This window comes from Rana temporaria, chromosome 13 (genome assembly GCF_905171775.1).
Source record: "Rana temporaria chromosome 13, aRanTem1.1, whole genome shotgun sequence".
In the NCBI taxonomy this organism is placed as follows: Eukaryota; Metazoa; Chordata; class Amphibia; order Anura; family Ranidae; genus Rana; species Rana temporaria.
Genome location: NC_053501.1, coordinates 89886950 through 90031128, shown reverse-complemented (window position 1 = coordinate 90031128; position 144179 = coordinate 89886950). Strand labels below are relative to the sequence as shown.

General features: G+C 46.0%; 2 protein-coding genes and 2 long non-coding RNA genes across 4 annotated transcripts; 3 read left to right on the top strand and 1 right to left on the bottom strand.

Moving 5' to 3' along the window:
• The first annotated feature begins 862 nt into the window (after positions 1–862).
• On the top strand, positions 863–1790 carry LOC120920825. The gene is made up of 4 exons (XR_005744780.1): positions 863–991; positions 1073–1215; positions 1332–1394; positions 1551–1790. It is a non-coding gene; the product is annotated as an uncharacterized LOC120920825 (long non-coding RNA).
• Positions 1791–6893: 5103 nt separating this feature from the next.
• LOC120920893 lies at positions 6894–7798 on the top strand. The gene is made up of 4 exons (XR_005744803.1): positions 6894–6997; positions 7079–7221; positions 7338–7400; positions 7559–7798. It is a non-coding gene; the product is annotated as an uncharacterized LOC120920893 (long non-coding RNA).
• Positions 7799–23229: 15431 nt separating this feature from the next.
• LOC120920073 (C-reactive protein-like) lies at positions 23230–84239 on the bottom strand. Its single transcript, XM_040331987.1, has 3 exons — positions 84150–84239; positions 55702–55765; positions 23230–25630 (listed from the first exon to the last, which is right to left on the bottom strand). Exons 1-3 carry the CDS (start codon positions 84237–84239, stop codon positions 25008–25010), a joined length of 777 nt encoding a protein of 258 aa, XP_040187921.1. The 3' UTR covers positions 23230–25007.
• LOC120920495 (C-reactive protein-like) lies at positions 72822–122173 on the top strand. Its single transcript, XM_040332613.1, has 3 exons — positions 72822–73089; positions 110175–110235; positions 121241–122173. Exons 2-3 carry the CDS (start codon positions 110178–110180, stop codon positions 121861–121863), a joined length of 681 nt encoding a protein of 226 aa, XP_040188547.1. The 5' UTR covers positions 72822–73089; positions 110175–110177; the 3' UTR covers positions 121864–122173.
• Positions 122174–144179: the final 22006 nt, after the last annotated feature.

Below are 144179 nucleotides of genomic sequence, written 5' to 3'. Positions count from 1 at the left end.
TCCATTCCATTCTAGAAATGTACCTATGTATTTAGGAGAATAAGGAATAGGGTCCTGTATCCACACTTGACCCCTCAGAATATATGGATACCTTTATATGGATATATGAATAGATGGATACCTATACACCAGGGAATTAAAATAATATAGGAGAAATTATTTAATATTTTTGTTTTTTATTTTATATTTTTCAAATCTGTTTTTTCTTTTGTATAAACTTTCTTCTGAAAACCAATATGTATGTATATATATGTATAAATATGGATGTGAGACAACATAATTTAATTCCAAGTATCTTCGATCAGGGAATTGGATACAATGTGAAAATATCTATTTGTTGTAATATTTGAATAATTTCTGTTTTTAGTCCTATTGACTGTCAGCATGCAACTGATTCCTTAATTGTTACCAGTGTTGGTTGTTACAGGCCCTTTTGTCCTGTTCTCTATCTGCCACCTTGTGGTCAATTAACTACACTGCATTTATATTGTTTGCTTGAGCTATTACAAATGGGGTACTCCTGCCGAGGTTCCTTTGCTTTGATGTGATTGACTTTCACTATTGGGCCATTGAACTAACATTAGTCTCTTATATCTTTGCCCCGATCTATTCTTCTGCTCACGCTGGCTTGTTGATGCGGCTTCTTTTACTTTTATCTCAGCTTGGGGGTCGGCATGATCTATGACTATGATCGATGCCGCCCCGCCTACAGTCACGCCCAACTGATGGGTATCGTTGGGATAGGCAGGCATGGCCGCATACGTCAGCACTGATACAGAGACGCTCATTGGTTAGAGCTCACTCAGCCTCAGCTGATCTTCTTATGTTTATGCGCCGCAGCTCCTGGCGCGATGACGATGACGTCATCGCGTCTTTTTGACGCGATACGCCCACGTCTGTAGGCCTATTTAAAGCCAGCTCCAGCCGTTTTCTCGGCGTGGAGCACAGGCTGCTACCTCCCCGGGACACACACTACTCCTTAGGCGGCAAGGTAAAACTCTATCCTGATCTCCGTTTATTTGCTATTTCTATCTGCTGTGCATATGGGTTACTCTGGTTATTCTATACACAGGTTTCTAAAGCCTTTGATCTGCCCTTTATTGTGGACAGTGCAGTGTGGTCACCTAGCGACGGAATCTATTTTCCCTCCAGGTCTTTCCCACCTGTCTTCTGCCTTGCTGGTCCCGGTTGTTGCCTTTTTATACTATTTTCGAGGTAACTTAGCCATTTTTGATATTTGATTTTTTACAACCTTTTGGCTGCTATCTATATATTTTCATTGTGTCCCAGCATATGCACAGATATATTTACTTGCCCCTTTTTTCTCTCAGAACCTACTATTATTGTGGCTTCCCATACCATCAGGAGATCGTTTCTTCCTCCTTGTTACCCGGGTAGGTCTTTCATCGCCCCCCCCCCCTTTTTTGTTTGCTCAAGCGTAATAATATGCACGCATATGTGCGCATAGTGTCCACACATATATATAGCTATATATACACTGAGGTATACATTGCTTTTCTGTTTCTGGTTATTTTTCTTTGTTTTAACAGCTCACGTACTTATTTTTGGTACTACCCCAATGATTTGTGATGGATGCGGATGACCACCAACTCAATTGGTACTATATTTGGCTTTATTGCATGCTGGCCCTCAATATTTTATTGGATTATGTCTTTATGTTATCTGTATGTTATAAGTGTACAATTTTCTTTCAGACACATACAAGTAGCAATACTTCCGTGTTATAAAACCATACAACTCGTCCAGAAGAAGCCGTAAGGCGAAACGCGTCGGCGAGACGTTCTATTGCTCAAATATGTATCTATGTTCTCTCTTTTGATAACATTTTTTAATATGAAATTTATTTGTATATGTACTATTTTGTAATTAAACTTTATTTTTATAACGATAAATGTCCCTGTGATTGCCCTCTAAAGTCCGCCATGTCGCTACCCAGTGTAGTACAACTTTTCTCTTTTTGAACCAATATTTCGGATGTGGGCCAATGTGAGTGCCTTATTGTTATTTCCCTTCCCTACCCTTTTTTGAACTTATCCTGGGTGGCAAACACCAATCTGTCTTGTTGCACTCGTGGGTATGCTAATCCTCTATTAGGACTTGGCTCCCCTCCCCCCCCTTCTACATTCCTTTGTCTTGCTATATATTGGTTTTTCTCTTTTTCTTTTTATAGTTATAAATATAATATTATTATATCCCTTTATACATTACTATTAAGAAACCTTAGGTTTATTTACTCTTTATTCCTAATAGCTCGTTCACACTTCCGTGTGACTTAGCTATATTGGCTACATATCAGCGACAATGGCTACTTTCTCGGGCAATGACTGGGAGGACTTTATGATAGGGATCCAAAAAACATGTTCCACTTCCAAATCCAACGAGGTAGAATACGAAATAGTTTACCAAAAACTTTTGCAAACATTTGAACGCAAATCGAGTCTTTTCTGGCATATAAAATATTTTGAACAATATATTACCAGTGGACTGAACCCTAAAGGATTAAGGGTACAGGTGTTCCCAAATATCTGGGCCATTGATAATGATCTCAAGGCCCGATGGGAAGAAAACCTCTATATGTGCTCCAAAAAAATGATGGAGCTAATGGTAGAATATTATATGCAAGAGTTAAAAATAGTCGATTGCGAAATAAAAAGAATCTATGATGAAAATAGTCAAATACTCAATAAACCCGAATTTGGTAACTACGACACACGACTCAAGGAACACATACAGACCTTTACTAGTGATTTGCTGAACAAAAAGGAGGAAAAACTATCGCGTGATAAATTAGCCTTCGCAGGGAGATATGCTTATAATTGGCCAAATACCAATGGACAACGTGGGGGGCATAGGACCTTTGGACCTAATAGAAACAGGAAGGGCCCTAACCAGAAAGACAGGAACAGGGAGAAAGACAAATACGCTGACTCTGATTCTTCTGCCAATTCTCTCATTTCACAGAATTCCAAATTCAGCGACCAAGGACGAACAAGAGGCCGGCAGACCAGGAAACGGCAACAACAAGGTGGTGGGCATCAATCGGGCACCGTGAGTAAAAAACATATCACTGACGTATCAGACGGAGCTAATACTGACATCCAAATGGATACATCTAACCGCGACTTAGTAACGGTAGGAACACACACTGTTTCCATGTTTCCTCACGCTGCACCGGGTGTCTCCTCTGAGAATCTTTCTACCTTTCCTAAACCATCGACACCCGATGACCACTTGCGACAGAATATCATAGAGACAGCCCAAAACATGGCTAAATCCCATGTCAGTGTTAACAAGGAGGGTAAGGTGAGGGATGGTCCAAAGTGACGTATAGATCACTTTTTTCCACGCATCTCTTATACCGATCCGACTACTGCCCAACTTGACACCCCTAGTGTTGCATTACCTCTACCTTCGAATATACCAGATGCCAATAATAGTCCTCGCTTGGAGGTAATCAATCTATCATCTTATATTTTAAGTACAATAGAAACTGATCTCCTTAGTTTAGGTCTCAGTTTTTGTCCTAACCCCAGATTTAATAAATTCGAACTTATAAAAGATCTCTACCTGTTCGCGCGCAAGCTGACATTCAACTTTATGTACGACAGTGAGAGATGTAAAAGACAAACGGACATCATACAACAGGACATATGGAAAGAATTTACGGTAGCGGATTTCCGTGCCCTAAAAACTTTGGTTCTTCTATTAGAAGAAAATGAGGGTAATTCAATACTTGAGGATTCATTTGAATCTGAGGAAACAATAGGACAGCGAGTACAACTCAACCGCTACCAAAACGATTTAGATGCCCTAGAGAAGGCAGTAAAGAAAAAATCGTTAAAGTTCCCTCCACTACAGACAAATCCCAATGTTTGGGCCTTCCTAATGCAGGCAATTAAGGACATTGAATCTCTGCCTCCCTGCCTACACCCAGATAAAAATCTTACCCCGGCCCAGACCCAGGCCCTGGCTAATCTTAGCCATAGCCCCCACTTGGTGATCAAGCCCTCGGACAAGGGCGGCAATGTCGTGGTGATGAACGAGTTGAACTACCGCAACATGTGCTGGGATATACTCAAGAATAGGGATTGGTATAGACCGGTTCCGGTCGATCTTATCGATAGATTCAACCAGCAATATAATGATACTATTCAAGCGGCCCTCTCCGAGGGCTTGATCACCAAGCCTATGTTCGATGGTATTCAGGTCCCTTACCCTAAAATCCCGACCTTTTACTCACTCCCAAAGACCCACAAAAACCTGCATAATCCACCGGGTCGTCCTATTGTCTCTGGCATAGGCTCTAAAACCGAACGTGCAAGCAAATTTGTAGACGAATATCTTAGACCACACGTCAACACTATGCCCTCTTTCATCCAGGACACTCCCGACCTTTTACGGGCACTAGATGATCTAACTGTACCCTCTGGTTGCCTCCTCGTCTCAATTGACGTGGAAGCTTTGTATTCCTCTATTCCACACTCTAAGGGTTTGGAAACTATTAGGAAATTCCTGACTGAAAGAGGCCCTAAGTCTTGTAAACTCAATGATTTCATTATTAAACTCTTGGCACATATTCTAACTAAAAATATTTTTTCGTTCGATGGGTCCCACTTCCTCCAGGTACAGGGTGTCGCTATGGGCACATGCTGCGCGCCGTCCTATGCGAACCTGTACCTGGGGGGGTGGGAACGAGAACTTTTTTCCAGTGACAGTTTTTCTGATTTACTACCGTTTATTTTGAGTTGGTACCGTTATATTGATGACATCCTGCTTTTTTGGACGGGATCATCAGAAGGCCTCAATATCTTCATGACCAAACTCGGCCAAAATGATTACAACTTGAAGTTCACGATGAACTCAAGCATAACCGAACTGGCCTTCTTAGATATAACCATCTACATCTCAGAAGATGGCAATGTAAGCACATCTCTATACCGGAAGCCTACGGCTGGTAACACCATCCTCCACGCCAGCAGTGCTCACCCCAAGTCTCTGGTCCAGAGCATTCCGTTTGGACAATATTTACGACTCAGACGGAATTGCTCAGATAATCAAAAATTTAAATCTGAGGCAGATCTCCTATATACAAGACTGAGAGCAAGGGGATACAGCAAAAAATGCTTGAAAAGAGCGTTTGCTAAAGCTAATGGTAAATCAAGAGGTGATCTTCTATTACGCAGACAAAAACCAACCGACCATAATACTACTAGAGTAATTACAACATACTCTAACCAACATGTAGAAATACGTGAAATAATACAGAAACACTGGCATCTACTAACATCTGACCAAGTACTAACAAAATACATTGGGCCAAAGCCTGAAATCACTTTCAGACGGGCTAGATCGATTCGTGACCATCTGGTCACGAGTAATTACATCAGATCCAGCGATAAAAAGCGTGAGATGCCCGGTCTTTATAGGTGTGGGGAATGCAACTTTTGTATGTATCTTATAGTGGGCACTGATGCCCAACTCCCAAATGGACAAAAACACACAATCAGGCAACACATTACGTGCCAAACAAAAGGAGTGGTCTATTTAATCCTATGTAAATGTGGCTGTTTTTACGTTGGTAAAACGATAAGACCCTTTTGGAAACGGATTAAAGACCACACCTATTATGCGACTAATGGCCTATTGAACACCACTATGGGCCATCACATAGCATTTGGGCATAAGTATGAACCAAATGTGTTCAAATTTACAGCTTTGGAGAGTATATACGAGGATCCACGAGGGGGTAATTTTGATCAACGTGTTTTACAATGTGAAACTCGTTGGATTCATAAGTTACACGCCAACCAATTTCCAGGCCTCAACGACGCCCTAAGTTTCAAATCCTTTCTGAATATCTAACCACACTCTGTACCACTAATAACCACCTTGCCAACCTTTGGTAGGTGGCTAATCTTTTGAGCCCCCTAACATGTCCTCCCCAAAAATGCCCTGTTGATATATCCACTGCTGAAATATGTCATCTCCATTCCATTCTAGAAATGTACCTATGTATTTAGGAGAATAAGGAATAGGGTCCTGTATCCACACTTGACCCCTCAGAATATATGGATACCTTTATATGGATATATGAATAGATGGATACCTATACACCAGGGAATTAAAATAATATAGGAGAAATTATTTAATATTTTTGTTTTTTATTTTATATTTTTCAAATCTGTTTTTTCTTTTGTATAAACTTTCTTCTGAAAACCAATATGTATGTATATATATGTATAAATATGGATGTGAGACAACATAATTTAATTCCAAGTATCTTCGATCAGGGAATTGGATACAATGTGAAAATATCTATTTGTTGTAATATTTGAATAATTTCTGTTTTTAGTCCTATTGACTGTCAGCATGCAACTGATTCCTTAATTGTTACCAGTGTTGGTTGTTACAGGCCCTTTTGTCCTGTTCTCTATCTGCCACCTTGTGGTCAATTAACTACACTGCATTTATATTGTTTGCTTGAGCTATTACAAATGGGGTACTCCTGCCGAGGTTCCTTTGCTTTGATGTGATTGACTTTCACTATTGGGCCATTGAACTAACATTAGTCTCTTATATCTTTGCCCCGATCTATTCTTCTGCTCACGCTGGCTTGTTGATGCGGCTTCTTTTACTTTTATCTCAGCTTGGGGGTCGGCATGATCTATGACTATGATCGATGCCGCCCCGCCTACAGTCACGCCCAACTGATGGGTATCGTTGGGATAGGCAGGCATGGCCGCATACGTCAGCACTGATACAGAGACGCTCATTGGTTAGAGCTCACTCAGCCTCAGCTGATCTTCTTATGTTTATGCGCCGCAGCTCCTGGCGCGATGACGATGACGTCATCGCGTCTTTTTGACGCGATACGCCCACGTCTGTAGGCCTATTTAAAGCCAGCTCCAGCCGTTTTCTCGGCGTGGAGCACAGGCTGCTACCTCCCCGGGACACACACTACTCCTTAGGCGGCAAGGTAAAACTCTATCCTGATCTCCGTTTATTTGCTATTTCTATCTGCTGTGCATATGGTTTACTCTGGTTATTCTATACACAGGTTTCTAAAGCCTTTGATCTGCCCTTTATTGTGGACAGTGCAGTGTGGTCACCTAGCGACGGAATCTATTTTCCCTCCAGGTCTTTCCCACCTGTCTTCTGCCTTGCTGGTCCCGGTTGTTGCCTTTTTATACTATTTTCGAGGTAACTTAGCCATTTTTGATATTTGATTTTTTACAACCTTTTGGCTGCTATCTATATATTTTCATTGTGTCCCAGCATATGCACAGATATATTTACTTGCCCCTTTTTTCTCTCAGAACCTACTATTATTGTGGCTTCCCATACCATCAGGAGATCGTTTCTTCCTCCTTGTTACCCGGGTAGGTCTTTCATCGGGCCCCCCCCCCCTTTTTTGTTTGCTCAAGCGTAATAATATGCACGCATATGTGCGCATAGTGTCCACACATATATATAGCTATATATACACTGAGGTATACATTGCTTTTCTGTTTCTGGTTATTTTTCTTTGTTTTAACAGCTCACGTACTTATTTTTGGTACTACCCCAATGATTTGTGATGGATGCGGATGACCACCAACTCAATTGGTACTATATTTGGCTTTATTGCATGCTGGCCCTCAATATTTTATTGGATTATGTCTTTATGTTATCTGTATGTTATAAGTGTACAATTTTCTTTCAGACACATACAAGTAGCAATACTTCCGTGTTATAAAACCATACAACTCGTCCAGAAGAAGCCGTAAGGCGAAACGCGTCGGCGAGACGTTCTATTGCTCAAATATGTATCTATGTTCTCTCTTTTGATAACATTTTTTAATATGAAATTTATTTGTATATGTACTATTTTGTAATTAAACTTTATTTTTATAACGATAAATGTCCCTGTGATTGCCCTCTAAAGTCCGCCATGTCGCTACCCAGTGTAGTACAACTTTTCTCTTTTTGAACCAATATTTCGGATGTGGGCCAATGTGAGTGCCTTATTGTTATTTCCCTTCCCTACCCTTTTTTGCTCTATATTCATCTCCTTTTAATGTCAGTTCATGGAGAATTTCTAACGTTTGACCCTGGGTTTTATGGACTTGTTCCAACTTATAGATTTCTTCCATTATTGATTTTCTGGTTCTTTCTTTCTTTTTCCTGGCCCCCTCCGCGATTAAGATCCCTCTAATATAAGCTTTGTGAGCATCCCAGAGGGAGGCCCTTGAGATCCCCTCCGTGTCATTCTCCCGGAAGTAGAGCTCCAGTTCCTTTTGGACTCTTCCTACTACCTCTTCATCTCCCAATAGGCTTTCATCCAGTCTCCACTCCGGTGGGTTTGTTTTCTGTATGGATGTATTAACTTTTATGGTTATGGGGGCATGGTCTGAGATCGTCGTGATCTCTATTCCAGTTTCAATTACCCTCTCTAGAAGTCTATGGTCTATGAGAATGTAGTCTATCCTTCGAGTATGTCCCGTGCACAGGGGAGTAAAATGTGTAGTCTCGGGTTTTGGGGTGTAGAATTCGCCATATATCCACCATTTGGTTATGGAAAAATCTTTGTTTCAATTCTTTTAGCTGACCACTATTAGTCCCCTGTGCACAGGACGTGCTATCGAGTACCGGGTTCATACAGAAGTTGAAGTCCCCATTAGCACCACATGCCCCGCCTCAAAATCTTTTAATTTTCTAAGGATTTTGCTTGCGTATTTGACCGGATTCACATTGGGGGCATAGACATTTGCCAGGGTGTAATCCACACCTCCTAGTTTTCCTTTCAGAAATAGGAATCTTCCTTCGGAGTCTGTCTGTCTGTCCTCCAGTGTGAATCGCATACCTCTCACAAATCCTATTGCAACCCCTCTGGACCGCTTTGATATTGTGTCTCCCTAAAACCATGTGGGGTAACTAGGGAAATACAGCTTTATGTTGGACTCTAATGTTAAATGGGTCTCCTGCAAGAAGACATCTGCCTTATAATGCTTCAATTCACTGAGGACTTTATGTCTCTTAGCAGGAGAGTTCAGACCTCTGACGTTGTACGAGAGAAACTTGATTTCTGTCATCTATGGGTGTTTAAAAAAAAAGAAAATTCCCCTTTCCTCTCCCTGCCTACCTCTCGAGTGATGTAACTGAGAGAGGATTGGAATATTTCTTGTGGAATCAACGAGATGGTCCCTCCCACCCCTCCCCCGATGCCCTCCTTGACCCCCCTATCCCCCCATCCCCCCATCTTCTCCCTCCCCTTGGCCCACTCTTGGCCTAGGAGCCGCTATTGGTTGCCTCCACTCCTTCACCATTGGCTCCTCTCCTAGTGGTGATGCTCAAGAATACCCCTCAGCTGCCCACCTCCAGTACCCCCCCCCCCCCCTGTTCACTATCTGACCTGATTTTATTATTTAAACTACCCAGTCCGGCAAATCAGGTGCTATTAAATCCATTTTCTGACAGAATCCCATCAACTCATCTGGGTGTCTTAATCGTGCCGTTTCCCCCCCCCCCCTTTAGACCGATAAGGCATGCAGGGAAGCCCCATTGATATTTTACGTTCTGCGTGCGCATCAGTTCTAATAAGGGTTTCAAATGTCTTCTCCTTGTTAATGTTTCTTTCGATAAGTCGGAGAAGATTTGTAGCTCAGTCTCTTTATATCTAATGGGGGGTTTCCCCCTCAACCTTCCCCAAATTTCAGCTTTATCCTCATAGTTCCGGAACCGAACTATGACATCTCTAGGTCCATTTCTTTCTGTCTGTTTGGGGTTTCCCACTCGGTGTACCCGTTCAATTTTGAGGGGCTTCGCTTCTACTGGTTTGTCTAACAGGGGATTAAATAGTGTATTCATAATCATTCTTAGATCGTCTCCTTTTTCTTCAACTATCGCACGGATTCTGAGGTTCTGTCGCCTGTTGCGATTTTCCTGGTCTTCTAACCGGTATGCTAACATTCTTTGATTATCGGTCATAACTTTGACTTGTGTTTTTAATTTGTTTAATTTGTGATCTTGTTCTTCTATTCTTTTTTCTGTCTCTTCCACTCTTTCTAAGAGTCCTCCTAGGTCCGTTCTTATCCTATTAATTTCTGTTTTTATGACATTTTCCATCCTCAACAACATCGCATTTATCTCTGCCTTCGTTGGCAGTTGTGTATCCTGGCCTAGCTCTTCTAATCTGCTATGCTCGTGTTTACTTTCTAGTGTCATCTCTCCTTTAGAGCGATCCGAGCTGCCTTCCCCCGTTTTAGTCTCGTTCTTCTTTTTTTCAGTTTTTTTTACAAGTCCAGGACTTTTGGGGTTCCCCTCTTGGGTCATATACTGCTGTATTGAAAAAAAACCCGGAAAAAACACTGCGCTAAACAAAAAATTGAAAATGCTGCTAGTACCAAAAATATAGATACAAATATTTAAACAAAATAAAGAAAGGAAGAGGTACAGCGCAAATTATAGTGTGTGGAAATTCTGATGTGATACCAGAAAATTCCTGACGTGACACAAATAAGTGAAAGTGACACAAAATCGTAAGGTCAATTGCTATGCATCACTGAAACTAATCAATTGACTATAAATAAAAATGCACGTGAAAAGCAAAAATAACTTGTAAATGAAAACAATATATGAATGTGTATAAAATCTGTGAATGAATGAATTCATTCACTGCTGTATTGAGCTGGTCCCAGCGTTACTTTTAGGTGCTTTTGAGGCAACGCCTCTCGTAGATCTGTTCATTTTGTTTTTATTTGTAGGTCTGATTCTCTTCCCCAGTTTGAGGGTATTGAGGTGTTTTATCACGTCCCAACTCTGCCAATTGCTCAGGAACCTGGGGAACCTTATATGTATTTTTCCCCTCTGGCACTCAGGCCGTGGTGGCTGTCATTGACTCGGTACAGAGAAGGGGACCAAGTATGCAGAGTATACTGATCCTACTGAGGTAATAACAGGATACACATCCACCTCTTGGCTATTTGGACCTGATATGGAGGAGTTGGTTAACTTATTTCACTCTGGTCATTACACGGCTTCCAAGTTTAATCAGTAATGCTATGGGTTACAGGGTTAACAGTGCAACGAAAGATACCCCCTATATATATATATATATATATATATATATGTATATATATATATAGATGTCCGTCTATTTTAATCAGATGATGTGATAACACTGTCTGCCCCTTACTATTTAGGATCCTCCGAATCTCAGAATATTTAAATGTATATAAATATTATTGTATTGTGTTGTTGTTTTATTATATACTATGGGGCGACACTAACCCAGCGTATAGGGCGTTTATATCCCCTAGGCTTCCACAGCACTTCTACTCTATTTACGCTATTTGCTCCGCAAGCTGGCCCTGTACAGTTTGATACAGTTCTATTCCATGAGGGCAAAGGGCCTGACTCTTACAATATGCCATTCAGCAAAAAATGAGAGTGTGAGAGCAAATGGTCCGCTTTGCTGACCCGTATATCTCGGTCCCCAGTTATTTCACAAATTACTTCACAAGTCACAAGTCAAATAAAATGTTCACTATCTGTTCTTCCACAAAACATGCCCGAGTAGAATTGACAGATAGACATTGTAATGCGTTACACAAGGAGTCACCTTGAAACTGATAAAGAGCGTACTCACAAGGGGGCGATGGGAATCGGGGGGGGCGGGGGGGGAAGACCCGACCTAACTCGGCTCAACTGAATGCCTCACCGATTCTTTAGTCTCTCTCCCGACCCACCGCAGGGCAACGCAGCTCAGAGGGGATTCCAGGATATCTCAATAGAAGCCCCGCTGACTCTCACACTGCGTGTCGTCTGCTCAGTCAGCAGAGTATTCGCTTAGGGGATCGTGAGGCGGTGAAGACTCCTTCGGCGTGGTGCATAGGGACTCGCTCCCATGCAGAGTCCCCCATATATGTCGGGTCTTGGGCGGGGATGAGGCTCCCGCACGGTCCTCGCAACACCCCAGCCTCTCACGCTGCTGTCTGCTGGTCCGCTGATGGAAGCGTCGGAGCCTCGGCGCGGCGAAAGCCGCTTGCAGCCATGGAGCTATCCGGCACCTCCCACCCTCACACACGTTACGTCCTCATCGCGTGATATATATATATTTTTTTTTAGCAGAGAATCTAAAGAATAAAATGGCGATTGTTGCAATATTTTATGTCACACGGTATTTGTGCGGCAGTGTTTTAAACGCAACATAAAAAAAATGAAAAAGTAAATGTGTACTTTATGGTACTGGTGCTAGTTAAATTTAAGGGTAGATCAGAGTGTAGTTAAACTCTGATCCGGATTGTTAAGTACAAAATAGGGTCTCTGTCTCAGCTTGGCTGTGCTGTAGGCTTATTCTGTTGTACTGGGGTGTTCTTCCAGCCCCGGTGCTGCAGGTGGCAGCAGTGGAGTCAAGGTTTGGGTGCTCTTTCCCAGCAGCCAATCAGGAGGGTTTGTCCTCGCTGTGCATGCTGGGGAGGGGTATTTATGAGACAGACGCCATTGGTTCTGGGTCTTCTTCGTCCAGTGTGGCACCCACCTTTAGGGCGACCACATCACGGCGCCCCGGCGATATGGCCTACCTGGCCGGGGCGTGCATGCCACACGGTGTTACTGGTTCCGGGACCATGCTGGCCCGGAGCATCTGAACAGCGATGGGGACCCAGTGAGTGACTGGATTCCCACTTCTGAAGATCCCAAGCTGTACTGCTGTTTGGTGGGGAGTCAGTCTGAGGAGCGCCATTAAGAGGCTGGCGGTCCAAAAGGGCCTGAAAAAAACACTGGGGATCAAGGTAGCCGCACACTGAGGGATTGATCACCTGTCAGTCGGCACCTGGGCGACAAGTTGAAGGAGATCCAGGCATAACTTATCCAAGGAGGAATATCTACAAAATTCAATCCAGAGAGGGCCTGTGGCAGAGGCGTCTTTCTGAGGCTCACTGAGGGAGGTCTGTGGCAGAGACTGTTTCCTCAAGTTCAAGTTCACCAAGGAGGGTCTGTGGCAGAGACTTTATCCTACAATTGTCCGAGTGATACTCCGGTTGCCAGGTCAGTGAGAGTGGCCTTTTCGTGTACACTAAACCCACTCCGGCGGGAGTGGCGCAGAGAAGTGTTACGTTTGGGAGCAGGACTGTTTCCTATTATCACGCCTGAATCTGCTATTCTCCTTTCCTGGTGCCTCCATGGCAGAATACCTGTGATAGAGCTCCGCCTCGACTCCTCCTTCAGGACTAGTGAATAACATAAATTAAAGGCATAGTCCCTCCCCCAACATTCTCCTTTCATTCCTCATACCTTCTTGTGCTGGTGAAGAGTAGATGTATGTCCATACCTCTGCAGTCGGCAGCGTCCGCCGGGTTTAGCCTTTCCCAGGCGCAGTCCCTGTTCTTGGGCCGCTCTTAGCGCTAATAAGCCTGGGAACCCCTCTGTGGATCTGTTGGGGTCTTTTCGCAGAGTTTCCTTACAGGAACGCAGTCTGCTATCGCATCCATGATGAATGCAGTGGAGTCGCAAAAGGATCAGCTCACATCTTTCCAGGCTGGTGGTTTCCATTTTATTTTTAGGCATATATTGTTTTTTGTCTCTCCCCTCTCCCATCCCTTCCTTCCTTTAACTTGCCTGTAAGGTCTCCTTTTAAAAAAAAAAAAAAAAGTGTGCTTGTTGTTTTATTTTGTGATGCTCCCTTTAAGTCCGGTCAGTTTGATGGAGCAGGTGCCTTTTATCCTGACAGGCTTGCAGTTGTTGATTGTTTCCCCCGAAATCAGCGGTGGGCTACAGTTTTTTGTTTTGTTTTGTATATCACTCGACATCACTGTGGCCATCTTGGATTCTGGAAGAAGGGCCAGATTTGCCCTTTTCTTCCAGAGTCACTTTGCAATGGTGGTTTATGGGATTATTAGCCTATCCACCTGAACCTAGTTAAGTTCAGATTCAGGGTTAGCTGTCAGAGTCTCCTCAGCTGTGCCCTGCTAGGTTTCACTGATGCTGCTCTGTGGTAGGTACCTTTTTGTTTTTATTCTCAAAAAAATGGTGATAAAAAATAAAATAAAATAAAAAATAAATGTATGTTATTAAAAAAAAAAAAAAAAAAAAAGTGTCAAAAAACTCCATAGTTCCTTTTTTTTCCCTTTCTTACTAAATTTCAGCAGCTGATCCTTCTGCCTAACTCCGCAATTAGTCATTTATCTTGCAACAAAGATACTCGCACTCCTATTAGGTATGTGACCAACTATATGTGAGTATAATAAAAAAAAAAAAAAAAAAAAAGTGCGCTCACTGGTCTAATGTGAGTTCCTTACACCGTGGCCCTGCCCACTTCAAGAGGTCCAGAAAATCTTCTTCAAGACACCGTGATGACGACAGCTCAGACCGCAGGTCTCATTCTTCACGCCACCGCTCCCAGGTCCCATTCTTCACGTCATAGATCAGAGAGATCAAGATCCAGAGGACAAGATCCTTCCCCCTCTCCTAGGACCTATACAAAGAAGAAATGCTGGACAGGTGGGGCCACACCACTACCAGACAGAGTAGTCTGTAAGGACTGTTTTATGGGCTATGAGTCCAGCTGCGAGCTAGAAAATCAGCACGCTGTAGACCTGCTCAAGTGAACAATGAAGGACTCCTTCTCCGAGCTTGTGACTTTGGTCCCCGCTCAACCACTTCAGCAGATGTCCCAGGTTCAGGATACAGAACCTAATCTCCCTGGTCCTTCAGCAGTCAGTACACCTCTGCCACTGTCAGGCTGACCAGCTAGAGATTCACCACCTGTAGACTCTTCAGAGGAGTCAACCTTCTGGCTTCAGTCTCTCCTTGGTAAAGCTGTTCTTCCAGGCAGTCAAAACTGCAATCACCTGAAAAGACGCAGAAGAGCCTCCCCAAGAGTCTACGAGTTACTTCCCATCCTCAAAGGGAGGCAGGTTCTCTTCTCGTTGAGGGGCGACATTAGTCAGGTCATTCAGAATGAATGGTCAAAAACTGATAGAAAACTTTCATGGGGCTGGTTCAATAAACTATACCCCTTAACAGAGTCGGGAAGGCAGTCACTAAAATCCATTCCAGTGGTAGACGCATCGGTGGTGCGACTCGTAAAATAAAAAAAAATTAAAAAAGCGCGCTTTACCAATGGAGGATTCCGCTTCCTTCAAAGACCCTCTATTGTTAAAACATTTTTTATTAAGAATTCAGCAAGACATACAACCATTTCCAACCAGTAGAACAGTACGTGAGGAACAGGGATAGGTACAAATAAGCAAGATCAGACTGTGTCAATCGTAAAAACAGTACAGAAATGGTACCAAAATAGCATGGAAGCAATTGTTCGGGCATCATCGATAAACTTCAAAGACCCTCTAGACAGGCGAACCAACCTGGAGCTGAAGAGGAGCTATTAGCCGCGGGAGCAGCGTGTAAGCCAGCTATCGCCCTCACATCGGTATCAAATACCATAAGATCTTGGACATATAATATTGAGACGGCTTTGCGTCAGGATGTCCCCAAGGAGGATATAATTAAAGCCTTGGAAGAGCTTAGATTGTCAGCAGACTTTGTCAGGGTGGCGGCCATTGACACGATCAGATGCTCTGCAAGATCCATGTTGCATTCAGTAATGGTGAAGAGGGTCTTCTGGCTGAAAGATTGGCTGGCTGACTTATCCTCCAAACAAAATTGGTGCAAAATCCCAATCGATGGGAAAACACTATTCAGAGACAAAACGGATAAAGCTATCTCCAGGCTGTCAGGAGGGAAGTCCGATATGCTTCCCCAGGACAGAAGGATGTGAAGATTCAGAGGCGGGTCCTCTAGGTTCCGCCAGACAAATCCAATAGATTTTAGGCAGTCAAGACAGCCCAGAGACAACAAAAGACCTTGGAAAGGTACTCAGACATTCTTTTTGAACAGGAAGATGAAGGACCTTTCCGGCTCCACAGGAGCAGAAGCAGTCTTTTTGACGCCAGAGTAGCCCAGGCACTCCCGGTGGGAGCCAGGCTAAAGTTCTTCGTCCCAGTCTGGGCCACATGCTGTCAGGACCCCTGGGTTCTGTCAACAATTCAATGGGGGCACCTTTGGAATTTCTCTCATCCCCCACCTCAGGATTCTTTCAAAGGAACAGAGATTCCATCCTCTCCGCCAAAGGCTCAAGCTCTGTAAAACTTCCTAACGTCACTCCAGCTTCAGGGGCGGCTGTTCTGGTTCCCTTGGCAGAGCGCTTCGCAGGCGTCTACTCCACCCTATTTCTGGTCCCAAAGAGGACAGGTGGGTGGAGGCCTGTGACAGACCTTCAGAGGCTCAGCTGGTATATCTGCCCCAAAAGCTTCAAAATGGAGTCCCTGCAGAGGATTATTCAGGCAGTCCAGCCATCAGATTGGATGATTTCTGCAGGATGCGTACCTACACGTTCTAATTCTACCTACATTTCAAAAATGTCTGAGATTTGCAGTGGGATGGACCCACCTACAGTTTCAAGCCCTGCCTTTCGGTCTGTGCACCTCTCCCAGGGTGGTTACCAAGATACTAATATCCGCTTTGGTTCCCCTGCGGGAGAGGGGCTTGAGGATATTCCACTACTTGGACGACATCCTCCTCCTAGCAAGCAATCCGGATCAGTTGGTATGTCACCGGGAAATTCTTCTACAGTCCTTAAAAGAGCTAGGGTGGCTAATAAATTCCGAAAGGAGTCAACTAGCACCCACACAGCAGATAATCTACCTGGGTGCAATGTTCAACACTCAGGAGGGGACAGTGTCATTACCACCGCCAAAGGCAAGGATTGTCACCCAGAGAATGATCAAGGTCATCCGGAGCCCGTATCTGACAGCTTCACAATGGCTGAGCCTCATTTGCACAGTGTCTTCTTGTATACCCATGGTCCCTTGGGCCCATTGGCACTTGAGGTAGTTCCAGACAGGTTTCTTGGCGCAGTGGAAGAAACAATGACTATCCCAGACGATACTGCTGACGGGAGTAATGCACAGGAGTCTTCACTGGTGGACCGTTCCAGAAAACCTCTCCAAACCTCGTCACCTGGTCCCCCATCCTTGGATCACAATTATGTCCGATGCAAGCGGACAGGGCTGGGGAGCCCATTCCGGGGAAACCAGAATACAGGGTAGATGGTCATGTTCTACCCAGGGAGTGGTATCCAACATCTTGGAGATGAGGGCAGCCTTCTTAGCACTAACTTTGGCGTCCCAAATCAGAGGCCAGAGAATACTTCTACATCTAGACAACATGGCAGCTGTCGCTTATCTGCAGAAGCAAGGAGGCACTCGCAGCAGGTCGTTCCTCAAGGAGGTGATGCTGATCACACTCTGGGCAGAGAAGAACCTCCTGAACCCCAGAGCAATGTATCTGCCGGGCGGGTTTAACATGGAAGCAGACACGTTGCCCAGAAACTTCCTGGACAACAACGAATGGGCTCTCCACCCCCTCGTCTTCCATCAGATTGCCAGCATATGGGATCCCCCTCAGGTAGACCTGTTCGTCTCCCCAAAGGATACCAAGCTGGACAGATTCTTCTCTCGAATGCAGCATCCACAAGCCGAGGCAGTGGATGCCCTGTCATGCCCTGAAGGTTCACCACAGCATATGCCTTTCCTCCCAGGCCATTAATATTCAAATTCCTCCTGAGGCTCCTCAGGGAGTCAGTCCAGGTGGTGGCAGTACTTCCGTATTGGCCGAAAAGACCCTGGTTCCCTCTAGCCATGCGCCTCATTGTGAGCTCTCCAATCAGGATCCCTCCTTTCCATCAACTTCTGTCGCAGGGCAGTCTAGTTCATCCAAACCCTCAGAAGTTGAATCTTCGAATCTGGAGGTTGAGAGGCGAAGGTTCGAGTCCCTAGGGTGTTCCCCAGGAGTCATAACAACACTTCTAAAATCCAGAAAGCCGGCAACTAATGCCATATAATCAAAAATCTGGGACAAGTTCTTGTCATTTGCTACCGAAAATGGATTTGATCCAATCCTCCCCTCTACGTCCAATATTTTAGGTTTCATTCAGACAGGACTTGATCTGGGGCTTGGTCTGAGCTCCCTCAAAGTGCAGGTAGCAGCAATCTCTGCCGCAACAAGTAAGAGATGGGCGGAGGATCTCTTGGTAGTCACTTTCCTCAGAGGAGTATTGAGGATTCGTCGACACCTGTCAGACGATCATTTCCTAAGTGGGATTGTCCCTGGTCCTTGAAATTCTATCTGACCATCCCTTTGCTCCAGTGGAACAAGTAGCAAGATGAAACCTGACACTAAAGACGGCTTTCCTGCTAGCCATTACATCTGGCAGAAGGCTCTCGGAACTTCACACCTTAGGGATAGGTGACGGCCACATCTCCTTCTTCCCGGACAGGGTGGAACTTCGCCCCTTCAAGGGTTCACACCTAAGGTCGCTACTCCAAGCCACCTGTTGGAACCTGGGCACTACCAGTGTTTACAGACACAGGTTCAGAGTCTTGTCGTGAGCTGGATGTATCCAGAGTGCTCAGGGCCTACCTAGCAGCCACGACCCCTTCAGAAACTCTGAGAGACTTTTCATTGTACCGTTCAGTAAATACAGGGGCAAAGAAGCTTCCATCAGAACTCTGGCATCTTGGGTTGTAAAGTTAATCCAGAAGGCTTACAGGGTAAAGAATATCCTCCTTCCTGAGTAAATGCTCATTCTACAAGGGCAGTCTCAGCTTCCTGGGCAGCAAAGGCTAATGTTTTGTTGAAGACGGTATGCAGGGCCGCCACCTGGTCTTCTCACCATACGTTCCTCAGACACTACCATATTGGTCCAGGAGCTCTCACGACTGTTGAGTTTGGAAGAGGGGCAGTTCAGGCTGCTATGTCCTCTTCTAATTAAACATTTATTGTTAATCATTATCCCACCCGTGTCAGCTAGTTATTTATCACAGGTATGCTGTCATGGAGGCACCAGGAAAACGGAAAATTGTATCATACTTACCAGTAATTTTCCTTTCCTGGTGCCTATCCATGGCAGCATACGCTCCCACCCTCGGTATTCTATATTACGAAGAATGTTGGGGGAGGGACTATGCCTTTAATTTATGCTATTCACTAGTCCTGAAGGAGGAGTCGAGGCGGAGCTCTATCACAGGTATGCTGCCATGGATAGGCACCAGGAAAGGAAAATTACTGGTAAGTATGATACAATTTTCCGTTTTCTTTTTCAACTTTACTTTCCTCACCACAAGCAACGCTGTATCCTGGCCTAGGCCAACAAGGCCCAGGCCTAGGGCAGCACCATGCAGAGGGGCAGAAGGAAAGAGTCCCGCCAGCTTGCACTACACTGTTAGTGTAGCGCCAGTCTTATGGGTGCTTCTAATTTTGACTGTTCTATCATCCTGGACCACAAACCTTCCTCACTGTGCCATATGTTTTCTGCCCTTAAAACTAGTGTCTCCACTCAAAATTTTCAGGGTGTGGCCTTGACAAGAAGGGGTGGGTCATATTTAAATTAGGGGGCACACAAGTTTAGTCAAGCCTAGGGCAGCACAAAACCTAAATACACTACTGACCACAAGTATACTCTTTTTATCTGGCTGGGTAATTAAGAGCACAGCAAAGAGCACCTGTCGTGGACATTCCTTTACTTCTACTATATGCAATACACATCATTCACCCCTGGGAATTCGGAGGAGCCAGGAGGTAATGTGCTGCCCCAAAAATCCAGCAGCTCCTCCGGGGGTAGTGCTACATAAAGTTAGCCCAATTTTTTTGTATAATGTGAAAGATGATGTTACGTCGAGTAAATAGATACCTAACATGTCATGCTTTATAATTGCAAACACTCGTGGAATGGCGACAAACTACGGTACCTAAAAATCTCCATAGGCGACGCTTTAATTTTTTTTTACGGTTACCAGGTTAGAGTTACAGAGGAGGTCTATGGCTAGAATTATTGCTCTTGCTCTGACGATTGCGGCGATACCTTACATGTGTGATTTGAACACCGTTTACATACGAGGGCGTGACTTCTGTATGCGTCGGGGACGGGGGCGCTTTAAAAATTTTTTTTTTTTCTTATTTATTTTTATAAATTCTTTATTTTTCCATAGATTTCACATTACAAGTTTTCACATTTTATACCATCTGCTTATATCAATCAAACAAAAAAAAAAGAAGAAGAAAGAAACTACAATCTTGTATTTTCCTATCTCCTTTATGCTTCATTAATTCAATGTGACTTCTCTTTTCCTCTTTAACCTCTACCTTTTTTCTCTGTGATACCCCCCCTCCCTCCCCCAACCAAACAAAAAAAAAAGGAAAAAAGAGGGCGGGAGATATTACACTCTCTCTCCTGCTCCTCCTCTCCCCGATCCCCATCCCCCCCACCTATCCCCCCTCCGCTTCTCCCTATAATTTAAGTAGGGTGCCCATATCGTCCGGTATCTCCCATCTTGATCTTTCATTGACATTGTGAGATTCTCCATTTGTTGAATCTCTGTGATTTTAGCGAACCATTGTGCTCTAGTTGGTGGACTATCCTTTTTCCACAGGATAGGGACACACGCCCTCATGACTATTTTATTTATTTTTATAATATAAAATTGTGTTTAAAAAAAAAAAATTTGATCACTTTTATTGCTGTCGCAAGGAATATTTTAATCCCTTGTGACAGTAATATGTGGTGACAGGTACTCTTTATGGAGAGTTAAGGGGTCTAAAAGCTGAGGACGCATATGTGCGTACGCTCATCGGCAAGGGGTTAATAATAAAAAAATTATTGTCACAAATGTTGTCGGAAATTCCGAACGTCAAGAACGTGGTCACATACAACACTATGACGAGCCGAGAAAAAATAAATTCAATGATTTCGAGCATGCGTCGAATTGATTCCGAGCATGCGTAGGATTTTTGTGCGTCGGAATTGGCTACAGACGATCAAAATTTCCGACAAGAACTTTTCGCTATACCCCACGGTTTCCATTTGTAATAATATTCTGTATCTTAAGTGAGGTTGTTGGTACTAGCCCTGTTTTATATATAAAAAAACTGTATGTTTTTATGTATAATAAATTAATTTTTTACTACATTGATTCATGTTATCAGTACCGAGAAAGTCCATTGATACACTTTTTCTGGGTAATAGTTTGTGTGAGTTTGCGGTACTACCAGCCGCTACCCCTCTATTCCCGGTCCCCCTCTTTTTCCTAACTAATTCCGGATGATGGTACATTTTATTTTAGATCTAATTAATTCAATCTGAGGCTATACTCAAATTTGGCACAGGTCCTGAAAACATTTCCCTATATTTTAATTGTATTGCCCATCCCCGAAAGGGCCTACTAAATTGCCCCAGGTTCCCTTTCCAGTTTAGTGAGGCAGCAGTTAGACACACAGCAACAGTTGCTCCTCAGGCTCAATAAACAGGTTACGGGCTGCTTTTCTTTCAAATGTATTGCTGAATAACTGGGATAGGGCATAGGGGTTGTGGGATGCTCCAGAAACCCTAAACAGTAACAAAAGGACACTTTTCACGCTGTAGCTACTCCTAGGAACAGTCCCTTCAGTGCTAGCCCAAAAATGGACAGCATTGAATCACTATATGTGATGTCCCAGGCCAGGCAAACTTTAGCTGCAATGTACAAGTCACCAGAATCCTGCACACAGGATACCTGAATGCCACCTTCCAATATCCAACAAACTTTCTTTAGTGAACCTTCCAGACTGGATTCTCAGCAAGATCCCCTTGTATAACTGCAGCCAATCTCAGCAAGTAGGCCCCCCAGCTCAGAAGAAGCTAGGACATTGGTGAACACAGGCATGGTATGGAGGTTCCCCCTATTATCCAGGTTGTTTTGCAGGTTGTCACTGTTGTGGAGTCTTTAGACCACAGTCTTCTGCTCACTATAAAAGATCCTTTACCAGTTACTTCATTAATGTACGTAGACCTTTTTGTTGTGTTATATCATTTGCCTATTAATACTTGATGTTGGTTGACATTTGTGATGCCATAATATTTTGTACAATCTGCTTACCTTAAATAAAGATTAAAAAATTAAAATAAATGTCACTGGCAGGAAAGGCGTTAACACTAAGGGGCAATCAAGGGGTTAAGTGTTCCCTAGGGAGTGTTTCTAACTGTGGGGGGAGTGGACTGACAGAGAGTAGAGAAATATCACTGTTCCTTATTACTAGGCACAACAGATCTCTTTCTACTTGCCTGACAGAATGGGGATCTGTCTTTTTACATTGACAGATCCCCATTCTGGCTCTCTGAGGAGCGATCGTGGACATCACAGCCGCCGGCCTCATACACGCGCCCCCTATACCTCTTAAATCGTCAGACATACACCTACGCCGTTTGCACAGCCATACCAACTTGGCACCGTATAACGACAGCAGCCGGTCGGCAATAGGTTAAACTTATCAATATTATAAAATATAATAACCAACACTTCAAAAATGTCTTAATAATTTTAATTTGGACAAAAAAAAAAAAACATATATACACATTCTACTCATACGTTGGGCTTGATGCATGGGAAGTCAAGTTTGTACATTGTATTGGCTGAATATGTGAATTTCAGCATTTCCATATGAGGAGCCAGGTGGGTCCCACACAGGTAGTAGCAAGGGGCCAGCACAGTGGCTTAGTGGTTAGTACTTTGCCTTGCATTACTGGGATCCTGAGCTTGAGTCTTGTTTAGGACACTATTTTCATGTAGTTTGCACATTCTCCCTGTGTTTGCGTGGGAATACTCCGATTTTTTCCCCAACTCCAAAGACATGCTTGGCTCCTGTTTAAATTGGCTTTAGTATACGATTCTTCTGAGTGCACCGAAGATATCTGCCTCAATAGCAGATACAGTACTTTGAGTCCCCATAGAGAAAATATTATAATATTAATAATAATCTTTACAGAGTAATAGGTAGAAGCTCTATCTTTAAAGAGCTGGTACTATAAAAGGCATAGTCCAACCTTTGGAAGAAAAAGTATAAATGCACCCACATTGATAAAAAAAAAAAAAAGTATAACTCTTTTGATTTGGAGTCTGCTGAGCAGTGGTAGTCAATCAGAAAAATATAGAGGGCCTCAAGTGCGGCCCCTGATACCTGCAGTGGACTGCACAATAGCAGAGCATTTTTATACCTCAGCACCCAAAACTTTGCATACATTGAAGGTGGAGTACAATAGCCCCAGTGAGTGCAATAATAAACCCCAAGCATTGATGTCAGTGGATGCAATAATAGCCCCCAGCATTGGTGTCAGTGGATGCAATAAAAGCCCCCAGAATTGGTGTCAGTGGATGCAAGAACAGCCCCCATCATTTGTGTCAGTGAGTGCAATAATAGCCCCCAACACTGGTGTCACCAGGTGCAATAATAATGCCCCTGGTGTAAGTACAATCAACCCCCCCATTGTTGGTTAGTGACAGTGCAATTTAACCCTCCCTACACGGTGTTCAGTGGCAGTGATATTTAACTCCCCTATCACTTCCTGCACTGCTCTCTCTCCCCAGGCTGGAATTTCCCTTGTACTCTGGGCAGAGATAGCAGTACAGTCTCTCTCATTCAGTGACGGGTGCTGGAATACAGAGCACATTCTAGTACCCAGCTCCCTGCTGCCACTCAGAATTTTTCATGGTGCCCATTAGCTGTTGGCCACACGCAAAAGGCAAGTGGGCTGCATGTGGAGCACTAGGGCTGTAGAGCATTGCAACCATGGTCAATGAATGATGGAGGTATTGCACAAGTTCATGCAGACTCTTCCCTCAGCCCCAGGTCTGTACGAAGGTACAGAACTATCATTATGACTGAGGTTAGACAATGTTAACAATGGGCTACATTTGCAGTCACACACTTGTGTGCTATTGAGATCTACAAGTCCCTCGGTCACAGTAGCATGTAGGACTTTTACTCATAGATCCCTAGAAAAGGAATGTGTGGGAGGAGCCACACACAGCTGACACCTGCACTGATTTCCAAAGAATGCAAAATTCTACATGGATGGGAACCGGTGAATCAGGTATGTGGGGGGTGGGTGCTTTTCGAGGGTGGTGGACTGGGGAATGTTACCATGTTTTATGTTACACTTCAAATATGGGTGTATCATGAAAAAATGGTCACACAGATAGAAATGGCCTTTAGAATTATTATCAGGAGCAGTCCAATATGGAGTCAATCCCATCAGCCATGCAGCTGGGCAAAGTTCCTATTGCCCTGAGAGAAATTAGATCTATCTTCAGAGCAGGATGTGTCTGACTGGAAAAGACCATATTGCCCTGAGAGAAGCTAGACCTATGTTTAGAGCAGGTTGGGTCTTCTGGGGCAAGTCCCTATTGCCCTAGAAGAAGCTAGCTCTATATGCAGAGCAGATTGACTGTGTTGGGTAAAGACCTTATTGCCGTGAGAGAAACTAGATTTTTGTTCAGAGCAGGTTGGATCTGCTTGGTAAAGACCCTTGAAAGGTATTTTGTGTGTTGTGCATTTTATGAAAACATAAGTCTCTCCAGTTTCCCCTGTGCAAGGAAGGATTAAAAAAATCAATCTTTTGTGGACAAAAGTGGAGCTGTTTGAGGAAGTGGTGAAAGAACACCATCAGAAGATGAACCAGGAAGGAGCAGCTCACCTGAATGTAAAAGGAACATAGAATTGCAGATGGTAGGTATCTTCAATATGGACATCTATGAGCTTACAATACTGCTTATCTATACTGCTTTTTCAGTTGAAGCTTCATTTTCAAACTTCTGTTGGTGCCCTGGTGTCCTTTTTTTGTGATGGTGCAGAACACTACACAGTACACTGCTTATGTCATTCAGTTTTTAACGGACACTCATGCAAAGATGGTTTAAAATGGTTTGTAACATGAGTCCTGGGTGATGCCCTTCCTAACAAAATTCCCTGCAGTGCTTCCCACCGATGTTTTTTTGCATGCAGTTGAATGGAAACACTTCAAAAATACATGTGCATGAGATTCGCAGAAATGTTACAAACCCTGAGAAATATAAGAAGTGACCTCCTGAGACCACTTTTTTTCTCATAAAACACCATTTAACAAACATACGGTCCTTCTAAAGGTTCCATGAATGTTCAGAACAGTGGTTTGGCTCAATAGTTACTACACCCCTTGTTTTATAATTTAGCAATCTCCAGTTAATCACATCACCTGTCACTTTATTTGTAATAAACCTCTCTATGTCATGTGACATTAACACTGTGCTCCACATGTTGACATCAGTTATTTGAGCTACCGCTGAATGTTCTTCGCCAGCAAAACTCCTCCCAATAATTATACTCATCGGTACAAAATCTGTCAACCCTTTCTGTACATCTTCACTTTGATACAGTTTTCCATTGAGCCAGAACAGTAGTCTTCCAGAATTTGAATCAAATGCCACACATATACTCCTCCACTTGTTAGCATCTGTGTTCGGGAAGTGGAAGCTCATTTGCAGATCTTCATAAAAGATCAGTAAGTCGGCTCCAGTGAAGGTGCTTGGGTTGGCATCAAGCAGCATGGCAAATTTATTCATGTTGACCATATCAAAGAGTTTGAACATTAGCATGTTCTCTGTGAGATTTGTACATGTTTTCAGGCACAGAGTGAATGCAGTGAAGGTCTCAAATGTTTTGGGTGATATTTCTACTGGTCCACTATCTTTCCGGTAGAAGGAGAAGGCTTTTCCTTTCATATCTGTGTAAGAAAAAGATGACAATTAGTAAACAGGTGTCTGTGAAAGGGAACGATTTAGAAAGCCGAATCAAAAGATTTGGTGTCCATTTACAAATTACCATCCAAGATTTTCATAGCGTGACTTAAATATTTGAATAACTACTTGTGCTTGAAGTAAACCTATTCTTTGCCCATGCATGGGAAGCCACAGGTGCAAAAAAAGCATAATTAAACCCTTTTGCCCTGTACACACGGTTATGATTCCAGACGGGTCAAGATCCGTCGGAAATCCCGATGGGAAAATCAAGAACCTGCTCTCCCGTACACACAAGCGGGTTTTACGACAGGAAAACTCTGATGAGAGCTTATGGCCGGGAATCCCGGCCGTGTGTATGCTCCATCTGAGTTTTTCCGATGGGTTTTCTCGTAAGCTGGGTTTTCCGGCGGGAAAAAGTCAGACGGGAATCCCGGCGGGAAAAAAGAGAGCATGTTCTCTATTTTATGTCCAGCGGTTTTTGGTCAGTTTTCCCGTCGGAAAAACTGCGAGGAGCATACACAAAGCCGGGATTCCCAGCCAAAGCTCTCCTCGCAGTTTTCCCATTGGGAAACCTGGACGTGTGTACTAGTGTTGCTCACGAATATTCGTATTGCGAATATTCGTTACGAATATTGCATATTCGATTATTCGCGAATAACTCGAATATCGCGGCCAAAATTCGCTATTACGAATATTCAAATTTTTTCAAATTTATTTTTAAAACAGATCACATCCTAGTGATCTCCATCGACGTCTAAAAGCATTGCTGGTATGATTAGAGACCCTGGGCCGAGTAGCTAAGCTGAGGCGATCCTTTTATGTTGACGAATATTCGCTATCGCGAATATTCGTATTACGATTATTCGCGAATACTTTCTCCGCCCTTCTTTTGTAATTAGAGCCAATCAGAGTTCTCCTACCACAGTTGTCAGAGGTTAGCAACCTCCATAGCAACCAATAGGAACCTGCCTGCACGACCAGTATATAAGATCACTCCCAGCAGTATTTCAGTGCAGATTCACAAGGTGGCTAGAGAGAGTGGAGTGTTTCTGTGCGTTTTTGGCTTTTTTTTAACTCAACAGAATCAGGGGCCCCAGTGTGCGGTTGATCTTTACCTAACTCAATACAGGTCAGTCTAGAGGAGAGATCTGTATTTTCCAAATCTATGGTTATTCAATATTTATTAAACTAATCAATATACAAATTGGTCAAGTAAACCCTCAAATCTATATAATAATGTATTTATCTTATTAATACCTTGTTGTTAGTTGCAAGGTCCATTACGTAAAACCACACTTTTTCCAAAGGGCAGGTGAAATTGAATGTTTCAGAATTTCGCAATCAATTTCGCATTCGCATTAGCGAAATTTTGCAAAAATAGTTTTTGATAAAATATCACGAATATTCGATTTTAGCGAATATTTCACGAATATTCGTCTATATATTCGTGATATATCGCGAAATCGAATATGGCGTATTCCGCTCAACACTAGTGTGTACAGGGCTTTTTAAAAATAAAAATGAAATGTAGTTTGACAAAATAATTCTTGCTGCAATGGGGGATGAGCTGTAAAAAGTTTTATTTTGCGTTCTGTTTTCACTGCCCTTAAATCTCCAAGGTTGCATCCTTGAACTTCCAGGCTGGGGCAATGTTCTTACCTGCTTTCCATTGCTCTCTCAGACCACATTTATCATGAGGCCTTGCGCTCACATAATGCAATTTGCATATGTGCTTTATGGATGTCAGTCTATATCCCTGCTACCCAACTTGCAGCCCTCCGGGCCCCTGCACACACTAATCTGTGTTTCCTTATTGCCCTGTTATAGCAGTGAGTTGTAGCATTTTATTGGCGCATGTCCTCAGTCTCCAGCAACTCCTATAGCATTTTCACAGTCTGACTGTCTCCTGCAGCATGTCTACAGTCCCTGACCATCTTTAATGTTATGTCTGCTGTCCCGACCAACTCTTGTATCCTTGATAAAACACTTGCAATTTCTGACCATCTCTTGTAACATGTCTGCAGTCTGTTACCATCACTAGTATCATGTCTGTAGTCTCCGACCATCTCCTCTACCGTGTCTGCAATTCCTGACCAGCTTTCTCTAGTATAATGTTTGCAGTCTCTGACCATCTTTTGAACCATATCAACAGTCTTTGGCCATCTCTTTTATTGTATCCACAGTCTCTGACCATCTCTTGTATCATGTCCATAGTCTTTGACTATATCATGTTGCGTGCCTGCTGGCTTTGACACTGAATATTAATTGAATTTAATGTGCAGCCCTTTTGGTGATGTCGAGTCAGCTGTAGACTTTCTGACCCTAATGGAGGTGGGGCCTAGGGTGGATTCTAAAAGGCTTTTTAGGCCAGGCCAAGAGTTCCATGAGTGAGACTATTCCCCTGGAGGGTCCTGGAAGAGGTTTACTTATGGAACAGGTGACTGCAGAGATCTCATTCGACTGAGCACTAATGACCCTGGGTAGAAGCAGAGACCGTTAGAGGGAGATGGCTGCCTAAAGTGCTGCATGTGCTTTCACATGTGACTACTAAAGATCGTCCACTAAATGTGATCGACTATGTATTGTCAAGTGACAATACCGCAGAATGTACAGTATATCGATGTGATGTGACTGTTATGCCATTTCCTGAGTACCATCAGTAAAGTGCAGCAACTGAATTAATGTGTGGATATTCCTTGCTTGGAATATAAAGATCAAAGTCTGGAAATGTTTTGTGGAGGCCTCTGGCATGGCATGGGCACAATATGGCAGAGGTTTCGGCTTCAGCAGGAGGAACAGTGTTCTAGCAGAACAGTTAGGATAAGGACTTGTGCTCTTGGCGCCAACTCTAGCCAGTAACAAAGGTTGAAACAGAACAACTAGAAAATTAGATATGCTAAATTGTGATGGAAGCTGTACCACTTTTGTTTTGGACACATGTTATGTATACCAGGTATGACAATAATATCAATGGGAAAAAAAAACTATAAATTTGAGATTTTTTTTATACTTTAACTAAACCTCCCCATCTGAACATACTCACATTCCTTTTTCTCCACTGCTGCTCCATTATGTGTTGGGAGGCAGGACTAGGTTCTAGTGGGTAAGGGGCATGAGACCCCCCCCCCCCCCTTCATCAAATACAACAGTGCTAATGTTTGCTGACTGCTGCTCAGGCACCCAGTGCAGACACATTGGGCCAGATTCAGAAAGACTTACGCTGGCGTATCTAATGATACGCTGCGTAAGTCCACGGATGCGCCGTCGTATCTATGCGCTGTATTCACAGTACAAGATACGCCTGAATTTTGGCTTTCTACGACCGACGTAAGTCTCCTACGCCGTCGTATCTTGGGTGCATATTTACGCTGGCCGCTAGGGGCGCTTCCGTTGATTTACGCGTTGAATTTGTAAATGACCTAGATACGCCGATTCACGAACGTACTTGCGCCCGTCGCAGTAAGCTACGCCATTTACGTAAGGCGTACGTCCGGCGTAAAGATAAACAACCAAATAGCTGGTCTAAGTCGTGTAGGGTATGGACGTCAGAACTGCCGTCGGATTTAACGTCGTTTGCGTAAGTCGTACGTGAATGGGGCTGGGCGTAGGTTACGTTCACGTCGTTGCCATTGAGCCGTCGTATCTTAGGGCGTAAATTCAAAGTTATTCTGAGCATGCGCGCGCATGCACCGTTCGTTCGGGAAGTCATTTACATGGGGTCACGGCTAATTTTAATACAACAGGCCTACTCCCTTCATAATTTGAATTAGGCGGGCTTACGCCGGCCCATTTACGATACGCCGTCATAACTTAGGGAGCAAGTGCTTTGTGAATACTGTACTTGCCTCTCTATGTTATGTCGGCGTAGCGCATATGAGCTGCGCTACGCCCGCTTAAACATACACCACTCTACCTGAATCTGGCCCATTGGGTGGGAAGAGAGTCCTCAGCCTTGTGTAAGCTCCTTATGCAGCCGAGAACAAAGATTATGTGATCACTAATAGAAATGGGGATAAGGGTATATGTAATATATTTTTTACATGTATACACAAATGTTTTGCCCTTTATTTCTATTCTAAACTGAATGAGTTGTTTTATAAGGTAAGGGTTTGTAAATACCTTAAGTGAACCTGTTTCATTACTGTATAAGAAAACCACAGGTTCATTTTGAGGATCGTCCCTTTCTTTATTGCAAGGTACACTGGGGTAGATTCAGGAACAATTTCCGCCGGTGTAGACTGAGATGCGCGGCGTAAATGCCAATTTGCGCCGGCGTATCTCCGCGCCGTATTCAGCAAACAATATTACGCCGTAACGTAGATTTTTTTTTTTCGTTTGGACCTTTCCACGCCGGTGCGGCGTGGGCGCCCATTTACGCTGGTCTGAACTAGCGCGGCCCTGGTTTTTCTATTTTAAATATGCAAATGAGGGAGTTGGTCCGATTCAGCAAATTACGAATTGCCGGCGCAGGCTACTCCCGGTGCGTGTAACTCTGGTTTGCAGCGGAAAGTTACCCTTTATAAAGCAGGGGTAACTTTGCACCAGACTTGCTCAAGTCAGCTGGAGAGTGCCCGGATGGCCCGGATGGGAACCCCCTTAAAGGTCCGGAGGCCACCAGGGCCCCAGATGGCAACCCCCCTTTTTTTTATAAAAATAAATTACCAAATAAAGGGGGCTTTCCATCCGGGACCTCTGGGCCCTTTAATAATAATAATAATGATAATAATAATGATATATATATATTTTTGTCCGAAAGGCACTTGCCGTGAACTTGTTCTGCATACAGACGGCAGAACTTTTTCAGCCAACATTCACAAAACTACGTAGTTTTTCTGCTCTTTTGTCCGATGGAGCGTACAGACGGTTTGATTATACGACAAAACACGTCCATCGGAATATTCGATCCCAAAGGTGTTGAGGTCAGGACTCTGTGCAGGCTAGTCCAGTTCCTCCACCCCAAACTCACTCATTTATGTTTTTATGGTCCTTGCTTTGTGGACTGGTCCAAATCATTTGATGAAAGGGGGGATTATGGTGGGGGGTTGTTTTTCAGGGGTTGGGTTGGGCCCCTTAGTTCCATTGAAGGGAACTCTTAAGGCGTCAGCATACCAAGACATTTTGGACAATTTCATGCTCCCAACTTTGTGGGAACAGTTTGGGGAGGGCCCCTTCCTGTTCCAACATGACTGCTCACCAGTGCACAAAGCAAGGTCCATAAAGACATGGATGAGCAAGTTTGGGGTGGAGGAACTTGACTGGCCTGCACAGAGTCCTGACCTCAACTCGATAGAACACCTTTGAAATGAATTAGAGCAGAGACTGCAAGCCAGGCCTTCTTGTCCATCAAAAAATATAATTACAAATATATTAAAAAAAATATATAAACAAAAAAAAAGGGGGGTTCCCATATGGGCCCCTGGGGACCCCCGGGCCCCTTACAGGTGTACTGCCTGTACCCCCCTGATGGCGGCCCTGGTCATAAGTCTCCATTGCTGTTATGAGGGCTGACATCTCCTGGGTGTTAAAGTTTTTTTTCCTCCTCTGCCTGTGGGGAACGGGAGTAGCCATCTCACAGCAAATGTACCTTCCCTGGGGGGGGGGAATAAAACTGGATGTACATTTGCATCGGCTGGGCGTAAGTTGGGCCGGCGTATCTCTGTAAGTTAGGCCGGCATAGTTGTGAGCATGCTCAGAAGGGAACGAACATACTGAGCATGCTCCGTTCAAGATACGCCGGGCGTAAATCACTGCTCCACGTTCAGAACATCATTTGCATAAGGTCACACCCACTTCCACTTACGCCGAGGAAATTAAGTTAGGCCGGTGCAAAGTTAGGCACAAGTGCTTTGTGAATACCCTACCTGCCTCTCCACGCTGGTCCGGCGTAGTGTAAAAAAGATGCACTGCGCCGGACCAAAGATCCGCTGATGTTCCTGAATCTGGCCCACTGTGTAGTGGCAGAACCCCTATACAAAAATATCAGTTTTGTTAGGTTTAACCTGTAAAATAAATACAACATATAAATGGTATTTTGTTGCTTAAAAAAAAGGGATGGTTGTATGTATTCTTCTAATGAAGTCAGGTCTTTCAGCTTTGCTTGTTTGTATTTTTGGCCAAATCTAACAAAGATCATGCCAACAGTCAAGAAATAAGACTGTTTTGTCACGGAATGGATACGAAAAGTAATCAGAAAAGAGCAGAAGAAAAGATGCATCAGCCAGAAGACTGAAGTCCAAAAGTATTTATTGCATTCAAATTGAAATCCAAGAGTTGCCTGCTCATGGCAAAATGCTGCACATCACCAACTTTACACCATCTTCTGGAAGTCAAATGATCATCTATAAACTTCATGTACAATAGATGTCTCCCGAAGAAGAATAAGCAGGAAGACATCTGCCTATTACCATATTACTGGCACCCGATGCTGTTTCTTGTGTGACTTGGCCAACAAACAGAAGTAGCATTTATTGAAGAAAGGCCAGGTCATAAAGAAATCTTCCAACAAGCACTTGCCTTTAGAATGGCTATAAATCTGGAGAGACACATTTATAGCTACTTTAATTCATGCAGCAAAAACGCTTTTGTTTAAATCTAATAATTTGAATATTTCTGCACAAAATAAAATATATACTTCTATACAGTGGCGTAACGTGGGGGGGCAGGGGGGCGTGGTCCCGGGCGCGATATTTAAGGGGGGCGCAATTTCAAGCCAGTGTGTGTCACACTGGCTGCGTCCTCCTAAATTTTATTTTCTGTGTCCCCGGCCGCCAGAAGCTCCGGCCGCCATCTTTCAATGTCTGGCGCCCTGTGATTGGGCCATGGGGGTCATGTACGGCGTGGGGCTAGCCTGTCCGTGATCCTGAACTCCCACCTCTGCACATAACCTCCATATGCCTAATCACAGTGCGCCGGACACTGAACAAACATGGCGGCCGCCTCCTCCTATCCTCTGGACCCCGATGTCATGATGCAGGACAAGCAGCAGGTGAGGAGGAACACAGACTGGGGAGAGAGGCAGAGAGACACACTGAGAGGCAGAGAGAGACAAAGAGAGACAGAGCGGCACACAGAGAGAGACAGAGCGGCACAGAGAGAGAGAGAGACAGAGCGGCACAGAGAGAGAGAGAGACAGAGCGGCACAGAGAGAGAGAGAAACAGAGCGGCACAGAGAGAGAGAGACAGAGCGGCAGAGAGAGAGAGAGACAGAGCGGCAGAGAGAGAGAGAGACAGAGCGGCACATAGAGAGAGACAGAGCGGCAGAGAGAGAGAGAGACAGAGCGGCAGAGAGAGAGAGAGAGAGACAGAGCGGCACAGAGAGAGAGAGAGACAGAGAGAGAGAGAAACAGAGCGGCACAGAGAGAGAGAGAAACAGAGCGGCACAGAGAGAGAGAGACAGAGCGGCACAGAGAGAGAGAGACAGAGCGGCAGAGAGAGAGAGAGACAGAGCGGCACATAGAGAGAGAGAAACAGAGCGGCACAGAGAGAGAGAGACAGAGCGGCACAGAGAGAGAGACAGAGCGGCACACAGAGAGAGAGACAGAGCGGCACACAGAGAGACACAGAGCGGCACACAGAGACGGAGTGGCACACAGAGAGAGACAGAGCGGCAGAGAGAGAGACACAGAGACAGAGCGGCAGAGAGAGAGAGAGAGAGACACAGAGACAGAGCGGCAGAGAGAGAGAGCCACAGAAACAGAGCGGCAGAGAGAGAGACACAGAGACAGAGCGGCAGAGAGAGAGAGAGACACAGAGACAGAGCGGCAGAGAGACACAGAGACAGAGCGGCAGAGAAAGAGACACAGAGAGAGAGACACAGAGAGAGAGACGGAGAGAGAGAGGCACAGAGAGAGAGACACGGAGAGAGAGACGGAGAGAGAGAGAGAGAGACAGAGAGAGGCAGAGGCAAAGAGAGAGAGGCAGAGGCAAAGAGAGAGAGAGGCAGAGGCAAAGAGAGAGAGAGGCAAAGGCAAAGAGAGAGAGAGGCAGAGGCAAAGAGAGAGAGAGAGGCAGAGGCAAAGAGAGAGAGAGGCAGAGGCAAAGGGAGAGAGAGAGGCAGAGGCAAAGGGAGAGAGAGAGGCAAAGGGAGAGAGAGAGGCAGAGGCAAAGGGAGAGAGAGAGGCAAAGGGAGAGAGAGGCAGTCCACGGCCGCCCAAAGCTCCGACCGCCATATTTCAATGTCTGGCGCCCTGTGATTGGGCCATGGGGGTCATGTGCAGCGTGGGGCTGGCCTGTCAGTGATCCTGAACTCCCGCCTCTGCACATGACCTCCATACGCCCAATCACAGTGCGCCGCACACTGAACAAACATGGCGGCCACCTCCTCCTATCCTCCGGACCCTGATGTCATGATGCAGGACAAGCAGCAGGTGAGGAGGAACACAGACTGGGGAGAGAGGCAGAGGGACCCACAGAGAGGCAGAGAGAGACAAAGCGGCACACAGAGGAGTAGCACACAGAGAGAGACAGAGCGGCACAGAGAGAGAGAGAGAGACAGAGCGGGACAGAGAGAGAGAGACAGAGTGGCACGCAGAGAGAGACAGAGCGGCACACAGAGAGAGACACAGCCGCACACAGAGAGAGACTGAGCGGCACACAGAGAGAGACTGAGCGGCACACAGAGAGAGACTGAGCGGCACACAGAGAGAGAGACACAGAGACAGAGCGGCAGAGAGAGAGAGACACAGAGACAGAGCGGCAAAGAGAGGGACACAGAGAAAGAGCGGCAGAGAGAGAGACACAAGGACAGAGTGGCAGAGAGAGAGAGACACAGAGACAGAGCGTCAGAGAGAGAGACACAGGGAGAGAGCCACAGGGAGAGAGACACAGAGACAGAGAGAGATGGACGGAGAGAGACAGAGAGAGGGAGAGGCAAAGAGAGAGAGGCAAAGGCAAAGAGAGAGAGAGGCAGAGGCAAAGAGAGAGAGAGAGGCAGAGGCAAAGAGAGAGAGGCATAGGCAAAGAGAGAGAGAGAGGCAGAGGCAAAGAGAGAGAGAGGCAGAGGCAAAGAGAGAGAGAGGCAGAGGCAAAGAGAGAGAGGCAGAGGCAAAGGAAGAGAGAGGCAGAGAGAGAGGCAGAGAGAGACAGAGGCAAAGAGAGAGACAGAGGCAAAGAGAGAGAAAGAGAGAGACAGAGGCAAACAGAGAGAGAGGCAAAGAGAGAGAGGCAGAGAGAGAGAGAGGCAGAGGCAAAGGAAAAGAGAGAGAGACACAGAGGCAAACAGAGAGAGAGGCAAAGAGAGAGAGGCAGAGAGAGAGAGAAGCAGAGGCAAAGGAAAAGAGAGAGAGACACAGAGGCAAAGGCAAAGAGAGAGAGAGACAGAGGCAAAGAGAGAGAGACAGAGGCAAAGAGAGAGAGGCAGAGGCAAAGAGAGAGAGAGATGGGCAGAGAGAGAGAGATAGATGGACAGAGAGAGAGACATTTGGGCAGAGAGAGAGTTACTGTAGGCAGGACAGTATAGTGGTCAGTGTAGTGTAGTTCTCAGTGTACTGTAGTTCTCAGTGTAGTGTAGTTCTCAGTATAGTATAGTGGCCAGTGTAGTGTAGTTCTCAGTGTAGTGGAAAAATAGTATAGTGGTCAGTGTAGTGTAGTGGACAGTATAGTATAGTGGTCAGTGTTGTGTAGTGGACAGTGTAGTGTAGTGGACAGTGTAGTGTAGTGGTCAGTGTAGTGTAGTGGATAGTATAGTATAGTGGTCAGTGTAGTGTAGTGGATAGTATAGTATAGTGTTCAGTGTAGTGTAGTGGATAGTATGTATAGTGGTCAGTGTAGTGTAGTGGATAGTATAGTATAGTGGTCAGTGTAGTGTAGTGGATAGTATAGTATAGTGGTCAGTGTAGTGGTTAGTGTAGTGTAGTGGACAGTATAGTGTAGTGGACAGTATAGTGTAGTGGACAGTGTAGTGTAGTGGACAGTATAGTATAGTGGTCATGGTAGTGTAGTGGATAGTATAGTATAGTGGTCAGTGTAGTGGTTAGTGTAGTGTAGCGGTCAGTATAGTATAGTGGTCAGTATAGTATAGTGGTCAGTGTAGTGTAGTGGTCAGTATAGTATAGTGATCAGTGTAGTGGACAGTGTAGTGTAGTGGACAGTATAATATAGTGGTCAGTGTAGTGTAGTGTAGTGGACCATATAGTATAGTGGTCAGTATAGGTATCAGGTTGGTCATTACTATTGTATTTGAAGGGACTCGGGGAGTGCTAAAAGTCCGCAGGTTGGGGGGGGGGGGGCGCAAATTACTTGCCTTGCCCTGGGTGCTGACAACCCACGCTACGCCACTGCTTCTATAAACTTCAATTCCCAGTATAAAAAAAAGAAAAAAAAATATAAAGTATATAAAAAAAAAGCACACTTTTATAAAGGGGAGCTGGCAATAGCGCCAGACAGTACACCACCTCTGAGTAGGATAGCAGGGGGGCCAGGAATGGCCATAGATACCTGCTTACAGACCATGGGTCTAAAACATCTAAGGAAGAAGAGGGAGGGGGGGATGGATGGGAGGGAGGAGATTCGGGGAGGGATTGAATGGTTTGTCCAGGAAAGAAGAAAGGGAAAAGAATTCCTATTTAAGTGGCTGTCTCCAGAGATGAGGGGAGAGAGAGACCCCTGGTGCATAACGGGGCCCGGGACCTTTCCATCCCTGTATAAAGAGAGAAATCGAAGAAGGAAAGAAAAGAAAAAAGCAGAATGGATCTGACAAAATTTATAACGTACAATGTTAGAGGGTTAAACTCGCCACAGAAGCGGCATATGGTGCTACGGGAAATAGAAAGAATGGGCGCAGAAATAATATTTCTACAAGAAACCCATCTGGCATTGGACGTTAATATTAAATTATACTCCAGGAAGATTCCCACATGGTATTATGGAGATTCCCCTACAAAAAGGGCGAAAGGGGTGGCGATTGGTTTCGGAAATAATGTTGGCTTCGTGATAGAAGATAGAAAGGTGGACCCTGAAGGCAGATTCCTGTTCCTGAGAGGAATGATATCAGGCACAAGATATACCTTGGCAAATATTTATTGTCCCAATAAGCATCCAAAAAAATATTTCCTAGAAATCTTAAAGGAACTGAGCGAATTTAAGAAAGGTTACTTAATTCTGGCTGGAGATCTAAACTTTACCATGGACAGCAATTTCGATTCCACCTCCGGGACTGCTGACAAGGAAAAAAAAAACACTAAGAAGGATAAAAAGAAAATTATTTGAACACCAATTAGTAGATGTCTGGAGGATTCAACATCCTAGTGTAAAGGATTTTACATATCATTCAACGGTACATGAAATGTACTCCAGACTTGACTATATATTGATTGAACATAGAGCCTTGGATGTAGTTATGGAAACAACAATAGAAACAGCTACAATATCAGACCACGCTCCAGTGACAATGAGAATAAAACTAAAAAGGGAAGCGCTGGGGAGAGGAGCATGGAGAATAAATGAAGACATAATCGAAGACCATGAAGTAGAGAATATTATAAAAATGGAAATCGATCAATATTTCCAGGCCAATGATACATCAGAAGTAAGCTCAGCAACAATCTGGGAAGCACATAAGGCTGTCATCAGGGGCCAACTGATTGCCATTGGTACCAGAAAAAAGAAAGAAAGAGAAATTAACATGCAAAAAATCCTAAAAGAAATCCACGATCTGGAATATAGACATAAAAGAAATGCGGAAAAAGAAATTCAGCAAGCTCTGATATTAAAAAGAGAAATATTGAAAGACCTCATGGAACAGGAAACAAGAAAGGAGTTTAATAGATTCAAAAAAGACAGATACAAAGGAGGAAACAAGCCTGGAAAATATCTTGCAAAAATGTTAGGACGTAAAAAGTCAATAAATTATATAGAGAAGATAAAAAATGGAAAAGGAGAAATGGTAAATAAAACAGCAGACATCGCCACGGCATTCCAAACATACTATAGTGCACTATATGCAATTAAAAATGAAGATATGCATAAGGAGAAGAGAAAAGAAAAAATACAAGAATATCTAAAGAAGGCGAATTTGCCAAAAATACATGAAGAATACCTGACAGCTTTGGATGCAGTAATTACGCAGGAGGAAATTATAAGAGCAGTGAAAGAAACACCTACAGGGAAAAGCCCTGGACCAGACGGGTTCACCATTAAATATTATAAAAAATTCCAGAGACTATGTGATTACTTTAACAAAATAGGGGAAGATGAAGAAATAAGGCGTGAATCTCTAATGGCCCATATTACTATAATACCAAAACCCGGAAAAGACAAGACTTTGTGTTCCAGTTATAGGCCTATAGCACTCCTCAATGCTGATACAAAACTATATGCTAAAGTCTTGGCCACACGGTTAAAGAACCTAATGCCAGATTTAGTCAACCCGGATCAGACGGGATTTATACCTGGAAGAGAAGGGAGAGACAATAGCTTAAAAACCATGGCCCATATTCTTAAAGAAGTTCCGCCGGCGTATATGGAGATGCGCGGCGTAAGTGTAAAGATGCGCCGTCCTATCTATGCGCTGCAGTCACAGAACCAGATCCGCCAGAAACAAGGCTGCTCCCGTCCGTCCTAGCTCGTTTAGGTTTACGCGGCGTAGGCGCATATTTCCGCTGAAGGCATCCTACGCGGCCATAGAATTAGTATTCAAATATGCAAATGATGTACATAAGCAGATTCCCAAACCTACGCGCGATTGGCGTAGGCTACGCGCTGTGCGCGTAAGACGAATGTCCGGCTGAAAGTTACTCCTCATAAAGCTCGGTTAACTTTGCTCCAGACCTGTGTAAGTCAGCTTGAAAGCAAATACAGCAGCACCATCCCGGACGAGCTGAGCAACCACACTTATAGGACAACACATTCGTATGCCAACATGCCAGGGGCAGGCGAGGTCTTAGCACTACTAGTGTATGCAGAGGCAGAGGAAGAGGAAGAGGCAGAGGCGCGTAGAAGGAGGAGGGCACGTAGGAGGACACGTGAGAGGGTATACCCACAGCGCATTAGCCTCTTTGGCATGGCTGATGTGGAGGTGTATCGTCGTTTCAGATTCAGCCCTGATGCCATTCTGGAAATTACCAGAGCCCTGCAGGATGACATCACCAGCCCAACACAACGCTCACATGCAGTGCAGCCACTGGTGAAGGTCCTGGCAACATTGCATTTCCTGGCCACTGGTTCTTTTCAAAGAACAAGTGGAGACGTGATTGGGATATCACAAACCAGCATGAGCAGATGTGTGCACCAGGTTGTCCCTGCAATCCTAAGACGCATGTCCCACCACATCATCAGACCCACCCAGGAGGTCCAGCGGCTGAAGGTAATGCGTGAGTTCTGCGAAATTGCTGGATTCCCACGCACCATCGGGGCCATTGATTGCACCCATGTGGCAATACAGCCCCCCCATGAGACACAGCACATTTATATGAATAGGAAGCACTGGCATTCCATCAATGTGCAGGTGATCGTGGATGCCCATGGCCTCATATGGCACGTCCGTGCCAAACACCCAGGATCCAGCCATGACAGCTTCATCTACCGTCAAAGCGACATCCCAAGCCAATTTGAAGAGAACATGTATGGGGACAGCTGGCTGGTTGGCGAGTGACATGGGTGTCAGGTATGACTGTCCCCCCCCATGATGCAGACATCACGAGGGGCACATGCATGACTAACATCCTCCTGTCTTTTCCCTTCCAGGTGACTCGGCATATGCACTGGGACCTCATCTAATGACCCCATTCCGGAACCCACAAACCCCAGGAGAGGAAAGATACAATGCTGTACACATACGCACCCGTGCAGTGGTGGAGCGCACCTTTGGCCTCCTGAAGTCCCGTTTCCGATGCCTGGATAAGACTGGGGGTACCCTGCTGTATTCCCCAAACTTTGTGTGCCAGATCATCGCTGCATGTTGCGTGCTGCACAACTTTGCAGTGAGAAAGGGCCTGGAGATTGATCTACGTGATGACCTGACCCCACAACCAGACATTACCCCCTTAACCGAGGGTACCCCGTCTTCTGAGGGATCAGCAATCAGGAGATGTCTAGTGGAACGAATCTTTAAACGTTAAAAATAAACATTAATCATTGCACAATGAGAATGCACGCATGCACACCACTGTGATCCCTAGTACACACACCCCACATGCACATCCCATTGGATTAGACCGAAGTACACCGCACGGTACTAAGGAGCAGCAACGCCGCGTCAAGGCCCCAATGATGTTGCTGTCCATTCATACACCTTTCACACGGACCTGGGGAGAACTTATCCCCAGCGACCGAGGGTGACACCCCTTACTGGCAGGAGTGTCACCCCCCCACATTCACACACCATTCACACTGTACTATGCACTACTTTGTGCAGCACCCAAAAAAAAAAAACTCTTAATCAGAGCATAAATAATAAGAAAGCTCTTAATAAGAGCATAAATAATAAAATAAACTCTTAATCAGAGCACAAATCTTAAAAAAAAATATCACTGGCCCCGGCGCGGACTGCGCCTGGTGCCCAGGTTCCTGGCCCTCACTTGCCTGGGGGGAGCCTCATTTGGGGGTAGAGGAGCATCCCCAGGTGGAGGAGCATCCCCAGGTGCCTCCCTGGCTGGCTGGCTGCCCTCTAGAGCCACTGCTATGCGGGTGAGCAGGGCCTCCTGGCAAGCAGTCTGGGCCTGAACAGCCTTCCGCAGGCACCTGACCTCCCCCACAAGTTCGGCTGTGGTGTTATGCAGCTCACCCAGGCTGGTAATTGTGGCTGCAGAGTTTCCTGCCACATCCTGTAGAGCATCGGGCTCTGCTCCAGAGGAGGACAGGCTGTTATTCAGCCGCCTCAATTCCTCAACAATGTCCCCCATATGGCGGCTCTGCTGGTCCTGCTGCCTGGCCAGCTTTTCCTGCAGGACTCCTGCCACACCCCTTGTTTTGTGGGTCGCCTTCCTGGGGACAGGAGTGGCTGGGGCCCTTGAATAGGGGGAGGACCTTGAGGGGCTGGTGATGAGGGGGATGGGACGGGAGGGGCTGGAGAGGGTGTTGGAAGACCCTGAGGGGCTGGAGATGCGGTGTTGTTGTGATGGTCCGGGCACCTCATGCGACTCCTCTAAAAATAAAAACACCTCCTGCTCGCTCTGGACCACCTCCTCTTCATTGCCCACCACCTCCTCATGGGCAATCTCTTCCTCAACCACCTCCTGCGCGGAGGACTGCCCACTCCCCTCCAAAAAAGCCTGTTGGCTTCCCAGGGGGTCAGCCACTGAAGCAGGCTGCTGGGGGGATGGTGTTGGACAGACACTGCCAGCAGTAGACGGCCCAGCTCCCTCCTGCACACCTGTGGATGACACAAAAAATTCACATGTTGGTGGTCCCACACATTTGTCACATGCCCCCCCCCCAAACATGATACACACCAGATAGAAGATAAAACACACTTACCTGTCCTCATGGGCAGCTCAGTGGAGTCATGGCCCTCCAGGCCCTCCACCTGCTCCCTCCGCAGGCAGCAGGCTATCACTTCCTCCTCCTCTGTAAGCCGGATCAGGCAGGGTGGCCCACCTCCAGTGCCCCTGGCATGTTTGGCAATGGTGGCCATTTTATTTCGGACCACACCCCGCAGGTCATTCATTTTCTTTATTATGTCCTGGGGGGTCCTCACCTCATGGCCAAGGGCATTGACCTGTGCCGCCGCTCTTTTTAAAATCTCCTCCTTTTTAATTTTGCTTGTGCTGCCACTATCAGCACCATGGAGCCTGGCATCAAAACGCTCCATTGCTGAGACAACAACTGCCCTCTCAGCATGGCTGAAGTTTTTTTTTCTTCGGTCTTTCCTAGGGCCTGGCATAGCAGCAAAGTGTAAACTCCAAAAAACAGGAAATCCAAGGGAGTCACTTTGCACTAGCTGGGCGGATGTGCTGAGGCTTTTATACACTGGGCCGGCCCAACTCAGCAGGGATTTACGCCTATTGTCATTGTGCGCATGCGCAGAGGGCGGGGCACGTCCGGGAGCATGCGCCGTTCGGCCTGGACAGCATTTGCATGGGGTCACGGATCATTATAATGCTTCACGCCCACATGCCTCCTACCGTCACTTGCGCCTACTTACGCCGACACATTTAAGTTACGTGAGCGCAGCGTAACTTCCAAGTTAAGCCGGCGGTGCGCATCGGAGATCCGCTACGCCAGATTAAATATGCGCCAATCTACGAGAATATGGGCCCATATTACTACTGCAGAAAAATAAAAGTGGAAAACCCCCAGTCCTACTCTTGTCATTAGACGCTGAGAAAGCATTTGACAGAGTGGATTGGGGGTTTATGATGGATACACTACAACATCTGGGATTAGGACCCAAGATTAGACACTGGATTCAAAATCTGTACAATAGACCAACGGCAATGGTCAAGGTCAATGGTAATATGTCAGCCCCCTTTGAAATGTTTTTTTTTTTTTTTTTTTTTTTTTTTTTTTTCCAATAGGTTTTTATTGAGATTTTCACAATAAACAGGTGCTCTCAGAGCCAACATTTGCGGGCGCAGCCGCTATACATAACATAGGTAAATCAAAGCTGCCATGACAGCGAGGCAAACATGTGGCGCTCCGTTCGAGTGCATAGTCAGATATTCACTTACAGCCAACCATATTAATACTACTCCTGTACTTGTTTTGTAGTGTTATGTTTTTTATTATTATTTTTTTTTATTTATTTTGTGTGATATGCTGTGTCACTTATATCGTCTGGTCCCCGGGTCAGGCCGGTCTCATCGAAGCACATCGTTTGTGGCCTCCTCCGTGTGTTTGGTGTCAATGGGATCTATTATAGGGGGGGGGGGGGGGGGGGGGGGGAGCGTGTGTTGCTGGTTACCTCTTGACCCTCTGACCTACAAGTTTGGTAATTTCTACCCGGGGATTGTTGCTTCTCCTGTCGGGGGGGGGGGGGGGGGGGGGCAGGCATCTATCTTGAAAGGGTAGGGTTGTCACGAACACAACTGCCTAAATTCGTCCGTCGATGTGTAGTGTTTCCAGCAGGCCCACGTCTCATTGAACCTAGCTGGGTTGTCATTCGCCTGATGTATCAGATCCTCCATCTCCATCGTCCTCTGAAGACGGTGGAACCAGTCCGCAATGGAAGGGGGGTGTGGGGATAGCCATTTATTCGGGATGCACATTCGTGCTGCGTTTACCATGTGCATGGCCAACCCTTTGAAATGTTTAATGGGACTAGACAGGGGTGCCCGCTCTCGCCACTTCTATATGTACTAACGTTGGAACCTTTCCTGACTACTCTACGAAATAACCAAAATATAGAGGGGGCGAGAATAGGCGAAGAAGAACATAAGATATCGGCCTACTCCGACGATATCCTAATGTATATAACTAACCCAAGAGTGACCTTGCCAAATGTAGCTAAAGAAATAAAAAAATACGGAGAACTTTCGAACTTCAAAATAAATCCTATAAAAACAGAAATTTTAAATATAGGGGTGGAGAAAAAAGAAGAACTTTGGCTACAAAAACAGTACCCATTCACATGGGTTAGTGGAGAGTTGACCTACTTGGGGATCAAATTGACATCTACGGTAGCGGGGCTATATATGGCTAACTATGTTCCCCTTTTAAATGAAATAAAAACAGACCTAAAAAAGAATATAACAAGACCACTTTCATTGCTAGGAAGGATAAATGCTTTTAAGATGGTTACCCTCCCAAAAATAACATACAAATTCCAGATGCTACCCATAGAAATTCCGCTGAGTTTTTTTGAGATCTTTAAATCAATGTTGATAAAATTCATATGGAAAAACAAAAAGCCGAGAGTGAATTTTGCCACAATAACAAGGGAAAAAAAACACGGAGGATTAGCAGCACCGGACATAAATAGATATTATAAAGCCACGATTATTGCACGTATGGTAGAATGGGGGAATAAAGATAAAGAAAAAAAAATGGATCCGAATGGAAAATAATATAAGTAAAACAACACTGCACAAAAATATATGGGTACCACAAAAATATAGAGTGTTGGATGAAGATACACATGGAATAACAAAAAATGTTTTCAAAGTTTGGGACTTAATTTTTAGACAGAATAAATGGACTTATAATTCACCTTTAATTTCACTCACGGAAACTAATTTTTTTATCCCTGGGAAAGGGACTCGGCTGGGAACTAAAATGGGAGCAGCACAAATAAAGGACATCATGGAGCAAGGAAAAATAAAAACATTCCGAGAGATAAAGGAAAATAATTTATGGGACATTAGCGAATGGGAATATCTACAACTAAAACATCTGGTAAAGTCAATACCTTCGCCTATAAGAGAAGAAAAAAAATTAACAGCCTTGGAAAAACTATGCAGTATAAAAACCCCATTACGGCATGTCATATCAAAAGTATATCAAATCTTGACAGAACTAGATTCACAAGGAAATCCATACTTTATAGGAAAATGGGAAAAAGAAATAAACAGGAAGTTTGAAGACCAACAAGTAGAAAGAATAATAGCATCCGTACATAACACCGCAACTGACATAATTACAATCGAAATTAATTATAAATGTATCGCGAGATGGCACAGGACACCTGAAATTATGCATAAATTCAGCAAAGATAAAACGCCATTGTGTTGGAGAGAATGTGGACAGATAGGGACAACTACACACATATGGAGGGACTGTCCAAGGATAAAGGATAATTGGCAGGAAATGTTGGTGTATATTGAAGCCATAACTGGGAAAAAGGTATCTAATACCATACAAGCTTGCCTATTTCATGAATCAAAAGAGTCAAATAGTAGCTACAAGAAAACATTAATTCCATCATTGATAAATGCTGCAAAGGGACTGATACCAAAAAATTGGCTAAGTATAAGAAAACCTGACATAAAAGAATGGTTCCAAAGGGTGGAAAATTATAATAATCTGGAACATCTATGTAGCTGTGATGAGGGCCAATTTAATACATATAGAATGAGATGGAAGCCGTGGAGAGATTTTAAATCAACAGAGCTATACCTGGAGAAAATTATAGTAGACAGCAGCTGAAGAAGGTGAAGAAGTAGATTAAAAAAAAAAAAAAAGTAAGAGACAAACCATTAAGGGTGGGGGGTGGAAGAGGGCGGGTAAGGTTTATACTAATTGAATGAAAAGAGACCAGGAAAAATAACCAATAATAATGAAAAAAGTTAAAATATATAAAATAACGTTTGAAATACCACAATGATGCAAAACCAAAAGTGGAGACGGAATTATGAATAAAATCATGAGCAAAGTCTCTTGCTATGGTTGAGTCTGAGGGTAAAAAAAGAAAAAAAAAAAAAAAAAGCACACTTTTACAAACTAAAATGTACCCACTACCTTTAATAATTACCCCAAATGACAGGATAGCTATACATTGGTCTATCTACATCTCCATCATGGCAGGTTTGTGTACTGTCATTCAGGAGCCTGGAGCACTGTCATTAGAAGGAATTGCTATTCTTATCTAAGACACCAGCTACAATTCCTTAAAAAATCAATTACTAAAAGGAGTGAACAAGGTGCTCATCCAATCATCTACCACTGTTACAACGGGGGGGATCAGGGGGTCGAGAACTGGAGTCAACATACAGACAAGTCCAAAAGCCCATAGTGAATACCAGCTGGCTTTATGCTGTGTACACAAGACTGTTTTGCTCGTGTGTATGCTCCAGAGCATTTTTCTGGACGAGAAAAATGCCCGATTTTTTTTAGAACCGGCTCTATTTTTTCTCGTTGTTTTTCGCGTCGTGTGTACGCTTTAACGAGGGGGAAAAAAATGGGCATGCTCAGAAGCAAGTTATGAGACGGGAAAATTAGCAAAAGCAGCCCAAAGGGTGGCGCCATTCGAATGGAACTTTCCCTTTATAGTGCCTTCGTACGTCACCACGCTTTGCTCGAGCATTTTTTTCACAAACGTCTATATGCAAGGCAGGCTTGAGAGGAATCACGACAAATTACGTCGAGAAAAACTTTGTTTTTTTTCATGACATGAATAACGGTCCTGTGTACGCGGCATTAGACTCTGTGCCCTGGGGCATTCATGTGTGATCATCCTCTTACTTTGGTGAGTCCTGATCCAACTTCTTACTCCCATCTATTTCAATGTGATCCAGATCCAGTTCCCAGGTCTTGCAGCTTCCAGTGTGCTCCAGCGTAGTATAAACTACACAGATTCAGCTCCTAGGTCAACCTTGCTCCATGGTGCTTTGCTATACCAGAAACCAGCTCATGGTCTACACTTCTTGGATAAGCATACATATAGGCCCAGATTCACAAAAGAGATACGACGGAGTATCTCAGATACTCCGTCGTATCTCAGATACTCCGTCGTATCTCTCAGAGTATCCATGCGACTGATTCATAGAGGGCCATATTCTTGTACATTTTCGGCGGGCGGCGCGTAAGCCATTTACACTACGCCGCCCCAACCTACAGGAGCAAGTGCTGTAGTCCCCAAACACTTGCTCCGTAGTTTGGGGCGGCGTACTGTAATTGGCCCAGCGTATCCCTGCGTAAATCCAAGGGGGCGGCTTGTATTTAAATTAAGCGCGCCCCCGATTCGAACGAACTGCGCATGCGCCGGGCTTACAATAGCCCAGTGCGCATGCTCCAGTTCTTGGCGTAAAACGTCAATGACGCCGACGTTTGCGTCATTGACGTAAAGTCGTATTCAAGAACGACTTAGGGAAACGACGTACCCGACGGGAAAAGACGACGTGGACCCGACGCCATACTTAACATGGCGTACGTGGGACTGGCGTAAGGTTACCCCTCATATAGCAGGGGTAACCTTACGCTTACGCAAACGACGTTAGCGACGGTTACGCGACGCAAATTCGTTCGGGAATCGGCGTATCAGGCTCATTTGCTTAAACAAATGAGACCTGAACGTAAACGCCACCTAGCGGCTGGCTGGGTAATTACATTTAAGATCCGACAGTGTAAGTGACTTACACATGTCGGATCTTAAGTGTATCTATGCGAAAATGATTCTGAGAATCACTCGCATAGATACGCGGGCCAAAAAAGAGAGATACGACGGCGTATCCTGAGATACTCCGTCGTAACTATACTCAGAATATGGCCCAGAATCAGTTACGCATAGATAGCCCTAAGATCCGACAGGTGTAATTGTTTTACACTGTCGGATCTTAGGATGCAATACCGTGGCCGCCGCTAGGGGGAGTTTGCGTCGTAAACCAGCGTCGGGTATGCAAATTAGGAGTTACGGCGATCCACGACGGTTTTTCGCGTTCGCTACGTCGCTGCTAGTCTAGTTTCCCGTCGCAAAGTTAGTCGTCGTTTTTGGTGCCCTAACTTTACACAGCACACGTATGTGCTGTATAAAGTATGGCCGTCGTTCCCGCGTTGAAATTTCAAAATTTTTCCTTCTTGTGTAAGACGTCCGGGAATACGGAAGTATGCTACGCATGTCGCCGTTCGAAAAAATTACGTCACTTCGCGCAAAGCATGGCGGGAAATTCAAAAGGGAGCATGCGCAGTAGGTCCGGCGCAGGAGCGCGCCTAATTTAAATGGCACACGCCCCTTTGAATTACGCGGGCTTACGCCGGAGGCCGCTGGCGTAGGTTTTCATTGCAAGTGCTTTGTGAATCAGGCACTTGCGATGAAAACTTGCGGTGGTGTAACGTATCTACGATAGGTTACGCCGCCGCACTACTACGTGAATCTGGCCCATAGCTCTCAACTGTCCTTGATCTTGAGGGACCGTCCCTTATTTGGAACAAAGTCCTTCTGTCCTATCTCATTTGTTAGGCCTCGTACACACGATAGGATAGCCAGAGGACAACGGTCTGAAGGACCATTTTCATCAGTCAAAACCGATTGTGTGTGGGCCCCATAGGTTATTTAACCTTCGGTTAAAAAAATAGGAACTTGCTTTAAAATTTAACCGATGGACGCCTAACCGATAGGTCAAAACTGATCGTTAGTATGCAAACTAATTTCTAAAGTGCTGCATTTGTAAATATCAAAAGTCAATATAAAAAAATTGTAGTGGCGTAGAATATGCAAATGACTAGTTACGGCGATCCACGAAGATACGCGCGTTCGTCGCAATCTTGTACGTCGTCGCTAGTCGTTTTTTCCCGTCGCAAAGTTCCGCCTGCTTTAACATGGCTTATCTTTAGAACAGCCATGTTAAAGTATGGCCGTCGTTCCCGCGTCGAATTTCAATTTTTTTTTTTTTGCGTAAGACGTCCGGGAATACGAAACGCTGTAACGCACGTCGCCGTTCAAAGAAAACGTCGGGGCGCCGTAATTTCGGGCCAAGCAGCTGCAGCCATGGCATTCCTATTCCCTACAGCTGCATGTACATAAAGAGGCAGGAATGCTTGTGACATCATTGACCTAATATGGCATAATTTGTGGCCATATTCGGTCAATAATGTCACGAGCATCCCTACCCCTTTCTGTGTGTGTATAATTGTCTCCCTTGTATAAGCGGTTGTTGAAACACACATTATGCAGGCATCGTTCACTGCTAGAGGCTGACGCAAACCGTAAGTGACATAAGAAGGCACTGGAAATGCTGCGATTTCTGTATTTTGCTTGTTTTTAACACTTTTTGCATGCAATTCCGCGTACACACGTTTTTTATGACGAGAAAATGCAATTTTTTTAATTGGTCGTGAAAAACGGTTGTGTGTATGCTCCAGAGCATTTTTCTCGACGAGAAAATGGCCATTAAAGATTTAGGGCCAGATTCACAAAAGAGATACGACGGCGTATCTCCTGATACGCCGTCGTATCTCTGTGATCCGCCCGTCCTAACTATGCGGCTGATTCATAGAATCAGTTACGCATAGATAGCCCTAAGATCCGACAGGTGCAATTGACTTACACCGTCGGATCTTAGGATGAAATTCTAGGCCGGCCGCTAGGTGGCGATTCCATTGCGTTCGGCGTAGAATATGCAAATGACTAGTTACGGCGATCCACGAAGATACGCGCGTTCGTCGCAATCTCGTACGTCGTCGCTAGTCGGTTTTTCCCGTCGCAAAGTTCTGCCTGCTTTAACATGGCTTATCTTTTTGCGTAAGACGTCCGGGAATACGAAACGCCGTAACGCACGTCGGCGTTCAAAAAAAAGTCGGGGTGCCGTAATTTCGCGCAAAGCACGTTGGGAAATTTTAACACGGAGCATGCGCAGAACGTTCGGCGTGCCCGCCCCATTTGAATTAGGCGGGCTTGCGCCGAGCTGATTTACGTTACACCGCCGCAAGTTTACAGGTAAGAGCTTTGTGAATCAGGCACTTACGCTGTAAACCTGCGGCGGTGTAACGTAAATGGGATACGTTACGCCGCCGCAGCGTAACGTAATTCTCTCTGAATCTGGCCCTTAGAACCTGCTCTATTTTTTCTCGTCGTTCTATTTCACGTTGTGAACGCTTTAACGAGGGGGGGGGGGAAACGCGCATGCTCAGAAGCAAGTTATGAGACGGGAGCGCTCGTTCTGGTAAAACTAGCGTTCGTAATGGAGGTAGCACATTTGTCACGTTGTAACAGACTGAAAAACACGAAGACTGAAAACCGCGAATCGTCTCTCACCAAACTTTTACTAACACGCGGTAACACAAAATCAGCAAAAGCAGCCCAAAGGGTGGCACCATCAGAATGGAACTTCCCCTTTATAGTGCCATTGTACGTGTTGTCGTACGTGTTGTACGTCACAGTGCTTTGCTCAAGCATTTTTTTCACGATCGTGTGTATGCAAGGCAGGCTTGAGAGGAATCACATCGAGAAAAACGTTGTTTTTTCCATGACATGAATAACGGTCGTGTGTACGCGGCATCAGAGTCCACCCATATAGTACATAATAAATTTATCCTGATTATTTAAATGTACTACACTATTGGAAGCCTCCCTTTCTCTCCTTCCCCACCTTTCTATCCCGCATGTTTGAGTACATTTGGTTATACCCGTGAAAGGAACTGCGGTTTACAGGATTAGTGAAGGCTAGCAGCTGCAGCTACATTAGAGTTGGAGAGATCTAAAGAAGAGGCTGGGGGACCACTTTGCTTGAGGTCGGATCATCTAATTAATGCGAGTTATAACATCCAATGAGGTGAGAGTTCTGAGAGACTAGTGTTTGGATATCAAGCATTTTCTCATAGGATTTTGATTCATCCACTCACTTTGACATCTATCGGAAGAAGTTTTTCAATACCCATTGAAACTGGGGGACATGTTCATCTCTTTATTTATTTGGTCTAGTTGGTGCACTATTTTTGCACGTATTTGATCTTTGGACACTTGCACACCTCTTTGAGGATATTTCAATGTTTTGTTAGTTTAGTGTTTGCTGCTTTTTGACATTAAAGCGGAGCTCCACCCTAAAGTGGAACTCACGCTGATCAGAACCCTCCCCCCCTCCGGTGTCACATTTGACACCTTTCAGGGGGGAGGGGGATGCAGATACCTGTCTAAAGACAGGTATTTGCACCCACTTCCGGCCACACAGTTTCGGGTAAACTGCGGGCAGAACGTCACCTCCCGTCCTCCCCCCGTTGTGCTCTGGGAACACTCGGCTCCCAGAGCACAGCGCAGGCGCCGTAGGGAACCGGGTAGTGAAGCCGGAGCGCTTCACTTCCTGGTTCCCTCACTGAGGATGGCAGGGGGGAGCAGCAGAGTGACGAGCGATCGCTCGTCCTCTGCTGCGGATGGCGCTGGACTCCAGGACAGGTAAGTGTCCTAATATTAAAAGTCAGCAGCTGCAGTATTTGTAGCTGCTGGCTTTTAATATTTTTTTTTAATGGCACATCCGCTTTAGCCTAGGTTCACACTGCTGCGAATTCAAAATCGCGGTAAAATGCGAGATTTTACCGCGATTTCGCGGCCACGATTTTGCCGCGATTTCGGCCGCAATTTAATGTAAATCGCGGCCCGAAATCGCAAAAAGTAGTACAGGAACTACTTTTTGAAATCGCAGATGCGGGGTCGCACTGATTAGGACAGTGCCATTGCCGACAATTGCCGCCGATTTGAGATGCAATTTGACATGTCAAATCGCATCTCAAATCGTTCCAAATCGTACCCAGTGTGAACCAGGGCTTAATCACCATATCTGCATATATTTTAATATTTTATTTGCACTCATAGTAGCGTGAAGGACACACTCTAATTAATTGTTCACTGCCGTCACCACTGGAAAACCTGTCCTAGGAAAGGCAATGCAGTTATTTTTGGAGTGTATGTATGGAAAACAGGAAGGATGTAGAAGATCAGTACTGCAAAGATGCAACAAAGGATAAAAAAAAAAAGATGAAAACCAATACTTTATTAAAAATAAATGTTTATCATGCATTGCAAATCAGCACACTGGTTTCTTGCCCGGCAAGGGCTTTATATTCATCCCTTGTTAAAGTTAACTTACGGAGTGTTTCCTTCTTTTGGCCCTGTAATTTATGTTCCTGTTCCAGCCTATATATCTCCTCTTTTAGTGTTTTTAATTTACTCCTTCTCATTTTATTTTTCTTTGCCCCTTCTGCAATAAAAATCCCTCTTATATACGCTTTGTGGGCGTCCCACAGGGTTGCTCCTGTGATTCCCTCCTTGTCATTCTCCTGAAAATACCATTCCAATTCTTTCTGTACTCTCTCGACCACCACCTCGTCCCTCAACAGACTTTCATCCAATCTCCATTCAGGTAGCATGCATTTTTGTATGGATGTGCTTATTTTCATGGTTATGGGGGCGTGGTCTGATAGCGTTATGATCTCACAACTTGCTTCGACCACCCTCTCCAAAAGTCTATGGTCTACGAGGACGTAGTCGATCCTCGAGTACGTCCCATGCACAGGGGAAAAAAACGTATAGTCTCGTGTCTTGGGGTTAAGGATTCGCCAGACATCCACCATTTGATTTTGTGTCATTTGTTTTTTCAGTAACTTGAGATGCTCACCGTTATTCCCCTGAGCATGGGACGTACTATCGAGGCTCGGGCACATGCAGAAGTTAAAGTCCCCCATCAACACCACATGTCCCTCTTCAAAATTTTTTAATTTTCTGAGAATTTTACTAATATATTTAGCCGAATTCACATTGGGTGCATACACATTTGCCAGAGTGTAGTCCTCCTGTCCTAGTTTTATTTTCAAGAACAAGAATCTCCCCTCCGGATCATTCAGTCTGTCCACCAATGTGTATCGAACTCCTCTTGCAAATCCTATGGCAACCCCCCGAGATCTCGATGAGACTGTATCTCCATAATACCAGACGGGATATTCAGATGAAAACAGCTTTATATTAGACTCTAAGGTAATGTGGGTCTCTTGTAGATAGGCAATGTCTACTTTATACTGCGTAAGTTCGGCGAGAATTTTATGTCTCTTAATATGGGAGTTTAAACCTTTTACATTATATGATAAGAACTTAATATCTGTCATTTATCTCTCTTTTTTTTTTTTTTCCTTTTCCTTTTTTGAGTTTGAAAAGAATTCCTGTGGAGTCGTTCAGATGGTCCCCCTCCCATTTCCCCCCCCCTCCCTGGCCCACTACCCTCCCTCCCTCCCATTTTCCCCCCTCCCCCCCTCACTCCCCAACCCCCCCTCCCTCCCCCACCCCGGCCCAATCTTGGCCTGGGAGCCACTGGTAGAAGACTCCTCGCCTTCATCCTTGGCTCCTCTTTTGTGGTGGTGTTGAGGGCTCCCCCTTGACTCCCCCCACCCCCCCCCCCCCCCCCTCCCCGTCCAGCATCTCAAAATTCCATACTAAGCATCGCCCCGCTAATCCACCCAATCAGGGAGTTCAGGGATTACTAAGTCCATTTTAGTGCAAAAATCATTCAGTTCCTCCGGGTACCTAAGTCGTGCTGTTTTACCCCCCTTTATACCTATGAGGCAAGCCGGAAATCCCCATTGGTACCTAATATTTTGTGCCCGCATGAGTTCCAAGAGGGGTTTCAAGCATCTCCTCCTTGCCAGTGTTTCTTTAGCAAGATCGGAGAATATTTGTATCTCGGTGTCTCTATATCTCAGGGGGGGTTTCCCCCTAAGCCTGCTCCATATTTCTGCTTTGTCAACATAATTCCTGAACCTTACGACCACATCTCTTGGGCCGTATCTTTCTATTTGTTGGGGGTTCCCCACTCGGTGTACTCTCTCAATCTTAAGAGGCTTGGATTCTACTGATCTCTCTAGCAGGGGGTTAAAAATTGTGTTCATGATGTCTTTTAGGTCTTCCTCCTTATCTTCTAATAACCCTCTGATTCTAAGGTTCTGTCGCCTGTTGCGATTCTCCTGGTCCTCAATCCTATATGCCACCAGTCTCTGGTTTTCGGTCAGGGCCTTTACTTGCTTTTTCAAGGATTTTATTTCCTGGTCCTGCTCCTCTATTCTCTTTTCCGTCTCTACCACTCTTTCACAGAGCCCTCCTAGGTCTATTCTTATCTTGTTAATTTCTGTCCTTATGATATTTTCCATGACATTTTCCATCCTCACCAGCATTGCGTTCATCTCTGCCTTTGTAGGGGGCTGTGTATCTTGGGATAGCTCCTCTGCATTATTTTGCTCTTGCTCGCTTTCTAGTGTCGTTTCACCTCTAGAACTCTCCCCACTACTTATTCCTACTCCTTTTTTTTTATCGAACTTCTTCTTTTCAGTTTTTTTTGCGAGTCCTGGGCTTTTTAGGCTCCCTTCCTGCGTCATATATTGTTGTATGGAGCTGTTCCCCGAGTTATTCTTAGTTGGTTTTGTAGTGCCACCCCTCGTAGACCTATTCATTTTGTTGGAGGGTCTGATTCTCTTCCCCAGTTTGGAGATGGAAATTTTTTTTTTTTTTTTTTTTTAAAGGGAACGAGAGAAGCCCACGACTTTCCTCCTGATGTGAGCCCCTCTCTTCCCCTATATACTACTCATGTCCTGAAAAAATAATTATTTTAATAAAGAGAGGGCCACAGGAAAGCAAGAGCCCTGAACTAAAGCTCGGAGGTAAGGGGCTGATCAGCAGGGGAGAGGACGATTACTGCTATTAAGCAGAATTACCTGGGCTCCCGGACTCACTTCTTAGAAGGAACATTCCTTCGATGTTTTTTTTTTTGAGAGTCGACTCCTATGCTACATCAGTCCAGAGCGTCCTCACCGTTCCAGAGACAGGGAGAGATACCTTGAATCCGGGGGGGGGGGGGCCTAAATGATCTTTCCCTGTCCCCCAATCTTCACACACTGGAATTTTTACCAGCTTCTCACGGTCACGTGTACGTTACCGGTACAGTCCAGAGAAGAGTAATACATTTTTGGCCCTCCTTCACCGATCTAAGTTTCCCCTCAGAACACTGATACTTCAATGCCCAGGCCTTTCCCCTGTCCCCCAGTTTCAAAAACTAAAATTTTTCCAGCTTCTCACGGTCCCGTATGCATTACCGATACAGTCCAGAGAAAGAGTAATGTGTTTTTGGTCTTCCTTCACCAGCCTAAATTTCTCCTCAGAACCCTAATGCCTCAATGCCCATATCATCAAGGTTGTCGTTAATTCACCTAAATACAGGGGCAATTAGGTAGTTCATAAGAGGGAAGATCAGAATTTATATTGCCCTAGATTTCCCTCCTGTCTGACTCCGCAGACCATCCAGAGCCATTCAGTAAGGGCTGAAACCGTATATTTAAATATGCCCTACAGAGAACAGGCAGTGTAGAGATTTTTGCACCAGGTGGTGAGTTCAAATGAACCAGCTATCAAACTCTGTCCCAGTGTGGGTTATTCATTCAGTTGTATGTTCACTTATATTTCACTTTACATTTTGTGTTCCCATCATGTACAGTTCTCACAGGTATCTAACCCAATAGACGATCAACATCTAATTATTTTCCATTTTTACACAATAGGACTCCTTATGATGTGCTGGTGTACTGGTGTATGGTAATTCCGGGGGACAGTATTATAACCGACGGGAGGGGGGGTCACGGGGGGGGGACCCGCTCGGAATCGGCTCAACTGAGCGCCTCACCAGACCCTTTGCTTTTCCTCCTGCTCCACTGCCCGGCTACGTGCCTCCGATGGGTTTCTGACAGCCCCTGCAGCGCATATCCCCACACAGGCTGCTGACATCGGTGCTGAGAACGCAGCAGCTTCAATTTCTCCGGCGCTGCATGTCCAACGGGGGCTCGTTCACTGGCGTTTTCCAGGTTGGTATTCCCGGTCCCAGGCGGGGATGCGGCGGGGTTGCGGCACCCGCTTGCTTCTCACAGATCGCACGCTGTGGTCTGCGAGGTCACGAGCGGTGCCGACGGAGCCTCAGAGCGGCGTGTGTCTCCTGCCGCCATCGAGCCGTCCCACACCTCCCACCTCACTCGCGCTACGTCACGTCCTCATCGCCTCACCATCCTGGATATGTACAACCTCCCTCAAGCTGGGGCCTCTACAATAATACGAGGGCTGTGCAGTGCAGAGTGCCAAAAATCAGCACACTGAATGTCATTTAATTAGGGGGTTTACATCTACCCTTAGGACTGTAGACATCAACTTGATGTATCAAGATCTGATGTGGTCTTATGTGTGTACAGTGGAACCTTAGATTACAAGCATAATCCATTGCAGGAGAATGCTTGTAATCCAAAGCACTCGCATGTCAAAGCAAGTTTCCCCATAGAAGTCAATGGAAACAAAGAGTATTCATTTCTCATTGACTTCTATTGCATGCAATACCGCATGTGGCCAGGGGTGGGGGGCACTGGAGAGCCTCGGAAATTCTCAGTGGCAGCTTGGCTGAACTCGGAAACCCCGTAAAGGCTTGGAAACACTCGGAACTGAGTATTTCTGAACCGCTCTGAGTGTCACCGGTGCCCCCACACCTCCGGCCAAATGCGGTACTGCACACCCCATTGAGTTGAATCCTCGTAACACTGGCAAACCGAGTCAGGATTTAAAAAATAAATAAAAGTTGCTTCTCTTTCAAAACGCTTGTTAACCACGTTACTTGTAAACCAAGTTGTCACTGTAAAAAGATAAGCATTCAACGATTATAGTAAACTACTGTTGGAGGCAAATTATCTTTCATATATAGATTATTATTTTAATTTTTTTATGACAATATTCCTCACAACTCACCTATTTGACCCAGAATTCCTGGGACTGTAGCCAAAAGAACCAAACTGCTAATAGTCTTCATTCCCTAGAAACAGAAAAAATACTTTAACAAATACGTGTATGGCACATGACACATGTTCCTCAGACATATCCCACTGTCATGTGATCAGGACACTCTCTCCCATTCAGGCCTATGTTAGGGCTGAGTAAACCCAGTTTGTGCTCCCCCCATTTATATGTGTTGGGTGATAGAGCATTAAAGGACCAGCTTAAAAAGCCATGCATATTTATTCTTGACAGTATAGTGACAAACAATAGAAAAGCAGTAGCCCAGTCGTGTTTCGGGGGTCAAATAAGTCCAGTACCTCATTGTTGTCTGATTTTGCCATTTATATATATGACCAGTGTGATGCTTGGCTCCAGTGACGGCTGGTGGTATATTTTCCAACCGGGGGGGGGGGGTGTGGCAAACGATGCACCCCCCGGTTGGTCGGTCACCAGCCCCGCACTTACCCTATCTAGGTCATTGGCAGGGCTTCCTCAGGGAGGCGGCTTGTCTTGGGTCTACTCCTTGGCATCATGGCGGCTTCCACCTTGCATCTCCTTCCTCCTCCTCCTAGGTGGCCAATAGGATTGGTTCTCCTCTCAGCCATTTGGGTGACGGGTCTCAGGACCCGCTTCCTGAGGAGATTCAGGAAGACAATAGCGAATATTAATTCGCTAATGTCACACAAGTGGCCACCCTTTTTTTAAGCCAATTAGAGTCTCAGGCTCTAATCATGTGCTTGTAAAAAAAAAAAAAAACATTGGAATCCATGCGTCCAGGGCCCTACATGTAAATTAGGGGCCAGGCGCATGGATTAGAGGTGCAGTGCCCTGCGCCCCATATGGACACTGTTTGGCTCTCCCGCAGGACAGTCTTTCATGTAATACTGAATAGTTATTAACAGTTTCCAACAAATTGCAGGGAAGATTTTCTACAATATAAAGAAATCAGACAGAAGAGATTTAAGGGTCTGGCCAAAGATGGACATACTCGGCTGCATTTACACCTGAGAGTGTTCAGCTCGTAAAACGTCAGAAAAAATGCCCGAAAAATGCCCAACAAGCAAAATCCCATTCATTTAAATGGCCCCTGTTCACATCTGAGCGTTTTGTAGCCTGAAACAAAATGTCTGAAGCTCAAAAAAGTACACAAGCTTCGTTTTGGGCAGATTACAGGCATTTTTCTGCTTTTTACAAGTGACCTTTTCACCTGTACAAAATTGTGGCAAAAACGCGGTAAGAATTCTGTCAAAATCGCAGTAAAACACGCAAATTTGTGACTGAAAACAAAACGCTCAGGTGTGGATGCACCCTATTATGATACATCTCTCCCATGTTCATTCTATTTAAGTTAAACAGGAGGAATGGAACGGATGACGTATTTTATGAGCTGATCAAGATAAATGCTGTTCTGTGAAAATGACATGGACTCACCTAAATAAAATAATACACTATACCCTCATCACATATAATATTCATCATTCAGCTTCCTTTATATGTGTTAAGTAGTACAATTATACATACACAAGTGAATGAGTACAAAGTTTTATGTAGACATATGCAGTTTTTAGGCAAGTAGCATTTGCAGTGCTGTGTATTTAGCTAACCCTGGAACTCTGGGAATCCTTTGCAAAGTATTAACTGTTTATTTGAAAAAGAGAAATTATAAAGATTGTAAAAAAATGATGTAAAACAACTGATGTGAAAAAAAATAATATCAACTCAAAATTATTATTTCCTTTTAACAAATAACCCAGCTTAGGGATGCTTTACTATATAATTGTGTAATCTACTCTCTTGTAAGATGTTCTTTTATTGCATCATTAAGCCTTAATTTGGTTGATCAACAAGAATGTAAACTATGCGTGAGCAGTTTTACTATGTCAGCAAGCTCCACCTTATCGTATCTATGAACTTTAGTTTATAGAATATTTTAATTTTTCTATCATTTCTATCATTTGACCTAAATTAAAGGGGTTGTAAAGGTTGTTTTTTTTATTTTCTAAATAGGTTCCTTTAAGCTAGTGCATTGTTGTTTCACTTAAATTTCCCTTCTAAATGTTTTTTTTCTTTGTCTGAATTTCTCACTTCCTGTTCCTCCTCAGTAAGCTGTTCTGGCTGACTAACCCCCAGCCAGGACGGCTCGGATGATGGGGAAAAGCTTACTGAGGAGAAACAGGGAGTGATAAATTCAGACAAAGAAAAAAACATTTATGCCGCATACACACGACCGTTTTTCATGACGAGAAAAATGCAATTTTTTAAATTGATCATTAAAAACGACCGTGTGTAGGCTCCAGAGCATTTTTCTCAACGTGAAAAATGGGCATTAAAAATTTAAAACATGCTCTATTTTTTCTCGTTGTTTTTTACGTCCTCGTTTTTCACGTCGTGAAAAACGGTCGTGTGTAGGCTTTAACGACGGGGAAAAAAACGGGCATGCTCAGAAGCAGGTTATGAGAAGGGATATTTGCATAATCAGCCCAAAGGGTGTCGCCAATCGAATACAAATTCCCCTTTATAGTGCCGTTGTATGTGTTATACATCACCGCGATTTGCTCAAGCATTTTTTTTCACGATCGTGTGTATGCAAGGCAGGCTTGACAAGAATCACATTGAGAAAAACATTGTTTTTTTCCACGACATGAAAAATGGTCGTGTGTACGTGGCTTTAGAAGGGAAATCGAAGGAAAAGGTAAGTGAACCAACAATGCGCTAGCTTAAAGCGGGAGTTCACCCAAAAATCAACTTTCTGCAGTTAGATCCAGCATACTGCTGACATCTGCAGTATGCTGGTCTTTTTTATTTTATTTTGGTACTTATCGTTTTAGCAGTATTTGTTCTATGGCTCCGAGCGGGGATTACTTCCTGGTATAGGCGTTCTCGAAGACAAGCAAGTTGATTGACAGCCTTCGATAGCGCGTCACGGCTTCCGAAAATCCACACGAGTGACACTCGGCAATTTACGGCGCCTGCGCAGTCAGCTCTACACGGCAGGCGCAGGTGCCGTAAACAGCCAAGTGTCACCTTGGCTGTTTTCGGAAGCCGTGACGCGCTATCGAAGGGCGTCAATCAACTTGCTTGCCTTCGGGAACGCCCATTCCCTGCAGGATTCCCCGCTCGGAGCCATAAAACAAATACGCCTAAAACGATAAGTACCAAAAAAAAAAATAAATAAAAGACCAGCATACTGCAGATGTCAGCAGTATGCTGGATCTAACTGCAGAAAGTTGATTTTTGGGTGAACTCCCGCTTTAAAGAAACCTATTTATAAATTAAAATAAAAAACAAACCTTTACAACCCCTTTAAAGTAACCTATTTAGAAAATAAAAAAACAATCCTTTACAATCCCTTTAAAGGGGTTGTAAAGGTTTGTTTTTTATTTCCTAAATAGTTTCCTTTAAGCTAGTGCATTGTTGGTTCGCTAACCTTTTCCTTCGATGTACCTTTTAAATGTTTTTTTCTTTGTTTTCTTTGTCTGAATTTCTCACTTCGGGTTCCTCCTCAGTAAGCTGTTCTGGTTGACTAACCCCCAGCCAGAACGGCTTGGATGATGGGGGCAAGTTTACTGAGGAGGAACAGGAAGTGAGAAATTCAGACAAAGAAAAAAAACATTTAGAAGGGAAATCGAAGGAAAAGGTAAGTGAACCAACAATGCACTAGCTTAAAGAAACCTATTTAGAAAATAAACAAACATTTACAAGGTGGGTTAAATATACTGTAAGAAGAAAAAATTGTCAGGAACCATGTCTAAACTCTGTCTATTCTGATTGTCCAATATCTCCTTTCCACCAACTGCATGGAGCCAGAGGCTACTGCCCATGCCCTGCACTCCTCTTTCCCCTGTAATCGAAAGTAGATTTTAGGCTCGACACCCCCTTCCTCCCTCTTATTAGATACTCAACTATAGATTCTAACCTCCTCTCATGTCCTGCATCTCCATTTTATGTACCCCAATATAGATTGCAGAATCCTCCCACACCCTACCTCCTCCCCTATACTCCAATATAGAATGGAGGCGCTTCTTACCCCCAGCATCCCCTCTTCCCCTCCAAAAATGGTAGGCTTTTCTCAACCTCTGTTACTGCAAAAAAAAAAAAAAATTGGTAGGCTTCTCCCCTTCACCATTACTCCTGCATGCCCCTCCATAACCCAATGTAGATTGCAACCTCTTTCTTTATATTGTAAGCTCTTCCCACTCCCAACAACCCCTCACTGCTATATCACAAAGTAGATTGCAGGCTCCTCCATTTGTCTGCTATACTCCAACTTTAGGGTGTTCCCATCCATTGAACCCCCCTCCACCTTTACACCAATGTGGCCTGTAGTCTTCTGCCACCCCTTGAAGAAATTGTTCTTTTTTCATCCTATGCCGGTAAGCATAGCAAAATAGCACAATTGTATACGTTTGTCTTTGCTCTGCAGAATTTCCAAAATACTATTAATTTGATAGAGTAAAGCCATTTTCCATACCTACATAAAATTTATAATAGATTCCCTGTGCTAAGATGAAGATGTTTGTGAACCTCCTTGAGCTGCTGGACACAAGAAATATCCCCTTGGATATTAAGGACTAGAGAAACAATAAAAATTTGAACCCCCTAAACTAGGGTGACCAGACATCCCCAGTTTCAGGGGACAGTCCCCGGATTGAGGACCCTGTCCCCAGACCAAGTCTGTCCCTGGTTTTGTCCCCGGATTGGATTTGAACAGGGGCTGGGGCAATTTCAAAGACAGTCAGTGCAGAATAAAAAAAAAAATTCTGAATTAACACCATCCCCGCTCCGCCGCTTCTACTAGCTTGGGGGGGGGGGGGGGTATTTTTTTCATTATCTGTGCCCCTTTCTGATGATCGTGTGCTGGTCGGAGCGGAGGGAATATTTCCTCCGCTCCACACCCAGTAGTAGCCGGGGCCTGGAGAGTGAGACTTGACAGGCTGTGAGGCGGGCGACTGCGGCGATGGGCAGAGAGTCGCTGATTGCCGCCACTAGTAAAAAAAAAAATATGTCCCTGGATTTAATTTGAAAAATCTGGTCACCTTACCCTAAACCCTCTAACAACTCAACCTCCAACAGCTCCTTACCTCTGTATTCTGTCTCTGAAGTACAGAATGATTTTGATCGCATAACAACCTGTACTTATAGGTGTTGGGTACTCCTTATTGGTCAGTCAGTTTGGGTCATTTTCTTTTATTAAATAGGATGCGGTTACTATTTTATCTGATTTCATTCTTCTATAGAAGTTCGCTCACCTTTGTAAGATTGCCTTAGATAAACTACTAACTGTAATTAGTTTTATATGTAAACACCTGACAGTCTAATAGGCCAAATAGCTATTTAGTGCAACATTTTTAACACATAGACCAGAAGAGGCAACAGTACTGTACCATTATAATATAGTCACAGTTCCTGAGAAAATGCCTTTGTGCTGCTTTGCTCATTACAGTATTTCTGACAATGGACCATTTGTGCATTTTGAGGGCAATTACAAACCCTCAGAATGTACCCTTTTAACTGGTTTTATGAGTAGTACTGATCAAAAAGTAGAACTGGGCTGTTAGTTTTACATCTGGGCTTAGGGTTGCCACCATTTTCGGCTGGTGGTTTTTTGTTTGGGGGGGTGGCAAACAATCCCCCCCCACATGGCACCTCAAACCCTCCCCCCTCGCTGTCTGCCCGTCCACCGGTACTTACCCCATGTAGGTGGCAGGGACATTGGGCAGCAGCAGGCACATCGGGCATCGGTGGGCACATCGGGCAGTGGCTGCCTGGGACATCAGGCAGCAGTGGACTTCAGGCTGCGGCGGGCATTGGGAATCGGCTCCTGTGTCTTCTCTTCCTCGCTTCTACCATGTGTCTCATCACCTCCTCCTAGGTGTCCAATAGAATCGTCTGTCCTTTCAGCCAGTCGGGTGATGGGTATCAGACCCGCTTCCTGATTGGCTGGGAGGAGGATCAGTGTTGCAATAACGAATATTTATTTGCTGTTGCAACACACCTGGGTGGGCTCCAGACACAATGCTCTGCGTCCCCGAGCCCACCCTATTTTGAAGAATATTAGAGCCTTTGGCTCTAATCAGGTGCTTCAAAAAACACCCCCCTGCCCACCCAGCCATAGGAATTCATGTGCCCTGAAAGGGGCTGGGCAAATGGATAGGGAAGGCAGCGGTGGTGGATAGAGGAGGTGGCGCCCATGTGCCCACAATGGATGGACCGCCCCTGGTTGCCACCTGTCCAGGATTCACCCAGACAGTCCAGGTTTCGAATCATGTGTTTGGGTTTCAGGCAGACTGAAACTCGGACACATGATTCAAACTGGGCTGTGGCTCCCTAAGTAACCAAGATCTGTTGCCATTCAGGAGCTGCGGGCGGCTTTCTAGGGGAAGGTTTGACATCACTGACGGGGCAGGGCAATGATGTCAGCAAGAACAATTTGGCCACGCTCAGTGTTTGCTGCGGCATGCTATACGCACCGCAGTACTACTCTCCTTGGGACACCAAAAGGTGTCCCAGGTCGCCTAAGTGTTCGGGTTTGGCTTGAAGAAAAGGTGGCAACCCTATCTGGGCTCTAATTTGTATATGAGGCACCCAGACAGCAGAAGATAACGCAAAGGGTAGGACCCAGCTGTCAAACTCAGCCCCAGTATACAGAAGTGCTATCGGCTCTCTTTAAAAACAGAGCTGTATCAGTTGTCTACCCGCAACAACACATCAAAATAATATAAATTTTTTCTTGAAAGAAAATTACAAAGAAGTTTTCTTAAATTGTTTAGAAAAGACAAAAAAGGAATCAGTTCAAATAAATTAAAACTTTTTGAAGCGTCACCCCCGAAAGAGCCGCTTAACATTTTTAGGTTCTGTGTTCTGCCTCTCAACCCTAAGAACAGTCTCAGCCTGTCTGGTACACAAATATCACTACAGACACAATGGGAAGGGACAACACACTGCAGCAGGTAAAAAATACTTTACTAAAAGACTGCAATAAACAAGACCAGTGGCGGATGGTGCGCCAATATTTGGGGGGGGGCAAAAAAAACTGCCCCCCTCACTCACACAGCCACCACCTGTCGCCGCCAGTGCCCCCTCCCCTTCCTCTTCGCACCGCCGCCGATGGACCTGCTTGAACCCGCAGTCTGCTTCCTAATTGTCTGGGAGGAGAAGCAGGAAGAAATTAGCGAATATTAATATGCTAAAGTAGCACTACCCCCGAAGGAGCTGCTGGTTTAGATTTGGGCCTGCTGTTACCTTACTGTTCCATACGCTTGTTTCAGGGGTTCGCCTTGAAGAGTTGTCTATAAGAATGTCTGCACCAAACACAAAGGGCCAGATTCAAGAAGCACTTGCGCCCGCGCAACCATAGGTTGCGCGGCGCAAGTGCTTACTTGCTCCGGTGTAACGAGTGCTCCTGATTCAGGAACCTCGTTACACCGACTGCAGCCTAAGATATGACAGGCATAAGCCTCCTTATGCCTTCATATCTTTGGCTGCATTCTTGCGTTGGCCGCTAGGTGGCGCGGCCATTGTGATCTGTGTATAGTATGCAAATTGCATACTACCACCGATTCACAAAAGTTGCGCGGGCCCTGCGCACACAAGGTACGGAGTTTCCGTACAGCGACTTTAGCATAAGGCTGCTCCTGCTAATAGCAGGGGCAACCAATGCTAAAGTATAGCTGCGCTTCCCGCTCGTGAAATTTAAATTTCACGTCGTTTACGTAAGTGAACCGTGAATGGCGCTGGATGCCATTCACGTTCACTTAGAAGCAAATGACGTCCTTGCGACGTCATTTGCCGCAATGCAAGTCGGGAAAGTTTCCCGACGGAGCATGCGCTGTTCGCTCGGCGCGGGAGAGCGCCTAATTTAAATGATTCCCGCCCCCGGCGGGATCATTTACATTAGGCAGCCTTACGCCCGGCTGTTTAGCATATCGCCCGCGCAATTTACGGAGCAACTGCTCCGTGAATCGCGGGCAAAACACAATATTTGCGTGGGCGCAGAGAAAAATCTTTGCTCTTTGCCCACGCAAATATTGCTCGGATCTACCTGAATCTGGGCCAAAGTCTCTTTCAAGGGTTATTAAACAAAGTTCTTCAACAGAGGGGTAGAGGGACAGGGAAAGACTCAGGTACTTTTGAATTGCGGATCACAGGTACAGCTTAGATCCAGAGGATTACCTCAGCTCCACACTGGATTTCAGCAACCACCAGATAGGCCTACTCTCACTGGCCTAGCAGCTGGTGCGAAGCTCGTCAAAGTCTCTGCCACAGACTTGATAAGCGTTGTCAGGCCATCCCATGATCTTCTACCACAAGATCGTGTAATCAACTGCACACTTGGTATAGTTCCAACAAAAGTTACACAACTCACGGTGCCAAGTATCTTTCAGCCGAACCGGCAGCACAGTGAGGCAAATCCGCCAGAGTACGTCCATCAATTGAATCCCACTGGTTCAGCTTCCTCCAGTAGGCAAGGTAGCAAAGGACCATCCCTGGATCAGTAGGCCCCAGAAACTCCTGGGCCTACTCTCAGTTGCTAGGATTCGGGCCAGCCGGCCCAGAGGCTATGAATAAGCTCACACATCCCTGAGGCCAGGAGGGCCATCAGGTCGGGATCGGAAGACAAACCCCGCCAAACGACGTCTGTCCCTTAAGTACCCCTCCCCAGAATGCACAGCGGGTTGACCACGCACCCTGAGCCACTTCTGGGAGAGAGATACCCAATACATCCAGCTTGTTGCCTTTCCAACCTTGACCTGCGGTGACAGCGACGCCCACCGTTAGGGGGAAACTTGTGCAACCCAGCTGAACTGAAACAGAACCAACAATTTAGAATAATTATTCTGAGCCAAACTACTGCTCAGACAACTATAATTTAACACATAGCGCCTACTCAATGGGAGCATGGCGCTACACTAATGTCACACAACTGGGTGAGTTTGGGGCGCAGTGTTTTTTTTCTTTAAAATAACAAACATGTTATACTTACTTGCTCTGTGCAGTGGTTTTGCACAGGGCAGCCCAGATCCTTCTCTTCTCGGGTCCCTTGGTGGCACTCCTGGCTCTTCCCTCCTGTCGAGTGCCCCCATAGCAAGCAGCTCTTGTTGTTCAATCAGACAGAGCCACCGTTTGGCCCCCTCTCTCTACTCATTGGCTAACTGACTTTGATTGACAGCAGCCGCAGCCAATGGTGCTGGGTTGAGACGGACTCAGGTAAGTATCAGAGGGGCTGCTGCACACAGGTTTTTTTATCTTAATAAATAGAATGTATTAAGATAAAAAACCTTATGCCTTTACAATCATTTTCAGTTCAAACCAAACCCTGTTCACAGTTTGCTAAATAGGTGAACTAAATGGTCAGATATGGGCAGTTAACTTGCCTGTCCAAACTTGTAGCTGCAACTCCAAGTATTCATTAATTTATAGGCAGTGTTTATGCCACCTTATGATGATAAGGTGGCATAAACACTGCCTATAAATTAATGAATACTTGGAGTTGCAGCTACAAGTTTGGACAGGCAAACTTGCTGACTTGTTTTATATTTTAAGCAAGCCAGCGATCATCCCTGCTGATGTAATTGGAAAAATATGGTCATGACAAAAATTTGGCCATTGAAGCCAGAAGGTCAGTTTGTTATTTCAGCAGCTGGTCATGAAGCTGGCATTTATAGCAAGAGTCTGGCAGCAGAGGATCAGTGGTTCAGGTCATCACATTTTTATTGGCCATTGAGGGGAGTGGATATCTGGGGGCCTTCTTATTCTAATCCAAGCATGCAGTCTGGCTGGCCAGAAAGTGGACATGTACCCTTCCGCTACCATAGCAGTCCCTTTCTAAACCACCAGGGGTACTTGGACTGGAATTGTGCAAGAGGCCTCCCTTGTCATCTCAAACTGCACTTACAGGTATGTGACAGTCTCCTATAGGCAGTGTCATCTTAAGAGCATTATAGGCCCCCGGGCAATACAGTGCACTGGGGCCCTGTCTACACAATCACGCACGAGAATTTACTGACAAAAATCATAAAATTTACTGGCAGAACCACATCTTTTACTGCCAGTGCAAAAAAAAGTACCTAAAATTACAGTTTTCAGTGCCGAACAATGCAAATGTCAGTATTTAAACTATAAAATGTCTATATTGACATGAAGGTCAGGTTACTCTAACCCAGCCAGCACAGAGTTTCCTCTTACATCAGAGTCTGCAGGGATCCCCCCTTACAGTGAAAGGGAACTCTTATGTAAAGGGGAACGCTGAAGATCATGATCTAAGGAGGGAACTCTGATGTGGAGGGGGGCTCTGGTGACCAGAGACCACCTTATATCAGAGTCCACTGCTTTCTTTTTCCCACTTACATCAGGGTCCGCAGACTGAGTTCCCCCTTGCATTGTAAGGGGGAATCCTGCAGTCTCTGATGTAAAGGGGAACTCTGATGTGGGGGGCACTCTGGTGACCAGAGACCACCTTCCGTAGAGTAAATACACTAAGGTAAGGGGGGTCACTAATATAGGAGGGGGAACCTTTATATCAGTGCCCCCTTACATTTTTGCATTCACTCCCCCCTTACATCAGCAACCCCCCGCACTCATGGAGGATCGGATCTTCTCTGTGATTTCCGCAAACTGGGCATTAGCAGTTCTAACCTGTCACTCTCCACAATTTTTTTACTGGAGTTGCTGGGCAGCCGGTGGGGCCCCCCAGGCAAGCAGGGCCCCCGGGCAACTTCCCAGCGTGCCCAATGGAAAAGATGGCCCTGCCTATAGGAGTACACAGCTTAACATGACTTTTTTTGCCAAAGACCTGCAAACTGGCCTTGAAAAAAGACTAAAAATGTACAAGACTCAGCTTTTATAGACTTCAGTGGGCTTCAAAATGTGCTAATTTTTTGTGTTCAGCCAAGATCCAGCAACCCAAACTCTATATGGTTTGCTTATCACTACTAGAAGAGCGAATATGTTTGTCGGGACATGGATTTGAACCTGTCTTTTAGTATCTCTTCTTGCTGGGTCACCTGAGATGCTGGAGAGCTTTCTGTCTGATTCCTTAGACAACCTTGCCTTGTATCAAGTTTCTCTTGAACCTTGAACCCTTTGCTCCTCCCATGAACTTTCTATTTGAGCCATGCCTTTGCACTTCCTATTTGCCAGATATGCTGTCCATATTTTCGCTACAACTTGTTACCAACCTTTGGCTTGTTCCTTGACTACGCTTCCGCTCAATCCCAACCTGCAACCACTTTGTACCGACCTTTGGCTTGTTCCTTGACTATGCTTCCAACTCGATCCCAACCTGCAACCACTTTGTACTGACCTTTGGCTTGTTCCTTGACTATACTTCTACTTGATTCCAATCTGCAACCACTTGTTAATGACCCTTGGCTTGTTTACTGACTATGCTTCTGCTTGATCCCTACTTGCTATATCTGTTACTTGACCTCAGCTTGCTCACCTCCTGGTGGGGCAATCATGAGGACCTTAGCCGGTTACTAACACGCAGAAAAACCCATTCCCACCATTAGGTGCTCTGATGAATACTGGTAGGTACTTAGACCCTGCCCCTTGGGTGAGCCTGCATCATCCTCCAGGGTGACCTGCTTGTATACCTATTCAGCTGGTTGATGGCAGCCTCTCTACTGCTATAGATACTTGTCTCCGAACCTGACCCGTGACCGTGAGACTGTTTGAAATCAAGTCAACAAAAATAAATCTGCCTACAACCACTTTTGCAGTGAACCAAAAGGATCAACATATGTTAGAATTTCGATCAGTGTTAGTAATGCTTCTCAGTGCTTGCAACAAAATTAATGCAGATTGAAGCTTTCCCCTTGCAGTGGGTAAAACAAGCCTGTTGCACATATTTTAAAACACACACTTAGGGCCCTTTCACACTGGTGCGTTTTCCCGCGTTTTGCCGCGTTTTCACGGTAAAAATAGCGCTATTAAAACGCTCCCAATGCCCCTCTCCATTGAAATGAATTAAAAACGCGGTAAAACGCGGTAAAATCACGGTAAAAACGTGGTAAAATCGCGGTGTTTTACTGCGATTTTAACGCTCCGTTTTTACCGCGGTTTTTAATTCATTTCAATGGAGGGGGCATGGGTAGCGTTTTATGGGCATTTTAATAGCGCTATTTTTACCGCGAAAACGCAGCAAAAACACGGGAAAAACGCACCAGTGTGAAAGGGCCCTTAAAGTGGATATAAAAACCAGTATGATGACATTTAATTTGATAAAGCACTTTGTATCAAACACATTGTTTTAAATATAATACTTGTCTTTACCTATTTTTTATCCTTCCTTGCATCTCAGGGCTAATGATCTCCTGCTGCCTCTGTGCAACTATTAGGCCCCGTACACACGACAGAGGAACTCAACGTGCTTGGCACGTCGAGTTCCTCGTCGAGTTTTGGGATGAAGCCGCCGAGGAGCTCGGCGGGCCGCCTTCTCCTATAGAACAACGAGGACAACGAGAAAATAGAGAACATGTTCTCTATTTTCTCGTCGAGTTCCTCGGCGGCTCCATCGAGCCAAAACTGTACAGACAACAGAGTTTCTCGGCAGAATCCGGGTTTTGACCGAGTTTCTCGGTGAATTCTGCCGAGAAACTCTGTCGTGTGTACGAGGCCTTACATGTAATTCAGAGCTATCTTAGGGCAGGTTGCCTGATGGTGGTGACATTACTGGACCATGCAGTGTAATTTGTGTAAAAAACAAGCATTTGTAATGTCCCTTGCAAGCCCATGTGACAGGGTGACAACGCAGAACCACAATTGGAAGGCAAGCAGAGCATTGTTACCCTGAACCTTGGCAGGATCACCAAGGAAAGCTGTGGTTTTAAAAATACAGATTTTTTATTTTTTTTCCATTGGCATAATAAAGTTTATGCAACATTTTGGTAATTTGGTATACAGTATACTGTAGCTTCTTTCATGCCCATAGTCTGTGTATGAGGACTAAACTAATGTCATGTTCAGTAAAAAAGGGTTACAGTTCCAAATCAATCATACAATATTTGCTTTTCGAGTGAACTGTTCTTAATAAGAGTCAACAAACACTTTGTTACATATTCAGGTTGAAAGTGTTTATAGACGCCAATACAAATCTTTTGGATAGCTCAGCAGAAAGTAAATAACACAAAATCTGTGTGAGTATTAGAGCTTCATACACACTGGGGCCCGGATTCATAAAGACTTACGCCGACGTATACTTATATACGCCGCGCTAAGTCCACGGATGCGCCGTTGTATCTATGCGCCGTATTCACAGTACAAGATATGCATGAATTTTGGCTTCCTATGACCGGCGTAAGTCTCCTATGCCGTCGTATCTTGGGTGCATATTTACGCTGGCCGCTAGGGGCGCTTCCATTGATTTACGTGTCGAATATGCAAATTACCTAGATACGCCGATTCACGAACGTACTTGCGCCCGTTGCAGTAAGCTACACCGTTTACGTAAGGCGTACGTCCGGCGTAAAGATAAACCACCAAATAGCTGGTCTAAGTCGTGTAGGGTATGGACGTCGGAACTGCCGTCGGATTTTACGTAGTTTGCGTAAGTCGTACGTGAATGGGGCTGGCGTAGGTTACGTTCACGTCTTATGAATTGAGCCAGCGTATCTTAGGGAGTAAATTTGATGTGATTCTGAGAATGCGCGCGCATGCGCCGTTCGTTCGGCGCTTCATTTACATGGGGTCACAATTAATTTTAATACAACACGCCCACTACCTGCCTACTTTGAATTAGGGGGGCTTACGCTGGCCTATTTACGCTACGCCGAAGTAACTTACGGAGCAAGTGCTTTGAGAATACTGTACTTGCCTCTCTATGTTACGTCGGCGTAGCGCAAATGAGATGCGCTACGCCGATCTAAGATACGCCGCTCTACCTGAATCCGGCTATGGGTGTTTATCCCTGGTGCAAGAGATCCCAGCACTTTGGTGCACGAATAAGACACAGGTGCACTGTCCAGCCCTGCTGTCAGGGCTGAGACACTGAAAGTAGCTGTGCCTTGACGGCTTATCGAGTGGTACTTACGTTTGGGGCAGTATGCTCCCCAGGGACAAATGCCTGGAATGCAAGCAGTCTACATTCTGGGCAACTGTCTTTTGGAGCACGCAGTGCACCATCCAGCTGTAGAAGCTTTCAGCTTCCCATAGAGTTTTACAGGCCACTAACAGTGGATTTGGAGCACATGTGCCTTCTTCCCACACCAAAATGCCAGGATCTCCTGCACCAGGGCTAAATGCTCAATGTGCATAGGGCCTTAATGTATCTACAGACAGTGGCGGCTAGTGGTTTATGTTAGGGGGGTGTCTGTGTAACAAACTGTGGGGGGCTGTGTAATGTAAAGGGGTCCAGAGGTGCGGTGCTATGTAATGTAAAGGGGTCCAGAGGTGCTGTGTAATGTAAAGGGGTCCAAAGGTGTAGGGTGCTGTGTAATGTAAAGGGGTCCAGAGGTGCAGGGTGCTGTGTAATGTAAAGGGGTCCAGAAATACAGGGTGCTGTGTAATGTAAAGGGGCCCAGAGGTGCAAGGTGCTGTGTAATGTAAAAGGGTCCAGAGGTGCAGGGTGCTGTGATTCGTAAAGGGGTCCAGAGGTGCAGGGTGCTGTGGAATGTAAAGGGGTCCAGAGGTGCAGGGTGCTGTGTAATGTAAAGGGGCCCAGAGGTGCAGGGTGATGTGTAATGTAAAAGGGTCCAGAGGTGCAGGGTGCTGTGTAATGTAAAGGGGCCCAGAGGTGCAGGGTGCTGTGTAATGTAAAGGGGCCCAGAGGTGCAGGGTGCTGTGTAATGTAAAGGGGTCCAGAGGTGCAGGGTGCTGTGTAATGTAAAGGGGCCTAGAGGTACAAGGTGCTAGAACCGCACAACCCATCATTAACCGCCGCTGCAAAGTGCCGCCGCCACGCCCCCCCCCCCCCCCCCCCCGGGCTGCTCAGTCTAAAATGCCCGGGCCTATCAGAACCTGCTTTCTGATCTGGGAGGAGTATCAGTGTGACAATAGCGAATATTCATTCTCTACCATTTTTTGAAGCCTATTAGAGCCTCTGGGGGGACAGGGCCCTAATTGATGGGCCACCACTGTCTACAGATATCAACAAATCTTCTCCCAGGCTGACCAGTTAATCAGGCTAAGAACCAATTGCAAGTTTGCATGCATTCCCTGACCTCTTCAGACATCCACTGACTATCTGGTCCTATCACTCATTGTTTTGCCCTGTTAAGGTAAGCTAGCAGCAGAGATGTCCTCTTGCTTTTTCTTCTTCCACCCTACCTAGGAATGCATACTTAGCTTATCAAAACATCCATATGTACTGAAAGATCCATAGTATTAAAACATACTTTAGCAATCAGATTTCTCATGCAAATGTAACCACTATCTGCTGTCAATTTGCACAATGAGTGTGTAACAGAGATTTAATTCATGCTGAACATTACCCTTTGGGTACAGAGCACCAGTCCTTCAGTTCAGGGCAATATGACATTTACATACTAAACAATGGCTATTCAAATCTTCAGAGGTCACAGAAGGAGCTCCAACTGCAAGACCTCACATTGGCACAGCGTTACTCTTGATGGGTCTCCCTAGTTACCGGACAGCACACAGACTTAAAGTCCAAGTCATCCAAGGAGGAACCAATGGGTATGAAAAGCATCACCAACCAGCCTGGCTATACCAGATTAACCAGACCACTGGTCTGCCCTCTCTCCTTCTTCCACAAGTTCTTCCATCAAGAGAACTCCTCAAACAAATAAACAAATGTTCACATGGTACTGCCATTCCTCTGATCAGAAGGTAAACTCTTTACTTGAATTTAAAAAAATATTACAGGCTTCCAAACCTAGACAATGGAAGCTATTTCTTTACAGAAAATAAGACTGAAGATGGGCACAGCGCCAGGAGATAACGCCGATCAAGGTACCGTACTTGAGGCACAGTGATGCATGGAAACAGTGAGGCATGGGCACAGTGAGTCACAGTGAGGCATGGACACAGTGAGGCATAGGCACAGTGAGGCATGGACACAGTGAGGCATGGGCACAGTGAGGCAAAGTGAGGCATGCACATGGACACAGTGAGGCAAAGTGAGGCATGGTGAGCCATGCAGATTGACACCCTAGGCTTATACTCGAGTCAATACATTTTCCCATTTTTTGTGGTAAAATTAGGTGCCTTGGCTTATATTCGGGTCGGCTTATACTCGAGTATATACAGTAATTGTGCACAACTGGCTGCAGAGTCCTGGAAATAGGTGCTGGGCTCAGTGTGTCACCATCCCTGGAAGTAAGGGGATTAGGCCAGCTCAGTCAGGTGGCTTCAGTCTCAGGCAAGTACAAATGGGCCGGAGCATCAAATGGGCCCTGGAACCTGGGAAGTCTGGGGGTCGATAGACCCACTACTCACAGTGGCCACATATGAGGCAGCAGGGCTACCGCCAACAAAGCCTTCTTCTCCCAATGAAAGGGCTAATGGTATCCCTTTCTTCCATCTCCACCAGGGAGCAGCCCCAACACTCCCCAGAATTTAGAGTGCACACCCATGGTATTCACAAATTGGCTTTCTATATGCACTTTGTGTAAGTGCAGCTCCTCCTCATCTTCTTTCCTACACTGAACATCCTGAGTCCACCCACCTGGAAGGCTAACAAGAAACACTTTTCAGCAGCCATCTGGGCAGGAACCCAGTTACAGGGCCCTACACATGAAAATTTACTATTGTGGCAATGGGAATTATTTCCTTAAACCGGAGAGTGCAAAATCTGGTGCAGCGCTGCATAGAAACCAATTACCTTCTAGGTTTTATTGTCGAATCTTAACTGAACAAGCTGAAGTTAGAAGCTGATTAGCTACTATGCAAAGCTCCAGTTTTAGTAAATCTCTCTCAATGTGTAGTTCAATAAAAAAAAAAAACAACAACTAAACTCTCCTTTCTGAACAGCTTCAACAACCCTGGCAGTCACGTAATGTTAAATGAAGGGATCTCTCCTAAAGTAAAAAATTACAGTAAACTGACGAAATTTACTAAGTGACGCTATAGTTGGGCCACTTTTTCTAATGTCTATATGTTCCTTTATTATGACATGTTTTTTTTTTTTAAAAGCAAACATTTCTGTCTGTTTGCTGTAGACCAAAGGAGGACAGGAGGAGATCCCTTGTTTCTTTACAGAGGGAGTGAACTTCCATTCTACAATACACGGGGAAGCTAAGCTAAATAATCACCAAATGTTTATCCACACACTATTTAAATAAAAATAAAAAAGAATGTTCTGAGAGGTTTTACTGCACTTATTAACTTTCACACCTGCACTTTTCTGAGTGATCGAGACGAGTAAGCATCTGCATCTGCTTGAAAGCTCTCCTATAAGAAAAGGTAAGTTCTGGATCTCTATCCACTGGGATGTCTTGACATTTCAATAATAAGTGTGGATCTATAATCTAAAATGATTTGTAGCCTATTCCAGATATTTAATTATTACCTTTCCTGAAGGGTCCATTCTTTGGACTAAATGCAGTGCCTGTCCTGTGTCTTCCCTGATTGGCTTATAGTTGGGGGAGTACTAGTCATGTGATCTCAGCACAGTAGATAAGAACAATTCAGGTAGAGTCGCTAACTTGTTAGCTTTTCTAGACTATCAGAGATCAGTGGTGGTCAACTTATTTGATATACCGTATATACCGAGTATAAGCTGAGTTTTTCAGTTCTTTTTTTGTGCTAAAAATGCCCCCCTCGGCTTATACTCGAGTCACCTTTTTGCGCCTGATCTCCTGGACTTTGGGGACCTGGCACCGGCCGGCTGTAGGTCCCCTGGACCCCACACTTGGCACACATGTAGCCCCACTCTTTCCTCTACCAGTGTGCAAAGTTTGTTGTCCGGGGGACCTACGGCCGGGGAGCACCGATTTTTCAAAGCCGGGCACCCCTTCCATAGACTCCCATGTTAAACGTCAGTCTGGTCATGGGCACAGTGAGGCATGGGCACAGTAAGGCACAGTGAGGCATGGGCACAGTAAGGCATGGACACAGTGAGGCATGCACATGGACACAGTGAGGCAAAGTGAGGCACAGTGAGACATGAAGATGAACACCCTAGGCTTATACTCGAGTCAATGCGTTTTCCCATTTTTTGTGGTAAAATTAGGTGCCTCGGCTTATATTCGGGTTGGCTTATACTCGAGTATATACAGAACTTCAAGTGGGGCCATTGACATTACCAAAGAGCCATACATAATATGTAGTAAATGTATTGAGTGCAAACATGTAACAGGGAATAATCAAAGATTATGGACATGCTACAGAAGTGGGGTAGAGATTGCAAACATGCTACAGGATTAACATCGTTCCCACGTCGAATTTGAAAAAAAATATTTTGTTTGCGTAAGTCGTCTGTGAATGGGGCTGGACGCCATTTACGTTCACGTCAAAACCAATGACGTCCTTGCGACATCATTTGGAGCAATGCACCCTGGGAGTTTTGACGGACGGGGCATGCGCAGTTCGTTCGGTGCGGGGACGCGCTTCATTTAAATGAAACACGCCCCCTACTCGCCGCATTTGAATTACGCCGCGAGAGATACACTACGCCGCCGTAACTTACGGCGCAAATTCTTTCTGGATTCAAAGATTTGCCAAGTAAGTTACAGCGGCGTAGCGTATCTCAGATACGCTGCGCGGGTGCAGATCTTTGGGAATCTGCCCCCTAATCTATACAATGTACCCAATAACAACTTAAAGTACATAAATCATAGACATCGAGTTCACATTATAGTTTGTCCCTTAAAGAGAAAGTAAACCCTCTGAAGAAAAAAAAGAAAAAATACACCCTGCAAGACAAAAGCATAATGAGCTAGTATGCATAGCATACTAGCTTATTATGAATTACTTATCTGAGCGCTCCTCACTCCCCTCCTCCGTCGCCGACATCTCTCTTCCGTGTATCGCGGCTCCGGCACTGTGACTGGCCGGAGCCGCGATGTCGTCACTGCGTCATCGCGTCACTGTGGCCACCGGCGGTAACGGCATGAGTCCATTCATTAACAGCATGCTCAGTGCGCCTGTACGGTTGTCTACGGCGCATGCATCGGTGCCGTATTTTTTGCAAAAATCTCCTTAACTGTGTAGGTTAAGGAGATATTTCTTGCACCTACAGGTAAGCCTAATGGCACGTACACACGATCATTTTTCGGCTCGTAAAAAACTTTGGGCCTGATCCTCAAAAGGGATACGCCGGCGTATCTACTGATACGCCGTCGTATCCCTGTTTCTATCTATGGAACTGATCCACAGAATCAGTTTCACATAGATAGGGAGAAGATCCGACATGTGTAAGGGACTTACACTGTCGGATCTTAGGATGCAGTACCGCAGCCGCCGCTGGGGGCATTTCTCGTCTAAATGCAGCTTCAGGTATGTAAATTAGCACTTACGGAGATCCACGAAGCTTTTACGCTTCGTTTTTTCTCCGTAAGTATTAGTTTGCCGTCGCAATATTAGGGCTGCTTTTACAAGGCCTAAACTGTTTAACCCGGCGCAACGTAAAACTGCGCAAAGCACGTTTGGAAAATGACGTCGGGAGCATGCGCAGTACGTCCGGCGCGGGAGCGCGCCTAATTTAAATGGCACTCGCCCCATTAAATTAGGAACGCCTTGCGCCGGCCGGATTTAAGTTACACAGCCGAAAATTTCTAGGTAAGTGCTTTGTGGATCGAGCACTTAGGTAGTAATTTTCCGGCGGTGTAACTTAAATCCGAATATTTAAGTTACACCTGCTGGCTGTGGATCAGGCCCTTTGTTTTTCCAACTTCATCTATAAAACGACGTTGCCCACACACGATCTTTTTAAAAAAATGCTCTAGCAAAGCGCGGTGACGTACAACACGTACGACGGCACTATAAAGGGGAAGTTCCATTCGGATGATGCCACCCTTTGATCTGCTTTAGCTGATTTTGTGTTTGTAAAAGACGATTCGCGCTTTTCTGTCTGTTACAGCGTGATGAATATGCTTACTACATTACGAACAGTAGTTTTACCAGAACGAGCGCTCCTGTCTCATAACTTGCTTCTGAGCATGCACAGGTTTTTCACGTCGTTAAAGCCCACACACGATAATTTTTTACAACCCGAAAAACTACATAGTTTAAAACGTTGTGGAAAAAATAGACCATGTTCGAATTTTTTTTTGTCGTCTTTCAGAACCCGAAAAATGCTACGAAGCCCACACACGATCGGTTTAAATTACATTTTTAAAAAACGTTGTTTTTTACAAGCCGAAAAATGATTTTGTGTACGCGGCATTAATCTAGGCTTAGCTGTAGGTCAAAGTGGTCTGTAAGGGTTTACAACCACTTCAAAAGCTCATCTTCTTTCAGCTGTCAGTTAGTAAACAACTTGTAATGCACAGTAGTGATGGTCATCTCCAGCTGGTGGCCGACACGCAAACTACATAATTCAAGGGGCGCTGTTGGGCTCTCACGGCGTGACGGTGGAGTCACATTTCAAGCTAGATATCTAACTGCATGCATTAGTGCCAAAAACTCTTCTTGGCTTGTCTAGGAATATATAAAGGCATTCAGCCTCTCTCATTGTCTTGTTTGATTCTATCTGGATTTCTGCTTTTCAGCAGACTTTCTAATATTGTCTTGTTGGGACCCCTCTTGAAATCTCCCCTGGGAATTGCAGGGGTATGCACGTACCAGCCCACGCCTTGAAGGAGTGTTTAGTGTCCATTTTGGTGGTTATTTGTGGTCATTAAAGCAAATTGGAAAATCGTTTCTTTTCTTCTGAGGAAGCGGAATCTCCGCGAAACATGTAGGGATATGCGATTTCCTCTGTCAAATTCACCACTACTCCGATTGTTGATGACTACTGAAATTTATATAACCAATCAAACTTTAGATTTTAATATATGTATCTTTGCATAAATTTTTTTTGTACTAAATAAAATCCTCAACCCCAATATTCAATCTGAAGGAAAGTACTACTACTACTACTAATAAATGATTAATTTGCAAATGCTACAACATGTTACTAGTTGCGTTCTTAAAGGATCACCCCCTCCAGGTTGCAAGAAGGCGGGAATCTGTTCTAGGTCCTTTTTTAGGAAGACTAGTTGGAGGAAGCCCTCCAAGTGTTAGAACTATGCTCTCTTGTCGTAAACCAAAAGCCCATGCAAGTATTTATACTCCTATGGGTTCACTATACCCCCCTGACACTTTTTAGGATGGGCATTTTTGAGGACCCTACATGTAGTAAATGTAGCCGGGACCATGGGGACTTGATTCATTTATCATGGAGGTGTCCAAACTGCATACATACTAGGAAGGAGTTGTACATACATTAAATGCAATATTTCAGGCCCCAACTGGACCTTGAGCACTGTACACTGGGAATACTTGTCACTCATCAGGGAGTCAATAGCGAGGGTATTGTTCCAGGCATGCAGGGTTATCCTACAGCATTGGAACATTGGCAGATTCCTCTCTGCCCATATGAAACAGCTGCAATGCATGTGTCAGGTGAGTACTTACCGAGGCTGAGATGCCGAGCGCGGTTCACCCTTGTGACTAGGCTCACTCCGCCCCCTGGGGGTGATACAGGGGGTGGATGGCAAGAAGAGGCACTGGCTACTGGACACTGGCTCTGGGTATAGCTGGGCAGCTGTGCGATGACTGGTGGGTCGGAAGGCCACAGGAGGATACTCCAACAGGAACAGGCTGAGGGTCAAACACAGGTGGGTGCAGTTCTTTCCAGAACACTGGCTGGAGATACAAGAGTCTAGCGCACAAGTGGAGAAACAAGGCAAGGAGGCAGAGAGCCGATCCAGGTAACAGGCAGAGAGTCTAGCACTAGACAAGTAGCAGATCTGAGATGCAGGCAGAAGGTCAAGTATGTGCCCACCATACTTTATTAGAGTAGAACGGCTGGTATTATAGGCAGTACCAGTGGGGAAGCTAGACATTATTTCACCCGGGACAAAGAATCAGTTTGTTGCCCCCCTAATGGGAAAAGATTAGGCAGAAGTGAGAAACTCCCAGGCCATAGCTGGTGAGTAGGCCTGCTGTCACCTCCCCCATGCTCCTTCTGGTCTCCTGGTCTCCCCCATGCTCCTCTGTCCCACTCCCTGCTCCTCCCCCTGCTTCTCTGTTCCCCCACATGCTTCTCTATCCCCCCCATGCTCCTCTGTACCCTCATGCTTCTCTGGTCCACCCCTGTGCTCCACTGGTACCCCCCCCTGCTTCTCTGTTCCCCCACATGCTTCTCTGTTTCTCTCCTGCTCCTCTATTTGTCAGAAAGCGTACTTACCGAGGCCGAGATGCTGCGGACGGCTCACCTTTGCGAACCGGCGCTGACCTCCCTCTGGAGAGAACAGACAGAGGAAAGCACCAGAAGGCACTGGTACCGGAAGCGGGTAGCTGGGTTGCAGTCCTGGTAGGGATGAGCAGGTGAGGGGTCTGGAACCACAGGATGTTCAGGCAGCCGGAGACCAATCCAAGACAAGCTGGGAACAATGGTTGAAGAGACAGGCAGAGTCCGAGATGCAAGCCGGGTACAGGGGTCAGAGACAGCAACAAGTCTGAGATTCAAGCCGAGGTCAGGGGTCACAGAGAGTAGCAAATCCAAAGTCCAGGCCGGGGTCAGGGGTAAGAGAAGGCAGCAATCCAATAGTCAAGCAGAGGTCTGGTATCCAATCGGAAAGTCAGGCAATCCGGATCAAAGGCAAGATCAAACAGGTAAAGCACATACCCGAGCTGATGACAAACCAGCAACCTGTCATGTGTCAAAGGCAGGTTTAAATAGGGCGGTCAGAGTTCTGATTGGCTCCGTGGGAGCCGCGTGCGTGCACGCATGCATGGCCCAGCGGCGCGTCGGGTGCGAGAGCGTGCGCACGGTACGAGCACGCGCATGTGCGCGCGCTGCAAAGATGTGCCCGATAGCGCCGTTCTTCTGCGCATGTGCGCAAAACCGTGGGCAAACGAACCAGTGCTCTGACAGTGCCCCCCCCAAGGGGCGGACTCCGGACGCCCAAACTAGCCATCAACTCAGGATGTTCACGATGAAAGGACCTGTTAGGATTAAGTTCATCTCCTGGTGGCACTTTCCTGCTCTGGGCTGTCTGCCGCAGTTCCAGTGTCCACCAGCAGGTGTCTCCCAGAAGCCAGCAGGATCAGCCACACCTGGCTCCAGCTGCCAGGTGGATATTTAAGGCTGCTCCTCCCTTCCCCCAGTGCGTCACGATTCTGGTCCTTTCCTGTCTGTCTGCTACCAGCTTGTGTCTGATAACCTGCCTTTGTCCTGATCCATCCTGCACCCTTGTTCTATGCTCTTGTCCCCAGCCGTGTCCCTTTCCTTGCATCCCTGTTGCCTTTTCCCTTATGCTGTATATAGATAGCTGTTAGGTTTATTAGTTATTCTTGTTCTTGTTTGCTGGAGTGGTTTATGTTTTTATATGTTTATTGGTGTATGTTCACTGTAAATAAATATCACTTTAATGATAAATGCTTGTTTGGTCTCAGTTCCTGTGTAGCTACGTGTCTGGTGGTCTTAGACGCTGAACCTGACATAATCGTGACGCCCACTAACGACCAGATCTGCTACACTTGGGGACTGAGAGCCAGTTGATTTGGATTTTTGCTTTTCCTTTCACAATGTTGAGAGTGCAGGTTATTTGCCGTGTGCAACTTGCAGTAGAGGATAAGGATTTGTGTCATTCACTGTGGCAGGATCTAACTGAGGAGGAGCTGCTTGGAAGCATTCTGACTGCACATGCCTTAGCCGTGGAGGGTAGATTTTCATTTGGTCAAGTACAACCTTTCATTCAGGTCTGTTCTGAGCTACTGTTTCAGGTTACCTCTCAGGGCAGGCCCGGACTGGGACAAAAAATAGGCCCGGGCATTTAAGACTGAGCAGCCCATTTTTCCCAGGAACAGGGGGGGGGGGGGGGTTTGATTTCGGTAGGCATTCGCGGGGGGTTTCTGGTGTCCTCCACACTGTAATGTGCGGGGAAACTGTGATATAATGGGGACAGCACTGTAAAGTGGCACTGTAATGATTACAGGTAGGCCCCTTTATATTACAATGCCCCTGCAATTATTCCCCCTTTTCTCTGTAATCACAGTGCCCCCTTTTACTCTCTGCTCACTGTGCACTTCTCCAGCTCCTCCTGCCCCCGTACATCAGAGTCCGCACAGACCCACCCTTACATCAGAGCCTGCACAGAGCCCCCTTACATCAGAGTCCGTATTGACCCCCCCTTACATCAGAGTCCACACACCACCCCCCTTACATCAGAGTCCGCACAGACAACCCTTAGAGTCTGCAGAATTTCCACTTACTGTAAGCTGCTAATCCACTGCGGGTTTCCGCATCGCACCCGACTTGCACGGCAGTTCACACTGCCATATGTGAACTGCTGGGGAGTGTCATACTACATTAACGTCGCCTCCATTTCAGCTCGCATATCATACTGCGAACTGACAGTTCGGACATGAACCGGATCACATAGGTGTGAATACCCATGCGATCCGATTCTGGTGCGGACCAAAAAAGTGTCCTGTGCGTGTTTGGTCTGAATGCGGTGCGATTTCAGCCATACTATCTGTATGGCTGAAATCGCAATGCATGGACATTGCATGTGATTTGCATTGCGAATCACATGCGATATTGCACAGCACACTAGTATGAACCGTGCCTTAAGGGGGGATCTCATGTAAAGTGGTGTTCTGAGAACCCTGATTTGGGCCAGGTTCACACTAGTGCGCTATCGCATGTGATTCGCACTGCAGTGCAAATCACATGCAATGTCTTTGCAATGCAATTTCAGCCATACAGATACTATGGCTGATATTGGATCGAATTTGGACCAAACACGCACAGGACACTTTTTTTGGTCCGCACCGGAATCGGCTCGCATGGGTGTTCACACCTATGTGATCCGGTTCATGTCCGAACTGTCAGTTTGCAGTGCGATATGCGAGCTGAAATGCGGGCTTCGTTAATGTAGTATGACACTCCGCAATCAAGCAATAATATAAAACAGTCATTAAGTTCCTAGAGAAAGTAAATAGCTCTATGCCTCTCAATGTTTGCCCACAATAAGCCCCATGACTTCCTAGCAGCTACTAAAAAGCCTCCCTCCTATTTGTGAGCTCTGCTGTCTTTAATAGTCTGGTTTAGGGGGAAGTACCTACCCTCCCAAATTAACCCCTTATTAGCCATGTTCCAGGCTGACTCTACAACTGCTATAAGCATCTAATTATTTTTGTGACAGTGCCCCACAGAGACCATTTATGAATGTCATTAATATCAGAATATCAGAATGTGAAAGTAAACAGACCCCAATCTAACATGTTGGGAGACATGTCTCATTCTCTAACCACTGAACAATTTGTGTGAGCACTAGAGATAAGCAAACCTGTCAGGATTTTCTTTGAGCCAGGTGGGAACTCAGAACCCTGAGAGCTTAGTGCCAAACCCCAGTGAAGTCTAAAGGGAGAGAAAATACCTGTTCTTCTGGCCTGTTTCAGGATTTTGTTGGAAAAAAACATGGGTAGCTGGGCACTGAACTGAAGCAGATGTACCAATGGAAAGCTAACAAAAAAAATTCTCTCAGCAGAGAGCAGTTTTTTTTTCACGTGTCACAAATGGCAACATTACAAAATACACACATTTAAACATGCCTTGGAGGTGTATGAAATTACTGGGAGGCAGGATAGAGGGTGATCTTACTCACCCCAGGAAAGGAGGCACATGCTGTCTGCTTCTCTCACTTCTCCCCGAGTGGGTGGGCGTGGCATACACAGAAGCAGAGGGGCGGGAGGAGGAGGAGCAGGCCATCTGAGTGGAGACTGGAGAGCAGAGAACGGAACTGTTCCTGTCGGCTCTGAGGCTGATCTGTGTGTGAGCGAGACACACAGCTCAGCCCATTCGCCGGAGAAGATACAGGCATCGCCGCCGCACAGCAGGAGGTGAGCGGCGGCCGCAGGCCTGTGTTAGCCCTGTCCAGGCCGCGGTCGCCGCTTACCTCCTGCTGTGCGGCATGGACATCAACAAGCCACAGATTGGGAGGCCCCGGCCCAAGCCATAGCAGCCCACCGGGCATATGCCCGGTCTGCCCTATGGCCAGTCCGGGCCTGTCTCAGGGCCATGATGTTTTCACTCCTCCATTTACTTTGTACCAGGCTGGATTTTTGGGATGGTTGCTGAAAAGTTGTACAGGTTCGTTTCTCCAGCAGTATGCAGCCTTTTCACAACAGGTGGTGTTGGAATGTATTGCTTCTGTGCATTGTTTAATTGAGCAATGTGAGCAAGGGAGAGACAGACTGACTTTAGTAAAACCTCTGCTACAAGCTTGGTCAGAGATCATATCCCCAGTGCTAGATGAGTCACATAAGTACCCTGCCACCAGAGGGCACACTTCCCCTGTATGCAATCAATTGAAAGCTTCCCCTGCAGTACCGTTACCCATGGCAACATCTCAGGCCTCTTCCTGTATTTCTGATACTCTTCCCTCTATTTCCCCTAGTACTGTTTCTACCTTCCCACCATCAGCAGTACAGCCTGGTCAGCACAAGGAAACTACATGCAGTAATCCAATATCTAAGCCTAAGAAAAAGAAACAAAGTTCATTTCCTGCTCTTATATCTGTGCCACTATCCATGTTGCCTGTTGATCCTGTTCCCACCGATCCGATGCCTGATGCGATCCAGTCCCACCCCATGCAGCCGCCTGCTGATGCGATCCAGTCCTCCTCCATGCAGCTGCCTGCCGATGCGATCCAGTCCTCCATGCAGCCGCCTGCCGATGCAATCCAGTCCTCCATGTTGCCGCCTGCTGATGCGATCCAGTCCTCCTCCATGTTGCCGCTTGCTGATGCAATCCAGTCCTCCATGTTGCCGCTTGCTGATGCGATCCAGTCCTCCATGTTGCTGCCTGCTGATGCGATCCAGTCCTCCTCCATGCAGCTGCCTGCCGATGCGATCCAGTCCTCCATGTTGCCGCCTGCTGATGCAATCCAGTCCTCCTCCATGTTGCCGCCTGCTGATGCGATCCAGTCCTCCTCCATGTTGCCGCCTGCTGATGTGATCCATGCCTCCTCCATGTTGCCGCCTGATGATGCGATCCATGCCTCCTCCATGTTGCCACCTGATGATGCGATCCATTCCTCCTCCATGTTGCCACCTGATGATGCGATCCATGCCTTCTCCATGCTGCCGTCTGTTGCAAAGCCGGCTGCGGGTGATCTGCCATCTGTTGCCAAGCTTGCCACAGCGGGTTCCCGGGCTGCCACTGACCAGCTTGACTATGTTGGTTCCTGGGCTGCTACCCAGTCTGATGTGCCCGCTGCCCAGCCTGTTGATCTGGTATCTGCCGCCCCCCTGGACTATGCTGATTCTGGGGCTGCCGCCCCTCTGGACTATGCTGATTCTGGGGCTGCCGCCCCTCTGGACTATGCTGATTCCGGGGCTGCCGCCCCTCTGGACTATGCTGATTCCGGGGCTACCGCCCCTCTGGACTATGCCAAATCTCTGCTTGCTGTTAAGCTGGCCTCTGATTGGGTTAAACTCCCACCTACTGATGTGTCTGAGGCGACTAAAAATCCAGTGTTATGTGGCCTAAAGGGGTTGTCTGGGTGGGTCAAGATCCCTACATTTGCTCATCCCGAGTTCTTATTCCAGCCAGAGGATCCTGTTGTGCCAAGGCCAGATGGTCCAGATCTCCCCTTTAAACTTGAGAGTCAAATCTGCTGTTACAGCCCCGGTAGTAGAGATCCCATGGGAAAGGACAGTGTTCCATTTGAGCTTTGTCCTGACCCAGAGGTCATCTCTGCGATCCCTGGTGCATTTGGGGACCCGGGTGGGGTAACCTATGTGCTAGGTAGACCCAAGGGACAGGTACAGTACAGAGTGGCCTCTAGTAACAGAGGGAGAGAAGGTCCAGTTGTGAAGGAATGCCCTGGCATCAGGGTACCTGCAAGTACCAGGGACTTTGGAATTGGGCGGTCGGGTGTCCTTTGGTGTCCCAGCATTGGGACACAGGCTGCTTTTAAGAATATACCTTTGCTGTTGTGCCTCATTAGGGATCTGACCAGCAGAGAACCCAGACAGTTTTGGGACCCCGGCGGCGGGGTTCTCACCAGGCCTTCAGACATGGACAGTGGAGTGCTCAGTCAGCTTGCAGATCCTGGTGGTGGGGCCCTATGGAGCGTCCAGAGGCCGCTCCTTAAGGTGGGGAATCTGTTAGGATTAAGTTCATCTCCTGGTGGCACTTTCCTGCTCTGGGCTGTCTGCCGCAGTTCCAGTGTCCACCAGCAGGTGTCTCCCAGAAGCCAGCAGGATCAGCCACACCTGGCTCCAGCTGCCAGGTGGATATTTAAGGCTGCTCCTCCCTTCCCCCAGTGCGTCACGATTCTGGTCCTTTCCTGTCTGTCTGCTACCAGCTTGTGTCTGATAACCTGCCTTTGTCCTGATCCATCCTGCACCCTTGTTCTATGCTCTTGTCCCCAGCCGTGTCCCTTTCCTTGCATCCCTGTTGCCTTTTCCCTTATGCTGTATATAGATAGCTGTTAGGTTTATTAGTTATTCTTGTTCTTGTTTGCTGGAGTGGTTTATGTTTTTATATGTTTATTGGTGTATGTTCACTGTAAATAAATATCACTTTAATGATAAATGCTTGTTTGGTCTCAGTTCCTGTGTAGCTACGTGTCTGGTGGTCTTAGACGCTGAACCTGACAGGACCGGATCAAACGAGGGGCATGAATGTTCCTGGAAGGCTCCCATGAATTGTCCTCCGGGGGATAGCCCTTCCACTTAATTAAGTATTGGAGCTGTCTCCCTCTTTTCCTGCAGTTAAGGATAGTTTCCACTTCAAACTCTTTTTCTCCTTCCACCTCTACAGGTGGAGGTGGAGGCTCTGCTCTTCCTTGAAAAGGACCTGGAACCAGAGGTTTAAGCAGTGAAGCATGGAATACAGGATGAATCCGGTATAATTCAGGTAATGCCAATTCAAAGGCCACAGGATTAATCTTGCGCTTAATCCTGAATGGACCGATGAATCTCGGGCCCAATTTTTGTGAAGGAATGGGTAACTTAAGGTTAGCGGCGGATAGCCAAACTTTCTCTCCCACCTCAAAAGTGGGACAGTCCTTCCTACCTCTGTCATAAAATTTCTTATAGTCCTCCTGAGCCCGCTGCATCACCTTTTGTAGCATCAGGAAATTTTGTTGAATGGAAATTAACCGTTCTTGGACGGCCGGGACAGGTGCTTCAGGGATGGAAGAAGGGTGGAAGCCGCAATTGGCCCAAAACGGTGTTTGATTTGTGGAAGCATGAACAGAGTTGTTGTATGCGAATTCTGCAGATGCCAATAGGGAACGCCAGTCATCCTGAGAGACCGAGCAAAAGCAACGGAGGTACTGCTCCAGGGTTTGATTAGTTCTTTCCATTTGGCCGTTGCTCTGGGGATGATAGGCCGAGGACAAACAGATCTTCACTTCCAGGGACTTACAGAGTTCCTTCCAAAACTTGGACGTGAATTGTGTACCCCTATCGGATACAATACTCTTGGGTACTCCATGAAGCCTGACGACCTCTTTAAAAAAAAATTTGGCCGTATCAGAAGCTGAGGGCGTGCCAATCATGGGCAGAAAATGCGCCATTTTAGACAACCGGTCAACCACGACTAGGATCGTGGTGAACCCTTCAGAGGTTGGTAGGTCAACAATAAAGTCCATTGAGATGTCTGCCCATGGACGTTCCGGAATGGGTAGTGGCTTAAGTAGGCCCCAGGTCTTGGTGTTAGGACCTTTGTTGCGTTGGCAACGGACACAGGAGGCCACATAGGCTTTGCAGTCACGTCGCCACTTTGGCCACCAGAAGGACCGAGAGACTAGTTCAGAGGTTTTGCGAGTTCCAAAATGACCTGCCATCTTGAGGTCATGGAAGGTACCCAGAAGCAGCTGCCTTACTTCCCTTGGCACGAAGATCTTATCTCGGGACCACCACAAATCTTCCCTTCTTTCTAACAACGAGATTTCCGGATCCGAACATTGGCGAGATGCCAATTTGAGAGAGTTGAGGAAATCTGACTGAGAAATCAAAAAAAAGTTTTGAGGGTTTAGGATGGTGCTGGGTTCTGAAGTATTGGGGGTTTCCGGGAACATTCTTGAAAGAGCATCGGCTTTACCGTTCTTTGAACCGGGTCTATAGGTTATGTGGAAGTTAAACCGTGTGAAAAAGAGGGCCCAACAGGCCTGCCTGGGTCTTAGACGCTTAGCAGATCGCAAATATTCCAAGTTCTTGTGGTCGGTAAAAATCATGATAGGGTGAATAGCTCCTTCCAGCAGGTACCTCCATTCCTCCAATGCAAATTTAATGGCAAGCAACTCTCTATCCCCGACATCATAGTTCTTTTCCGACGGAGTAAGTTTCTGGGAGGCATAAGCAACTGAGTGCAAGAGAGATTTTGGCCCTTGTCTCTGAGATAGAACAGCACCAGTAGCGGATTCCGAAGCGTCGACTTCCAGGATGAACGGGAGTGTTGGATCTGGATGATGTAAAACAGGTGCTGAGGAAAACACTGACTTAAGCTTGGTGAAGGCCTCCCGAGCTTCCTGTGACCAGTAAAACCGAGTCCCTTGGCCTGTAAGCTTGGTGATGGGGGAGACAATGGAGGAGAACCCCACAATGAACCTTCTATAGAAATTGGCGAAGCCAATAAAACGTTGGACACCTTTCCTGTCTGTTGGAGCTGGCCATTCCTGAATTGCCTTGACCTTCTGGGGGTCCATGGCAACCCAATCAGTGGATATAATGAAGCCCAGGAATTGTACTGAGGTTTTCTCAAACTCGCATTTCTCCGCTTTGAGATACAATTTGTGTTGTCTGAGGATCATGAGGACTTTTTTAACATGGTTCCGGTGTAATTCTAGCGTAGCTGAGAAGATCAGAATGTCATCTAGGTAAACGACAAGGAAGTCATCCAGGTGCTGGCGAAAAATGTCATTGACTAAATGTTGGAATGTGGCAGGAACGTTGCAGAGCACAAATGGCATGACTAAGTACTCGAAATGTCCGAATCTAGATTTGAACGCCGTCTTCCACTCGTCCCCTGCCCTGATCCGGACGAGATTGTAAGCTCCCCTGAGGTCAAGATTTGAGAAGATACGGGCCGAGCGAAAACGCTGAAACAGCTCTGGGATGAGTGCCAGTGGATACCTGTTCTTAATAGTGACCTTATTAAGTTCCCTATAGTCTATGCAAGGTCGGAGTGAGCCATCCTTCTTGACGAAAAAAAATCCCAGCCCCAGCGGGAGAGGAGGAGGGGCAAATACATTTTTTCTTCAGATTCTCGTTGATGTAGGCCTTGAGGGCCTTCAACTCAGTTTCTGAAAGAGGAAAAATACAGCCGAAGGGTATCTCAGACCCCGGCAAAAGGTCGATGGGGCAGTCATATGGCCGATGGGGGGGTAGGCAATCAGCCTGCTGTTTGTCAAAGACGTCTCTAAACCCCAGATAGTCAGGAGGGACGTGCAGGAGATTTTCCGGTGGGCTTATGAGAGTGGAGCAGGAACCAGGAGGAGGTAGCAGGCAATGCTGGGAGCAGTAAGAAGACGTGAAGCTGATGTCTCTGGTGAGCCAGTCAATACATGGTTGATGGACCTGTAGCCACGGAAGACCCAAGATGATGGGGAACATGGGAGATGGGATGAGATCCAGCCGAAGGTGTTCTTGATGTCCGAGATCAGAGATGACATGCAGGGGAAGTGTTTCATGCGTGACCAGTCCGGAACGGGGAAGAGACCCATCGGCCAGATGGACTTGAAGGTGAAAGTCTTTAGTGCGGCAGGGGATGCGCAGCTTCTGGGCCAGGGCAGAGTCCAAGAAGCAGCTGCATGCTCCAGAGTCAATGATTGCCGGTAGGCGGGTTGCCCCTTCCGGAAGCTGCAGAGAAAGGAAAAGCACAATGTAAGTTTGTGGTAGATGCGAGACATGGTAATTGAGAGTTGGTGCTGGTTTCAACTTACTGGGTCTCACCGGACAGTTGTGCAAGAAGTGGCCGTCCCCACCGCAATAGAGGCAAAGGTTTGCTTGCCGCCTGCATAGTCTTTCCTCAGGAGTGAGGGGTGATCGTACTAGGCCAAGTTGCATAGGCTCAGGGTCAGGTAATGAGGTATTCGATGGAATGGAAGGAGGTGCAGGTACTGGAGGCAGTCGTGGCGGGGCCCAGCTGAGACGGGTAGACTGGAAACGCTCAGAACGCCGCAGACGTCGGTCCAACTGGGTGGCGGACTGGATTAAACCCTCCAGTGTAGCAGGGGTTTCGGAACGTGCCAATTCATCTTTAAGGGCCTCTGGGAGACCTTGGTGGTACTGGTATTTTAAGGCCATCTCGTTCCATCCGGTATCGGCTGACCACTTCCTGAACTCAGCGGTGTAATCCTCCACAGGCCGTCTGCCCTGGTTCAGATTGTGGAGGGTGGTTTCAGCAGTGGAGGAACGCAGAGGGTCATCATAGAGTTTGGCCATGTGAGTGAAGAACTCGTCAATGGTGTCCAGAACGGGGCTCCTCTGCTCCATTAAACCATGGGCCCAGGCCCGAGGTTCATCTGAGAGAAGGGAGATGACAAACCCCACTTTCACCGCTTCGGAGCAAAAAGTTCTGGGTTGTAGGCCGAAATAAAGGGTACAGGCGTTCTTGAAGGCTCGGTACTTCCTTCGATCGCCAGGGAAACGTTCAGGTGTGGGTACTCGGGGTTCCGGGTTCGTGATCAGCACTGCTGGTCCTGTAGGGGGCTGTGAAGCGGAATGCCCCGTGAGAGGGGCTGCAGATACAGCAGATGGTCCCGGTGGGGTGGCTAGTTGTTGTAGACGACCATCCATTTGGAGATAACCCTCTTGAAGTTTTTGAACTGCATCGGTCAGGGCAGAGACCTGTTGGCATAGGGTCTCAAAAGGTGAGCGTGCCCGGTCGGCCTCAGACATCTGGCTGGTTTGTACTTTCAGAAAGCGTACTTACCGAGGCCGAGATGCTGCGGACGGCTCACCTTTGCGAACCGGCGCTGACCTCCCTCTGGAGATGGGAACAGAGAGAGGAAAGCACCAGAAGGCACTGGTACCGGAAGCGGGTAGCTGGGTTGCAGTCCTGGTGGGGATGAGCAGGTGAGGGGTCTGGAACCACAGGATGTTCAGGCAGCCGGAGACCAATCCAAGACAAGCTGGGAACAATGGTTGAAGAGACAGGCAGAGTCCGAGATGCAAGCCGGGTACAAGGGGTCAGAGACAGCAACAAGTCCGAGATTCAAGCCGAGGTCAGGGGTCACAGAGAGTAGCAAATCCAAAGTCCAGGCCGGGGTCAGGGGTAGAAGAAGGCAGCAATCCAATAGTCAAGCAGAGGTCTGGTATCCAATCGGGAAGTCAGGCAATCCAGATCAAAGGCAAGATCAAACAGGTAAAGCACATACAGGAGCTGATGACAAACCAGCAACGTGTCATGTGTCAAAGGCAGGTTTAAATAGGGCGGTCAGAGTTCTGATTGGCTCCGTGGGAGCCGCGAGCGTGCGTGCGTGCCCGTGCGCGTGCTCGTACCGTGCGCGCGCTCCCGCACCCGCCGTGCGCTGCAAAGATGTGCCCGATAGTGCCGTTCTTCTGCGCATGTGCGCGAAACCATGGGCAAACGAACCAGTGCCCTGACACTATTCCCCCCCCCATGATGCTCTGGTCCCCCATGCGCCTCTATCCCCCGTCCCCCATGGTGCTCTGGTTCCGGGCAACGCTCACCTCCTCTTCCTGACTAGTTAACTAGTTAACGATCCGGAAGGACAGCGGCCACACGCAGCTGTGACATAAGCTTCCTCAGCACTCGGTCTCCTGGCACTCGTTCTCCTGGTCTTCACTTCCCCCGCTCTCCATGTAGATTCTCCGCAGCAGCAGACAGGTTGGAGAGTGGGGGAAGGAAAGACCAAGAGAACGAGTGCCGAGAAAGCTATTGTCACAGCTGTGTGTGGCTGCCGTCCTTCCGGATCGTATGATGAGCTTCTGAGTGTGACTCCCGAGGAGCATGTCTGTATTCAGTCACGCTGAAGTTAACTAGCCAGGGAGAGGAGGTTAGCGTTGTGGGGAACCAGAGCATCATGCGGGATGGGGAATAGATGCACATGGGGGACCAGAGCATCATTGGGGTGGGGGGATTGAGGAGCAGGAGAGGAACAGAGAAGCATGCGGGGGAACAGAGAAGCAGGGGGGTACCAGTGGAGCACAGGGGGGGGACCAGTGAAGCATGAGGGTACAGAGGAGCATGGGGGGGTGGAGAAGCATGTGAGGGAACAGAGAAGCAGGGGGAGGACCAGAGGAGCAGGGAGGGGGACAGAGGAGCATGGGGGAGACCAGAAGGAGCACTGGCGAGGGGACAGCCAGTTGACTCAACAGCTATGGCCTGGGAGTTTCTCACGTCTGCTTAATCTTTTCCCATTAGGGGGGGCAACGAACTGATTCTTTGCCCCGGGGGAAATAATGTCTAGCTTTTCCACTGGTACTGCCTATAAGAGTACCAGTACCATCCGTTCTACTCTAATAAAGTAGAACGGCTAATGGCTAGTGAAGGGGGAGGGGGGGCTTGGGTGGCCATTGGTGTTGGCTGGCCGGGGGGGGGGCGGGTTTGTGGGAACAATTGCTGCGTATGATGGGCACAAGTGGCTGCGTATGACGGGCACACTAGCTGCGTATGACGGGCACACTGGCTGCGTATGGTGGGCACAAGTGGCTGTGTATGACGGGCACAAGTGGCTGTGTATGACGGGCACAAGTGGCTGCATATGGTGGGCACAATGGCTGTGTATGACGGGCACAAGTGGCTGCAAATGGTGGGCACAATTGCTGCATATGATGGGCACAAGTGGCTGCATATGGTGAACACACTGGCTGCGTATGACGGGCACAAGTGGCTGCATATGGTGGGCACACTGGCTGCGTGTGACGGGCACAAATGGCTGCATATGGTGGGCACAATGACTGCGTATGACGGGCACCATGGCTGCACATGACGGCCACAATGGCTGCAATATGACCACAATGGCTGGTGGGCACAATAGCTGCGTATGACGGGCACCATGGCTGCGCATGACGGGCACAATGCCTGCAATATGATCAACATGTACAAATATATAAGGGGTCCATATAGTGAACTTGGTGTTGAGTTATTCACTTTACGGTCAACACTGAGGACAAGGGGGCACTGTTTACGTCTAGAGGAAAAGAGATTTCATCTCCAAATACGGAAAGGTTTCTTCACAGTAAGAGCTGTGAAAATGTGGAACAGACTCCCTCCAGACGTGGTTCTGGCCAGCTCAGTAGATTGTTTTAAGAAAGGCCTGGATACTTTCCTAAATGTACATAATATAACTAGCAAATTGGATCATGCTCTGCTGTTTTTTTTGCCTTCCTCTGGATCAACTGTGGGTATGGAGTTGGGTGTATGGGATTGTACTGTATTTTTTATGTTGTTTGTTTATTTTTTTGTGGTTGAACTGGATGGACTTGTGGCTTTTGTCAACCTGACTAACTATGTAACTATTTAACTATGTATGACTGGCCCCTTTGCTGCGTATGGCGGGCACAAGTGGCTGTGTATGACGGGCACAAGTGGCTGCCAATGGTGGGCACAATTGCTGCGTATGATGGGCAAAAGTGGCTGCATATGGTGGGCACACTGGCTGCGTATGATGGGCACAATGGCTGCGTATGACTGACACAATGGCTGCGTATGACGGGCACAAGTGGCTGCATATGGTGACACACTGGCTGCATATGACAGGCACAAGTGGGTGCATATGGTGGGCACACTGGCTGCGTATGACAGGCACACTGGCTGCATATGGTGGGCACAATGGCTGCGTATGACAGACACCATGGCTGTGTATGACAGGCACAATGGCTGCGTATGACGGGCACAATGGCTGTGTATGGCAGGCACAAGTGGCTGTGTATGGCGGGCACACTGGCTGCGTATGACGGGCACAAGTGGCTGCGTATGACGGGCACACTGGCTGCGTATGGCGGGCACAATGGCTGCGTATGACGGGCACACTGGCTGCTTATAGTGGGCACAAGTGGCTGTGTATGGCGGGCACACTGGCTGCGTATGATGGGCACAAGTGGCTGCAAATGGTGGGCACAATTGCTGCGTATGACGGGCACAATGGCTGCGTATGATGGGCACAATGGCTACGTATGATGGGCACACTGGCTGCATATGGCAGGCACAAGTGGCTGTGAATGGCGGGCACACTGGCTGCGTATGACGGGCACAGGTGGCTGCAAATGGTGGGCACAATTGCTGCGTATGACTGGCACAAGTTGCTGTGTGTGACGGGCACAAGTGGCTGCATATGGTGGGCACAATGGCTGCATTTGACGGGCACAGTTAGGCTGCAATTGCTCCCCCCCCCCAAATTTTTGGCCTTCCGTATATGTATTTTGCTCCCACAGGCAAAGCTCTATATTTTTCCTGGACCTGCCATTGATATACACGGGGCCCGCCCCCCTTCAGCAGAGCAGGCTAGGGGCGGGGCTGGAGGCGGTGCGGCTCTATATTTTTTCTCGACCTCGGGTCCATTGATTTACAAGGGGCATGCCCGCCCTTCACCAGAGCAGGCTAGTGTGTGTTAGGGACCGGACTGGAGGTGGTGCTGCCGATAATATCATTAAGAATCTTGCTCCACCTCCGCCCGCCCGAGTCTATGATTTTCCCGGACTAAAACAGCGTCTGCACATGCGCGGTATATCGCGGTGAAGCGGCGCATGCGCAGTGGACCTGCGATCAGCTGTACTTATGTCAGAGCAGCACCGGAAGTGACGTGGTCCGATTTCTGCATAAGTCCGATGTTTTTTTACAACACCGGGTCACAACAGGAAGTCAGATACAGGAAACAGGAACCAGGCTCAAACAGGAAGCTGAAGACAAACCAGCAATCTGTCAGAGTACCTGGGCAGCCTTATATAGGCCAGCCAGAGCGCAGATTGGGTGCACACTAGTGCGAATGCGCGCGCCGTTCCATCGGGCCGCAAACGCCCATGTGCCGAATTGCCGTTCCACCGCACATGCACGCAGGGATGCGGCTGGCGCGGCTGAACTGGTTGTTTCTCTGACAGCATGGATTAGACTGGAGAAATATATCTATCAACATCAGAGTTTCCCTAATAAATTAAAAAAGCTCTGGGGTCCATGGTTGGATACCCCCGGTCTATGCTTGATCGATCTAGTGATGGATAGGATCCTGCAGGTTTGCGCTATGTTCAGAGTTCAGGGTTGTGCTACGCACAGAGTTCAGGGGTGCGCTACCCACAGAGTGCAGGGTTCAAGGGTGCGCTACCCACAGAGTGCAGGGTTCAGGGGTACGCTACCAACAGAGTGCAGGGGTGCGCTATCCACAGAGTGCAGGGTTCAGGGGTGCGCTACCCACAGAGTGCAAGGTTCAGGGGTGCGCTACGTACAGAGTGCAACTTCTCATTCCCACCCCTCCTCTTTGGTTCTGACCTCTGCACCCACCATTTACCACCCACCTCTGCACAGATCTGCCCCCACAGCCCACATTCCCCGCATTCCACCCTACCCAAAGCTTCCTTGCATCTCTACCTGGCAGTCCCCTCCCTGTGTATTGAGTTCTAGTACCTGTGCAGGCAGACATGTGTATTTGGCTCCAGTAACAGTTCACTTTTGCCGCCTTGCAAGGAGATTCTTCTGTCGGATCTGGCCCTGCCCTACCCCTCCGTATGCCACTGTGAGTGACATCATCAGTGCCTGCAGGGATACATGAGTTGCTGAGTCCATAGCTGTCACTGTAAACACAGAAGTTCCGTTGTTTACAGGTGATGGCAGGAAGAGTGAGTGAGAGCCGGAGGTGGCGGCCACATGTCAAAGCCTGGCGGGCCGCATTTTGTGCTTGCCACCTGTGCATTAGGGTAAAAATCTTTGGGCTTTACAACTAGACATGTGTAGTTTTTTTAGTTCTGAATTTAAATTTGAGTTTCCGAATTACAATAGTACTGAATTTAAACAATTCCGAAATAAGAAAAAAATATTCGGATGACTATCAATCTCGAATAGTTTTTGAATTTGAATAGTTTTTGAATTTCCAAAGAGGATAAAATAGAATAGAAAATAAAAAAAATATATAACAGAAAAGAAAATAATACAGTAAAACAGAACAAAATGGAATAGAATATAAAAGTACAGAATAGGCTAGAATAAAATATAAACAAGTAGAATAGAACAACATACAAAGAATATAACCATCTTCTGAAATTCTAATTTTGAATAGAATAAATTTGAATTTGAATAGAAAAGAATAGAATAGACTAGAAAATAATAGAATAGAAAATAAAATAGAATAGAAAAGAACAGAATATAATAGACAAATAGAAAAAGAATATAATTAAAAAAACAATAGACTAGAAAAGAAAGAATATAACCATTTTCGAAAATTCAAATAGAATCAATTTGAATTGAATAGTAAAGAATAAATTAGAATAGGAAGGTGGTTATATTCATTCTATTCTGTTATTTTTTTCCTATACTATTGTGTTATTTTCTATTCTATTCTGCTGTATTCTTTTCTATTATATTCAAATTCGAATTAATTATATTTGAATTTTGGAAAATAGTGTTATTATTTCTATTCTATTCTATTGTTTTTATAATTCTCTTCTTTTCTACTCTATTTCGAATTTCAGAAGATGGTTATAATCTGTTTAATTCTATTTTTGTATTCTATTCTATTCCTTTCTATTCTATTCCATTCTATTTTGTACATGTTATATTCTATTTTGTTCTGTTTTACTCTATTATATTATATTATTTTCTGTTATAATATTTTCTATTTTTTCTTACTTTATTTCTATTCTATTTTATTCTCTTTGGAAATTGGAAAACTATTCGAATTTGAAAACTTTTCAAATTTGAAATAGATTTGAATACGAATAAACAAAACAATTTCCGGAAACTAAAGCCCCATACACACTATCAGTTTTCCTGCAGGTTTTTGTCTTTGGGTTTACCAAAACCATCTAATATGAGGTCAAACCTCAAGAGTTTCAATTTGTATGCAATCAGACATGCCCTTGCACTACATGGTTTTGGTAAACCCGAAGAGAAAAACCTGCAGGAAAACTGATAGTGTGTATGGGGCTTTATTGAACGGATTTAACAAATTTAAGTAAGCAAATTTATGTAAATAACAAATTGAAATGTTCCGCAAATGTCTATTTACAACCACTTTTAGCTAGTAGATTCGCCAACAAATGGTCAGTACATTTGTCGTCTTGACCAATGTCATTCGAAAGTAGTTCAAAATTCAATTTGCTTTTAACATTTGATTTTGAAGTCAGTGAACTTTACTGAACAAATAATACATACACTATTCAAAATTTGTTGGTTCGAGAGAAAATTTCTACTGCTACTGCTACTTTGAAGATTCCCATCACTGGGGTCAGAAAAAAAACCCATAAATTTGACCCCCACTAGTGATTCGAACATCAAACAAATGTTCTTAAAACAAAAAATATTGAACACAAATCTACTACTGTATACCTAGCTTAAGAGGGATTTTTCTTCCTAGAGATAATAATATTAAACTCTAGAAAAAGAATAAGCATTTTATAGCAGAGCACTTGTATGAAGTCTTCACCCAACTGTCTATGGGTTTTTAGGCTTAGAGGGAACAATAGAATAAAGCGACCATTTTGTTATACCACATGTGTGAGGTCGGCATGAGTGTATATTAGTCAGGCTTTAATGTAATGGCCGCCGCGTGTGGTATTACAGATAACCAAGAAAATGGCGGCGCCTATCGATATGATAGATAACCAAGAAAATGGCGGCGCCTATGTATATGTGATGGACTTCAAGAAAATGTCCGAAAACTTACTTCCGCTATAGACAAATATAAACATTGACAGCATGACCAATCAGGTACCCCAGATGAAGACACGTGACAGTGTCGATTGGCCGTGGGAATACGTACACCCGGAGTGACGTGAGGAGGCGTTGAGAACGCCACTGGTCATTTATATATTTGCACTCGTTTTAATACTTTTATGTAAGAATATATCACCCCTAATAAACGTCCTTTTGATTTTTATACTACACCATTGGAGGCCCTCTCTCTTTTCTGTTCCCCTGATTGGAGATTAATAGGGATTTGCTGTGGAGACTGGATAAGGATATGGTACTATGAATAAGTCCCAAATAAGTCTGGGAGGTACCAGTGAAGTGTGGAAAAGTGTGGAAATCCTGTTTTTATGGAGGTGAAGTGCTCTATGATTATCCTTGATGCTGATTTTATCTATTGATAAGGTGAGAGTTCTGTGAGACCAGATACACCTGGGATCAAGCTATTCATTTTCAAGATCTGTGGACATCATATTTATTTATTTTATTTATTCTCCTCTGTTGCAGCATAGCTGCTTTAACACATATGGACTTCCTTTGTGTGTTTGGACACGTTTTTTTGTGTGTTGTTTATCACTTATCACTTTATTTATTAGTGTGACACTATTAGTGTTTTAGATTTTGCGCGAGAATTCACTTTATTCTATTTTTGTTTTTTGTGTATTGTAAACACTATGGGCCAGATCCACGTACATCGGCGCAAATATAGACCGGCATAGCGCATCTCAATTACGTTACGCCGGCTCAACTTAGAGACGTAAGTGCCGTATCCTCATAGCCTTCGCGACATAAATTCCGAGGCGTAAGCCGGCGTAATTCAAAGTGGGAAGGACCTGGGCGTGTTCCATTGAAATGAGCCGTGACCCCATGCAAATGAAGGGCCGGCCGTACTGCGCATGCGCATGACGCCGACTATGGTCAGAGCCTCTCTGCGCATGCTCAGAACTCGGCCCGGCGCAATCAGTGAGATAGGAACTAGGCCCGGCGTACTTAGTGAGATACGCCCAGTGCATAAATAGGCCAAGACATACGCCCTTCCATTGCAAAAGTACATCCATTTGTTTCCCTTCCTGAAGCAAGGTGCTTTTGTTCCGTTGTCTGTGGCTGTTTGTTGGTTTGTGTCGTGTCGTTGTGGTTTTTGGAGAGTGTCTTTGATCGTGTGTTTTGGAAAGATGAGTGAGAGGAAGAGAAAGCTGAACTACTCCTTGCGGGAGAAGGAGATCATTGTGAGGGCCATTACCAGATTTGGTAGTTTGCTGCATGGCCCTGAGAGTGCCAACACCACCCCGGCCAGGAGGAGGCAGATATTGCAGGATATCACAGACGCTGTCAATGCGTTGGGGGGTGAGACCCAGACCCGCAATGGGATACAAAAAAAAATGATCTCAGGCGTGTGGTCCGTGGGAAGCTGGCCAAGATGGTGGCTCATGCCAGGGGCACTGGAGGGGGACCACCATGCAATATCTGGCTGACTGCTGAGGAGCGTGCGGTGGCCCAGTGCTTCCACAGGCAGCAAGTGGAGGGGCTGCCTGGCTTTGACTCTATTGAGGAGTCCGTGAGGACAGGTAAGTTTTTTTTTTCTATCTGGTGAGTAGCATGTGTGTGGGGGGGAGGGAATATGTGACAAGTGTGTGGATCCTCCAACCTGTGTATGTTTTGTGCAGGCCCGGACTGGGACAAAAAATAGGCCCGGGCATTCTAAGCTGAGCAGCCCATTAAAAAAAAAAAAAAAATTACAAATAATGGCAACCGGTTTCTCTATGTATTTTAGTTATATTTAGCCTGTTTCAGTCACTGTAACTGACTGCGGATCTAATACTATCTAATACGATCTAATGCCCTGCATTAAAGACGGCCCTGGGAGGGGGTATATATATATATATACACACCCAAAAGGTGTCCCGGAGTTGGAATGCATTGCCGGTTTGAAATCGTGTCAGTTCAGTTGACAGTTTTTAGTTGGGGGGGGGGGGGGGGCGATTTGACAGACATCTGTGCGGGTTCATGCACAAATGTCTATTCAAGTCGGCAAAACTACTTTTGGGAATCGGTGCAGTGCCGCAAAGTCAGCGTCGCAATGATTCGGACGGTACTATTGCTGGCAATACCCTCCGATTTGGCATGCGATTTGACATGTCAAATCGCATGCCAAATCGGCCCAATGTGAACGTGAGCTCAATGCAGGACACCTTTTGGGTACAAGAACTGTTCCTCCTTTACAATGTCTGAAAAGTGCCTCTCAAGCCTCCCCAGTAGGCGATTCGCTTGCAGGACGGGAAAAAAGTCCTGCTAGCAGCATCTTTGGGGCGGTTTGGGAGCGCTGTATACACTACCCCCAAATGCCCTGCCCATTGAAATAAATGAGCAGCTCTTACGAGGCGCCTGCAAAGCGATTTTGGCAGCGCCGCTTTTCGGGTGCTTTTAACCCATCCTTTGGGGTTAAAAGCGCTCCGCTACCACCCGCAAAGTGGTGCTGCAGTGCCGGCAAAGCGCCGCTAAAACGAGCAGCGCTTTAACGCTACCATGGGGCAATCTAGGTGTGAGGTTTTTGCGCTAAAAATTGCGCCTGTAAACTGCCTCTTCTGTGTTTTCACACTGGAGTGGTGCACTTGCAGGATGGGAAGCAGCATCTTTGGGGCGGTGCGTGAAATGAATGGGTACCGCTTTCAAAGCACCATAAAAGCACTTTGAAAGCAGCGCTAAACGGATGCTTTTAACCCCTTCTGGGGGGTTAAAAGCGCCTGCTAGCGATGCCAAAGGGCTGCTATAAGGCTACTTACACACTGAGACACTTTGCAAAAATAGCGCCTGCAAAGCGCCCTGAAAGAGCCGCTCCTTTCACTCCAATTAAAAAGCCTGAGTGCTTTCACACTGGAGCGGTGCGCTGGCAGGACGTTAAAAAGGTCCTGCAAGCCGCATCTTTGAGGCGCTGTAGGAGCAGCCCTGCCCATTGAAATCAATGGGCAGCGCCGCCAAAATGCCTGCAAAGCACCTCAGGAGCAGCGCTTTGTGGGCGCTTTTACCCCTTTATTTAGCTGCTAGCGGGGGTTAAAAGCACCCCGCCAGTACCCAAAAAGCACAGAAAAAATTACGGTAAAGCGCCGCTAAAAATATTGGCGTTTTACCACAGACGCCTCAGTGTGAAAGTAGCTTAACAGCGGTAAAGCGTCGCTAAAACTAGCATAGCGCTATCGCCCGCACTGCCCCAGTGTGAAAGGGGTCTCTAAGACCTCAGCATGCTTTTATTATTAATAGTTTAACATTGGCAGGTGATAAAAAAAACATTGGTAGCCAAGATACAGAAAAAATTTAAATTGACAGGCAAGAAAGAAAAAAAAACATTGACAGGCAAAATACAAAAAAAAAAAACTTTGGCAGCCAAGATACAGAAACAAAATGACAGGCAAGATGCAAAAAAAAAAAAACACATTGGCAGGCAAGAAACAAAAAAGAAAAAACACTGGTAGGCTGGCATAGTGTCACTTACCTTTGCAGCAGTCCAGCACCTTTTACGACATCAGGCAGAGGAGGTCTCCTCCAGCTCCTCCCCCTTCACGGTCACATGACCTGTCCTCTTTATTTCCTCCTTCTGAGCTGAACAGATTCAGAAGGCTAGCTGAACGGCCGTGGAGGTGGCCGTGGAGCCAGCCGTGGTGAGCGGCGCCGACAAAAGGCGCAGCCCTGCTCGCTGCCTTCAGAGTAGGGAGTGGGACCCTGGCTGGCAGATAGAAATGCGGCTGTCGGCCGCGGGAGTTTTCCGCAGCTAAGAGTGTACTGGGAGGGGGGGGGAGATGTCATATGCGGGCAGCCGCGGCCCACCGGGCATATGCCCGGTATGCCCTATGGCCAGTCCGGGCCTGGTTTTGTGTCATCCACAGATGTGCAGGAGGGTGCTGGGCCATCTGGCCAGTCTGCAGCCTCCACCGGACATCAGTCTGAGGAAGACCCCCAGGCAAGCCCGGAGTCCTCTGAGGAGGTTGAGGAGGAGGAGGTTGAGGAGGAGGAGATGATGTCAGGGAATGATGTCACGCTCCATTTGGAGGAGGCTTCCCCTAGGGCTGGCAGCAGTCAGGCCTCCATCAGGGGTAGCCCCTCCCACTCCTCCCCCAGGGGTCTCCCCTTCTCCCAGGTCACAAGCCTCATCTGGAGGCAGGAAGGCGACCCGAAAGACCAGGGGGCTGGCAGAGGTTCTGCCAGCAAATCTGCGGAGGGGCCAGGCCCTTCAGATCCACCATCTGGGTCAGGTCACCCAGATTTGGACCGGATGGAGGAGAGCCTGGCCTCCATCAGGGAGTCAGTTCAGGACATGGGCTGCAACTCTTTGGCAATGATAAACTGCTGCAATGACCTGCAGACTGCCACAGCAGGCATGGGTCAGGAGGTGCGTGCCCTGACCCAGGCTGTCCAGGCCAATACGGCAGCCCTCAATGTGGGCCTCACACGGATCGCCCAGGCCTTGGAGGGCAGGCCGACAGGTGGGCAGAGAGCAGGGGATGCTCCTCCTTCCCCTGATTCCCCCCCCCCCCATGAGTCTCCCTTGCGGAGCCGGGGCCGTGGCCGGCCCAGGCGTGGGTCACGCCAGCGGCGTTAAGTTTTTCTCTTTTTTTGTTTTCAGTGTTTTATTTTTTTTATTATTTTTTTACTGTGATTAGGATTTGTTTTATGTTTGTGAATGATGTATGATTGTGGGGGTGACATTCCTGCCAGAAAAGGGGTGTCACCCTCAGTTGTGGTGGAGAAGGGATCCCCAGGACGAGGGAGAAGTGATCCCCAGGTCCGTGTAAATGGTGTATGAATGTACAGTGACATAATTGGAGCCTTGGCGTGGCGTTGCTGCTCCCAAGTCCTGCATGGTGGGCTTGTGCTAATCCAATTTGATGTGGATGTGGTGTGTGTGAGCTAGGGACCACAGTGGTGTGCATGCGTGCATTCTACTTGTGCCATGATTAATGTGTGGGTTTAACGTGTAGAGATGCCTAATGCGAGCTGTCTCCTGGCTGCTCTTCCCTCAGAAGACGGGGTAGCCTCGGTCAGGGGGGGATTGTCGGGTTCGGGGGTCAGGTCATCACGTATGTCAATCTCCAGGCCCCTTCTCATGGCGAAGTTGTGCAGCATGCAACATGCACAGATGATCTGGCACACAAAGTTTGGGGAATACAACAGGGTACCCCCAAACTTATCCAGGCATCAGAAACGGGACTTCAGGAGGCCAAAGGTGCGTTCCACCACTCCACGGGGGCGTGCGTGTGCTTCATTGTATCTTTGCTCTCCTGGGGTTTGGGGATTCCAGAATGGAGTCATGAGATGGGGTCCAAGTGCATATGCAGAGTCACCTGGAAGGGAAAAGACAGGAGGATGATATAGATATGTGCATTCCCGTTCGTACGAATGTTATTTTTGTACGAAAATGTTCATTTTCGTACCCGCAGAATAACGTGTACATACGAAAAAATTAAAGCACCAAAATACGAAAACGACGGGATTACGAATGAGCCGCATAACGAACAACCGCAAATACGAACGAACGATCCGACGAAAATACGACAAAACGAAAACGGCAAAAGAACGAAAATGACATCTATAACAAAAGACTTGCATTCTGTTTCTTTGTTTGAATCCTTGCTCTGTTCGTATTTTGATTTTCAGTCGTATGTTCTATGACATCTAACAAAAGATTTTCATTCTGTATTTTGTTTGAATCCTTTTTCTGTTTGTATGTTCATATGACATCTATAACAAAAGATTTTCATTCTGTATTTTGTTTGAATCCTTTTTCTGTTTGTATGTTCATATGACATCTTATAACAAAAGATTTGTTTTCTGTATTCTGAATTCCTTTTTTCTGTTCGTAATTTGGTTTCAAAATACAGAATGCAAATCTTTTGTTATAAGATGTAATTTTTGTTTTTTTGAATGGGCAGTGAGTGTAGTTAGTTAGTGAAGCAGCTTCTCTTTTGTGCTGAGTAGTACAGTAAAGCCAAATAAACTTTTCTGTGGATTTTCGTCTAAAGGGAGATCAGTTGGCCAGACTTTTGAACCTGGAACCCAAAAATGGTTTTCTGATGGAGTTGAAAAACGAACGAACGTTCGGTAAAACTATCGTTTTTATGTTTGTTGTTAAAAAAGTCTGACCAAGTGTATGGGGCTTAACAATAGTTAATATGGATGAGCCGCGTGTTGAAAGTGGCGCGAATCCCGCGATATATTTACGAAAGTACAAAATGACGAAAATTCACGAAAATTATTGTCTAACAAGTAACGAACATGAATTAAACAGAATAACGAACCATCCCGCATGTAAGAAAATAAAACAGTAACCAAAATACGAAACGATCGGAATACGAAAAAATTGCGTCGTACGAAAAACGAACGGGAACGAACAGTAAAACGGGCGTCTTACGAAAAACAAACGGGAACGAACCTACGGAACGATACGAAACGGAACAAAAAAAAAACACATTTTTTTCCTGTGCACATGTCTATAGTCATTCATGTGCCCCTCGTGATGTCTGCATCATGGGGGGGGACAGTCATACCTGACACCCATGTCACTCACCAACCAGCCAGCTGTCCCCATACATGTTCTGTTCGAATTCCATTGGGATGGGGCTCTGACGGTATATGTAGCTGTCATGCCTGGATCCTGGGTGTTTGGCACGGACGTGCCATATGAGGCATTGGGCATCGACTATCACCTGTACGTTGATGGAATGCCAGTGCTTCCGATTGCGGTATAGGTGCTCTGTCTCAGGGGGGGGCTGTAGTGCCACATGTGTGCAATCAATGGCCCCCACAGTGCGTGGGAATTGTGCAATTCTGTAGAAATCACGCATTGCCTTCACCCGCAGGTCCTCCTGGGTGGGTCTGATGATTTGGTTGGCCATGCGTCTGAGGATTGCGGGGATAACCTGGTGCACACATCTGCTAATGGAGGATTGTGCCATCCCAGCCACGGCTCCACTTGTACGCTGAAAAGAGCCACTGGCAAGGAAATGGAGTGTTGTCAGTACCTTGACCAGTGGCTGCACTGCATGTGAGCGGTGTGTTGGGTTGGTGATGTCATCTTTCAGGGTTGTGGTTAATTCCATGATGGCATGAGGGGTGAATCTGAAGATGCGATACACCTCAGAATCACACATGCCAAAGACGTCTATGCGTGTGCGGTATATCCTCTCCCGTGCCCTCCTCCTCCTCCTCTGTTCCCTCCTCCTTCTGCGCGCATCTAAAGCCAGTAGTATAGCTATGACCATGGATGCCCCTGGCATGTTGGCATACAGATTGTTGTCCTGCAAGTGTGGCTGCTCAGCTTGTCCCTAACGGTGTTGCTTTAGCTGACCTGCACACGTCTGGTGCAAAGTTAAAGCTGCTTTTATAAGGGGTAACTACTTTAGACCGGACGTACAGCTGATGCGCACAGCGCGTAGCCTGCGCCGGTCAAACATACTTTTGTGGATCGCCGTATGTCCCTCATTTGCATATTTGCATAGCAAAACAATGGTGCGTCTAGCGTATTTTTGCGCCCACGATGCGCCGGTGTAATCTTTATACGTCAGTCGGAAAAATCTGGTTTTCAGGCGTATCTCGTTTTGGGGATACGGCGCATAGATACGCCGGCGCATATTTACACTTACACCGCGCATCTCGAGATACCCCGGCGTAAGTGCTTTGTGGATCTGGCCCTATTAGTTTTTGCTGAATTTTTACTATTGTTCGTTTTTTGGTGGCATTTATTACTCACAGTAGCGCCAAGGACATTTTTTATCATTTAGAGGAAACAATGATTATGCAATTGGTAAAGGCTGCTAAATTCTATTCCCTTGTTGCTAAATTGCTTCTATACATTAGGGCTGCCAATATACAAAGTCCTTATGTGTATACAAAATATCTGTGTATTGGAAGTATACAGGGCACGTTACCAATAAGCACAAGAACAGTTGTCATTATTAAAAGTCTTTATTACACTAATGGGTCCTTTTCTAAATCATTTTTTGCATGAATTTCAGAAATATTAGTGCAAGCTGAATGAAACTTCGCTGTATGTTTCTAATAGTATAATTCCTGTTTCAATAGCTCCATCTAGCCATCAAAATGTATATTTTCTCATTGAGGTTTTTAGAAAATTATACCGCATTTTGGCCACCAGATAGAGCTGATGATACAGGAATGAATCTATTAGAAAACAATTTCATTCAGCTTGCACAAAGGTTTTTGACATTCATGCAATGAATGTTTTATAAATGGACCCCTTAAAGGGTTTGTAAAAGTACATTCTATGCATTAAGGTGAAAAAACATCCGACAATACCGGACCCCCCAGCCCCCCCGTTTACTTACCTGACCCCTCGAAAGTCCTGCGCCATGAACGTGCAGGCTTCTCAGTCAGCTTCTCGGCTCATTCTTCGGTTGATTGAAAGCAGCGCAGTCAGTGGCTCGCACTGCTGTGAATCATATCCAATGACGCGGCACGCCGTGGGACGGGGCTAAGTGATACCTTGAGTGGCTATAGCCACATGCTGTATCATGGGAGCGTGCCCGCAAGAACTTACCACCACGTGAGAGACCAGGTTCGGGGCCACTCTGTGCAAAACTAACTGCGCAGTGGAGGTAAGTATAACATGTTTTTTATTTAACCACTTCCCTACCGAGTCACTGAAAAATGACGTTGGCGGGAACCTTTCCTTCTTCAGAGTGGACATCATATGACATCCTTGCATTCCCGGCCGCGATTTGTCCGCCAGGCACCCGCGATTGCCCGCAATCACGGCAGGACCATGGATCTGTGTGTGTAAACACACAGATCCATGTACTGTCAGCGGTGAGGAGACTGATGTGTGTTCCCAGTATACAGGAACACACATCGATCTCCTCCCCTTTTGAGTCCCCCTCCCCCTACAGTTAGAACACACTTTAGGGTACATATTTAACCCCTTCAGCGCCCCCTAGTCTTTAACATATTTAACCCCTTCCCTGCCAGTCACATTTACACAGTAATCAGTGAAATTTTATAGCACTAATCGCTGTGTAAATGTGAATGGTCCCAAAAATGTGTCAAAGGTGTCCTATATGTCTGCCCCAATGTCACGGTCACAATAAAAATCGCAGATCGCCGCCATTACTAGTAAAAAAATAAAAATAAATAAAAATGCCATAATTCTATTCCCTATTTTGTAGACGCTAGAACTTTTGCGCAAACCGAGCAAATACGCTTATTGCGATTTTTTTTTTACCAAAAATATATAGAAGAATACGTATCGGTCTAAACTGAGGGAAAAAAACGTTATAAAAAAAAAAAATTATGATATTTATTAAATCAAAAAGTAAAAGATTAGGGGGCAGATTCACGTACAATTGCATGGGCGCAGCGCATGTAAGATACGCTACGCCGCTGTAACTTACTTTTCAAAGCTTTGAATCCAGAAAGAATTTGCGCCATAAGTTACGGCGGCGTAGTGTATCTCTCCCAGCGTAACGGAGCGTAATTCAAATCGGCGAGTAGGGGGCATGTTTCATTTAAATGAAGCGTGTCCCCGCGCCAAACGAACTGCGCATGCGCCATCCCTAAATTTGCCGCCATGCATTGCGCTAAATGACGTCACAAGGACGTCATTGTTTTGACGTTGACGTAAATTACGTCCAGCCCCATTCGCGGACGACTTACGCAAACAAAATAAAATATTTTCAAATTCGACGACGGCCATACTTAACACCAAATAGCAGCTTTAACTATACGCCGAAAAAAGCCGAACGGAAACGACGTAAAAGAATGCGACGGCCGCTCGTACGTTCGTGGATCGCCGGAAATAGCTAATTTGCATACTCAACGCGGAATACGACAGGAACACCACCCAGCGGACGCCGAAGAATTGCATCTAAGATCCGAAGGCGTACGAAGACGTACGCCTGTCGGATCTAACCCAGATGCCGTCGTATCTTGTTTTGAGGATTCAAAACAAAGATACAATGCGGAAAATTTAAAAGTACGCCGGCGTATCAGTAGATACGCCGGCGTACTTTCTTTGTGGATCTGCCCCATGTTTTTTTTTTATCAAAATTGTCGCTCTTCTTTTGTTTATAGCGCAAAAAATAACAACCACAGAGGTGATCAAATACCACCAAAAGAAAGCTCTATTTGTGGGAAAAAAAGGGCGTCAATTTTGTTTGGGAGCCACGCAATTGTCATTCAAAGTACTAAAAATTGGTCTGGGCAGGAAGGGGGTGAAAATGCCCAGTATGGAAGTGGTTAAAAAAAAAATGTCTCTTTACCCAAGAATGAAAATGTAATATATCATGTTTGTACCTATGGAAGCCATACGGCAAAACATGTAGGACTAAAAATGTGGAAACAACTATAGGAGCTACAAAAATACGCCTTGAATGACCACAAAGCTGTCCATGTGTAGCATTACCCCCAGTGGAGCTGCTGGATTTTTTGGCGGCACATTACCTCATGGCTCCCCCGAATTCCTAGGGGTGAATGATGCGTATTGCATATAGTAGAAGTAAAGGAATGTCCGCGACAGGTGCTCTTTGCTGTGCTCTTTATTACCCAGCCGGGTAAAAACAGCAAACTTGTGGTGAGGAAAGTAAAGTTGAAGAAGAAGGGAGAATAGCAGATTCAGGCATGATGATAGGGAAACAGTCCTGCTCCCAAGCGTAACACTTCCCTGTGCCACTCCTGCCGGAGTGGGTTTAGTGTACCCGGACAGGCCTCTCTCACTGACCTGGCAGCCGGAGTATCACTCAAACAATTGTTGGATAAAGTCTCTGCCACAGACCCTCCTTGGTGAACTTGAACTTGAGGAAATAGTCTCTGCCACAGACCTCCCTCAGTGAGCCTCAGAAAGATACCTCTGCCACAGGCCCTGTCTGGGTTAAATTCTTGTAAATATCCCTCCTTGGATAAGTTACGCCTGGATCGCCTTCAACTTGTCACCCAGGTACCGACTGACAGGTGATCATTCCCTCAGTGTGTGGCTACCTTGATCCACGGTGGTTTGTCCAGGCCCTTTTGGACCGCCAGCCTCTCAATGGTGCTCCTCAGACTGACTCCCCACCGAACAGCAGTACAGCTTGGGATCTTCAAAAGCGGGAACCCAGTCACTCACTGGGTCCCCGTCGCTGTTCAGATGCTCCGGGCCAGCATGGTCCCGGAACCAGGAACACCACGTGGCACGCACGCCCCGGCCAGGTAGGCCATAGGGCTGGGGCGCTGTTATGTGGTCACCCTAAAGGTGGGTGCCACACTGGACGAAGAAGACCCAGAACCAATGGTGTCTGCTTCATAAATACCCCTCCCCAGCATGCACAGCGAGGACAAACCCTCCTGATTGGCTGCTGGGAAAGAGCACCCAAACCTTGACTCCACTGCTCCACCTGCAGCACCGGGGCTGGAAGAACACCCCAGTACAACAGAATAAGCCTACAGCACAGCCAAGCTGAGACAGAGACCCTGTTTTGCAATCTGGATCAGAGTTTAACTAGACTCTGATCTACCCTTAAATTTAACTAGCACCGGTACCTTAAAGTACACAGGCGCTACACATGTATTGTACAAATTGCTTTTATATGTGTTTTTGTGACTTTAATAAACTGTGTTTTTATTGAAAATACTTTATGTCATAATACTAATTGCACCTATTATGTCCCATCCCCTCTATTCAATACTTCCGATGTAATATAATTCAGCTTACCAGTTTGCAAGAGGGGCTCTGCAAGTTGCCATTATTGGTGCCAGAAACACAAGTCTCTACCCCCTCTCCTGCCCGAACCCTCCAGCATATTGTGCCACACTTCATGCCGTATGCCTCCACATGACAATCTCAGCCGTTGACACTTATATCCCAAGAAAGGAATATCCACAAACAAGTAGAATCGCTGAACTTTACTGATTGAATTCAGGGATTGGCATAACAGTCACATCCGATTGACATACATTGCAGGGTCACTTAACAATAGACAGTCAATCACATTTAGTGGACGGTCCACAGCAGTTACATGTGAAAGCATATGCAGTACTTTCAGCAGCCTTCTCCTTCTAATGCCGCATACACACGTCGTTTTTTGGACATGCTGAAATTTTTTATTTTATGCCGAAAAACGACCGTGTGTACGCGGCATTACAGTCTCCCTTTCCAAGTCCCCCTCCATAGCTCTACCCAGCCAGGTATGCTCCCTGCAGTTACTCTCCTTATCCCAGAGACATTAGTACAATCTTATACGGCTCTGACTTGCCCATTAGGCTTTAAGCATTCAGCTTACAACTCTTCTTTAGTCGTTCCAGGCAGGATTTTTTTTTTTAAGCCTGTGGTGTGTGAACACTCTCAAAAACTCCACCCAATGTAAAAAAAAAGTCCACATCAAAAAGCGAGACACAAAAAGTGCACAGGGTGTACATATGGTCCTCCAAAAAGAAGGGACCTTTGCCCTGATCCCCGGGGTGTTAGGCTCCAGACAGGGACTGGGGTACTTTCACATGGTCCATCTGGCCAAAACCAGACAGATCCCGTTCTCTGGGAGGTCTGCCAAAACAGACCACCCCAAGTACTAGGTGGGGCTCCCCCGAAAGGAGACCCTATGAGAGAGGGAAAACCAAGCCAGAAGGTCATGTCCACCCTCTCACAAGACATTCAGGGCAGGCCCCAGGACATACACCCTACTAATCAAACGTGAAGTGTACAAACCCAACAACCACAAAAAAGACTTAAAGTGGTTGTAAACCCTTATTTTTCACTTTTACCTACAGGTAAGCCTATAATAAGGCTTACCTGTAGGTATAAAGAATATCTCCTAAACCTGTATGGTTTAGGAGATATTCCCCTCACAATGCGCCGCTGATTGCAGCAGCGCATCCGCAGGGGGAATCCACGGAAAAAGGACCGGCAGCCACCGGACCTTGCCGATTTGAAATCTCCAGGGCGCACGCGCGGGAGTCACGTCATCGCCGCTCCAGCCAATCACAGCGCTGGAGCGCCGATACCCGGAAGACACGCCGGAGCAAGATGACATCTCGCTCGGCGTGGACCAGGTAAGTGTTCTTCACCTCGTTCCGAGGTAAGTATTTCATAATCAGCTATTATGCGGTGCATACTAGCTGATTATGCCTTTTGCCTTGCAGGTTTAAAAAAAAAAAAAAATTATATATGCGGTTTACAACCGCTTTAAATTGACATACACAACAAACAACATAAAAGTGAAGGAAAGGGAAGTGGAGAAAGTGTGAAACAATGGCCAGGAATACAAATTCCTCTGGTCCTAGCCAAAAGGCCCAACCCAAGAGGCAGGTGTGAAAAAAGTGTGATGGTGCAGTAACCTAGTGACCCGCACTCACAGTGAGATTACGGCACCCCTGGACTGCCACTCCTGTTGGATTGCTGCAGCTGCTCTTACTGAATCCTGTACACCTCTCCTAGGACTTCTGCCCTGATCAGGGCCCTGGCTGTGCTAACTACATCTACATAGGTGTGAGCTACTTTGCTCCCATGCCCCATCTGCCATAAGGCTCCTCCCCACCTGGCTTATACATGGCCCCTGGCTTATTCTCACCCATGACATCACTGCAGGAGGGCTGGAGGGTACAGAGCCACCTAGCAGCAGACTAGCTAACTGCACCTGCCTACAAGTTGTTAAATGTGATGGCTATTTTAATTTTTTTACCCTTTCCTTCATTTTATCTAGTGATCCTTCCAGTAACACATTTTATGTCCTTGGGTGTCAATGCTCACTCATTGTTCTACATCTGGGGAAGAGCTGCATTATTTATTTGATTTCTTTCGAAGGGGTTTGTTACCCCAACACTTCATATTCCTGATATGTTCCTGCTGTATTTGTACTTGTATGAGAAAACCTCCTGTTCTCTTTGTATTGCTTTCTTTATGTGAAATTCCTGGTGCTCCTGCCAGTCCCTCTGCTTTCCTATTAAAAACTGACCACACTAAGCAGGAGAGAACAGTAGGGTCAGTTCTCTAGCTATGCTGGGAAATCAGTGTGCTCTACTCCAAGGATCAAACGTGTCCTGACATGCCCCACACGCACAGCCATTCACTGGGAAGCTCAGTGCACTGCTGCTTCTCCTCCCCCCAGCTCTTATGCAGCTGAGAACAGGGGGAATGTGATCACGCCTAGAAAAGGGAAAACAGGTATTTATAGTTTTATATATATATATATATACAAAAATGTTGTGCATTTAATTTATTTTTTTAACTGAATGGGTTGTTTTACACGGTTGATCGTTTAAAATCAATTTAATGTTGGTGTACATTCATCAAATGCCCATTGCTGACTCCATAGGTATCTGTGAGGCTGATTGTACTATCAACTTCATTATTATACACACATCACACAGTTTCCATAAAATCCATTGGATGGAGTTTTAAATAACATAGCTAGAGTGTGATCACTTCACAGTGAATGGACTGAATGGTTACCACAGTGGAGATCTATTAACTATAATACCCAAAAGTCTACTGTGGTGTGTCCATTATATATTATAATGACATTTTTTTTATAAATGTAATTCACAGAAAATGGAGAAGATCATTCTGCTGTTCCTTGCAAGTGTCGCTGGAGTTTTGAGTCAGACTGGTAAGTATAAACCTCAATGCCTCCACCCTAAAGGACAACTCTATAAGGACAACACAAACATAATACATGGGAAAAAAAAAGACATTCACTGTGATCTTTGGAAGGATAATGCTATGCGGGAATGCAACAATGCATTAGTGCAACTTTTCTAGTTCCTTAAAAGGTTACACACCGGGGTTCAAAAAGCACTACCACCAGTTTCGGTAGCTTTACTGGAATGTGCAGCAGATTCAGCTAGTTCATAAGTTGTAACTCCTGTGTCCCAGAGTCAGCTTATAACAGGATATTACCTGGTATCAGCCGCTTCAGGCTCTGAAAGGATCCCTACATTATTGTTAGGAGCCACCCAGCTGCCCCAGGATGACGTCATTTTGTGACAAAACGTGTAGGGAGGAGTGACGTGCTGATGTCACCACGTTTGCGCAGGTCCAGAAGGACGGGCTGCCATTCTTGAGCCAGCCAGCTTATTCCCACATGTTTTAACTTCTTTTCTGTAAGTGCTATTATTTTGAAATAAACCGTATGTTGGAGATTTTACACTATGGAAGCATTGTCTCTTTCTTGGGAATTTAATCGAATGGAGTCCTTCCATGATTGGTTGATCTATCTGCACTGATAGTCACTCTCCGCTCCATGCAGACCAAGAGCTCAGAGTTCAGCGGCCATGTGATTGCTCAGTTTGTGGGGCAGAAGTGAGTATAGATATTTTTTTTTTATACCCCAAATATCTTCTTTACATAGCTACATAGTTAGTCAAGTTAAAAATAGACAAGTCCATCTAGTTCAAGCAAATAAAAAATATAAAACTGGTGGCCCTCCAGCTGTTGTGAAACTACAAGTCCTATCATACACTGGACCCCCCCCCCATCCCCCCAGGTTCCTCTGTACTGTAGTCCCGCAATCCTGCTCTGTCACAAACTGGAACGCCGCTTAAATTTGAAATCCCTGCAGCTCAATCTCCTTTTCGTACCTCTCAGCGTGTAGGTACAGGTGGCATTCTAATTGGTCAGAACTGTCACATGGATGGTGTTGACCAATCGGAATCCATCTAGCCCTGTCAGCATTGCGAGGAGAAAAAGCCAGGATTATTTCAAATCCCCAGACTGGTGAGGCAACATTCGGGTCCCTTTGTGCAAGACTAAAATCGGTGCCCACCCCCATCTAAATTTGTCCAGTCCCAGCCACGTTATACCGTTCTAGTCTTAAGGTTTTATGAGGAAGCTGCTGCCATTTGCAGTGAACAAAGAAACACCCGCAAGAAGCGCTACACCATAGGAACGGTAAACCACAGTATTGTCAGTGGTTTAAAAAGTTTCACTAAAACATAAACCCGTGCAGCTGTCAACCACTAAGGAGACATGGGCAAAAAGCAAAGGAACAAAAACAAACAGCGCACATGGGTTAAGTGAATGTCACTTTATAGTCTGTAATGGGTAGAAAAACATATATGCATGAAAAAATGAATTTTTTTTTGAAATAGCCACTAATAGCACGCAGGAAAAAAGAACATTAAATTTTTTTTTAAAATACTAATAAAAATAGTCCGCATAACAAAGGCAGCAGTTCACGTGGAGATGGTAGAGTGAAGACACATACACTTCGGGGGAGATGTTAAGAGTGAATCCAAATAGTGTGCTTACACTTGTAGGCAGAGGTAATACAATACCTCGACAAAAGCAGCCGCTTCAACGTCTCAATGCAGGGAGATGGAATCCATAGGTGGGAAGGTGACAGCCACACTGGGAGCAGATGTAGAAGTTATTTCATGCAGAGAGGATACTGCCGTTTGGACACCACAAGCTCTGAGGCTGATGGAAAGGAAACCTTCCTCGCAGACAGGGATCTCCAGCGGCAGGGGAAGTCCTAGAGGGGAGCCACCAAGCCGGTTCAGTGACGCAGCCATGTCACACAGGAGCGAGGAGAGCGGGACGGAAGCCTGAAAGAGTCACACAGAGAGAAGGAGGTGTCCGGACACCATCGATCCAGCGTCAGGTGACTCCAGGCACCAATCAGTGTGGGCAGAAAACGAGCAGTAGAGGTGCTGGCGCTAGTGTCACTAGGAGGATTTCCCGAGTGTCAGCACTACACATCAGCTGCAGTGTGCTTGCTGCAAATGTATAGGGGCATCAAAGATTGTAATGGTGAGCCGTGACTGACATGTTTCGCGTGCCAGGACGCTTTATCAAAGTCACGGACAGGCTCCACCATCTAGTTATTAAAGGGGAAGGAATAATCCCATTGGACAATAGCACAAGGAGGGGGAGGGTTCATGGTCTTAACCCTACCATCACCACCATTTTAATAAAAACATCTAAATACATATAGTATAAAATATATAATATATAAAACATGATGTATATGTATATAATAATCTCTCTCATGGAAGAACATATATACATACATAGAAGATAGTCTGACAAACCTTCAATACAACAATAATACAACAATTGATACAATTAATACAACAATAATAATAATAATGGGAAAATATATAAATTAAAAAAATAAAAAGGAATAATAATAATGGTGAAAATAAAAATAAATAAATATAAAACACTATACATACATACAATCACTCCATATATACCGCCTATACCTATTAAATAAAATAAAAAAATAAAAATAAAAAATAAAAATAAAAATGATGTGTGTGCCCGGTGCACCAGGTTAATTAGTGATGCTGAGAATATCCAACTCCTCGTTGAGGCCACCGGGCGACAAAGTGCCCAGCCGAAAGATCCAGAAAGTTTCCCTCTTGCATAGGAGGGAAAATCTTTCGTTCTCAGTCAAAGTACCCAACGGAATGGACTCAATAGCAAGAACCTCCAAACACTTAAAATCTTTATTGTGGACATGCAAAAAATGTCTAGGGACACTATGCTTATCACAGCCCTTTTTGATCAGGTGTCTGTGTTCACCGATGCGTATGCGTAGGGTACGAGGAAGGTTTCCTTTCCAGCAGCCTCAGAGCTTGTGGTGTCCAAACGGCAGTATCCTCTCTGCATGAAATAACTTCTACATCTGCTCCCAGTGTGGCTGTCACCTTCCCACCTATGGATTCCATCTCCTTGCATTGAGACGTTGAAGCGGCTGCTTTTGTCGAGGTATTGTATTACCTCTGCCTACAAGTGTAAGCACACTATTTGGATTCACTCTTAACATCTCCCCCGAAGTGTATGCGTCTTCACTCTACCATCTCCAAGTGAACTGCTGCCTTTGTTATGCGGACTATTTTTATTAGTATTTTAAAAAAAAATTTAATGTTCTTTTTTCCTGCGTGCTATTAGTGGCTATTTCAAAAAAAATTTGTTCATTTGCAGTGAACAGCTATGGCTTCCTCATCAGACCCTGAGACGTGATTCGTTCAAGTGCCACATATGCGGTCGATGGGGCAGTGGATGGGGTCAGCAGGGCATGAGGCGGCACCAGTGGGCACTAAGGAGGAGGCAGGCACTGATAAAGCTGCACTGATGGGCACTTCTAGGTAGCACTGATTAGCAGCATTGGTTAGAACTGATGGGCAGAACTGTTGGGGCTGCACTGATGATCAAGACACTGATGGTCAATGCCCTGGTTATCAGTGAATATGCCCCTCTTACCATTGGCTGGTTACTGGCTCTCACTTCTCCTCACACTGTAAGCGCATAGAAAGGAATGCAGATAACCGGCAAGTGTGCTTACATCGTGATCAGCTGTGATTGGCTCTTTACACCCGCCCGAGTGCATGCCATAGCAGGCGTGGGGGGAGGAGGGGTGCGGTTCTGGGAGGATATAAGTAGACACCCTTCCAGAACTGGACACATCATTCGGCTATAGTGGGGTCGCCTGTGGGGTGGTGCTGCCCCCCAGAAAAATGCCGCCCAAGGCAAGTGCCTTGTTTGCCTCGCGGTAGATACTCCTCTGTGTGTAAGGAGCAATCTTCTTCAAAAACCATCACACTAATGTATCATGAGTTGTAGATTTAGTAAGTTTTAGCGGTGGTTTCCTGAGACCAGAAAGTTTCATGGGTTCCTCTGTGTTGAAAAGGTTGGGAAAGGCTGGCTTAGAGGGCAGTAACATTTTTAGGAAAGTTGAATTATTAAATATTTTGGCACGGAACAGGTCACATTTTAATTGATCTGCCAAAAAAATCATCCAGTTTAATACTTTAATGATCTTTTTGGATCTTAGAGCACTGTATGAATTTGAACGCCAGCACTATTCACAATAGAAAACAGATGGCTTTCTTCCTAAAAGCCTGCTTCACCTTGCAATCCCTTTTAACTGCTATAAGCTGATATAGAAAGAAAACTAACAAATCTTATCTTGCTTTGTTTTGATTAGATATGGAAATGAAACATTACTGTGCACATATGACACGGGGACATTTAAAGTGAACAATGATTTTACACTCATTAGAACGGAGACATGAGAACAATCAATAAACTGGACTATCATGTGATTTAAAAAAGTTCTTGTATTTACCCTGCATTGTGAAGTTAACCAGAACACAATTCACACAACTTTGAAGATCATGTTTTTATATAGAGGTTTGCAAGTTCTTTCCCCAGTAGGTGTCAAACAATGCAGTCAGTATCTTAGGTGAACAATGGCTGCAACACAATTAAAGAGGAGCTCCAGACACCCCTCCCAAAAAAATTTCAAGTCTGTAATACTGTAGCTGTTGATTTTTAATATAAGAACAGAGATCCAGCAATGTCAACTGGCTTTGGGTGCAGGCACCAGCATCTTAGGTAAAGGAAACCGGCAGTGAAGCCGAATAACCTCGAAGATCGCCGTGGCCATCTGCCCCGGAAGTGAGATTGGCTACCTGTCAAAATCAGGTACCCACTCCCCCAAAAAGTGCCAAATTTGGCAGTGGAACTTCCCACTTTGGATGAAGTTCTGCTTTTAGTGCACTATTTTTAGGTAAATGCTGTTGTCAGAGTTCATAATTTGTACATCTTTATGCATTGCTGCTGTCCAAGTAGCTACAGCAGCTGCAAAGGGGCTTGGTATAGGTACCCGCTTTGGAGTTCTTGCCAGCTGTTCTTGCCAACTTTATAGGCACGGTCTGCTAATGAAGTAGAGTTACAGTACATACAATTCAAGACACCTGGGATAGTACCATTTACCACAGCCCATGGAGTAGGATGGAGATGGACACTATCGGAGGACAGCTTCTGCTGGAGGGGTGGTAGAACAAGACAACTCCCACTCTGCTCACCATGGAAGGAATCTCAGAAGGCTCTTATCACTGATACAGTATCTCTCACTCTGTCCCTACTGGTCAGGAACCTTTCCCTATGCTAAGCACTTTCCCTATCCATACCAGACCCTTATCTGAGCACACAACCTGGCAGGCCGCAGGAAAAGAGGGGGGGACGAGAGAGCACCCCCCCCCCCTCCTGAATTGTACCATGTCACATGCCCTCAACATGGGTAGGATGTTGATGGGGACAAGAGCCTCATCCCCACAACCCTTGCCCGGTGGTTGTGGGGGGTCTGCAGACGGGCGGCTTATCGGAATCTGGAAGCCCCCTTTAACAAAGGGGACCCCCAGATCCCGGCCTCCCCTATGTGAATTGGTAAGAGGTATATTCTACCCCTAACATTTAACAAAGAAAAAGTGTGAAAATGTTAAAAATCACAGTAGACGGTTTGGGAAAAGTCCTTTTATTAAAAATAAAAATACAAAAAATAAATTCCAGCGATGTAATCCAGTCTCTCGATGTCTGTTCAGCGATGTAATCCCGTCTCTCCATGTCCAAGATGATCCATTCTCAAGTGATGCTCCAGTCTCCACTCTCCACGCACTCAGTCTCCAGCGAGGAACGTAACCCCCATGATGCGTAAGAGGGGGCGGGGTCATCCGTCCACGTCATTGGGTAACCCCCGCTTTCTCCTTACGCAAGGAGAAAGCCGGACAGACATCGCGAGACTGGATTCGATCGCTGGAATTAATTTTTTCTTTTTAATAAAGGACTTTTCCCAAACCGTCAACTCTGATTTTTAAAATGTTCACACTTTTTCTTTGTGAAATGGTACGGGTACAATGTAGCCCTTACCAATTCACATAGGGGGGCGGGATCTGGGGGTCCCCTTTGTTAACCACTTAAGACCCGGACCTTTAGGCAGGTAAAGGACCTGGCCAGTTTTTGCGATTCGGCACTGCGTCGTTTTAACTAACAATTGCGCGGTCGTGCGAAGTGGCTCCCAAACAAAATTGGCGTCTTTTTTTTCCCACAAATAGAGCTTTCTTTTAGTGGTATTTGATATAAACAAAAATAAAGCAACATTATGGCGGACACATGGGACAATTTTGACCAATTTTTGGCACCATTGTCATTTTCACAGCAAAAAATGCATTAAAAATGCATTGTTTACTGTGAAAATGACAATTGCAGTTTGGGAGTTAACCACTAGGGGGCGCTGAAGGGGTTAAGTGTGACCTCATCTGTGTTTCTAACTGTAGGGGGGCGGGGCTGGACGTGTGATGTCATTGATCGTGTTTCCCTATAACAGGGCAAACAGAAAGTTCTCCTGCGCTCTGGTATCTCCTGCTCTAGGGTAACACAGTCCAATTACATTCAACGGTCTTGCAGCCCTCCTCAGAATCATGGGAATTCATACGGCTAGAAAAGAGAAAAGAAAGGAGGGCGCACCGACCTAGTGTGATACCGTATAAGTTTTTTTTTAGATGTATAAAAACAATGGTTATACTCATAAAATGAGTTGTATAACACGCTTTGGAAAATAGTACGGCTGGTACACAGCAACACCAGACGAACACGGTGACAACACGGATCAAGTCGTATCTGACCAGTGGTATGGCTGTTGCAACTACAGACCACCAAGGCTCTGAGGAAAGGGGTACGCCCCTGAAACGCGTCAGCCATACCACCGGTCAGATACGACTTGATCCGTGTTGTCACCGTGTTCGTCTGGCGCTGCTGTGTACCAGCTGTACTATTTTCCAAAGCGTGTTATACAACTCATTTTGTGAGTATAACCATTGTTTTTATACATCTAATATAACCCTTTTATACGTTATCACACTAGGTCGGTGCGCCCTCCTTTCTTTTCTCCCTATAACAGGGAACACACGATCGATGACAGCGCCACAGTGAAGAACGGTGAAGTTGTTTACACAGAGCTCTCCCTGTTCTTTAGCTTCAGGGACCGATCGCGGGACTCCAGCGGCGATCGGTTCCGCGGGTCCTGCGGCCGCGGTCACGGCTGGGCACTTAAAGAGGACGTACAGGTACGTGCTTGTGCCCAGCCATGCCATTCTGCCGACGTATATCTGCAGGAGGTGGTCCTTAAGTGGTTAAAGGGGGCTTCCAGATTCCGATAAGCCCCCCACACGCAGACCCCCACAACCACCGGGCAAGGGTTGTGGGGATGAGGCCCTTGTCCCCATGTTGAGGGCATGTGGCCTGGTACGGTTCAGGAGGGGTCTGGTATGGATTTTTGGGGGCAACCCCATTTCGTTTTAAAAAAAAATGGTGCGGGGGGGACCCCAACCCTTTTTTTTCCATGACTGACGTTTTTTTTTCAATGACTTTGATCTGTATTGCCGGGACCCCACAATTCATTATAGCTGCGAGTAGTTTTAAGTGACTTTTTTTTCCCTTTAGAAATGACATTTTGTGCAGGGACAGTTCTAAACACGGAAAATATGCACTACTTTACAGGCATACTATAGACAGCCCCCAGGTATGAAGTGTAAAGGAATATTTCACTTTTATTGTTTCACTTTAAGCATTATTAAAATCACTGCTCCCAAAAAAAAAAACTGTTTTTAAAACTTTTTTTTTGCATTGATACATGTCCCCTGGGGCAGAACCCGGGCCCCCAAACACTTTTTATGACAATAACTTGCATATTAACCTTTAAAATTAACACTTTTGGTTTCTTCCATAGACTTTTAATGGGCGTTCCGTGGTTTTTCGAATTTGCCTCAAACACCCCAAATTGTACGCTGTTTGCCGAACGGGCGAACAGCCAATGTTCGAGTCGAACATGAAGCTCATCCCTATCACATTAGATCCCAATAAAATTAATTTATGTTTTTGGTTGTAACATGAAAATATTTAGAAAACTTTAAGGGATATGAATATTTTTTCAAGGCACTGTGGATCCATTTAACTGAGTATAAAATGTGTTAAAATAAAATGTGTTTTAAAAGTGACACTAAACAATAGTCGTGTTCTCCAACAATAATTCATATACCCAGTGAAGCGACTGGCCTCAAGTGATACACAAAGATTAAACAAATCCTCCTACATAAGCTGTACCTGGTTATCTGAAGTCTTCTCTTTTCTACAGTCATTCAAAATCCATAATATATAAAGCTTGCCTGAGCATACAGAAAAAAGGGGGCGGAGAGCTGAATTTACACTCTGCAGATCTCAGTCAAAACACTGAGAGCTGATTGAAGGGACACCCCCCCCCCCCTTTCACACTGCACACAGGAACAGAGTTGAGGCTGTTAATTTGCTGGAGCTCCCTCCCGTCACCATGTTTCTCTTGGTGTCAGAAAAAATTGTCAGAAGTGATTCATGCTGATAGCAGAGGAATGTAGCAGCGAACAGAAATGCCATTTAGTGCTTTGGATTGAGACAAGTACACACTATAGAGGGATATGCTTTGTTCATATTTCATGTAGAACCAATATTTAAAAAGGGCCCAAAATACATCCCTGGGAATAACAGACCAGTTAGCCTAACATCAATAGTATGTAAGCTCTTGGAGGGAATGATAAGGGACTAAATACAAGATTTTAGTAATGAGAATGGTTTATTAGCAGTAATCAGCATGGATTCATGAAGAATCGTTCTTGCCAAACCAATCTATTAACCTTCTATGAGGATGTGAGTTGCCATCTAGATAAAGATAGGCCCGTAGACGTGGTGTATCTGGATTTTGCAAAAACATTTGACACAGTTCCCCATAAACGTTTACTGTACAAAATAAGGTCCATTGGCATGGACCATAGGGTGAGTACATGAATTGAAAGTTCAGAGGGTGGTGATAAATGGGGAGTACTCGGAATGGTCAGGGGTGGTTAGTGGGGTCCCCCAGGATTCTGTGCTGGGACCAAACCTGTTTAATTTGTTCATAAACTACCTTGATGATGGGGTAAGCAGTGCAATTTCTGTATTTGTGGACGATACTAAGCTAAGCAGGGCAATAACTTCTCCGCAGGATGTGGAAACCTTGCAAGAAGAGCTGAACAATTTAATGGGGTGGGCAACTACATGTCAAATGAGGTTTAGTGTAGAAAAATGTAAAATAATGCATTTGGGTGGCAAAAATAGGAATGCAATCTATATACTAGGGGGAGAAACTCTGGGAGAATCTAGGATGGAAAAGGACCAGGAGGTCCTAGTAGATGATAGGCTCAGCAATGGCCATGCAATGCCAAGCTGCTGCTTACAAAGCAAACAGAATATTGTCATGCATTAAAAAGGGGATTAACTCCAGATATAAAACGATAATTCTCCCGCTCTACAAGACTCTGGTCCGGCCGCACCTAGAGTATGCTGTCCAATTCTGGGCACCAGTCCTCAGGAAGGATGTGCTGGAAATGGAGAGAGTACAAAGAAGGGCAACAAAGCTAATAAAGGGTCTGGAGGATATTAGTTATGAGGAAAGATTGCAAGCACTGAACTTATTCTCTCTGGAGAAGAGACGCTTGAGAGGGGATATGATTTAAATTTACAAATACCGTACTGGTGACCCCACAATAGGGATAAAACTTTTTCACGGAAGGGAGTTTAACAAGACACGTGGCCACTCATTAAAATTTGAAGAAAAGAGGTTTAACCTTAAAGTACGTAGAGGGTTCTTTACTGTAACAGTGGCAAGGATGTGGAATTCCCTTCCCCAGGCGGTGGTCTCAGCAGGGAGCATCGATTGTTTCAAGAAACTATTAGATAAGCACCTGAACATACAGGGATATAGAAGGTAATACTGATATATAATCACACACATAGGTTGGACTTGATGGACTTGTGTCTTTTTTCAACCTCACCTACTATGTAACTATTCTGAGGTTTAAAACCACTAACATCTCTGTAATCTATTCTTCGTGAAAAAGTTTCTTCCAGTGTTTTTCTGCATCTTTGTAATATTCTCCATGAGCTAACGAACTTTCCCCCCCACCTCCATTTGTTTGGAACAAGCAGTGCGTGTTAGTTGTGGTCATGTGTGCTGCTATATACAGTAGTGTATTTAGGTTTTGTGCTGCCCTAGGCTTCACTAAACTTGTGACCCACCCCTTCCTGTCAAGGCCACACCTCTTTCTGCTTAAGACCCACCCTGACATTTTTGAATGGGGACACTAGTTCTTTTGGTCGGGGGGGGGGGGGGGCATTGGATTCCCTTAATTTGCATAGATTTCCTCTCACTTCCTGTTTGGCTATGGGGCAGGAAGTGAAGGGAAATCTCTGCAATGGGACAGGGATGTTAAAAAATTAACTGACATGGACTATAACCTTCCCTAACTCTATCCAAAAAAAAAAAATGTTGCCTATTGTTCTACTTTCACTTTTTTTTAAGCACACATTTCTAATAATTTTATGGGGAGGACTAAGAAGATGTAACCATGCCAATTGTGCAGCAGAAAACATATAGCACAGTTAGGAAGGTTCTTAGTCCAGGATGATAGGACAGTCAAAATTAGAAGCAGCTTGCGTTACACTAACAGTGTAAAGCAAGCCGGCGGGGACTCTTTCTGTGCTGCCCTCCTGCAAAGTGCTGCCCTAGGCCAGGGCCTTGTGGGCCTAGGCCAGGGTACAGTGTTAGCTAAATGCACACTACAAATCCCATAGACCATCTCAGGACAGGAGTGAGCAAGAGAGGGTTCAGAGGTTGGCAGCTAAAACAGCTCCCATACAGCTACCCACCTTCATATGGTCACAGAGCTTTCAGGAACTATAAATATATATAGTACATACCACCTTTAACCCACAAGTACTGTCTCACATACATCTCACCATAATCTATTTTTCCTTTGCAGATATGGCTCACAAGTCTTTCATTTTTGCAAAGAATTACAGCTTGCCTGTACAACTCTTATATGATGGCGATGGTCCTAGCTTCCAGCTCACTGTTTGCCTAAGATCCTGCTCAAACCTCACTGAGAGCGTTATGTTAAGCCTTATCAGTGGTTTCCAGTTTAACTTTCTATTCCTCATTCTTGGAAGCGGTCCTGACTCCAACGCTGGTCTGGTCTGGGTTCAAGGACAAAAGGTGGATGTCTACTTCCCTACCGATGACAAAAGAAAACAACGAAACATCTGCTTGAGTTGGGACTTTCAGAATGGCGAGATGAGTCTGTGGGTCAACGGAAAGATCTCAGAGAGAAGAAAGTACCCCAAATTAGTCATATCCTATAGGAATCCAAATATTTTTTTAGGCCCTGGTCAGATTTTCTTAGGTGGTAAACCAAAGTTAGAGGTGGGGGAAGTGACAGATGTCCATGTTTGGGATAGAGTGCTGACCTCACAAGAAATTGTAGACTTTCATGATAAGAAAGGGATAGCTGGAAATGTCCTTAATTGGAGCGCTTTAAATTATAAGAGATCTGATGGTGACTTTACTGTGGGCAAATTTAAATGTAAAGTTCAATGTCACCAATAGCTTGGCCACCTTGAGCCACAAAATCTGAGTATTTGTTAGCCCAAACTCTATAGTAAACCAACATGCTATAAAGCAGGGGTCTCCAAACCTTTCAGTATGAGGGCCACATTGTATATTTTTTCAAATATTTGAGGGCCAAAAATAAAATAAAAAATAAAATAAAATTTTAGTGAATGAAAAAACTTGCTCCAAGACAAAAATTCAGGAGTCCACCCATCATACCAGAAGTCTCTCCATAAGGCTCCATGCACAGTGGAAGCTAAAAAAAAGCTATAAAAAATGCAGTATCTTTGCAGGGAGCCTTTCAATTTTTTTTTGCGTTTTTGCAATAGCGTTTATTAGCGTTTTTGAGTTTGTTTTTTTCCAATGGATAAAAAAAAAAACGCTGGCGAGCAGTGTTTTTGAGCGTTTTCTGAGCGTTTATTAGTATTTTTGGGCGTTTTGCGTTTTCCCCGTTGAAAAACGTCACTTTGAACGCAAATTTCTGGCGTTCAGAAAAAAGCCTATAAACTCCACTGCTCATTAACACAAAGGCTAACATAGAGTGCAGTTTATGGGCTTTAAAAAAAAAAAAAAGCCAAAATGCTAATAAACTACAGTTTATCAGCTTCAGTGTGCATGGAGCCTAATACCAAACGATAAAAAGGCAGGAGCACAATCTCAATAAGAAACACTGTAGCCTTTATTGATGCAATAAAAATAAAGCACACCTACATCAAAGACTTCTGGATGACAGCAGAGTACACAGTAGTGGCTGCACAGGATCCTTCAGCCGACACAGAAAACCCGCACAGTGACAATGTCCGCCAATGACCACAGAATACCTTACCACCAAGATGCCTCATGGCATTGCCTACGTAGGAGTAAGGGGGCGGTAACGCATTTTGAAAGAAAAAACCTCCATGGTCAAACCTGCCCCACTTGGGGCTGGTGTCAGAAACCATGAATCAGACCGAGGCAGAAGTACAGTTAAATTAAACACTTGTTTAATAATAATAATAATAATAATAATAAAAGGTAAACAAAGTAATCGTAGTCAAAACATAGCCAGACAAGCCAAAACGTCAGGGAGCCAGCAGTGGATCAGCAAGCAGGATCTGGAGCCAGAAGCAGGGATGGACTGGCCATTGGGACTACAGGGAGTTTCCCGATGGGCCGATGGCTCAGTGGGCCGGCTTCAGTGACAGCGGACCGCCTCCCCCTCTGCTCCTCAGTCTCTCCCTTCCCGAAGCACTCACCTCCTCTCCCTCCCTGCAGCGCTCACCTGGGGGGAACAGAGAAGCAAGGGGAGGAGCAGGGGGGACAATAGAGGAGCATGGGGGATGGGACAGACAGCTGACTCAACAGCTATGGCCTGGGAGTTTCTCACTTCTGCATAATCTTGTCCCATAAGGGGGGGCACTGAACTGATTCTTTGCCCCGGGTGAAATGATGTCTAGCTTCCCCACTGGTACTACCTATAAGAGTACCAGTACCAGCCGTTCTACTGTAATAAAGTAGAATGGCTAGTGGCTAGTGAAGGGGAAGAGGGGGCTTGGGTGGCCTGCAGGGTGCAGGAGTTGTCCGGCCGCCATGGCAGAGACCTGTCAAAGTGGGCCAGTCTGGATGAAGTCCAGGGCCAAATTTTTGTCCCAGTCCAGCCCTGGCCAGAAGGAATGTCAGCCAAGCAAGTCTAACAGAAATGCGGGAGATAGTCTCTGTGATGTTGACTAAGACGTAGGCAGAGATCATCTGAGCTGGACGGCTTAAATAGGCAGGACTGACGAGCAGGATATCATCAACAGGTAAGTCACTGTGGAGAGATAGGAGCCGGCAATTAGCCGACAGCTGAGCGGCCAGCTCAGAGAAGGAAGGGCTGAGCACAGCTGGTTGGACAAAGACTGCTATTCTCCTCCCATTCTCATCCATAGATGTCATCTGTTTGCAAGTGGGCTGCTAAAAGATCCTGTAAAGTCGCTGCTGTGTACTATCCCGGGCTCGGCTGCCATTCGGAAGCCTTTGATATAGGTTTTCTGTGTTTTTATTATATCAATAAATGCTATAGTGTTTCTTATTGCGATCATGCTCCTGTCTTTTTATATTTTGAGTCTCTAATGGATCTACCTGGGATCTGAATGGGAAGCTGCAGGTCATTGGAAACATAGACTAATTGGATTGTACATGTTCCTATGTCCTTGGGATAGTGCCCCTGACCAACCTGCATTACAGCAGTAACATCATCCAAAAGCTGACATGTTTTGGTCATAGGCCTTCATATATATTGGACTTTGTGAAGTTGAGACTTGTTGTTCGCTTATTGAGGTATTTTTATTTCTCCATAACATCTGAACCCCCATAATTTCAGACCCCCCTTGCATATCAGGTTGCCATTTAGAGTCCTCCCCCTTACATCAGTGTCCTTTATCAGAAGTGGAGCCCAACTGATTTGAGCCCTCAATCTGCGCTCAGAGTCTGAGTATGGCCCCTTTCACACTGGGGCGGAGGGTGCATCAGCGGTAAAGAGACGCTATTTATAGCTGCACTTTACCGTAAATTTCCCAGTGCTATTCGGCCGCTAGCAGGGCACTTTTAACTCCTGCTAGTGGCCGAAAAAAGGGCTAAAATCACCCGCAAAGCACAGCTACAGCATCGCTTTGCCGGGGGTATAGCCACGATACCCAATCATTTCAATGGGCAGGAGCGGTGGAGGAGCGGTATACACATCGCTCCTTTACCGCTCCAGTGTAAAAAGCCCTTGAAGCTTTCACATGGAGAGACAACATCGGCTCTTTCAGGGAGCTTTTCATGTGCTATTTTTAGCATTATATCGCTGCAAAGCGCCTCAGTGTGAAAGGGGTCTATATGTCGTTGATCCTAACTGATTAAATCTCGCATTGGGCCTAATGTGTGAAAGGGGTCTGTATGCCATTGACCCTAACTGATTAAATCTCGTAGCGGGCCGAATGCTGACCATGGCATGTAATTTGGAGACCCCTGCTCTAAAGCAAGAAGGAATAAAGTAGACATTATCCTTGGTTGACCAGTTTAAAGGATATACTTTTGTTTTCAAAGGTCACAATAAACCCTGTATCCAAAAGCAATAAAGTATAAGTAAACCTTAACAACGGTGTTCTTTTATTGTCTCCCTATTGGTGTGTTAAAAATATAATAACATTTGTTTTGTTATATATATTAACCACTTTACCCCCTTCATGACCAGACCATTTTTTGCTATGCAGCATTGCGCTACTTTAATTGGCAATTGCAGTGGCGGTGCGTCCATAGTGGGCGCAGGAGCGCCGCCCCCTCTCTCCTGCACCAGTCACTCAACAATACATACATTTATGCATTGCATGAATCTATGTATTGTCGCCGCTGCCGCCCACTATTCAGGTGGTCGCCCCCCTGTTGAGCGCCGGCCATCTGAATGACAGCGGTGGCAAGTAACAAGCTGCACCTGGTGACAAGCAAAAGTGGCAAGTGACACGCTGCATCTGCTGACAGGCGATGGTGCAAGTGACATGCTGCATCTGTTGACAGGAGATGTGGCAAGTGACACGCCCAGGGTTCCCACTAAATCTGCATTATGGTGAGTTGAACCACTTCATTATATATTACAATGTAACAATAGAAACAATGCACTTCAATCACCCTGACACCATATCAACCATGGTGCCATGATGATTGAAGCGCCAACACCAGCCATTGCCTGCAAAAAATTGCTTACCACCATGACAGCCCAAAGATACCGGCTGCAGGATGACAGCACAAAGCTACCGGCTGCAGGAAGATAGTCCAAAGACAGTGGGGTAGATTCAGATAGATCAGCGGATCTTTAGATCTGCGTAATCTATCTTATTTACGATCCGCCAGCGCAAGTTTTTGAGGCTTGTGCTGTATTCAGAAAGCACTTGCCTCTAAAGTTGCGCCGGCGGATCGTAAATCCCCCGGCGGAATTCAAATTCCGTGGCTAGGGGGAGTTTACTATTTAAATCAGGCGTGTCCCCGCGCCGATCGTACTGCGCATGCGCCGCCGGCTAAATTTCCCAGCGTGCATTGCTCCAAATGACGTCGCTAGGACGTCATTGGTTTCGACGTGTACGTAAATTACGTCCATCCGTATTCGCGACCGACTTACGCAAACTATGTAAAAAATTCAAAACTCAAAACTCGGCGCGGGAACGACGGGCATACTTAACAACGCAAAAAAAAAGCCGAACGCAAACGACGTAAAAAAAAAACGGCGGGCGGGCGTTCGTTTCTGAATCGGCGGATCTGACCATTTGCATATTCGTTGCGTATACAAACGGAAGGGCGACCTAGCGGCCAGCGGGAGATTGCAGCCTAAGATCCGACGGTGTAAGTCACTTACACCTGTCGGATCTTAGGGAGATCTATGCGGAACCTGATTCTATGAATCAGCCGCATAGATCCAACCGGCGCAACTCAGAGATACGACGGCGTATCAGGAGATACGCCGTCGTATCTCTATCTGAATCTACCCCATTGACTGCAGGAAGACAGTCCAAAGACACTGACTGCAGGAAGACAGCCCAAAGACACTGGCTGCAGGAAGAAAGCCCAAAGACACTGGCTGCAGGAAGAAAACCCAAAGACATTGGCTGCAGGAAGACAGCAGCTGGACGTACTCTATGCAAATTTCAGCCAGTTCCCGATGAACTGGACAAAATTTGCTACATGAGTGGCCCTGTACCCGTCTTTCCCACATTTATTGTTTGAAAAAACAAAGGAGCCAGAGGAAAAAAAATTCAGTTGATTTCTTAAAACAGGACCTAGAGCAGCTAATCCAGAGCCACCAGCAGATGGCAGCATATAGTACCAGAGAAAAGAGCGTGGTTTGAGAAATTGGGACTGATTTACCAAGCCTTTGCGCCATGATTCATGGCGCATCGACTGGAGCAACGGCCGTTTTGGCATTTACTAAAGGAATGCGCTGGCAATGCAGCACAATTCCTTATTTACTATAATGCCGAATGCGCCCAGGAGGGGGCGCATGGTGCGCCCCTATGGACCTGGCACATGGCATCTATAAATGTAAAATAAAAGGGTTTGGGGTGAGTTTATTATGGGGGGATGTGGGATGATGTGGGGAAGTGAAGTGACATGTGTTGTGTAACATTTACAGCCTGAACTGAAAGTGAAAGTGACTTTTGTAAAAACGAGCTGCTGCGCCTGCTAGTACATTTAAACCCGCGGGAGGTTTATTTGTGTACTGAGCATGCGTGAGTGGCAATTTTGGACATTCAGGCACGCTGATTCACTACGCCGGCAAAATATTGGTAAATATCAAGCGGCGTAGCTGCCTTTGCGTGGTTTGAAGCAGCACACCTTAATGGCAGAATCTTTTTTAGGTTACGCTGATCATGAAGGGGAACTCTGCGCCAATTTAAAAAAAAAAATGGTGTGGTTTCCCCTTCAGGAGCATACCAGGCCCTTAGGTTTGGTATGGATTGTAAGGGGGAACACCTACGCCGAAAAAACAGCATGGGGGTTCCCCCAAGATCCATACCATAACACCATAACACTTATCCGAGCACGCCGCCTGGCCGGACAGGAATGGGGGTGGGGACGAGCGAGCGCCCCCCCCCTCCTGAGCCATACCAGACCGCATGCCCTCAACATGGAGGGGTGAGTGCTTTGGGGCAGGGGGGGCACTGCACCCCCCCACCCCAAAGCACTCTTGTCCCCATGTCGATGGGGACAAGGGCCTCTTCCTGACCGTTGGTTGTCGGGGTCTGCGGGCGGGGGGCTTATCGGAATCTGGAAGACCCCTTTAACAAAGGGGACCCCCAGATCCCGCCCCCCCCCTGTGTGAAATGGTAATGGGGTACATTGTACCTCTACCATTTCACCCCAAAAAAGTGACACAAATGTAAAAAAAAGACAATAGCCGGTTTTTGACAATTCCTTTATTAATGGCTTCTTTCCGCGCTTCTTCTTCTCCCATCTTCTTCTTTTGTGCATTCATTCGGGTTTCTTCCTCCATCTTCTTCTTCCTCTGCTTCTTTCTTGGGTCTTCTCGTCCGCATTTTGCACTGGCTTCTTCCTCCATCTTCTTCTTCCTCTGCTTCTTTCTTGGGTCTTCTCGTCTGCATCTTGCACCGGCTTCTTCTGCTTGCAATTGAAGTTCCCGCTGTGTGACGCTCCCGTTCTTATGCCAGTACTTTTATCACTGAAGACGTGGCGTCATCTGGTGACCCCGCCCCCCTCTGACGCACATGTACTACACAGGGACTTTCCTATGGCTTTCCCTGTGGCGTCAGAGGGGGGCGGGGTCACCTGATGATGCCACGTCCTCAGTAATAAAATAACTGTCAGAAGAACAGGAGCGTCACACAGCGGGAACTTCAATTGCAAGCGGATCGTCCGGGGAAGAAGAAGCCGGCGCGCACGCACCTTGTGACAGCACTTGGCTCCAAGATGTGCTATTTAAAGGGGTCTGACGCCTTGCTGCCTTGCTGTCCGGTCTACAGCGTTTCCTGAGACCCCTGCTATCTGTTACTCTGATAACCTGATCCATACCTGACTTGGCTTATCCCTGACCATTCCTGACTGCTGCCCACCTCTTATCCGGCTTGTCTAAGACTCTGCCCCTGCTTCTTCCCTGGCTTGACTATTGCCCGCCTGATATTGACCTGGCTTGGACATTGACCATCCCTTTGGATTCCGTTCCTGTACCTGATCTGCCTGACTGTGTTTGACCCGGCCTGTCTTTACCTATCTGACTTCTGGACAACAGAACACCTCCCTGCTGCTTGCTGTGTTCCAGTCCTTACCTACACACTGTTCCAGTCTCCCGGGACTACAGAACACCTCCCTGCAGCCTGATGTGTTCCAGTCCTTACCTGCATAATGTTCCAGTCTTCAGGGACAACAGAACACCTCCCTGCTGCCTGCTGTGCTACAGTCTTCTACCTGCACACCGTGCCAGTCTCCTGGGACTACAGAACACCTCCCTGCTGCCTGCTGGGTTTTAGCCTTCCGCCTACGGACTGCTCTAGCTCCTCTTAAGGCATCTGAAGACCAGGCCAGCCCTCTACATCAGCTAACCTGTCAGGCACTTGTGCCCCTTTGCACATCTGCTCTATCAGGGGTTCCTGAGTCAGAGGTATAAGAGAGGCCATTCCCTGCATATTGGGCTCCACCACCAGGTACGTGACAGATGTGCACTGTTAGCTTTCTGCCACACATAGCGTTTTGTTTTTAGGCTAAAAAGTAAAATTTTGGTCTCATCTGACTAGAGTACCTTCATCCACATGTTTGCTGGGGCCTCCACATGGCTTCTCGCAAACTAAACATGGGACTTCTTATAGCTTTCTTTCAACAATGGCTTTCTACTTGCCACTCTTCTATAAAGGCCAGATTTGTGGAGTGCACAACTAATAGTTGTCCTGTGGACAGATTCTCCCACCTGAGCTGTGGATCACTGCAGCTTCTCCAGAGTTACCATGAGCCTCTTGGCTGCTTCTCTGATCAATACTCTCCTTGCCCGGCCTGTCAGTTTAGGTGGACGGTCATGTCTTGGTAGGTTTGCAGCCAGGGCCGGCCTTTGCGTTGTGCGGGTTGTGCGATCGCACAAGGCGCCTTGAACAATACGGGCGCCGTGCGGCTGTCACATCTAGTCAGGGCACTTGAGGGAAGGGACTGTGAAAAAAAAATGTGACAGACCACTCCCATCGCGCGGGACCGCTGAGTTGAATGGGCGGGCCATCAGCTCTTCATAGAACATCGCATCCAGACTGCCTCCAAGCAGCAGCGTGAGTGTTCTCCCTGTCCCTGCTGCTCTGTGAGCTGGTTCCGCCCCCTCCACCTCTTACATCTCTCACTGCAAGTCAGTGCGATCTCATCTCTCCTCACATCCCTCGTTGCCACCCCTCACCCCCCTCACCTGTCCTCAGTCATGGCGGGGTCCGGCTGGAGATACATGCTTTTAAGCTGGAGCCAGAGAAGTTACTGCAAGCAAGTTCACCAAGAGGTCAGATGCAGGGGGGGGGGGGGGGTGTATGTTAAGGTGACCAGATTTTTTTAATTAAATCTGGGGACATATTTTTTTTCACTAGTAATGTAATCAATCAGCGACTCTCTGCCCGTTGCGGCCCACCTCACAGCCTGTCAAGTCTCACTCTCCGGGCCCCCGGCTACTACTGGATGGGGTGTGGAGGAAGATCCCTCCTCCAGGGAAGGTAAGGAGATAAACAGGCAGGCGGCTGGCCGGGACTTGAGCCAAGACAGAAGAACATGTGAGCGGAGCTGAATGGGCATGTACCCGAAACTGAAGAAACGTTCCCTCCACTCCGACCAGCACACAATCATCAGAAAGGGTCACAGATAATGGAACACAATACACCCACCTAAGCTAGTAGGGGCGGTGGAGTGGGGTGTGTAATTCTGATTTTTATTTAATTCTGCACTGACTGTCTTTGAAATTGCCCCAGCCCCTGTTCAAATCCAATTCAGGGACAAAACCGGGGACAGACTTGGTCCAGGGACAGTGTCCTCAATCCGGGGACTGTCCCCTGAAACCGGGGATGTCTGGTCACCCTAGTGTATGTGGACTGTGGAGGGAGTTGGAGCATTCTAAAGTCCAGCCTGGACACTGACATGGCTGGGGGGGCTTCTATACATTGAGGGGGCTGAGATTTCCCTGGACTCCCCCCTGTACTGGGAACATCCCATATGTGAGGAAGTGCCAGGAACCCAGCATGGGAAAGGGGGAGTCCTCGACATGCTGGGACTTGTAGTGACTGTGTGGCAATCCCTAATTCAGTGCCACAAGAGGTTCAGATGAATGTGCTAAAAACATAAGGTACACCCATAACAGAGATCATTAGCACACTACTGGGTTATATTACAACTAAGAACACCAGTGCTGCACATTATTAAAAATGTGCAAACAAAGCAGAATAAACTGATAAAAATAAAAAATTCCATATATACAGATCAAATTCATCAATAAAGTTCAAGTGAATGTGCACATAACAAATAAATACAATAAGACAACCTTAACCTACTGGATATTGCAACCAAAAGCACCAGTGCTGTAAAAAATCAAAGGTCTTGATGTGAGGTCTGAGGTGAGCTGTTAGTACATACGGAGTGATCACACCATCATATATGCATTTCTATCACCGCTGGGATCTGTTTGATGTATTTATTTGCTTGGACACATTGATGTGAAACACAAAAAAGGACACTTTATTGAGGAACTTTATTATCCTATGAAATATATTTGGTTTATCTATTTATTCACCATATTTGCGCATATTTAGATGTTTTACAGCACTGGTGCATTTGGTTGCAGTACCCAGCAGGGGCATCTTATTTGGATATTGCTACTACATGAACTTTATCTGCATGTGGAATTATCTTGCTTTGTTTGCACAATTTTCTATATTTGCAGCACTGGTGCTTTTGGGTGCAATATCCAGTAGGGTACTATTGATTTTTATGTCTTATATATTTATTTGTTATTTGCCGCGTTGATCATCTATATAGAAAAAGGTATGTCCCGCTAGCATTTTTATAAAACAAACGCCGATTCTCATTCTACTAAATAGCCTAAATGCAATGATGATCATTTTTTTTTTTAGGTGAACCTCCACTTTAAGCAGCGCACATAGCAAAACATGGCCTATCATGAAGGGGGGGGGGGGGGGGGAAATCTTCCAGAGGTCCAATTTTTTGCCCAGAGTTTATTTATACTTCAGGCAGTCTGTAATTGGCCTGTACTGGTACCATGTACCCCCGGCTATGTCTGCACCTCTGTCATATGGAAAACTCCTACAGAGGATCACTTCACGTTTGTGACACCCCAGGTTTATTGCCTGAGGTATAAATAAACTCTGGGCAAAAAAAATTCACGGTTTAACCACGTGACCTCTGGAAGATTTACCCCCCCTCCATGACAGGCCATTTTTTGCGATGTGCACTGCATAACTTAAGCTGACAACTGCACGGTCATGCGACGCTGTACACAAATAACATTTGTATTTTTTTTTTCTCTGTGGTATTTGATCACCTCTGCGTTATTTTATTTTTTCCGTGTTTTTTTGTTTTTGTTTTAACAAAAGACCAAATTTGAAAAAAAAAATAATAATTTTTTTACTTTCTGCTTTATAACATATCCATTTTTTTTAAACGTTTTTTCATAAATTTAGGCCAGGGGTCTCCAAGCTTTCTAAACAAAGGGCTGGTTTACTGTGCTTCAGGCTTCAGGAGGGCCAGACTGTGGCCATTTGGAGTACAAAATGTCCTGATGTCAGTGGGGAAAAAACAATGCTCCATCTTTGGTGTCAATGGGAGAAATTGTGCCCCATAATTGGTGTCAATGGGAGTAATGGTTGCCCCATAATCGGTGTTGTCAGAAGAAATTGTGTCCCATCATTGGTGTCATTGAGAGAAACTGTGTCACATCATTGGAGACATTGGGAGAAATTGTGCCCCATTATCGGTGTCATTGGATGAATTGTGTCCCATCATTGGTGGCAGTAGGAGAAATTGTACCCAAGGACCGGAATAAAAGCAAGCAAAGGGCCACATCTGGCCCCCTGGCCGCAGTTTGGAGACCTCTGATTTAGGTCAATGTTGTTGGTACAAAATATCCTAATAAGTGTCTACAAACTATGGGATATATTTATGGAATTTTTTTTTCTAGTAATGGCGGAGATCAGCGACTTATAACAGGGCTGCGATATTGTGACTGACAATCTGATACTTTGTGAGAACCAGTGACACTAATACAGTGATCACTGTACTAATGACACTGGCTGGCAAGGGGTTAATCATCTAGAGCAGGGGTCTCCAAACTTATTAAACGAAGGGCCAGTTTACTGTCCTTCAGACTTTAGGGGGCCGGACTGTGGCCACTGGAAATAGCAAAAATGTTCTGATATCAGGAGTAAACAATGCCACGTTTTTTGGTGTCAGTAAGAGGAGGAATAGTGCCCCTTTGTTGGTGTTATTAGAAGGAAATTGTGCCCCATTGTTGGTGTCATTAGGAGGAATTGTGCCCCATTGTTGGTGTCATTAGGAGGAATTGTGCCCCATTGTTGGTGTCATTAGGAGGAATTGTGCCCCATTGTTGGTGTCATTAGGAGGAATTGTGCCCCATTGGCGTCATTAGGAGGAATTTTGGCCCATTGTTGGTGTCATTAGGAGGAATTGTGCTCCATTGTTGGTGTCATGAGGAATTGTGCCCCATTGTTGGTGTCATTAGGAGGAATTGTGCCCCATTGTTGGTGTCATTAGGAGGAATTGTGCCCCATTGGCGTCATTAGGAGGAATTTTGGCCCATTGTTGGTGTCATTAGGAGGAATTGTGCCCCATTGTTGGTGTCATTAGGAGGAATTGTGCCCCATTGTTGGTGTCATTAGGAGGAATTGTGCCCCATTGTTGGTGTCATTAGGAGGAATTGTGCCCCATTGTTGCTGTCATTAGGAGGAATTGTGCCCCATTGGCGTCATTAGGAGGAATTTTGGCCCATTGTTGGTGTCATTAGGAGGAATTGTGCCCCATTTTTTATGTCAGAAGATGAAATATTGCCCCAAGGGCCAGATAAAAGCAAGAAAAGGGCCACATCTGGCCCCTGGGCCGCAGTTTGGAGACCCCTGATCTAGGGCAATTAAAGGCTTAACTGTTATTTGAGCGTTATTGAGGCGTTATTCAAGCGAAGCCTCATCTGCAATCCCAATGTGCTGGTAAAGCACCACTAAGACCCTAACGTTTTAGGACGTTTTTTCAGTGCCTCAGTGTGAAAGGGTAAGGCGTTTTTACAGCGCTTTTAATTCATTTCAATGGAGAGGGCCGTTTTTGCAGCATTTTTTTTTCAGCGCCCAAAAGCTGCTCCAAAGATGCTGCTTGCAGGACTCAGTGTGAAAGGTCCATTGAGACGCACTTAAATTGTCTGTTTGTTTATTAAAAGAAATTATTTGTTACAAATATTTTTTTTCTCTTTGTGTATGTTTAGGTGACCAGGGGGCGAGGGGTGAAGATGGGGGGGGGGGGGGGGGGCGCCACAAGATTAGCTCGCACAGGGCGCCTGAACACCTAAGGCCGGCCCTGTTTGCAGCTGTGCCATACTCTTTCCATTTTTGGATGATGGATTGAACAGTGTGCTCCGTGAGATTTTCAAAGCTTGGGATATTTTATTATGACCTAATCCTGCTTTACACTCTTCCATGACTTTTTCCCTGACCTGTTTGATGCGTTCCTTGGCCTTCATGATGCCGTTTGTTCACTAAGGTTATCTAACAAACCTCTGAGGACTTCACAGAACAGCTGTATTTACAGTGAGATTAAATTACACACAGGTGGACTCTATTTACTAATTGGGGACTTCTGTAGGCAATTGGTTCCACTAAACTTTAGTTGGGTTGTCAGTGGAAAGGGGGCTGAATAAAAATGCACGCCACAATTTTCAGATATTTATTTGTAAAGAAAATTGAAAACTATTTATAATTTTCCTTTCACAATTATGTGCCACTTTGTGTTGGTCTATCACAAAGAATCCCAATAAAACACATTTACGTTTTTGGTTGTAACATGACAAAATGTGGAAAATTTCAAGAGTGAGTGAGTAACTTGTATAGCGCTACAAATGCGAACTAAATCGCCTCAAGGCGCTGTATCTAAAATTTCAAAGGGAATGAATAGGTTTTCTTGGCACTGTATATCTGAGCCAGACCTAGTGATATATATGTGAGCCAGACCTATTGAAAACAATGTGATAGCAAGTATCCTGTGTTTTTATGAGTGTTACTGTGCGTCGGTGTGAACAGTGTCTTAGGGCCTATTTATGCTTGTCCATTATAATGCGCTGTAACATACACGTATGCATTTTTGTACAGCAAATACATGTGAAGTAATCAAGCTATCAAAAAATTGAATGTTGCTTATGAAAGTTATCAAAAACTGTGTGTTAAATATACTTAAAGCGGTACAACACTCAAGGGTCATTGGAAGAATTAAAGGGATTTGAGGAACTCAATCTTGAAAGAGACAATTTAGTGGTGCAAACAAAGACAAAGGCAGAATAACATGACTTCATAAATCCAGATCTTATCGCTCTGCATCTACTAGACACTCCACAAAATCTTCCAAATACCTACAATCAAGATTTTCTGCACTCAGTCAACAACTCATACAGGCCTGTGCAGATGCTGAAGCTTCTAAAATTCAGGCAGCTTTCGCCCAAAAGAAAGCAGAAATGGAAGCTGAAGCTGTACACCAAGAAGCAGAAGCTGAACGCTAGAAAGCAGAGAAAGAAGCTGAAGCTGCACACCAGAAAGCAGAAATGGAAGCTGAAGCTGTACACCAAGAAGCAGAAGCTGAACGCTAGAAAGCAGAGAAAGAAGCTGAAGCTGCACACCAGAAAGCAGAAATGGAAGCTGAAGCTGTACACCAGGAAGCTGAAGCTGCACGCCAGAAAGCAGAATACATTTTTTGGAAAAACATTGTAAGCATGCCACAGCCATGGCAAGGTTAAGGGTCTTAGAACAAGCTGCTAGTGAAAGCGAAAAAGACAACAGTTGCAGACACTCAGTTGTATCTTATGCCTCAGATTTTTCACATACCTCTCCTGAAGGCAGGCTATGCAACCGCCTAGGGCGCTCAGCCTCCTAGGGCGCTCAGCCTCCTAGGGCGCTCGGCCTCCTAGGGCGCTCGGCCGCTGGTTATTCTACTCCCGCACTGTACAGAGTTAGCAACTATCTAGCAGGCAGCTCTGACATGTGTCTAGCAACCATGCAGTTCCCCCAACAGGGCGCCCTCCGCTCTGGCGTGTCCACTGTCCAGAAATGCCCCCCGCTCTGAGATCACGATGTCACATGATCTCCACACTTGTCCCGAGTCCCGCCCCTCCTGTGTGCTCTGTCCAATCCACCATGTCTGCCCGGAGCTGCTACAGACTTCTCTGGAGTCCCGTCCCTCCTGTGCACTCCGTCTGTGAAGGGGAGGTGGGCGGTAAGATCAAAAACAAGCAGCCACACAAAACACTGCTGAATGAACCAGTGAGCCCATTCCAAGTGAGTGAGCTCTTTCATTTACCAGACTCTGCTCCCATCTCTCTCTGATAGCCCCCTCTCTCTCTCTGATAGCCCCCTCTCTCTCTCTGATAGCCCCCCCTCTCTCTCTGATAGCCCCCCTCTCTCTCTGATAGCCCCCCTCTCTCTCTGATAGCCCCCCTTTTTTTAAAGCGCCCCCTCTCTGATAGCGCCCCCCTCTCTGATAGCGCCCCCCTCTCTCTGATAGCCCCCTCACTCTGATAGCCCCCCTCTCTCTCTCTGATAGCCTCTCTCTCTCTCTGATAGCCCCCTCTCTCTCTGATAGCCCCCTCTCTCTCTCTGATAGCCCCCTCTCTCTCCCTGACCCCCCTCTCTCTCTCTCCCTGACCCCCCTCTCTCTCTCTCCCTGACCCCCCCCTCTCTCTCTCCCTAACCCCCCCCTCTCTCTCTCCCTGACCCCCCCCCTCTCTCTCTCTCCATGTCCCCCCTCTCTCTCTGACAGCCCCCCTCTCTCTCTGACAGCCCCCCCTCTCTCTCTGACAGCCCCCTCTCTCTCTGACAGCCCCCCCTCTCTCTCTCTCTCTCTCTCTCACAGCCACTCTCTCTGACAGCTGTCCCCCCTCTCTCTCTCTGACAGCCGCCCCCTCTCTCTCTGACAGCCGCCCCCCTCTCTCTCTGACAGCCGCCCCCTCTCTCTCTCTTGCTGACAGCTGCTCCCTCTCTCTCTCGCTGACAGCCGCCCCCTCTCTCTCTTGCTGACAGCCACCCCCCCTCTCTCTCTCGCGCTGACAGCCGCCCCCTCTCTCTGGCTAACAGCCGCCCCCTCTCTCTCTCTTTCTCGCTGACAGCCGCCCCCTCTCTCTCTCTCACTGACAGTCGCCCACTCTCTCTCTCTCTCTCTCAGCCCCCCTCTCTCTCTCTCTCTCTCTCTCAGCCCCCCTCTCTCACAGCCCCCTTTGCTTTCTCTCAGCCCCTTTGCTCTCTCTCAGCCCCCTTCACTCTCTCTCAGCCCCCTTCGCTCTCTCTTTCCTTGTCAGCACTGGAAGTAGCTTTACACCAGTCTGTTTATCTCTTGTTTTACTGGTATTAAAGCAATATATTTATTATACTGCAGATTACCAATTTATAGATGGGTTGCTGCATTAGTTTTGTTTTTTGTTTTTGTTTTCTCTTTTATTTTCACCTGGTGATCCTGCTCCACCCCCTCCACTTACGTCTTATGTTTTTCAAAAGAACAAGCTGTCTTGCAGATGTAGACATTAGAGGGTTGAATCAAACCATTTAACACTGGCAAAGGGGGTGGAGTCGGGGCGGACCCAGTGGGGGCGGCAAAATTAGGTTTTGCCTAGGGTGTCAAAAATCCTTGCATCGGCCCTGAAGGGGTGCATGAGTTTAGTCGGGCCTAGGGCAGCACAAAACCTAAATACACCACTGGTGTATTTGGTGTATTCTTACAAGCTAACAGCATTATCATTGAGGAGGAAAAGGATAGTCACTCAGCATAACAGGATAGTCACTCAGCATGACAGGATAGTCACTCAGCATCAGCATAGGCAGTCTTGAAGGAAAATGACATTTAACCTGCCTGGCGGTATTCCCGAGTCTGACTCGGGGTGAGATTTTCATGCTGCGAGCGGTAACCCCGAGTCAGACTCGGGCTCGCCTCGCTGGATCCACAGGGAGTATTTACTTACCTTGTCCCTGGATCCAGCGATGCCACCGCGCTGTGTGAGCGAGCGGGACCTCGCTCGATTCACACAGCGTCCTCCTGTGCCGCCAATCTCCGTTCCCTGCGACGTTACGACGCACGGGAGCAGAGAACGGCGCCAAATTCAAAATCGTAAACAAACACATTACATACAGTATACTGTAATCTTATAGATTACAGTACTGTATGTAAAAAATACACACCCCCCTTGTCCCTAGTGGTCTGCCCAGTGCCCTACATGTACTTTTATATAATAAAAACTTTTCTTTCTGCCTGCAAACTGTAGATTGTCCATAGCAACCAAAAGTGTCCCTTTATGTCAAAAATAGTTTTAGAGCAGCTAAAAAACAGCGATAATAAATTATAATCACTTGCAGAATTGTGCGATAACGATTTGTGGGGAAATTCGTCATAAAAAAAAAAAATGACAGCAACAATTCTGCAACTGAGCAAATTTCAGTGATTTTGATTTGATTACATTATTGAATAATTTTTATTATAATTATATTATTATTTGTTATAATTGTTTATAATTATTTATTATATTATAATTTATAATTTTGTTTTAAAAAAAATGTCATACCCGGGATGCCTATTAGAATCTTGTTTGGTCAGATTTAAGTGAGTTATTTCTAAAAATTACAGGCCTACAATATAAAACCAAATTTCCTTGCAAATAATGGTACCGCTTTCAGCACTTTTTTTCTGATAGAATCATACCGCCAGGGAGGTTAAAAAATAATTATTCAGTTACATCAGCATCAGGTGCTTGGTAGCTGGTGGTGATCCAAGCCTGATTCATTTTTATGAAAGTCAGTTGATCGACCGAGTCTAATATAGCGAGTAAATTATGCGCAAGAAGTTTATCAGAGCATTGTTATTGGAGGCAGCATAGTCAGTATAAAAAGCTGAAATCAGTGAAAGTTCCGGCTGTTTGGGGTGGTGATGGGGGATGTGCGGGTATGTTTGAATGGGAGTATGTACACAGGGCTGCCGTCAATAGGGAACAGAGACCATGTTCCAATCTAGGAGACAAACAAGGAGAGAGGCGCCTCTGGGTGCAATACTTAAGACAGTTTTTAAATTTTACATTTTTAAAAAAGTTAAAAAGATACTCACATTTTGGTGGTCAATCAAAAACGTGTGGAAGCAATTTTTCAGCAGGGTAGGTAGGTATCATCTGGTGCAGTCCTTTCCCTTTGTCCCTGGTACAGCGCTGTGGGATGCAGGGGATCTGTCCTTCTGCCGCTGGTGTAATCTTTAATTTTCGGCGGTGGGCAGGGGGATCCTGTGCAGGCGCTGCGAGCCGTGTGTGGCGATGGACGAGCAGGGATGACGTCACCAGGAAAGCGATGCGTTTCTGAATGCTGGCCGCGAATGACAAGGCTGCCGCATTCCTTTCTCAATCTCAAGATCGACCGAGTCGGTGGAGAGGCGCACCCTGTGATCGGTTACAAAGCCTCCAGCAGCACTGAATGTGCGTTCCGAAAGAACGCTGGATGCAGGACAGGCCAATAGCTCAATTGCATACTGTGCAAGCTCTGGCCAGTGATCCATCCTCAATACCCAGTAACCCAGAGGATTTTCAGTGGGAAAGGTGTCCAAGTCTTATCTTGCCCCTAGGTATTCACGCACCATGTAAAACAGACGCTAGCGATGGTTGCTGTAACCGGTCATACCTTGGGGCTGCGGACTAAAAAACTGTCTGAACGCATCGGTCAGACGGCCACCTTCTCCACCGCTTCTTCTTTGACTGACCGAAGCCTCAGCAACGCCTTGAGAGGTAAGGAACTCCTCCTCTTCCTCCCTCTGTTCTGCCTCAAGGGCCCTGTCCATTATTCCACGCAGTGTGTGTTCCAACAGGTGGATAAGAGGGACAGTGTCACTGATGCATGCACTGTCACTGCTCACCATCCTAATGGCCTCCTCAAATAGTGACAGGACAGTGCATGCATCCCTGATCATGGCCCACTGGCGTGGGGGGAAAAAACAAGCTCCCTTGACCCTGTCCTGGTGCCATATTGACACAGATACTCATTGATGGCCCTCTGCTGCGTGTGCAGCCACTGCAGCATGGCCAACGTAGAGTTCCACCTGGTGGGCATGTCACAGATTAGGTGGTTCTTGGGCAGGTTGTATTCCTTTTGAAGGTCAGCCAGCCGAGCACTGGCATTATATGACCGTCGGAAATGCACACAGAGTTTCCTGGCCTGCTTCAGGACATCCTGTAAGCCCGGGTACCTGCCCAAGAACTGCTGCACCACCAAGTTAAGGACATGAGCAAAACAGGGCACATGGGTCAGTTGACCCTGTCGGAGGGCGGAGAAGAGTTTGGTGCCATTGTTGCAAACCACCATTCCTGGATTAAGCTGGCGTGGCGTCAACCACCTCTGAGCCTGCCCCTTCAGAGCTGACAGAACCTCTGCCCCAGTGTGGCTCCTGTCCCCCAAGCACACCAGCTCAAGCACCGCATGGCATCTTTTTGCCTGCGTACCTGCGTAGCCCCTTGAACGCCTACGGAGCACCGCTGGTTCCGAGGACAAATCAGCACAGGAAGAGGCCACAGAGGAAGAAGAGGAGGGGGTGGAGGAGAGAGGTGTGTCACAATCACCAGTAGTAGCATTTTGGAGGCGTGTTGGCGGAACAACCTCCAACACTACTGTACCTTGTCCTGCATCCTTCCCAGCTGCCAGCAGAGTCACCCAATGCGCCGTGAAAGATAGGTAACGTCCCTGTCCATGTCTGCTGGACCATGAGTCAGTGGTAATATGTACCTTATCACTGACCGCCCTGTCCAGGGAGGCATAGACATTGCCTTCCACATGCTGGTAGAGAGCCGTGAGAAAAAGTGGCGTTTGGGAACCTGCCACTGAGGTACCGCACATTCCACAAACTCACGGAAGGGGGCAGAGTCTACCAACTGTAAAGGCAACCGTTGAAGTGCTATAAATTTAGCTAAGCTAACATTCAACCACTGGGCATGTGGATGGCTGGGAGAGAACTTCTTTCGGCGCTGCAGCAGGGAAATTTGCCTGGTACAATCTGATGTCGGTGTACCTATAGTAGATTGCCCACAAGTACTTGGCTGTGACACACCTAATTCTACACCTTCAGTCCTATCAGTGCAGGCTTCAGAGAGGACTGAAGGTATAGTGGGGTTGGAGATCCCAGCTGATGAGGAACAAGGAGAGGTCCGCTTTGTTCTTTGGTGTGGGTCTTTGAGATACGCTTGCCAACAAACTGCATGGCAGGTCGACATATGTCTAATCATGTGGTGCCCAAGTGGGTGATGTTTTGGCCATGCGAGATACGCTTGCGACATATGTTGCAAATAGCAGCGGTACGATCTGATGCACTCTTCGAAAAAAATGCCCACACCAAAGAACTTTTGGAATACCGCAGAGAGACCGCAGCTCCCTGCACATGTGTAGCTCTGCGTTGTGATGCAGTCGATGTGCTGCCCTTAAGCTGGCCCCTGGAGGGCATCCTGCCTCGTTGGAGATGTGCCTCCTTCTCCTCCTCCTCCTCTCTCCTATCAGTCAGCCACATGGAGTCAGTGACCTCATCATCCCCTCCCTCCTCATTACTGTAGAAAACCTGGCAGTATGCTGCAGCTGGGGGAACATGACTGCCAGATTTCTGTCCTTCTTGGGCACCCCCTCTCACGTTACTGCCTTCCTCTAGCTGTGTACCATCATCGGAGCCTTCAAAACGCTGTGCATCCTCCTGCAGGATGTACCCAACACTGTGGTCAAACAGTTCGGGGGACTCCTCAGGAGGACATGGTGGGGCTAGGCAAGGAGTGACTGATGCCATTGAGCAGAGGGAAGAGGCCGCATTGGCAGCTGCTTTGCCAGACAAAGTACCCTGAGCCTGTGTGAGAGAGGATGAGGAGGATGAGGACGGCTTGGTCATCCACTCTACCAAGTGTTCGGCATGTTGCGGCTCAACACGGCCAGCTGCCGAAAAAAGGACGAGCGTGTCCCACGGCCACGTGCTGATGAGGATGCACCGTGTCCACGACCAGCACTGTTGCCTCTAGATGCAAAGCCTGCTTGCCCTCTTTTATCGGCTTGTGACTCTCTGCCTCTCCTTGTTGTCCTTCCAGACAACAAATGTATTCACGTAGCTTGAGGTGTACACTGTGCAGAGGACACAGTACACCAAGTGAAAATACTTGCTGATCAGTCACTGCCTGTGGTATTAATATGACAACACCAGCAAATGTATTCACGTAGCTTTAGGTGCACACTGTGCAGAGGACACAGTACACCAAATGAGAATACTGCAGCTAGCACGATCACATGCCTGCCTGTCAGTATATTAGGAAGAGTATACAGGAACGGATCTATCTAAACTCAATACAGTGTATACATATATATATATATATATAACACCTGGGAAGCATATATATCCTCTACACACTGTAACTTTAACTGACTCGCCTGCCTGCCTGCCTGCTCTATCTAACTCAAAATAAATGACACACTCTCTCTCTCTCTATCTCTATCTGTCTTTAACCACCACAACACACTACACAAGGCCGCCACGGAGGCGGCCTTATATAGTGTGGGACGTGTACTAAACCCCCTGAGACATAATTGGCCAAAGCCATCCTGACTTTGGCCAATTATGGCTCTCCGTGATTGGCCAAAGCATGCGGGTCATAGTGCATGCTTGGCCAATCATCAGCCAGCAATGCACTGCAATGCCGCAGTGAATTATGGGCCATGGCACGCCACTCGAATGTGGCGCGAAGGGCCCATAACGTTTGTAATTCGACGAACGGTCGAACGTGAGTTTGACTCGAACACGAAGCTCATCCCTAGTAAGGAGCATTCTTTTCATTGATCATAATGCATAAAGAGCAATAGATATAGTAATTATGAGCATAGGTTTCCCGAGATCAGAAAGTTATTTTAGGGGTTCCTCTATGTTAAAAGGTTGAGAAAGGCTGTGTTAGCTTGTTCAATGAAAGTGATTGTACAGGCTCGTTTATTATTATTTTTAAATAGCAAACATGTCATAATTAACTTCTCTGGGCAGTTGGTTTTGCACAGAGCAGCCCAATCCTCCTTTTCTCAGGCCCCTCTTCGCTGCTCCTAGCCCCTCCCTTCAGGGGGCACCCAAGCCGAGTCAGAGCTCTGTGTATCCATTCAGACACAGAGCTCGGACCTAGCCCCGCCCTCTTTCTCCCCTGATTAGTTGACAGACTTTGACTGACAGCCACGGGAGCCAATGGCCCCAGTGCTCTGTCTCAGCCAATTAGGAGGAGTGTCCTGGATGGCAGAGGGGATTATGGACATTGCTGGGAAGAGAAGGGGCTCAGGTAGGCAATTAGGGTGGTGCTGCTACATACAGAAGGTTTTATATCTTAATGCATAGAATGCATTAAGATAAAAAACCTTCTGCCCTAACAACTCCTTTAATTTAAGTACTATAAGAGTGCCCTTATCTTCCTAGGTTTTACAAGGTCATTGTCAAAATCGTTGCCATGAAAGACGGTGTTATGATATTGCCCAAGGCAGTGAAAACATCAGTGATGGTGTGCTTAGTGCAGAAAGCAGGAGCAATGAAAAACGATTGGCTGCTGCACTTTGCAGATTGCACTGTATCTTATTATACAGGCTTGTTTAGATGGAACTTCATTAGAGGGAAATGGTAGAAAGTGTTCCCATCTAGGATTAAATATTGATCAAGATGTTAAAGTCATAGATAACACATGAATGTGCTGTGGAAAACCATAAAATTGTATCTAATGAACTACACATTCAATTTCATACATCAGCTGGCGTCAGGTACCCATTGTGTGTCTTATAGTCAGCGCCAGGGCTGCCAGAATTACTCACTGATTACTGATATGTCTATACCAGCCTTTTCAACCTTTTTACCCCAGAGGAACCCTTGACTTCATTTTCAAGTCTTAGGAAAATTATATCTACAGCTCACAGTTATCAGTGTCAGCAAGTTATATATCTAAAATCAAATAAAAAGAATAACAATAATGGCAAACCTAGGGATCACCATCAGATTTTCTGCAGATTTTTGTCTTCAGATTTACCAAAAACATATAATAGGAGGTCAAACCTTAAGAGTTTCAATTTGTATGCAATCAGGCTGGCCCTTGCACTACATGGTTTTGGTAAATCTGAAGACAAAAATCTGCAGAAAATCTGATGGTGTGTATGGGGCTTAAGAAATTTGCTGTGCAAATATGTTGATCGTTCACACAGGTGTCACAAATCTTTCATATAATTTGCTTAATACATGTATTTCCTAGGATTGTCAGGTCCATCTAGTGGCAATTATGTGGAATTTTTCCTGACTGAGGTATTTCAGAAAAAAATACTGCATTGTTGTCTCTAGATGGCACTCTCCATCCTAGGAAATAAACATATTAGCCTACATTTAGGCTGCGAATATGTGCAGCTAGTTTTGATGTGTTCAGTAACAGCTCAAATCTACCTTTGGAGGCAACAAAATCTGTGCTATTGTGGCATAAAAACTGGTTAATTACCTGCATCATGTTTGTATGTGGCCAAAACCCATCAGAAATGCCAAGTAGATTTTTGCAGACAGTTGTAAACACTGCCTGCACACCAGTGTTG

Bases quoted from the DNA above. Each gene is read 5' to 3' on its own strand.
- LOC120920495 (XM_040332613.1), top strand. From the start codon at position 110,178: ATGGAGAAGATCATTCTGCTGTTCCTTGCAAGTGTCGCTGGAGTTTTG. The intron at 110,236-121,240 runs GTAAGTATAAAC...TTTCCTTTGCAG, and splicing joins TGGAGTTTTGAGTCAGACTG to ATATGGCTCACAAGTCTTTC.
- LOC120920073 (XM_040331987.1), bottom strand. From the start codon at position 84,239: ATGCAAGGAAAGGGACACGGCTGGGGACAAGAGCATAGAACAAGGGTG. The intron at 55,766-84,149 runs GTAGCAGACAGA...TTCTGTTTCTAG, and splicing joins AGGTTATCAGACACAAGCTG to GGAATGAAGACTATTAGCAG. The intron at 25,631-55,701 runs GTGAGTTGTGAG...TTTCTTACACAG, and splicing joins AGGAATTCTGGGTCAAATAG to ATATGAAAGGAAAAGCCTTC.